Genomic DNA, 144179 nt, shown 5'->3' on the forward strand with positions numbered 1-144179 from the left:
ACACACACACACACACAACGTCGCTATATCACTGCAATAATCTTGCACATGACGTTAAAGCCCCACTTCACCTCACCTGGTCTCACTTACATATCAATTATGTTTACAAAGATGTTTCATGATCGAGACAGGAAACAACATATATAAACTTCATACCAAATTCATTCAAATGAACTGCGCATGTTTTTGTACAGATATTTCAAAACATTATGAACAGTGTGCATGAGTTCGCTTCATGAAATAATACTGCTAATCAAAGTGAGTGAGTTAGTGAGTTGGTTTTAGCGCCGATTTAACATTATTCCAGTTATATCACGGCGTGTCAGCTTAATGTGGGGGGAAAGCCCGAAGTGATGCAGGTATGAGCACGGGTATGGTGCTGACAAACCTAGAAACATAATTGGGGCGAACCGGGATTCGAACCCACAATCATAGGTTTCTGGCGTGCCCAAGGGACGCAACTCTGCACAGCGAATCACGGCGCCTTAGACGACTGGGCCACCCGTGCCCCCCTGCTAATCAAAGAAAATGTTAGCAGCTTTGATAAACATACATGATTCATTTACGTGTGAACTATACATGACGAGCCCTGTAGCCTAGTTTCGACTTGGTGCTCTCCTTTGTCGTGCAGATGTGAGCTCAATATAATTAACAATGCATATCTGGTACTGATTCATTATCACAATTATACTGCATTGATACAAAATTACCTTTGGTTTGGGAAAACGATGTGAACACTGAAGACCAACTCCCAATATTAATTACTTATTTACGTAAGAAAATAATTATTTCACAAATTGTTCTTTTATGATACGCCATACATGCATGTTATACTCAAAGGATGAACGGATTATCATAATCTTACGTAAGTGTGGATTCATTGCCAGTTGGGAGGAATCTAATTATTGAATACATATACACTTTTTCTCTAAATATTGCACTCTCATATGAATGGTATTTATCCGTTATAACTGAACTGTTAATTCATGTAAGCGACAAGATCAAATTTATTGACAGGCTAACCACTGCATTTTTAAAACTGAAAGTCACCATCTGTGATCACCACAGCCTGTGCGCGATGACTGAAATACAGCCATTATCTGCAGATCTGTGTCTATATTGTTATAATTCAGTGATACACTTGTAATAAACACGACAATGAAGCTATATGGTATATATACCCATGGTATCCACTTTTTTTGTGTTTGAACGTGTGTTTCCTCCGTAAACGTCGGTGTGGGTGTGGGGTAGGTCATTCCTGACTTTGACACTTCAGGGAAAGGTTGTCAAATCGCTCGGATCCATTAGTATTGTTCACTTTCATTATTGACGGTAAGGTAAGTTTACTCGTAAGCTCTTTTCTATTGCTTTAATGCAGTGCTTGGAATGACATTTTCATGAAATTAATGGAAATACAAAATACCAAGCCTCATCTGTTTCCATAGGGTTTGAAGGTGATGCAAATGTTTATTTACATGTGTTAAAAACGTGTTGAAATGGTATTGAGAATGCTTGTCTGTCACACACCATATCTCAAGAGTTGCAGACGTTTGAAATATATTGGATATACGTCAGTATTAGCTGCAGTATTTATGTTAATTGTAACCGGATATCAAGCCCCAGTGCTGAGGAAATCGCTTATTACGCAAGTGATCCTTTGTGAGTGAGTGAGTGAGTGAGTGAGTGAGTGAGTGAGTGTGTGAGTGAGTGAGTGAGTGGATATTTATAGTCACATCGTCAATATTTCAGCCGTATCGTGACTAAATCAAGTTAGACAGTAATAATGCATACTATTTGATTATATAACCTGTCGTCAAAGAACAGTAAAATAACTAGCGTATCACAGATGTATAGTTTAAGACTAGTATGGAACCATAAAAAGATATCACGATAAATAACAAGACATTATAAAAACGGGGCCAGGGATGGCTAGCAACCGATTTGCCTTTGCATGTGTTTGTGACGGGTGCCACCGGTGGGGGAGGATACGCTCCCTTTTTCGCGAATACCTTGTATCATCACTTTTTTACAGTTATGCTCATGATTCAGATGCTCGTACAATCGACTCTGCTTATAGCCGAGATTTCTTATGAATATTGAAAGGGTTTTGTCGCTTTTATGTGTAGAATTTCAGCTTCTTTTCTTGACAAAGAAAGATGACATGATACTGATTATCCATAAATTGTACAAAGTATTATGAATAAGGATATTGCAATTCTTAAATCACGAACTTTATGTCCTTAATTAAACTACAAAATGCGTAAAGTCCGGACCCTCCAGGCGGTAGAGTATTAAATATCTGGAGGAGACGGATCGGAAAAGTGACTAGTGCATAAATCATAAATAATTTATTATTTTTTTATTCTTGAGAATGCTACTTCACCATGTTTTGTTGTCGACCCCTTTTCTTCCATGAATAATGAACTTAACAGACATTCATGTGCAAAGTGCACTGTTTTGTCAACTAGCGGCAGTGAGAGTAGCTACATGAAACTACACCGTCAAGATTTTGTTTTTAGGACCTGTTAAAGTTCAGTCATTAACATCAATTGGATTTCGCCATTTTTGCTGTTTTTTTTTAATGAAGCAAATTTAGTCGATCAAACAAATAGAAATACCTACGTCAGTATTTTATTTTTCAAACAAGACATCGATTTCACTTTTCTCAATTCTTTCAAGTACGAAATAGTTAGTAGTGAATAAACCCCAATTAAATATTAGAACAGTTAAGAACTTGAGAGAGGGGACAAAATTTATTTTGTTCGAGTATAGCTTGGTTTGATTGATCGTTTGGATCTTCCGATCAATATTCGATTATTTCAATTAATCGGAGTGCCACCAGTGGGAAGCCATTCAGTTCCAACGAACTGCACTTTTGAGCATGTAAATAATTATTCTCGTCCATGTGTACTATGACTGGATAAAAGCCTCAAGTTATAAAGGAGCTGTTCCGTCAGTGGGATTACTATTAACAATTTATATTGAGCGGAGACGAAAAGTTAGGTGTGCTTTGAGACGGCAATTCATTCAACAAAAGCAACCACATTTGCTTGAAGACACTTTGATCTCTGGAAACAGTGATGTCTTTAGTCCTGGAAAAGTTTCAGTCCCAACAGAAAATAAAGTTTGTGTTTATCTAAAGCATTGACACCAGATAAAAGTCGAGTTGCAGTTCAACGTTCAGTGAACGTTCCGTTGAGATCGTATGATTTGAATGCGCTATTGAGTACATTACATGTCATATGAATAGTAAATCTCAGTCACCAAAAATATGAATACATGCCACAACGATAACAACCCATCCACGTCAACACTGTTCAGACTCAGTCATAAAATGTTAACATTTGTGAATGAGGTCGTTATGGGTCAATGTCTTTTACTTTATTTTAGCTACATGTTAGTTTCTCAGAATGTTATTTATATTTGATTTTATTAAGTATCTGCAGTTGATATTTCATTGACTTTTTGTTCCTATAAGATATGCATGGTATGGAGGATATTAAGGTCAGAGTTAACAAAGTTTAAATCCTGTCTGGACGGGGCGGGAGTGGAAGGGGCATCTCGATAAAGTATGATTCAAATAACACAACAGATGTTGATTTTATTGATTTTTTTGTTAACTTACAACATCAGCAGAAGTAGATTTGCATTAAATGTTTCCACGACCATGGTTCATGGCCGATTCTACTCCGGGCAGGGACATCTGCGTTGTGTTTCCTCAAGTTTCCATCGGAGCTGGGGATATCTCGGTAGTATTAAATTTTCCTCCCGTCAGAGTTACAATTGCTTCTTCCTGGTGATGTCAGGGACTACAGCCTTCTGTTTACTTCTGGACCCCTTAGATGCTGTAAACGGCTTCCTGTATCCTGACACACAATTTCAGAATGTTACATTCTGTCATTATACTGCAACGAGGTTAGTAGGTTAGTAGGAGTCTCCCAAAAATACTTAAAAGCAGACTTTGGCAACAATACAACACTGTTACTTTTACCTGTCAATGTAGATATTTTGTCTATTTTAATTTGGTAGATGTTTAGTCACAATTAAGCTGTTCATATAAGTGCGTTGCTACAGAAGTTCGTAGTCAGCACAGATCCGCTTGAAGCCGTTCTGCAATATTTTGTGTCACGCTGCACTGTTGCTGAACCAGGCATCATTTCATGGTTTGGGCAGTTGGTACCCTTGGCAATCGGGGCATGCATTGTCCGTATCAACAGCTGTAGCCAAGAACGTCCCTTATTTATCCTCTCTTTACCCTATTCTCAGTGACAGTTGAAAAAAATAGTATTTTGGCGGTAATGCACTGCATAGATAAGGAGGTAGTTTATTTGGTGCAGCCCACTACCTGCAGTTCAATTTCTGCGCTATAGCACTACCACTGTCTCGCTAAACCATTACCGTGGCTGACGCTTCAATGCACTTAAAATGATAAATCCTTAGGAATAGGTCCGTATACAGCCTCAGACCTATCCAGGCCATCAAACCTGATCTTGCTCTTTTGGATAAATCCAATGAATTCATGTATATTGTTGAATTTTCTGTCCTATTTGACATTAATGTGATTGACAAGATTCAGGAAAAACATGGCAAATATGTAGATCTCGCTTTCGAAATGACACGCTTCCATCCCAAGTAGCAAGTTGTCCGACTCCCCATTGTTCTCGGTGCCTTAGGTTTGGTACCTCCTATCGAAACGATGTTCAGATAAATATTTGTTCACATTAATTCTGTCATATGCGTGAACATGGATTTCAACATCATTTTCATTAAGCTTATTCAGGTCGCGGGCTACACAGATCATCCTCTCTTGTAAACTACTTCGGCATGAACACATGTTTGGTCTCAACGCTCAAAGCAACAATGTTTCTCTCAGACGCATTATTTCTCCATCCATGACGAGCATCTGTCATAATGTCATTGCCTCGACAATCTTCCTGGTCAGTTGATTTCAACAATGTTATACACGCAGCCTCGTTCACGCCATTACAAGATTCTTTCCAAATACCAACCCACGTGATCAGGGTTACGACCTTGAGATGAATTAATAAATTAATTTGCATTTTTAGAAAAGAAATGTTTTCGTGAATAGTATTATTAAAAAACAACCTGAACATGATATTTTTGGTTTGGATTTCTTTTATTACTTTCTAAAACGTTTTGTTTTCCCCCTTTCTGACCACGCGATCTCCTAGCAGCCAGGTCCCATGAGCGGATTGCTGCTTACAACTGTCAAGAACTTCGCAAGTTCGTTTGTCTTTAATATGAGTAACAAAATATTTTCATGTCACGCTTAGTTTGACGGAGAGTTGATGGAGATGATCGGGGAGCCTTTGGTCATTTCGATGATGACATTCGTGACTTTGTCGTGGAGAAAGTTCCAATTCAAGATGACATCATTCCCCCGCCCTTGCAAGTGCAACAGAAACTTTGACAAATTCAGTGCCGATTCTTGGGATTAGTGAATCAGTGTCACAGCGATATTTCATTGTGGAACCAGATGAAGCCGAATATGTTTGTTCATACTTCTTTTGTCATCCATGCGTGACACGGCACAGGCAATCGCAGTTAGGGAATGGTGCGGCCACCATGTTGCATAAATTCATCGATTCGAACACAGTGCGTCTGGACCGAGCTAAATAAACGAAGTGTTTGGAGAGATCGTAGATACTCGGACTTGAAGAAACGGATATTAAACGTTGCAGCAGTGAAGGATTGGAGAAGACAAAACGGGAAAGGGATCCCACATTGTATTTTTAAACTTGTGCGCGAAGTGTATTAAAATCCCCCGAACACAAAATACATGGGATAAGTTTGGATCTAATGATCAAACTCTGTTTTGTGTGTGAAAATTCTGTGAAAGAAACGGAAATCCATAATTAAAGTTGTCTTGGAATATGTGTATTGGAGTTTTCGTTTATTGTAAGTACAATATTATCTTGATACGCCTAACGTAGGTCAAATCATCCAGTATTTTTCTTTACTTATTTAACCAGTTGCTTATGTGCGTTGTTATTTTGATACACGTGACATAATCATATATTGTAGTCGAACTGAGAAATATTGGCGCAACTTCTGGTGCTTCAAATAAGGCCCCTTCCCACACTCTTGTTGAAACATATGTGTAATAATTTAAGTTTCATAAATATAATCTGATTATTGTGTGGTATAGATCTAACTGTAGAATGTAAATGAACAAAACTACACAAATATCTGTAATTTTCTGATTGAACTTAAAGAATCTAGTCAATTTCGTATTTATGTACCGTTACTGTTACATAAACCGAAAATGATGTTCTGCTGCTGTTCTTCCGTAAAAATAAACAACATAATGTGTCATATGTACTCATGATTGCTAGTTATAGCGCAACCGTAAATAATCTCCGCCCACTGTGATTGATGCAGACGCCAAACACGATTGATTCGAAGCCATTTGTAGTATCCAGGGTATGTCATTCAAGCTGATACGAAGTTTGACGGTCAATGGTGATCTTGTTTGCGTACGGTTTTCAAAAAGCTTCTCCCGGCACTCGTTTGTGTTTCCATTGTCAGTCACTGTTCACTTGCGGGCTATTTATAGTTAGGGTGGGACTTTAAGGAATATAGTTTGCTCTATCAACGTGTGTAGTGCAATAAAGTATTGTTTTGATCTAAATTATCATAGTTAAAGCACGAGGACGTAATAATACTTAAGTGCAAAACTATACTTTATTACACTACACATTGGGGTACAACAAATGTAAGATGCCGAATGTAAGATTAACCCTGTGTTTTATTGGAGATGGGTATCAACTCAAATCTGTTATGACCTATGACGATTTGAAAATCCTCGAATAGGGCTAACGGATAGACTCCTCCACGTACTTGCCTACATCCTTACGTTAAGACACATATTTACGTTTTAAACATAAACAACACCACTGAAATGGGTAGCTTTTTATTAATATAGGCCACATTTCGGAATCCGTTCAGTGTGAGGTTATTCATAATCCCATTAAGCAATAAGTAGAACTAGTTATTTAAAAAAAAATCCTTTGCTTCAATTTAATCAGGTGACTCGACACATTCTACAAGTGCATTGTGGGGCGAGCTAACACATCTAAATTTACCCAAAGTTCGGTTATTGTGAGTTGAGATGGTTCCTGTCGAACAAGTGGCAACTTTGTTTCCTCCACTAATGTAAGCAGACTGCGGCAAATGCAAGTTGTGAAACAGTATGCTAATAGCTAGGTGGTTGCGCTACACTGATAATACCATAAGGTGTAACCGACGTGAATCAACGGCCTGTAACGTGACACGGCGTCGCCGTGGGCGAACATGGCGGAGTAGGAGCAGTGGCCATTTTTGCTAAATCCCGTACGCTGAGCAACAGGTGTACGTGTGGCTGTGCAACATTGCTCATTCCTTTTTTCTAGAGACAGACATAACTTCCTGGGCAACAAGTCCCGCCTCGAACAATTCTGTGACTGTTGTGGCACGGACACAGTGGTTTGAATGTTTCGGATAAGCCTGCCCATGACAGATGGTTGACATCATCTGGCCAGATTTCTTACCAGGTTATAACATTTAACTTTGACGAGTTTCAAGAGGCTATTCCACTAAAGTTGATGTGGATGTACCATCGTGCTCAACAGTAATGAAAGAAAGATGTGACCAAGGATACGTTATATAACGGGAGGTGGAATTTGTACAACGCCGTGACGTAACTAAAAGGAAGTACTTAATCGCACGTTTGATCTTTCAGCAAAGCATCTTAGAATTATAGTTTATGTATAGTTGAGAGCTAAATGATGCTACAAGACTCTATTTCTTACAATGTTACTAGAGCTTACCATACCACCAGCTGGCGCTCTCTACAAGTAGATTTAATTTATGCGCCTTATCTCGAATAAGAAGTATACTATTCCAAACCACTAATCTGTTACCGGCGATAATCTGTTTGGAGTGATATATTTTGCGCATGGTGTGGTCAATACACCATGCAATACAGTTGACAATACACTACATACCTTCTTCCAAGCAGTCCACTATCCCTATGTCGAGTTGGTAGAAAAGGCAAAGGTACAGAAGAAGTCAAAACCAACACACTTGCTCAATGCTGTCTTAGATCAGCAGCGGGCATCATTAAACAAGTGCGCTAGTTTGTTTGTGATGTTACACACACGTGAAATGTATCCATTCTATTTTTCTTCGTAGGATGGATCAAGAAGCAAAAGAAGAAACAACTGTTGTTCTGCACATGAATCTGAATCATTGCTAGGATTGGCAAAATCAAACTACAGGAATTTAGCAAAGACCATCCACATAAGCAATATCGATGATCTGATACCATTAAATAATGGTCAAATAGCCAATTCCTGTCCACTATTTTACCCACCTGAACTGGGAATAAGAGACCATGAAACCTCCTCATCTGTATTCAACTTTCTAATACTCAACTCTCCCTTTATGTCAAGAAATTTTCCAGCAACAGGTTCAGGGTGCCACTGCTGACGCAAGATTTGGTCGCGTTTTCTTGAACCCCTGGTATCATCACTGTTTTGTAAGTGAATCACAAACGCATGTTTATGAAATAGCCCTAATCGTACAATGGAGATATTTTTATGTTTATGAAATGGGTTTTATCACTTTTATTTTCATATGAAGGTTGTGTATAGTACACGCCATGATGTAAAATTAAAAATGATGTATGGTACATACCATGATATATGATTTAAGATGTTGTAAAGTACATGTGATATATGATTGTAGGTGGTTTATGTGACGTCGCTCTTCCCGTATCTCCTCCTGACCATTCTTCTGATCAGAAGGCTATTGCTACCCGGGGCTGTGGATGGAATCAAGTTCTATGTCTACCCTGAATTTTCCAGACTAGCAAACTTCAGTGTGAGTTTAAATATGACACCAAAATAATATTGTCGAGTGGATGTGTGTATTTGAACAATAGTCATGTCGCGTCATATAACTATGGGAGAAAACCGAAAGTGGTTTAGGTCTAAGACTTTTCCCACATTGGTGAAACCCATGAACAAGGATCATAATCAGGACGAATCCTTGATTCGGACAGACAGGCGTAGGATGTGATGAATGGGCCATCTCTGCCATTTGATACCACTGAATGCTATGCCCATATATAGAGATTACTACACGAGTGTCTGTCAGATACCATTTATCTTACAACGAGTTGATTCAAAACGTATCTAACGAGCGAAAGGTATATCTGACAGGCACGAGTGCGGTGATCTGTTTCTTACACACACTAAAATCGCACCTTTGAAGCATCGAATCGATGCATTTCATCTATTCTCATGATCACAGTGGCGCGCAGTATTACATAAACACCACGGTCATGAGTGCTGTCATGCGATGAACGGCTTACTCCTCATAAATATTGTGATGCAACTCAAATAGTTTCCGCCATATCTGTGGATCACCAAGGCGAAGATGATAATGCAAACTATATCAGATAAAAGAACACGCTTGATGCCGAGTTAATAATTTTCACCTCAAAGAAATAACATCTTGATCATTTGCATCGGTGACAAAGACCATTTGTCCTTTAATTGTAAAATGTATGAGGAATTAAAGGATACGTGTATCGCAGCTGAGTTTGAAATATACGTGATCTAATAGGCGTCTCATAACCGACATACGTGAAACGTGATTTTGTAAACACAGTCCAATATTGCCAAACATATACGACGGCGTACAATGACGCCGTGAATGGTGATTTAGCGAGATTTACGATGTCCTTTTTTTTCAGAGGTCACTTTCAGAAATTGTACTTTGCCTAAAATGACAGTGGATGATATCACCGAAGAGGGAATTGAAAACAGTGAAGTGTATTAGTGTGCGTGATGTATTTTGAATTTTTTTTAACTTCGAAGTGAGGGTTGAAGAGGAGGGACATATATGTCGCTGTGCCATGCAGGGGGTTTACACTCTACAAAACCACAATGATCAACAGTGAATCAACACAGACGTAGGTGAACACTCGACTGAAGCACGAGAAACTTATCAATGTCTTCCAATCAGTAAAGTACATGTAGTCCGTCATAATCTGACCTCAGGTCATCACCATGGAGTAGCCAATCACGTGCCTGGAATTCGATCTCACACATGAATTTTTTTTAACTTCGAAGTGAGGGTTGAAGAGGAGGGACATATATGTCGCTGTGGCATGCAGGGGGTTTACACTCTACAAAACCACAATGATCAACAGTGAATCAACACAGAGTAGGTGAACACTCGACTGAAGCACGAGAAACTTATCAATGTCTTCCAATCAGTAAAGTACATGTAGTCCGTCATAATCTGACCTCAGGTCATCACCATGGAGTAGCCAATCACGTGCCTGGAATTCGATCTCACACATGTGTTTGATACCAGTTATCTCAAATGGGTTTCTCACCCAGAGGTGTGTAAGAAATCCCAAATCTCGTTTCGTTTTAACAATAGTGTGATGGTGTCATTTGTCTGATTTGCTTACTATCTGAGTAGCCATGTACACACTGTCTCCCCTGACAATATGGATGCATGTGTTTCTTCATATTATTATCATCTTTATTCCTCCATAGGAGAGTTACATGCAATTCATTACGGTTATAGAGATATTAACAAGAGAAATAACAAGATTAGGTTAAGGGTCAGGATATAGTGTCAAACACAGTTGGTGTCTGTTCTGGATCACAGTTCTTGCAAACAGCTCATTGTCTTCTTCACTCGCTTGTACAGGAGGTGTGCATGACAACAGACTGCACACTAGGTCAACGTCACACATGGAGTGTAAGGTAACACTCAATTCAACTGGACAACAGTTGACAATTTCACACCACATACGATCCCTGATGAATTCAGATGCTCTGCAGTGGCATATCATATGAACCAGAAGATCAATATAACCTTTGTCACAACGTTCGCAGTGACCATGTACTTTGCCTGGCCGCCAGAGTGCGCACATGTCCACAACAAATTTGCAGGAGTCTTTTAGTAAGGGCCAATGCTTAGCAACTTTCCATGCTTTGTGAGGTTTAATTTTGTTGTGTATTTTTGAAAAATGGTGTAGGTCCGGGTCTGTTTGTAGACGCTGTTGCCACTCCGAGTCATGATGTTCTTCGATTTGCTTCTTGACCTTTTTCTTCCAGAGTGATGGTTTGCAAAACTGCCCTGTGTCCATGAATGCTGTTAGATGCTCAAACATGTTGTACTTCTGTAGGATCTGAACAATGTTTGGTACAAAGCCACGAGACCTTTTGGAACATCCATTTCTTAGCAGGAATAAGCGTGTGGTGAACAATGTTCTGCTGAGGTAGTGTGTTGGGTTATTACACAGTTGTCCCAGAAACAGCAACTTTTTAGCATCGATGTAAGATTCAATTGGATAGAATCCTATCAGAGCGTTGCAGATATCTGTTCGCGTTGTTTTAGGTAGGCCTTGAACAAGTTTTACAGAGAATCTCTGAGCACGTTCTAGAGCAATTAATTCCGTTTTATTTAAATCTGACCAGAGCTCGCATCCAAACATAGATTTGGGTAAGGACACCATTTTTAACAATTTCGAACTTGTCAGCGGATTGAGGCCTTTACAGTCACAACCTAGTCGCTGAAGGGCCATGGTGCTTGCTTTCAATTTGGAACAGGCATTTATGGTTCTGTCCCAAGAATTCATATTGTGATCCAGTTCTATTCCAACATGTTTGGCACAAGGTACCTCGGGTATATCTTTGCCGTATAGTGAACGATGACAAGGGCTCATTGATTTAGAACTTGAGAATGTCATTACACTACTTTTGGCTGCTGAGAATGAAAATCGCCATTCTGCACTATATGTTTCACATATCTTGATCATTTCTTGTAGGTATGATGTGATGGGACTAATGAGAGTAATATCGTCAGCCTGAGTTGGTGAGGCAAGGGATTGCCTAAAAGTCGGGCCGGGCCGGGCCAAGACGGGCCAAAGTGTTATTGGCTAATTACTTCATTATCGGCGATCATATCTACATATTATTGATGCAACATACACACATGACACTACTGAACAATCACCAATCCAAAACGTGCAGCATAATTCAGTAATTCGGACTAAATCACTTAAAAACTAGAAAGTGGAGCTATGTGTTAGCGTCGCTGATCTAGGTAACATGTAAAAGAGCAATCGTTAAACGAAATAGGATTTGACACGTATCAAATACTTCTAGCTTTCGTGATACGAATTTCCATCTGTCGGCATAGCGTTTATATTATAGGAACGTACTATATCTAAGTAAATACCACTTTATAACGTCAATGTTCATCGTATTTAAAGCAGACACGTTGGTTAAAGTAGACCTCTTCTCCCTATACTCTCGACAGTCACACAGTTCGCTCCGACTTGGCCCGGGCTGTCAAAATCAACTTTAAACAGACAGATGTATCTTCAAATGTGATTAAATCTATAGACCAGTGTTATATCTACCTATACACCAATTTATAATGTCACAGATCGCAGTATTTCTAGAAAACAAGGGGCTCAAGTGAAGCCCTTTTCCCCTCTACATTCTCAACATAGTCTCTATCAGAGGTGTTTGGTTTGTGTTGGGTCCGACTTGGCCCGGGCGGTCAAAATCATCTTTAAACGCACAGATGTATCTTGAAATGTGATTAAATCTATAGATTAGTGTTATATCTACCTATACACCAATTTATAATGTCCAGGTGTATCGCATTTAAAGAAATCTGCGCCGTTAAAGTGAAGCATTTTTACTGTATTTTCTTAAAAAAATCCAAGTCAGAAATGTTCGGTCCGACAGGGCCCGGGCTGTTAAAATCAACTTAAACCTCACAGATGTATCTTGAAATGTGATTAAATCTATAGACCAGTGTTATATCTACCTATACACCAATTTATAATGTCCAAGGTATCGCATTTAAAGAAATCTGCGCCGTTAAAGTGAAGCATTTTTACTGTATTTTCTTTAAAAAATCCAAGTCAGAAATGTTCGGTCCGACCTGGCCCGGGCTGTTAAAATCAACTTAAACCTCACAGATGTATCTTCAAATGTGATTAAATCTATAGATTAGTGTTATATCTACCTATACACCAATTTATAATGTCCAGGTGTATCGCATTTAAAGAAATCTGCGCCGTTAAAGTGAAGCATTTTTACTGTATTTTCTTTAAAAAATCCAAGTCAGAAATGTTCGGTCCGACAGGGCCCGGGCTGTTAAAATCAACTTAAACCTCACAGATGTATCTTCAAATGTGATTAAATCTATAGACCAGTGTTATATCTACCTATACACCAATTTATAATGTCACAGATCGCAGTATTTCTAGAAAACAAGGGGCTCAAGTGAAGCCCTTTTCCCGCTACATTCTCAACATAGTCTCTATCAGAAGTGTTTGGCTTGTGTTGGGTCCGACTTGGCCCGGGCGGTCAAAATCAACTTTAAACGCACAGATGTATCTTGAAATGTGATTAAATCTATAGATTAGTGTTATATCTACCTATACACCAATTTATAATGTCCAGGTGTATCGCATTTAAAGAAATCTGCGCCGTTAAAGTGAAGCATTTTTACTGTATTTTCTTTAAAAAATCCAAGTCAGAAATGTTCGGTCCGACCTGGCCCGGGCTGTTAAAATCAACTTAAACCTCACAGATGTATCTTCAAATGTGATTAAATCTATAGACCAGTGTTATATCTACCTATACACCAATTTATAATGTCACAGATCGCAGTATTTCTAGAAAACAAGGGGCTCAAGTGAAGCCCTTTTCCCCTCTACATTCTCAACATAGTCTCTATCAGAGGTGTTTGGTTTGTGTTGGGTCCGACTTGGCCCGGGCGGTCAAAATCATCTTTAAACGCACAGATGTATCTTGAAATGTGATTAAATCTATAGATTAGTGTTATATCTACCTATACACCAATTTATAATGTCCAGGTGTATCGCATTTAAAGAAATCTGCGCCGTTAAAGTGAAGCATTTTTACTGTATTTTCTTAAAAAAATCCAAGTCAGAAATGTTCGGTCCGACAGGGCCCGGGCTGTTAAAATCAACTTAAACCTCACAGATGTATCTTGAAATGTGATTAAATCTATAGACCAGTGTTATATCTACCTATACACCAATTTATAATGTCCAAGGTATCGCATTTAAAGAAATCTGCGCCGTTAAAGTGAAGCATTTTTACTGTATTTTCTTTAAAAAATCCAAGTCAGAAATGTTCGGTCCGACCTGGCCCGGGCTGTTAAAATCAACTTAAACCTCACAGATGTATCTTCAAATGTGATTAAATCTATCGATTAGTGTTATATCTACCTATACACCAATTTATAATGTCCAGGTGTATCGCATTTAAAGAAATCTGCGCCGTTAAAGTGAAGCATTTTTACTGTATTTTCTTTAAAAAATCCAAGTCAGAAATGTTCGGTCCGACAGGGCCCGGGCTGTTAAAATCAACTTAAACCTCACAGATGTATCTTCAAATGTGATTAAATCTATAGACCAGTGTTATATCTACCTATACACCAATTTATAATGTCACAGATCGCAGTATTTCTAGAAAACAAGGGGCTCAAGTGAAGCCCTTTTCCCGCTACATTCTCAACATAGTCTCTATCAGAAGTGTTTGGCTTGTGTTGGGTCCGACTTGGCCCGGGCGGTCAAAATCAACTTTAAACGCACAGATGTATCTTGAAATGTGATTAAATCTATAGATTAGTGTTATATCTACCTATACACCAATTTATAATGTCCAGGTGTATCGCATTTAAAGAAATCTGCGCCGTTAAAGTGAAGCATTTTTACCGTATTTTCTTTAAAAAATCCAAGTCAGAAATGTTCGGTCCGACCTGGCCCGGGCTGTTAAAATCAACTTAAACCTCACAGATGTATCTTCAAATGTGATTAAATCTATAGACCAGTGTTATATCTACCTATACACCAATTTATAATGTCACAGATCGCAGTATTTCTAGAAAACAAGGGGCTCAAGTGAAGCCCTTTTCCCCTCTACATTCTCAACATAGTCTCTATTAGAAGTGTTTGGCTTGTGTTGGGTCCGACTTGGCCCGGGCGGTCAAAATCAACTTTAAACACACAGATGTATCTTGAAATGTGATTAAATCTATAGATTAGTGTTATATCTACCTATACACCAATTTATAATGTCCAGGTGTATCGCATTTAAAGAAATCTGCGCCGTTAAAGTGAAGCATTTTTACCGTATTTTCTTTAAAAAATCCAAGTCAGAAATGTTCGGTCCGACCTGGCCCGGGCTGTTAAAATCAACTTAAACCTCACAGATGTATCTTCAAATGTGATTAAATCTATAGACCAGTGTTATACCTACCTATACACCAATTTATAATGTCACAGATCGCAGTATTTCTAGAAAACAAGGGGCTCAAGTGAAGCCCTTTTCCCCTCTACATTCTCAACATAGTCTCTATCAGAAGTGTTTGGTTTGTGTTGGGTCCGACTTGGCCCGGGCGGTCAAAATCAACTTTAAACGCACAGATGTATCTTCAAATGTGATTAAATCTATAGATTAGTGTTATATCTACCTATACACCAATTTATAATGTCCAGGTGTATCGCATTTAAAGAAATCTGCGCCGTTAAAGTGAAGCATTTTTACTGTATTTTCTTAAAAAAATCCAAGTCAGAAATGTTCGGTCCGACCTGGCCCGGGCTGTTAAAATCAACTTAAACCTCACAGATGTATCTTCAAATGTGATTAAATCTATAGACCAGTGTTATATCTACCTATACACCAATTTATAATGTCACAGATCGCAGTATTTCTAGAAAACAAGGGGCTCAAGTGAAGCCCTTTTCCCTCTACATTCTCAACATAGTCTCTATCAGAAGTGTTTGGCTTGTGTTGGGTCCGACTTGGCCCGGGCGGTCAAAATCAACTTTAAACACACAGATGTATCATCAAATGGATTAACATCTATACCGGTTTCAATTATCATTGGGGTGAGTTTATGATGACTGATTATTCATTAGTACGTGCGTGGAACAGTCCTCATAATGTGCAAAATGTTACTTCCTTTAACTGCTAAAAGATATGATATGAAGACGTCTCCTACCTTAAACCTCTCAATGTCCCAGAGGAGATCGGGGACGTCAGCCACCTTGGCTCCTGACAGAGATCTCGTAACTATGTCTTCTCTCTCAGTGTACCGTCCAAGATATTTGACCAAAGAGTCGCCAATGAGTATGGCAGTCATTTCTGATCGTGATATTTGGAATAGGATGTCAGTGCGCTACATCGTCACTTATATAGGGTAACACTTGGAGATGGTAAGGTGAGACACTTTGGATTTCAGGATAAACCTCTCCCTCAACCCTGCTTAATGCTTCTATTAGCTGTGTGTTTAGGAAAACAGGATTATCTGAGACAGTTGTAATCTGCCATACCGCGAGAATACATGCTGCATCTCCGAGCAGCCATTTCCGACAAAGCTCGCACTGTGAAAACACACTTCTCCTGAACCTGACTTGGACCACTCAGTATTATGGTCGTGATGGTTAAAAGACGCCGTAAATTCAAGTTCTATATATATCTAGGAACTTTGTTTTTACAGTCGTGATGTTTAAGATGATTAACCACCCGGGTCAAGTCGATCCGACGGGTAGAATGATACGCAGGATGCAAAAGGAGGTAAACCCAAGTACAGTACATTGGCCAAATTGGTGTCACATTTACACGGACGGATCCTCAGATCCGACCTCCAAACACACAGGTTTCGGAGTCCATACCACACAACCAACTAAAACCACACAATCCTTCCGACTCCCAAACAACCAATCAATATTCACGGCAGAACTAATGGGCATGGCCTCAGCCCTCCATAATCAAGAATCCAAAGAACACCAAAAAATCCTAATACTTACCGACTCAATGCTTCAATTTAACGGCGCAGATTTCTTTAAATGCGATACACCTGGACATTATAAATTGGTGTATAGGTAGATATAACACTAATCTATAGATTTAATCACATTTGAAGATACATCTGTGCGTTTAAAGTTGATTTTGACCGCCCGGGCCAAGTCGGACCCAACACAAGCCAAACACTTCTGATAGAGACTATGTTGAGAATGTAGCGGGAAAAGGGCTTCACTTGAGCCCCTTGTTTTCTAGAAATACTGCGATCTGTGACATTATAAATTGGTGTATAGGTAGATATAACACTGGTCTATAGATTTAATCACATTTCAAGATACATCTGTCTGTTTAAAGTTATTTTGACCGCCCGGACCAAGTCGGACCCAACACAAGCCAAACACTTCTGATAGAGACTATGTTGAGAATGTAGAGTGAAAAAGGCTTCACTTTGAGCTCTGTGTTTTGTTTAACTACTGAAATATGAGACAATAAAGTGGTAAATAATTAGATACAATACTAGTCTTTAGATATAAATAATGTTAGGAACTTTAGAAGTGCTTGGACAGTTATTAACACGTGTCGTGTCAGTCTTTTGACATTCGCGAATATCCACTTCCAGAAAACATCCTGTGTTGGTTTTACACGAATTAGTAAAGGTTAATTACCTTAACACGTTAATTAATGAAAGAATAGTAGTCAAAACACTGTGGTTTCCTGCCCAGGACATCACACCCCTACACGCTAAGGTCGGTGAGAAGCATTCTAATCAAAGAATACACACAGTCAAGACGCTGACTTTTCTACGAGACTCACGGTATGTAGTCATAATCATCAGTTAAATACATTGTTGAAGGTGCATTTTTATTCAAACTCAATTAAATGAGAAAAACTATACGTTTGTGGACATTTGAGATCTGCCTAGATATGCGCGTTTCGTTTTATTATTCTGCAATCCATTTTTAGTATTACCCGCTGGCCCGGCCCGGCCCGACTTTTCTTGGCCCGACTTTTAGGCAATCCCGTGAGGCAACATGCAAATCCATGACCATAGCTCCTTTGTGAGATGATGACAGTTCACTAAGGAGAGCGTTGATATAGACCAAATACAGTTTGGCAGACAAAACACTGCCTTGTCTGACACCTCTGTCCAATTTGAACCAGTAAGATTTGGTGTTGTTTACGGAGACACAACTCGTCATTCCACTGTACATGTTGTTAAACAGTTTCCATAATGCTTTGTTTATGCCAAGATGATGTAGTTTCCAGAGAAGTCCAGAGTGCCACACCGTGTCAAAGGCCTTAGCACTGTCTAAAAAGACCACTTTGATATTATCTTTTCTTTCTAGATAATGGTGTACAGTTTCCTGGATTAGAAAAGAAGCGTGGGAGGATGAAAGGCCCTTTTGAAATCCGCACTGCTGTGAGTCTGGAAATGACTTAGAGTTATAAATATCAGGTAGTCTTTTGCTAACTACAGTTTCAAATAACTTAAAGATAACAGGCAATAGAGTAACTCCTCGATAGGAGTCTGGTGACGTTTTTGGTTTTCCGGTACCTTTATAAATTGGAATAACAGTCCCACTTTTCCATGACTTCGGCATGTATCCAGATTTTAAGATTCTGTTAAACAGAATCGATAGGTAAAAGTATAACTGGTTTCCACCGTGCTTTAAATGTTCATATTGAAGCGCGTCAAGACCAGCAACTTTATTTGTCTTTAATGACTGACATAGTATTCGGATTTCATTCGTGGAGGTCAAAAGTAAAGTCAAATAAAATGCATTTTTACAGGTGTGGATCGAGGCAGCTATTCAAGTGTTTTACTCCCTTGGTCCAGCATGGGGATCGCTAATGACTATGTCTAGTTTCAATGACTTCAACAACAACTGCTTCAGGTAGGTGTCATGTTGTCGTGCAGGTATACACACCTGTATACGAGTAAGGGAATACTGCATGTCTGCATCTATCTACACAATACTGTCATATCCAGAGATCATTACTTATAGGGCATAAAAGACCACGTGGAAATTCCAGGTAAGAAAGGGTCTCCAGATCAAACCTGTGCTGGCCGTAAGAGGCTTAATGGATTGGGTGGTCAGACTCGACTACTTGTTTGAAAGTGTGTCATCATACTCCGCATACACAGCATGGATCGTAGCTCTCAATGTCATTGGATTGTTTGGTACAGACTGGAATATTTACAGACCGCTTTCGCTTGCTTGCTTCGAACAGTCACAGCTGAAACATCAATTGCTTATCAGTATTAATAAATAAAGCTGCGTTGCAGTCATGTGTATATAGGTATTGTACAACGTATTCACAACATTCTTTCACCGATCCACGCAGCACACATTTTCATCCTGCTTTTGGGTTATGCGCATAATTACTCTTGTATCTCATTCGAGTCAAATGAATAACTCATCATACAGATTAGGGTCAGTAAACACACGGGGCTTTAGAACCAAGATTCGTTGGATCATATCGGTGTCTACTTGCGTTTCATGTTTACATAATCAAATATTGACAAAGTGTATGAATGTGAGTCGCTATGTATTATTTTCTCTTCATGAAAATAGAAATTTAAATAGATGAGGTTGATAGATATTTTTTAAATGTCATGGCGATGGTCTGTAAATAATCAGTCTGGACCAGACAATCCAGTGAATGACATCATGAGAATAGGCCCATTCAGTTAGGAAATTAGCAATCAACCTAGTCACCGAAACTGATCCGTTTAGTCGTCCCTTGCGACAGGAATAGTTTGTTGGGGACATACATTCGGACCAGGAATCCCTATGGGTTCCATCTAGCAGTGCCTGCATTCCCTGGATATAACATGGTACAAGTATGTTATGTGCATGACATGCGACCACTACTCCATGAATATAACAAAACCCCAAATTCAAAACTCAAACATATAACATTGATACAATCCAAATTGCTCTTTTCGTCAAAATTAATCATGTATGTAGTGGCACACGCCGTTGTCTTCTACACAGGAAAGGTCCGTCTTTTGATTACAAATGAAACTTCCGGTCCTAAATCGTTCAATAGCACTCGCTTATCTGAAAAACACATAACGTTTATCATCTCCTGACACCACCACATACGATTGTGACGTATGTTCAGTGGCAGGGGGAAACCGCTATTGTTTGTTACATAATGAACAAGAAATATGGTCTTTGTGTTTGCAGTTTGGGATGGTTGAGAATCTTGTAGCCGGCATCATAGACGCCTTCCCACGACGCCTTAGCAAATACAGGACTTTAGTCACGGCAGGCGTGTCTAGGACCTTTTCCTACTTGGCCTTCCGATCACAATGAATGTGAGTCAACTGAAGGGCGTGATTAACAACTTGGAAACTTACTCCAAAGCGAGACAATAGTACATTATTCTAGATCTCTAATTATCACATTCTGGGTATGATAAAGCCAATGGAGGAATACAGAAGTCGTTGAGGAAATGTACGGATATAGATGCAAGTTTAAGGTCAGATATGTACCTTTCAGTGTTTACATACAAACATGATCTTGATCGGCGATCGATTCATAAGTGATCTTGACGGATCTGGGCAAGTTAAGGATAGTTTCTGACAGTCCAATTTAAATGTAATTCAGATTAGTCAAGTCAGTGTGACTGATTAGGAAGGATAACATGAACGACTATGAGAGTAGAGTTTTTGACCCGTGTCGGAACAGTTATTGACATGAGGATGTTTTTTAGAGGCAAACTTTAGAAAGAAACACAATTATGTTTGTCGATGAGATGTTTCCATCTCAAAATACCCCATAAATTTAATAGTGTGACTACAGTTCGGGAAACTGATCCCTAGATTATAACCCTTGGATAATCACTCTCAGAAATAATGGAGTTTACCTGTCCTGTATGATTGAAAATCCGGCAAAATGTTGTCGTAGAATATCAAAATTAAGGGTACATTTGTTTGAACTTTCACTCGGAATAATCCTTATTCTATATAATTTGAGTCTCTTCACCATATTTGAGACCTGTATTTCCAGGGAGGAATCTACATCTTCCAGTTGATGGACTGGTTCACGACAGCATTCTGTTTGTTTGTCTGCTCCTTCCTGGAATATATTGTAATTGGCTGGATTTAGGGGAAGTTTTTGAATACAAACTCACTTCCAAGGATTATTTGTTATATCAGTCGCCATGTGTGCATTACAGTCCCATACAAACAGAACAATGCTTCACTCATCTGCATGTGTTTTTTCTGAAGTTCATCTTTTAATAAACTCTCGCAACGAATTTTATGACCAGTATGTTTTGTTCATATCAATACAGCCAATGTCAGAGTCATGTTTTCTTCTACAGGCTTGCAACTTTCATGGAACATAACAAATCCTGCTCCTTCACATACAGAAGGCATGTCAAGGTTAACGTTTTTGTGAAAAGCATTCATTACTAATTACTGCCGTACCTTTACTTGTGCAGTCCTGCGATGTGGTAGTTGGAAGCATCTCTGTCAAGATCATAGAAGGATTGGCAATATCGTGACCTTGAGTGTGTTGCCTGATGTGACAGTAGTTCATGTTTAGACTATATTTATAAAAAGAAAAGAAAAACTTTATCTATTGCCATATTAAGTATCCTTTGCAACACGACAATGACAGTGTGTTTGATATTTCTGTCGTCAACGTAGGCGTCTATCTTGACTTAATGTCTATCATGTTATGCATGTTGCAGACCATCTTTATCGTCAGGTTGAGTGCCTATCAGATGCCAACCTACGATGGGTACACATATCCAGTGATAGCTCGTGCCATCGGCTTTGTATTCGCTATGCTGCCTATCATCCCTTTGCCTTTCATCATGGTGCTGGAGCTGAGCAAAGCCAAGGGCACGTTGTGGGAGGTGAGCTTCCCAAAGCCAGCCAGATTTGCAACTTGGCCTGGCTGTAACCTGATGTATCTTGTTCTGATCGTTTGTCTTGCTCCTACAAAGACCGCCTTACAGACGCATGACTTTATATTAGAATTGTAACTTATGTGGGATGAGATGAGGTCAAATGGGGTTAAACTTATATAGTGTGTGCGTATGTGTGTGTGTGTGTGTGTGTGTGTGTGTGTGTTTGGCTGCATGTACTATTCCAGACTAATGCCGACTTTATATTGCTAGCCCACTGAGGTACCATGCTGCAGTTTATATATTACCATGAATATCCCACACATACACTGTATACTGACTCCCCTTAATGCGGAGCACCAGGTACCAGGGGGAGACAAAAATGCAAAAAATGCAAAAACATCAAATAAAAACACCTTGCAACAATATCATTATTGTTTCAGATCATTTGTACAGTATGTTCAACAGTATGAAGGACGTTTTTTCAATCACCTTCTGAGACCTTCTGATAATCGGTCACCAAGGACTTCCTTGCATATCTGTAATATTCGCAGTAAAATACTAAATACTGTTGATTAATTATGCTTGCATGCACACAAATAGTTGTTACCAGGTGCCAAAATAGGAGAGCCTGCACAAATATTTCACAGTAAAAATACCTTTAGAACGTTAACATATTCCAGATCATTTCTTAAAAAACAAATATTTTCAAGAAAATCAGCATCAATCATAGCAAAGTATATATTGAGGGTATGAAATGTGGTGCCTGGTTGAATTGTACTGGCCTAAAGTTTCTTCACCTTTCTGATTGACATAAAACTCTGACATCAGAAATAAGTGTTCGTCAACAGTGTCCAATTTTGATTAATCGCATTGATTACACAAATTAAAATATTAATTAGAATAATTGAGAATAATTGATAACTTTTGTGAAATATAAAAATGCACTTACTCTCGACGCTGGGTAAAGTCATATTTCTTCTAAGATGCTAAATTCTATCTGATCATTGTTTTGCCACTGCAATCATTGAATTCTTCAGTTTCTCGAACTTCTTCTGTTTTACCAACTATATTTCTAATTTTCTGTCATTTCAGATATTCCTCTTCACATTGCGACCTGCTTCTGACTGAAAACCATCAAAGAAGGAGTACCAGCATGGTTATAAAACTGAAGGTCATGAATTTGTTCTGCCACTGACGTCTCTATTACCACGTCGAAAACAAGTTCGCCAAAAGTGAGCATTCCATTGATGCGCATATCTTTAATGAGGAATTCACTATCACTATTTGGAATATGCTTGTAATTTGATACATTAATGGCTTTCATCTGTTGCCTGCGACAGGTGAATTATGTAAATCTATTAATTAAAGTCGTTTAGTTGAATGTGACTTTGTTGCGTTTTTTTATATCTACTTACATATTGACTGAATATTGGTCAACAAAAATTAAAATTTAAAATACAATGGATAAAGAATCTAAAGCCGTCAATACACAAAGTGATACTGGACTCTCATGGTACTAGACAAAGGAGATTTTGGTATGAGAATATCACTATTCCAATAGCTACAGCTTTATGAGTATATAATACCAACAAAAAAAGGAACTACATGTACTGATTCGAATGTACATGTAGCTATCGTTGAGGTTTACATAATACCGTGGCGTTGCATTTGAATGCAACATCTAATCACAATGGAATTTCACATCATGCATGAACAGCACGTGTTACACGTGCACACAGAAGCTAAACTGTATGTGGCTATAGAAGAACCAACAATCACTAATGCATTTGAACTAGTTTCACGCTTCAAAATACCCCCGAGACAGTATCTCGATGAACTGACGAAATGGCCAGTTGTGGGTTGTGCGCCAAAGCTATTACATCATGTTTACAGACATGCCTCTGATGCCCAGGTGGCATATAACTTTTTTGCCCGCGATGTATTCATTAAAATATTGAGTAAAGTTTGTCAAATTGAAAAACATATTGCCCACAAATCAACAGAGTCCATTGTTATCACAAGAAATCCAAGCAACTGACTTCCACCTCTGCACAAAACTAGCGAAGCATTCATAGAATATTTTGTTTCTGTCTTAGTCTCAGGACTGTCTACTGTCTACTTCAAATGTTGTAAACAAGCCCTCCGCCATTAGATTTTTCATGCCAACTGCCTTGAATGTAAATGTATTATACCACACTATATATTTGTTGCCATGTACTTTGAAATGGATGGCATTTCTTTCACAAAACCACGCTTCAGAATAACAGTTAACTGCACAATCAGTAAACGTTAACGCTGACAGATCGCAGATACAAATGCTATCGATTGGAATGTTAATAATAAAGTCAAGCACACCTGTATATTACAATTCAATAACCACGTGCACACGGTCGACTTGTTTTGATATGCGTTTGCGACTATGTCACTCCATGACATTAAAGTTGATTTAATGGGAATGGGTAAATAGCTTTCAAATAAAATGTTGGAAAGGTAACCTGCTCATGCAATATAGCAACAAAAAATATACCGTCCTTGGTTCTTTGGTGAACATTGGTAATACTTATCACATCGAAATTAGTTCAACTACAACTTGAATAGTACACAAATAGAATTCCCCATATCAAGCTGTAATTTATCTCACCCCAATCACTGTTTTGATTCCTTGATAACATGTTTGCCAAAAACAACAATAAAAACTTAGATGACATTTCATTTTTCCATACCATTAGGTCAGCGATAGAGGTTATTTCCAGAGAATTTATATGATTAGGGACATGCGGTTGTCGCTTTTATTTACGCCACAATCAGCACATCCTCTCGAGGCAAGAGTGTACACTAGCCCATATCAAATCCAAGTATCCACCCTTGCCATTTCGAGGCTAATTTTCTTGGCTCAAGCTGTGTGATGGAAACTCGACATCTAATCAGATCGATATCCTTCTTTGGAATGGCTTCACAAAGACTAGCAGAGCATAGGACCTGGTCGAGCAAATAAAGAAACGGTTTGAGATCTCAACCCTGACAGACAAACAAAACAAGACTGCTCGGTGAAGAAACTTCTTACTGTCGTATTTCGCTCTTACAATAATTGAGGCACTGCTATTGCAATGACAGGAAACGTTCAGCAGGGATAGTGTTAAACTAGCACTTCTTCTCAGACACTGTGGTAAGCGTTCCTGTTGTTTGTGTTAACAGAAAATAACGAAGTTTGCTCTCCAATATATAAAAAAAACACTTGGGCGAGTTGATTGAAGACTTTGAACGACTTCGAAAATATTGTCTTTGCTAAAATTTTCGAATATTTTTAGCGCAAATTCGACAGGCGACCAGTCCTCTCATAGCATTTCTCAGAAACGTAGGCTTCAAATGGCAAGGGTGAAAACTAAACTTGGGCATAGGCTAGAGGATAGCTTGGCCTCGTGAAGACGCAATCAGGAGTAAGCTGTCTCAAGGTGGCCTGACCGTTATCAAATCAGTTAACGAAAAGGTCCCTAGTTCCTAACGCTTGTCCACAGACCGGTGGAAATCATAATGAGGCGATCAATCTCGGTTTTAGGACTGACCGAGCATGCTCAAGTACCCTGATAGTGTGTGTGGTAGCCTAAAATTTGTGCAGTTCCCCGTGATGTAGCTCGCACACTGCTGATTACATTCACGTGGTTTTTCTGTCAGCTCATGCTACAGGGAGGGCACGTCCCTGTCGTATTCCGGATTCGGAATCCACGTGGGATCTACTAACTACGTGTTTCTGGTATACATGTTATCCCTGTCACGTATCCTTATTGTGAAGGATTTGGATATAAAAAGCATTAGTTCTGTTTATTAAAAGAGTAAGTGAGTGAGTGAACATGGTTTTACGCCGCTTTTAGCAATATTCTATCAATATCACGGCGGGGGACACCAGAAATTCGGCTTCACACATTGTACCAATGTCGGGAATCGAACCCGGGTCTTCGGCGTGACGAGCGAACGCTTTAACCACTAGGCTACCCGACCGCCCGGTTTATAAAAAAAGAAATACCACGGGTATGTATAAAGTTAAAATAATTTCTCATATTATGGGTAAGTTTCCAGACAGGATAAAGCCAACGGAAATAAACGTTATCCGTTTGGGTCATGTACGGATAAAGATGCAAGTATAAAAGGTCAGGTAGGTACTACTTTCAGTGTTTACAAACAAACATGGCGTCGCCCTTGCCAGTCGGCTCGTTAATACAATGTTTATTCCTCATTACCTTCCGAAAACACACTCGCGTGTTTACCTCTGTTGATCTGTGTCGTGTTTGAATTGCAAGAATTAAGACATATTTCCATGAGCATTCAATGAGAAAATAGAGGGTACGGGTGGCCCAGTCGTCTAAGGCACCACATTTTGCTGCGTCCCTTGGTCACACCAAACACCTATGAATCCCGGTTCGCCCCGATTATGTTTCTAGGTTTGTCAGCACCAAAGTTCCCACAGTTAAGCCCAACTCAATCACTCGATACTGAGGAAATAGATTGTCCTATGCTGGTGCGTTACAAACCCGTCGGCACATATGTGTCATGGCAGCTGTTAGCAAAATACACAATTAAGCAGTTTGCTTATCTCGTCGCTTAGACTAACATACAGTCCCTGAAATAAGGTTCTGTATATGGTTCTGTATATAATGAAGTTAGAAAAAGTATATAAAAGAACCCTCAAGGCCCTTAAATTTAGAGCTGAAAAGGGAATGGACAATGCCTGCAAAATGATAGCAGTGACAGTGGAGTGGGGGATGAATGTTGTATTAAACATATATCCTCTGGTGTCAGGTTTTAAACCACTTTCAAAAGTCACACTGTTTTCAGACGACATCCGGTTACGATCATGATCACAAAAGGAGTGAGAGAGAGTATTATTATATCATGTGATTATGATAATGTGATATATACCATTAAAACAAAGTAGGGGATACTCCGAAATAACATAAAATTAGATATAACTCTGCACAGCGAATTGCGGCGCCTTGCGGATTTCTGGGTTAACATATTGTTTCAATTTGGGAATCGACGTGTAACAATATGAAACATTCTAGTTAATTGTGCACACATACATAAACATCTCATGACAGATGAATTGGTGCCTTGATATGCAACAAGAAAGAATCTTGTTTATTTCCAGGCCATCCTGATCATCGTTTACTTCTACTGCATGCATGCTTGGAGGCTAGATCAAAGACGCCGCCTAGCATTTATTAGGCAAACGACAGTGACCTCCATTTCGCTTTGAACCACCACCCCGCTCTGTCGGTAAGAGTAAACTAAGCGGTGCGCAAATAACTGTGTCAAGCCTACCGCAGCGTTTGTGTCGAATGTTTTTTTTATAGATGGGGACAATTTTGTTGTATATCGTACATTTCTGTTATTAACAGTCCTGTTATTTGCTGATATTACCGACAGTAAGTTAGGTAGCTAGAAGATACACTGACTGCTGCGTTCCTTATGTAGGCTAAGCGGCACTGTTTGTGGAAATATGTATTAGAAACATGTATAAGACAGTATAAGGTACTGGAACCGAAATATAATATACCTAGGAAATATCTCATAAATAGATGATGGTTGTGCACTGAAATGTTATAACGTTGGATCTTGAGGGCGAAACATTAAAGTGTCTTATGATACACGAGGAGTGGGGACACTGGCTGGGTTACACCAAAACATGCGGTTTGATACTGACATTTGGCGAATTAGAGAAATTAGGTAAATAAGCAACATTATAATGCCTAAATACCTTATAGATTGAATGATGACACAAATTGAATTAGCTTTTAATCAGTACTGATTGTACTCTACAGCTTTCCAGTGCACATGCAGTGTCCCAAAATATGAAATTGCATAGACACTACCAAGTTGTTTGACTTATTTGAGTTGTTGACTGACGAATAACAAATATTTTCATCCTATGCGTATGCCTTCATATATACGTACAACAATTGTAAATATACTACCTGTGTAAAACATTATAAAGCTGAGAACTGAGGAGATAAATATTACTCGCATTCACACAGGGAAGCAAGTTATAGTAGATATAGTAATGAATGAAACTTGAAACGTTACAAACTCTCTGCTGCGTTCACATGTAGTTTCTGCGGAGGCTTTTCTCATTCTAGTGTATGTTACAAAAGAACAAGTGAACACATGATATATAATTCATCCATTTTTTGTTTAACTTCAACACATTTATATCAAGAATAGGCTTATTAATAAGTCCATGGATAATGCTGTGTTGCACGTTTTGGTTTTGTTTCCATTTTTACAGTATATACTGTAACAAAGTAAGAGAAGGTCTGGGAAATAGGAATCCCCTTGATAAGTACCAAAATAACAACTGTTGTTTATTTAATGGAGAGGTTTTCATGAGAAAAAAACATCGACTACTAATTTCTTTTCTCACTTTCCAATTTAATTCATTTCCAATGTTGTCAGTTCTTCGAAAATGTTGAGAAGGTAATGAGCCTGTTTAGCTGTTGAGCTGTCACATCTATCACAAATTTGATGCTTTCTCCATGTTCTACCATTTCCAATATCCTCCACTAGTTATTAGAAACGGTTAGCAGAACATTCTTGATTCCATCCTCCATGCACGCAAAATGATGTGAAAACTGTATGTAATCCATACAATAAATAAATATTCATTCAAAAAAATATTGATGGGTTTGGGAAACTAACACCCATTGGTAGGTAAGTGTGGGGAGGGACCGACCCTTCATTCATTCTGAATGACAAAGGCATTGAATTAAAAATATATTGCTTTGTTCATTTCATAGACTAGCAAATAGGCAATGATTTTAAAGTCAACACAGTCAATTAATATGGACTTAACGGTTAACCATTCATCACAAGGGATACACTTAGGGGGTTTGTCCTCATCTGTTTAAAGCAGATATTCGCGGGTAAACCGACTGTGGCCAATACATCGTCTTAAAACGACCTCATTATGTCTTGATTGACAACCCAAGTAGGCATGACCGATTGTTGGTTTGAATTCATGAAGTTTATTGACTCCTACCTGGGTGTCCAACCTATTTTTGACGGTTTGTCAAGAGCTGCTTCAGCTACAGCATTGGCTTTTGAGTTACCTGCTATGTCTACATGACTTAGAACCAACAAAAGACGATCTCACATTGGCCAGTAGAGATCATTTAAATGTTCTAAAATGTTAAGGATTATGGGATGAATTGAGGAGATACTTTTAAGTGCCTAAAGGCAAGACAATGAATCTGAAACGATGAGGATTTTTTAAAGATTTGTTTTGTTGTTTAATATTGGTCGAAGCTGTTAAGATAGATTTGACCTCAGCAGTAAAGATCGAACTATTATCAGAGATTCGTGAGGAGAGAGCTCTGGATCAAGTGATGGTGGCACTTTTCCACCATCCTTGGACAAGTCTGTAAAAATGGATCTGTGAGAATTATTTTTTGTTCGTAATTCGTTATATGCTTGTTGATAAACCAAAGAATTTGCTTCAGACTCTTTAGGGTGGGTGAGAGTGAGGTCTGATTCCATGTGGTGGTATCAGGTTAGACACATTTCGAAACTGGTTTTCATACAGAGGGTTGAAAACACAATTGCTCGCCGGGTTTGACCGACTGGAATGCAATTTAGTGATGTATTGCAGTGATAAATTAATGCAGCATTGTTCGAGGGAAGGTTCATCAGCTTCCACATACAAACTGTCCACATGAGATGTCCTAAACCCTCAAAGACAGAGCCTTAGGCCTTCGTGGTCTGTTGTGTCTAATTTTGCAAAATTGCTTTTGCAGGCTCTACCATAGACAATGGAACCATAGTCTAGTTTAGAGCGCATTACCGTTCTGTTAAAGTGAAGGAGGCTTTTGTGATCTCCGCCCCACTCGGAATTTGAAACGACTTTTAGCAAGTCGAGAGCCTTCAGGCACTTTGCCTTTAGTATTCCTTACGATGTTCCAGTATAAGTATATACCCTTAGAATTGACAGGTGGTAACTATGGTAACGACAGAGAGATAAAAAACGCAGGTTGGGTTAGTATTATAATTTACTTCCTTGGTTACAGTTAATAGTTAATTATAAGTTGATATTTTTTTAACATTTGTTCATAAGATGAAAGAAATATTGGTGCAGAACCTAGCAATGAACATGAAAACCGTGATGCAATCGCGTTACTTTATACAACCCAAAAGGGACAATATATAAGGCGCCGATTTAGCTATTCATTCCTTATTTTATGATATCAGTAATTCATTTATTGATTCCAAAGAATGAATTTGATTTTGATTTTATGATGTCATGAAATATTTAAGATATCATTAAAAGAATTTATAATATCAAATAATGTATTTTATCATATAAACAATCAAATTTGTGATATTTGAAAAATCAAAAGTAGTTTTTGATATAACAAATTGTGAGAATTATATCTGCTTGAGTGTTTTGTCAATGGGTTCCAACGTATCGATAGACACACAATTATTTGCACGTCTCCTACTCAACTGGGTGCATTTTTGTTACCCAATCAATCTTTATTCATGGTACTGATGAGGCCAAAGGACTATAGTACATTGCCTGGGGCGTGTTACAAATTCATACATTTCTTAGTTCACAGCATGATAAATGATCACAGATAAATTTCTCATAGTTTCTGAAAAATCACATGTCATTGATTTACAAAATTTCTTTCCATTTGGGTTGTGGTAGAATAGTTAATACAATCAGTTTTACAAATCCTACTAAGTCTATGTTCCCTTGAAATACCGATATCTGCCTGTTTCGAGAGATCATGTCAGCTACATCAAGATCGAGAAAGAGCTGTTCTAAACTTTACACTTAATAGATAAGGTTCTAGCATTATAGTAGTCTTAAATGTAGTGTCGTAATTTGCTTTTGTAGAACTGGACTAGGAACCATGCCATTTGGGGATGTTCATATCTTTTAAGGCCTGTGACAAATGGCTGAAAGAAAATATAACCATGTGACCACATTCGGATATCATGTTTTTAACTTTGATGCCCAATTGTTTTTTTACCATGGCATCATATTATAACATTTTCTAGGGTATCTTGAAGATTGAATATTTAATACCTTGACCCAGTATTTCATAATGTTTTAATAACTATAGATATTCATTCCGCATTCAGCATATATTCTTGCGTTTTCTGTGCTAGATTTTACACCCAAGAACTTTTAACATGCATATAAATGTCTCTTTTCAATAACATCCAAATGTTCTAGGCCCTTAATTTCCGATCCTTACAATAAAATCGGGATGCTTTTTGTATGAAATATTTTAAAGTAAACGTTAAATGTAATATTGTCCAAAACTCTAAGACTTTTTAATATGACTCCACAGGTATTCTTGGCTTGCAAAGCAATGTTATGTGCAATATTTGACCAAGTTAATCTACTTGTAAAAGACACAGCTAAGTATTTATAAAATGGAACAATTTCTACAAGTTTTCCTGTTTTCCCATGTTAATTACTCAATGTTTAGTGTTTTCAGGGGACCCTCATCGATAAAATGAAGCAGTACTGGCCACATGAATTGTTCCTGACGGTCTTTAGCATTTGTCTCCATTTTTGAATTGTTCATGTAGATAGGTATCATAACATTTATATATATAGTCATATTCAGGTGATGTCTCTGCATGTATGTAATGGAAAACTTCTCGAATTTAATCAATTTTCCTCCTGGCTATTCTGGGCATGTGGAACATCAGCTTTAGGATTACAGATGTATCATAGTATTTTAATGTGATTTGAATATTATTCTTCACCATCTTACTATATGCTTTACATGAGACATTTATGTCACCATAAATTACAATTACTGTCTGTAAGCTCAACACATCTGACAAATTCTCTGAAACACATGATTGTAAACTATTAATGTACGTTGAAAAGAATATATACTGAACCGCAAAAGAAACGACACCATGGATTTTTTATAAGAAACCTTATTTGTCCAAACACTGTAAACATACTTTGAGACATATTAAAAAGATGAAACTTGGCAAAACTGATCATCAAGGTTGAAATTAAAGTGTCAAATGTTCTTAAAGTTAAACACAACACTAGTCTCTGTGAAAATGTCATCACAAGTCAGTATCTCGTGTACATGTGTCCGCCATGTGCATTGATGACTGCCGTGCAACGTCGATACATGGAATGGATGAGGCGGTTGATGAAGGCCATAGGCACATGAGCTCACACTCTGAGGAACGCCTGACGCGGTTCAGCTGCAGTTGTCGGCCTTAGTCGGACGTCATTCAGGTGTCTTTGAATCTCGTCCCATAGATGCTCATCCATTGTATTTAAATCGGGACTGAGGGCAGGCCACTGCATGGTTCTGATGCCATTCTGCTGGAGGAAGTCTCTTGTTGCTCTCGCAGTGTGGGCACGAGCGTTATCATGCCGAAACTCGTGGTTACGACGACGTGCCAAATGAGGTACGGCGTGTGGTCTCAAGACTTGATCAATGTCCCGAGCGGCTTTGACACCATAACCTCTCCCAGGACCGATGTTCTGTAAGACCACAGGGCCGACCCTCTGTGCAAGACCAATTCCACCCCACACCATGATGCTCGGACCACCCAACGAGTCTCTCTCAACACTACAAGCATCCGAATAATGTGCCCCACGGCGGCGCCAGACTCTCTCTCTTCCAATCTGCTGTTGAGATACAGTAACGGCTCTTGTCTGAGAAGAGGAGTCTTCTCAACTGCTGGTGGCGCCAATGCTGGTGCTGTGTTGCCTACTGAAGACGGTCCCGTGGTGTCAGAATAGGTCCTGGGTGTGGCCTGTGACAGTGTCTGCTCGTCAATCGTCGTCGCACGGTGTCCGCACTAATGTGTCGCTGGTGTGTCTCCATGGTCTATCGAGCAGTTTCCGCAGCAGTAACAAAGCGATCTTGAAAATACTGTCGCACAATCCTACGATCCTGGCGTCGGGTGGTGACCCTTGGTCTTCCACAACATGGTCGGCCATCTGTAGTGTTGGTGGTCCTGTATATGGTCCTTACGTGGGCTCGAAATGCATTGGCTACTTGCCGGGTGGTTTGTCCAGCTTGCAATCGTCCAAGGGCCTGGTGTCGCTGATTTCTTGTCAATCTTGGCATGTGGTAGCAATTCTATAACGAATGAATGTTACCAGATCTGGGTGGATTTTTATAGGGCAAGAAATAGGGGAACGCATGTGCATTTCCATTTGCATGGAACTCACGTGCATCGGGTTACCATGTATCCTCCATGACATAACCTACTCTCGTTAAGTAAATTCTACTCTTTCTCAGCGTCTTTGCTACCGAGCTGAGACAAAGAGACCAACCACCATAAAGTAATTAAGGTCCAATATAAACAAACCTCATAAATATTATCACTGGAAGTCATACTACAGACGTTTAATGTCAAATCACACAAATGTTTCAATGACAATAACATTTTCTAGGATCATGTATTCTCTTAAAACCACCCCAAAAGATCATTTAGAAGCCAATGGTCGTATAAATAAGATGGATCTAATTGATCACAACAAAACTCAAATTCTCCTACTAAATCACGTCTAAAAACGAGACGTTTGCAAGTACATACCTAATTGTGTTATATTATTTTTGTCAGGATATCAAAAGTTGCTCTCCTTGTAAATACCTCGAATTTCAGCTTTACCTGGGTCCTTATTTCGTCAAAAGTTTGTTCCCTCTGAAATGAGTGTGTCACACGGGTTGCGATGATTAGGCTCCCGATAGACCGATGTTTTAATTTTTGTGTGCAAAGGCATGTTAGTTTTGAGGTATGAAATGGAATTAGATACCTGATTTTGAACAAACTGAATCACGCACTTTTTCAGTATCACCTTTTAATGCTATTTGTATGCCAAATAGGCATAGCAGTATTTGCCTTTGGATTCCGCACCGTTGTGTCCTTACATTTTGTGTCAAGTCAGCAACAATGCCGCAAATGGAGAATTGTTGAATTTAATTCTTAAATGTTTCCCTTACATATAAGATATGCATTTTCGGCTCATTGTTCTATTTATGTCGTCTTGGGTCTATATTATGCCTGTTACCGTTTTTAAAATCATAAATGTATATGACCTGTATATTGTCGTTGTACATGTGTCAAATTTGAATCAATAATGTCAAGAGGCGCAGTTTACACTGTAAAAACACCCAAGCACAAAGCTGTTATCAAGCAACTGTATCGTGATAACGTCAAAGACACATTTTCTTGCAGAATCTGATATATTTAGAAACGCTAACACTAACTCACCGGTACAAAGTAAACAATGTTGGTGATATAAATATACTTTATTTGAATGTTAATACAAACATATCTATATATTCAATTTCAATCACGGATTTTGCAGGTAATAAAGCTCACTTTTACACAGGTATTGTTCAATAATCATCTATGCTCTTTATTTCAATAACCTTATGGTCACAAATAGCACTACCCGGTAACCCAACCTGACTAGTCTGTTATACAGACCTTGAAACAAAATTAGGAAAAGAACCTATGTGCAAGTCTTTATTAGTTTAGCAAATCCAGATGTCTACAGTTAAGTCATTCAAATTCCTTGCTTCTATCATATTTAAAAGAGATGTCTTGTGTTATTATATTTTCAGAGACCCAAGTTAAGTGACGGCCTGGAATATGAGCTACTTTGCCTTGATAACCAGGTACATGTGGTTGACCAATATGACGGCCAGCATAACATGAAACAATGAACGTTCCTTCACATGCTTGTACTAACATTACCGCCCATGTTTACTAACAAAACATTAGGATACAACATGGTTACTACAAAGATGTATCATGCAAAAATAAGTCAAGCTTCGATAACTGACAGGATTCTATTTGGTCTCCCTACAAGGCATGAGAGACGTCAACGGCAACACAAACTCGTGATTGTCCGTCTGGTAATCGGGCTGGTAATCTTTCAGAGCAGGTTTCCAATCCTTTGAAGGCCGTAGTGTCTGGTAGAACCTCTGCAATCAAAGAAACAAAAACGATGTATCTGCAGAGAGCAATATAACACTTTAAAAAAATAGTCATACTTGTACTTTGCACTAGCTAAAGTTCAACATTTTATAGTCACTAGTTCTGAACATGATGTAAGAAGTTTTTAATCCAAGCCAACTGTCAAACTACATGATGCTTGACAAATGAAGTACAGTTATTTTCCTCCAACTACAAATGCATGGTATTCAACACATATTTTAATCATAAATATTTTCATTCTTAACTATGAGCAAGGTCGATTGTAGGTAGGATCGCATTCTAATAACAGTTTATTAGATTGTGCGGCACAAGTAATGGTACAATATTAACTGACCTGCCATAATGTCCCTTTGGCCCTGCTGAGCTCCCATACCATAACTATAGGTATAGGGAAGATAGGTAGCATGGAGAACAGGAACCCCATGCCCCGCGCTGCAGTAGGGTACGTGTACCCGTCGTATGTGGGCATCTGGTAACCAGTCACAGTCACAAAAAATACCATCTGTGGATTAGAAAACAAGATTAGTTTACTGATATCCATAATTGTGGTAATCTGTTTTCCCTTATGAGGGAGGAATACCATCTTAAAGTCTTACCAACAGGATGATAGGGTTAGAGATACACCAGCAGAAACGCATAATGACACCCGGTCGTCTTCCCAGCATCAGCTCTATGTCACGGCCAAAACGATGTACGCCTGGGAAACAAACTCAATGTCAGCTACCATGTTCACGCAAAATATCCAGTCATGCACATGTACATGTAACTTGAGTTTCTATAGCTTGTCATGTAAAGGCACAAATCAACTTTTAGAAAAAAGCATACATGAAACAAATCCTACGAGACAATTTCTTCATTTGACGTTTGGGATTAATGATTTAAAGACATGTTTACATGGTGTAACTGAGATATATTTCTGATAGGTCATTGTATTGGTTCTGTTCTTAGTGTGCGGCGCCAAAGAATACGTAGAATAACAGTATTTACAGGACACAATATCCTCTTAGTTGAAATCAGTTCGCGGTTCATGAACCTTACCATATATCCAACCAATGATGACAGATTCGAGAAGCCCGGTGATGACCAAACAAAAGGCGGAAGTAAACCAATCCATTAACTGGAAGATGTAGATACCTCCCTGGAATGCATTTTGTTTTAATACAACTATGTGAGTAATGTGAAACTGGAAGGTTTGTTGAGATTCAAATGCTAAGAGAAACAGTACCCTTTTGCATGTAACAAGTTTGTGTGTGGATCTATACTTGCAGCATTATATTTGGTCAGAAACATGCCCAGTCGTAGCAGAGAGGTTGTGACTGCTAACGGAGGCACACTCACTACTCAGAGCAGTGGCATTTCTTTTCTGAGTGCGGCAACAGTTTACATTGCTTTTGTTGTGTTCATGATTAATGGTATTAATTTACACCACCTGAATTAGAAATAAAAGAGACCAGTGAAACCGCCTGATCTATTTCATATTTAGATCTATGCATAAAAATTCAGAGTGACAAAAGCTATCCACAAGACTGTACGACAAAAGTGATGACCTCAACTTTCAAATAGTTTCAACTTTCCATTAACGTCGAGCAATTATCCAGTAGCTCCAGCCTTTGGTGTCTGCATTTCAATTTTTTTAGGTACATTGGTTGATGTCCAAATTTCTTACAATTATGGAAGTGTTTATATTTTGTCGCTTTTTGTTTCATTACGCAACCGAGTAATACTCTTTCCATGTGATACTTTTTCATTCTGTTCCATGGTAATCGGTTATAATCGAACAGCGTTTCAATGTATTGGTAAGTTTATTTTGATATTGAACAATAACTTTTACACACAACACTTTTGTTTGTTACTATTGTGTGGAAATGTGTATGTGTTTTTGGTTAAGCCAAGCTGAAACGTGGTTATAAGGATGCATTCAATAATCATTTCTGATCTTTGTAATGCGTAATATTTCATATTGGGGACATACATTTAGCGTTAATGGCAGCGAAACCAGGAAGAAGAGAATGGCCATTCCTCCAGTTACGAAGGTCCTGTAACGCTGTAACTTGTGTGGGAAGGCGTCGATAATTCCTGCCACAAGGTTTTCAAACATCCCAAACTGGAATTACAGAATTAAGACATTACGTTGAACACCTTGAACCATCACTAATTGATAGTGATTCGTAGACACATGTTTATGATATTGTCACAATTGAACCACGTGCTCTTCAGCAGACATGTCTTATGATTATGAAATTGTTATGTCGTTCGTATTATCATTAATATATTTACAAAGGAACGTGTACCTGCTGCCAGCAGTACAGCATGCAATGCCAGTCATTTTATCTCATTGCAGAAGGATACGACATTTGTAGGTATTGCTATTATTTGACATACATTTTATTGTAACAATACAGAGATAATTCGTAATTCATCAGTGGAAGAATAAGTGATTAAAAAGGTAGGCATTAACATTGAATATATGATTGGCACTTTCTTATTGTTTGACATAATGTGAACAAAATCTGTTACCTGACTGTCCAGGCCAAGCGTGAAGAGCATGAGGAAAAAGAGCACGGCCCATAGCTGGGGAAGAGGCATCTTGGTGATGGCTTCTGGGTAGGCTACTAATGCTAGACCCGGGCCTGAAACATTGAAACATAATTTTTAGAAAGCTAATGTGTCTTTCACTCGAAATTATTCTCGTTGGCAAACCGCATACACCTGTTAAAACCAATAATTACTTCAAAGTACTATTGCTACATGTATATGACTAGATGACTAGATGATGTTTATGTTAGCTGTCCTTATGGAATGTTCATAACACTAAAGTACTGTCGGAAATCTAGAAAAATGCTTTTTGCCCGTTGTAAAAGGATAGACTCTTTCACAGACTGTTGCTATTGAAATATCGATCGACCTACCTGTGATTTGAAGTATTTCTGTCACAAGGAGTCCTATCGACAATTTTACAGGAGAAAAATCCGAACGAAAGCAGATGAAAGAATGAAAGTTGTCCAAAACGGACTATAGCAAAATGCGCACGTGACTCCGTTATAATGATAATAAAGTAGTCCACATAAAACATCTAACCCGCACCAAAAAATATCATTGGAGAAAATTCTAGATGTGCGTCTTCTAAAATAACAAAATGCTGCTGCATTTGTTTTGTCAACACTGCTCCCATTATGCATGTTACATTACATTTGCACAGCCATAGCCATGGTCCTCGACATTGCATCTGTACTAGAAAAGTTTAGAGAGATAGAGGGAAACAATTATTAGTTTAGATAGGGTGTATTACCGAACTGCCCAAGCTGTGGGGATTTCAATTCATACCAACAAGTCTACGGTATGATTAACAAAACAGAGAACGTATATGGGTGGTCTCAAAAATAAAACCGGGATGTGAAAGGATATTAGACAGCTTTGATACAGAGTGATTAGGCGTATAGTTTTCAAGCTTTCTGAGCAGAAGGTACCTCCGACTTGTAGTAAAATTTGGGAGGAAATTGAAAACAATTAATGTTTCCCGGACTGCATTAAATATTGTTCTCCACGAGATTTTCGATACACTGAGTATGGCGATGACCGAGCAGTTTTCAGGGGAAAATATTCCATCCTGTCTGAGGTCACATTATCTCCTCACCATTCATAACTATCGCAGTCAGGGCTTCCAGGTCATTGGCCTAGATGGAACCTGAGTGAATAAGAATTGTTCCACTAACTACATGTGGCTACCGTCAGATGGACGAAAAACACCATGGAGCCATCAGATAAAAGGTAATCGTCTCATTGTTTTCCACGCTGGAACCTTTTGATTTTTGGCTTTTTGATGGATATGAGCTAGTTTTCGAGGCGAAAAAGAAAACTGGTGAGTATCACAAGGACTTGTTTGGAGATGATGTGTTCATGATGTAAACATCAGTTACCGCTAAATCTTAACAACCCCAGTGTCACTGTCACTGGATAACGTCAGTTAATATAACGGCCCGTGAAGATCTCGGGTAGAATAGATCTTCAGCAACCAATGCTTGTCGTAAAAGGCGACTATATATGTTTGTCGTATGAGGCTACTAACGGGATGAGGTGGTCAGGCTCGCTGACTTGGCTGATGCATGTCATCGATCCCAATTGCGGGGATCGATGCTCATGTTGTCAGTCACTGGCTTGTCTGGTCAAGACTCGATTATATACAGACCGCCGTCATATCGCTGGAATATACGGCGTTAAGCAACAAACAAACAGTTCATATAACGTTGGGAACCAGACTCTGTCGCGCCAACCATGAGTAGTCAGAAGGCGACTATATAACATCTTGCAATGTCGACTTCAGACCATCTGAAACGCAAGTTCAACTCATGGAGAAAATTCGCCTGAATAAAAAACCAGTAAAGTACAGGACATATGTCCTGGTGGCACAATACGGTCACGATGTCTTACCTACGCCAGTCAGACGTTGTGAGCTCAACCCTAAAGAGCCTGTCTTGGCTAATTATTAAAGGTTCGTGGCAAGACATAACACAACATTCAAACTCGCGCATGTCAAAGGGAGGGTCAACGTAGTCTTTGCTAGATATCAGCTTTGTTGAACCAGTTATCATACCTTTGGGTGATAGTGCAGATTTATATTCATCACCAGTGGAGTCAGATGCTATACCTGAAGAAATCATCTTTTAGAACATCATATACTTCTTGATTCAAAACACCACAACCTTCCAATACTCATCCCGTTGCACAGCTATCATTTTTACAAGCAAATATAATGCAGTACATATTATAAATTGCTACCCCATCAACGTATACCTCAGTAAAGTACAATAACAGCAAATATTTTGAGACCACCCCCAAATCAGGTGACATTTGCACCTGTGAAAATGCACGGCCGGTGTGAGGTCAAAACCTAGGGACAGGTGTTAGGTTATAGGACGTTTCACACATGCATGACCATACACGAATATTTTCTAAGTTTATCATCATCTTACCTGTAAAAGTACCTTTTCAGACTAATCACATGATGATTTGCGTTATTTTGATATATGCTATTTTCATAGAATTCGTAACTATTATCATATAAAAGCATTTTTTCTAGCATTTCGGGCAATACTTTAATGTGTTGTCTCAATAATCAGTTGGGTATTCACTGAATATTAATTACGTCCAATAATACCCCCAATATACATATTTGCAATTTGGTCATATATTATCATTTTATTGAAGGGGCACATTTAATACACAACATATAAACAAAACAAACAACAAATATACTATGAGCAGAATGCATGCTTGAGATAATAAACACAACAATGAGCGTAGTGTTCAGCTCAGGCATAGATGAGGTGAGCTGCGTTCCTTCGTGCGAAACACCCTGCTCGGGGCCGTTTGTACCCTTGCAGACGAAAGGCCATTCTAAACAGTTACATCTAGATATAAATATTGTAATTGCTCTGTTGAGGATTTAAAATATATTAGATGCTGATTAAGCACAACAAACGATGAGGAGGGGACTTTATTGACTTTAGATACTAAAAAGTAAAGGTTGGGGAAACAATGCACTGCTTAAGAAGGAGGCACATGTTAGATTATCGGTGACATGATCCTTATTACAGTATACAAAACAAATAATAAAAGGTGTAAGTGTCACACTGTTACAAAATCACTACCCCCGGGTATTAACATTTTTACCCATTGAAATAGCATCAGATGTGTCCCATCTTCGTAACATTAGGAGGGCACGGGTGGCCCAGTCGCGATTCGCTGTGCAGAGTTGCGTCCCTTGGGCACGACAGAAACCTATGATTGTGGGTTCGAATCCCGGTTCGCCCCGATTATGTTTCTAGGTTTGTCAGCACCATACCCGTGCTCGTGGGTTTCACCGAAGTGGTAAACGTCTAAGACCTCCATCTCTTCGGGCTTTCCTCCCACAGTTAAGCTGTCACGCCGTGATATAACTGGAATACTGTTAAAGGCGGCGTTAAACCCAACTCACTCACACTCACTCGTAACATTAGAATTTTTGATGTAACTGACAAATGGTTATTTACTAACCTTCTGTAGCCACCTCAGTGATGCTGAGGTTGGCCTCTTTGGCCATAAATCCAACCACGGAGAAGATGACGAAGCCACTGTAGAAACTGGTCAGACCGTCAGCAAGAGTAACTATGATGGCGTCCCTGGGAAGATTTATATTTGCATCTACAATATACTGTGTGTGGTAACGTTTACTTGATCATTAATACATATATTAATATATAATGTAAACAAATGATTTGATTTATATATTTCTTTCGTACAATTTATACTCATTTTGATATCTTGTATTTTACAATTGTTGTTTACTTCTTAAAACCTCTCACCTGATGACTTTTAGATGACACGTTAATATTTTACTAATTATTTGTGTTACTATTTCCATAGTCCTGCACCATGACTGTTTTTTTTTGGTCATAAAATAAACATATTCCACAATCAAGAAACGTATACAAAAGCCAGATCTAGCTAGCTCTATTGCACATAATCAGCATACGGAAGGGTATTGTGTTACTATTTCCATGGAAGTATCACATTTGTGTGCACTTTATTTAGTTCAATTGGTTATTATTTAAACGTCATTATGGTCAGTCAGTTTGACTGTATCTTTTGCCCGGGGCAACTGACTGAGAACTGATATAATGACATATTTATTAATTGATTTCCCAAACTACTTGTTTCCAAGTTGTACCAGGGAAGGAGACCGTGAAAAATATGAACATGTCACAGTTATAACAAAACAGGATCTACGCCCTAACAAAGTGTCATGACAGCAGTCTATCGCCTTATAATAGCCGAATTAAAGTAGAGCTTGGAGTTAGGCATTGACAACATCAAACACTGGTATGCCTGCCCCTATCGGATTACTGATGACTACGGCATAAAGATAAATGATAATTAACTCACACCCATCCCAGTATATTTTTTTTGTTTTATTTAATATTCAGATATTATATATTGTCTTTTATTGTATACATGAGTGTGTCATTTGTAGTAATATAAAAAAAATATGAGTCATATTTCATTAAAGGTCATATTTCACAGTCATTAAAATAAAAACCAGTATTTTCATTGCCTGGGATGACGAAGCAAGTTTCATGCACTGTTACCGCCCTTGAAAGTTGACTCCCTTGGATCGTCTGCTGGCGTAAAACCGAAACAAAACAAGATGAGTAACAACGTTTCACCTTGTGATACTGACTACTTAATTACAGAAGAGTAACACCATGCTGTCCGATGTGTTCTTGTTTGACTTGAGTACCCAAACTTGCGATGAGGCGGACCACTTATCTTTTCCATGATTGTCGCTTCATTTTATATATGTATTAATGCACTTTCCCACTTGTGCGTCACAAAACATCTGAATATAATTTTTAAAGGATTCATGTTTTTCCAAATATGGAGAATTGACAATAAATATAGAAAATGATAAAAAAAACCACAGAATTATGTATGTATTCATAAACACTTATTATATAGTCTGAATCGTACTATCGATTTCTACTGGATATGGAAAGTGTTTTGAAGCTTTATTGACATGAACAAAGCCGATTCTCTCTCTCTCTCTCTCTCTCTCTCTCACACACACACACACACACACACACACACACACACACACACACACACACAGTGCTGCAGACGGGATAGCTGCATAATATGGTTTTGATTGCAGTCCTCGGTTGGCCCTTCCTATCTAAGTATTGGTATGAAATCGACATATGTTCAACATGAAGGCAACTTCTATTTCAAAAACGAAGATTAATTTACAGATAACATTAAAATATGTCCATTGAAGTTGGAGGACATTTTTCTTTCGAACCCATCCCCATGCAGTATTTCTTCATGTTGCACAAAAAAAGCCAAACGCATCCTATTTTGATAAGTGATCCTGAATTCAAATATAGCCCTAATTATAATACTGTAACATGCAGTCGACCTTATTGTATATTTAGAGAAAATAATTGGATGAAAAGAATCGCGTTCTTTAATTTAAATTTTGCAAACAAGGGAATTGGTGCCTTAAATTCTCAAAATGTCCAACAATATTTCAAATTTCAGGAACACCAACAATTTCATGTTCCTATACGAACACTATTTCATCCAGGATGTTCACTTGTAGGAATGTGCCGCAGAACCTGGACTTGCTCATGATGTAAATTCCACTACTTGTGTATGCCAAGACTCATCATAATGCTATCAACCCTCGGCCATATTATCAGGACTTATCTATTGTTGACAATGAGAACCTTCGTCAGTTATTAGAATATGGACCAGAATACCGCGAGAAACGTCATACCAATTTGGATTTCAGCATTACAATCATTATGAATGTTGTCGAAGAAAATGCCAAAATATTGGGCCAAAAGAGAAGAGGAGCCTGTGAGTGTCTTTCAGAGTGGATGCGTGATGTTGCCATTGGTAGAATGCACAAACTTGAAAATAGGAAACGGAATTTGAATAAACTCATTCTGTTCAAGCCAGCTGTCAGCTGTCTGGTTACCCTACATGAAAAGTTTGTATCCCACTGACAAGGCCTCAAATAAAATGAAATCGTTATATGAAAATAAAGCGACAAAACCCTTTCCATATCCAATAGAATTCTCGAGTCGATTGTACGATTCCGACCACAATATGATCATGTGGCAAACTTGAGGAAACATTCATTCCTTGATTCATGAGGCTTTTGGTGACAATGTACGTATCTATATTCAGAGGTTCAGGACAATTCGTGAAAAATGAAAGCAAATGCCATCTGAAGTCTACTGAGAAAGTAATATGTGAAATGCTTGACTTCCTCATTGATAACATGTACGTAAAATTTGGGGATAAGACATTTAGGCAGGAAGTAGGCATCCCCATGGGCACCAATTGTGGCCCCCTTCCCGCGGTTCTGTTTCTTTATGCATAAAAATCGGAATTTCAGCTCGGATAGGCAAAGTCAAACAAGATAATTTGGCCAAGAAGTTTAACTTATGATTTAGGTATATTGATGATCTGATATCGTTCAATAACAATCAAATAGCCAATTCCCTTCCACTGATTTACCCATCCAAACTAGAAAGAAAGGGGACCAGGGAGAACACATCATTTGTTTCATATTTAGATCTATGCATAAAGATTCAGACTTCAACTTTCCCTTCATGTCGAGCAATATTCCAGCAGCTCTAGCCTTTGGTGTATTTGATACGGAAAGGGTTTTGTCGCTTTATTTATATTAATTATTTTGTTTGTTAAGTTGTAATGAGAAACTATTTTGTGCACACGCTGTCGATTAGTGTAGTGACTGAGAATGTAACTTGGCCAGTTGTATATAAAGAATGTACATATTCTATATTTTGTTTGCTCTGTGCTGGTTTTCATAGGTAGGCTTGGAAAATGGGGCATTTTAGTATCAAAATGAATATTGTAAATATAATATTTCATGCTTTTTGTCATTTCATGAAGTGTGCAAAAGTGGTTTGTAATAATGACAATAATAACACTCGAACCACCTGAAGCAGTTGTTGTGGAATTTATTGTAGCTGGCCATGGTGATGACTGACCCCCAGGCTGCTCCAAGGGAGAAGAATACCTGCAGGGCTGCCTCAATCCACACCTGCAAGATACATCAAGTAAGGCGGACATGATCATTGTGCATGCGTTGCATGTTAACATTTATTTTTATTACATTTCAATTGTATGGGTGATTCCTATGTTTTTTTTACTCACGGGGTGATGAGGTCGCTAATCACATGAAGTGCGTTCAAGGTCAAGCTGGAGTTATTTTTTATTCACATAATTCATTAAACTTCTCCAAGATGTGTACTAGGGAAATGAGGCTTTCTGTGTATTAAGTTTCGCATTACACTTGTGTTTTACCAACACGGAACTGAAACAATTAAATTGAATAGCCAATTCTGTGGAAGAGGCTAGATACTTTAATCTTGTGACAGTAGGTATGCATTTCACCAAACAACGCATGGTGGTTTTCTGGGTCTCCTTCTGTTTTGGCAAGCAATTGCAAAATTTGTTACTATATTTATGGCCATTGCTTAGCCATTTTTGTTAACACTGTAATATAATTTGGTATATGATTGGTTAGTTGTGGATATGTCCTGTTTTTCGATTTTTGTGTATTGTATGTTTTGAACTTGACTTCTTGCTGATCTCTCACAAAATGCATGTGGTTGCACTATAAACATCGGATGCAAAGAAACTGAAGTTTCAGCTGTTCAAGTTATTCATTATGAACAGACAGAGCCTGCTGTCTGTGCGGTGTCAGGCAAGAAACAAACACGTAATTTTGTATGCAAATTGTGCGAGTGGCAAGTGCTACCGGTAGGGCAGGACATGCTGATCTTTTTCGCAAACACCTGGTGTCATCACTGATTTTCAATGATCCATTCAGAACATTGTAACCGCTATTTTGCCTTTTACTCGAAATTGATTTTCGCGAACACCTGGTGTCTTCACTTATTTTTAGTGACCCATTCATATAATTTTCATAGCTGTTTTGCTTTTTTACATAAACAATAATTCCGTCTTTTGCGGCGGATAATCGGGACTGGTTATTCTCTGGCATTGTCGTTTTATGTTTATTAGGGCAACCGATATGTAAATGGAGATTCTTTGAGGTTTTGCATGATTATAACTGCCTTCGCAGTTGTCATGGCAAACTGTAATGTAATTTGGTATACGTTTAGTTAGCAGTGGAACTAAACACATGTTTTCATGTTTTGATCGTTCTCTTCGTTTCTCTCATTTTTGCCTCTATGAAAATATTTTCCTCTGAAATTACCAGACTGAGGAAGCTGAACTTCGGCATGTGTGTTTCTTCATATGATATCATCATTTTTTGTGTGGTATTTTAAAATCATTGCTCCCAACGTCTTTTGTCAAGTCTCTTTCTATTGCTAAAAATTCTAGGTGCCATATTTGATAAGCTATTCAAATCAATTTCCGTGCTAACATAACATACATGAAGGGGTACACATGAAAAGGTTTTTAAACTTCATAACTACAGATATGACTTACAGAATAATTTGCAAGCTTTGAAAAGTCTGGGTATATGTAAAACTTGATGCCATCTGCAGCACCTGGTAGAAGCAAGCCTCGGATCAGCAGAATCGTCAGCAGGATGTATGGAAGCAGTGCTGTGACATACACCACCTGCAACATGTATTGGAACATAAGCTTGCAGGCAATTGTTGAATTGCAGCGTTTGGGTTTCTTTGCAGTTCCTTTTGGAAGGACTGATCCCGATTGTCACACTTGACCGTACTCTAGATGATGACAGTACCTTGCCGAGAGATTTGATACCCTTGATTAGGCACAGGAAAATGAACAGCCAGGACACAAAGAGACATCCCACGAGATGAGGTTGTAAGGTTCCCATGTCGTCCAAACCATCAGACTTCCGTAACACGTAGTACCTATGATATGTGTGTATAAGCAACACGAGTTAATTTTATAATTTCGTCACCCACAAATTAAGTGTGTAAGTTGGTGTGTGCCATTCATTTAAAAACAAATATGTACCAGGAAATCATTCCGTTCCATGTTTGGATAAACTAGATAAGCTGCCATTCGAAATCAGTGATTCTAAATATTCAGTAGTTGCAAGGCAGTCAGGGATAAGAATGAAAACAAACATTATTTCTCCATTTACCACAATGCTTCTGTTAGCATGTCTTTTTAGGTGATGTTCATCTCACTGATATAGTGATAAACTATAATTCTAAAAGATAACTAACTTTTAACTAGCTATGGCTCTTACCGGTGATATATGCAAAAGACTGATTTTCATTTCCAACCTCTAGTTGCTGACAAAGCTTCCATTCGATCGCAACAGAGAACATTACAATATCTTGAAAACGCAAATGCCATAGTGGTTTTCAGATGTGTACCCTTATCAAAAGGAAGTTAACAAATAGTGTACGTACTGCCAAAATTCCTCGGCTGCTGTTTTGTCACCAAATCCAGTCCTGGATACATTTCTAAGAGTTATGTTGCCCATGGAAGACCTCAGAAAGACCGTTGCATTATCGTAGTTATAACCAACGTCGGAGGTTGATACTGGAACTGTTGAGTTCAGCTCAGTGCCATTATCATGCACAGGGCCGATACATGTGTCCGTGTTCCACCAGTTGTCGCACGTGAACCAGGGTAGTGTTGGATAGAAGGAGTTGATGAAGTAGAACATGACCCAGGCTAGTACGGCCACGTAGTAGATACTTGTGATCCCAGAGACAATACAACATCCCCATCCTATCCCTGAAATGTTTAAAGTTAACTAAAAATGTTTTGGTGAAATAATTAGTTTAGTTACCAGTCGGGGTTGACCATAGATGGATAACATGTTTATAAAAATATTATACTTGCCACATTTGTTTCACAATCTGTGACTAAAGATCCATGTCATCAGATCACTTTTGAAGAGAATCAAATCCATAAACTTGACCTTTCGTATGGCTAGGTGTCACGAATCTGCTAATGCCCCGGTCATCTGACCTCTCTACTCTCAGGCTTTATTTCAGACACTGCTCAGCGGTCGTCGTTGTTGTTCAGTGGCATTACATTCTGTGTTAGGGAATTAATGGCCCGACTATTTCATTCTCTTGCGATTAAATGGCACACTCATACCATGTATTGATGTATGTTATCTCTTATATATTCTTGTATTGAGTGAATGAAAATGGTTTTACGCCGGTTGCGAGTGAGTGTTATAATGTCTGTAATCATAAAAGTTGAACTGTGTTAGTTAGAATAAAATCCTTTGGAGCGTCACACACAAACAGCATACATATAATCATTCGTATGATCATGTTTCTGAATGATAGAATCGGAAAAGCCAGGGCTTTACTTGAATGCTCCAGTCTGTGTTTAGTTGGGTTTAGGGGCGGGGTCGTGAGAATGTACTATTTATTGTTGATACCATCAAAAGACATCCAACTTAGTATGGCTTTTCATTTTAAATTCAAGACATATGTGTGCGCTTACATATATTCCTTGGGATTGTTCAGGACAATTTATGAGAAAATGAAAGCATATTTCATCCGAACTTTACTTAGCAAACAATATATGCTTGACTTCCTTATAGATAACATAAGACACTTAGAGGTAAGAGATTTAGGCAAGAAGTTGTCATCCCCTCTTTGTTGATCTGTTTCTTTATGCATATGAATCGTAATGTCAACACAAGGGAATTGGGCAAAGACGTTTAACTTAAGCTTCAGTTATATCTATGATATGATATGGTTCAGTGTTGGTCAAATAGTCAGTTCCCCTTCACTTATTTACCCACATGAACTGTTTCATACTTTGATGTTTACATAAAGATTAAGAGTGACAATAACTGTTCACAAGGCTGTTATACAAGAGGGATGACTTCAACTTTCCAACAGTCAACTTTTCTTTTATGTCGAACAAAATTCTAGCAGCTACAGACTTTGGTGTCTACATAATTACAACTTTTGAGGTACAATGGAGAATGCTGTTTCTATGAAGAGAAGCAAAGAGACTTGTTAAACACACGTAGAACACATTTCCAAATTTGACACATCATTGACCAAAACCTGTTCTATTCAATTCTTATTGATTCAGGTGAACATTTTACATGGCTGGTGTAATATTTTGGATATCTAGGTAAGAGTGGTCATGTATATAATGAAAGTACTATTGCTAAAATGTATATAAAATAGCGACATCAAACATGTGACCAACCTTTGAAGAGAGGGCAAAGTTTCCAGACAAACAGCGGACTTGTTCCCGAGAACTGACCCAAACAGACCTCCAAGTAAAACATTGGAATTCCAATTGCAAGCAGGAAGAAGAAAAAAGGGATGAGGAAAGCCCCTACAATTAATGAAAAAATATCCTTCAGTTATGTAGATCTTCATTTTGTGAATACTGTTCGTTTAGTAATATTGAACTTCACTATTGAGGCAAAGCAGGAACAATCGGTGTGGTGCATATGCTTTTGTTTAGGGGAAATACAGTACGTAACGTAATTAATGTCTGACAGTCCTTTACACATGAAACAGTAGGACAAAATAGGTCATCAACAAGACATTACCTCCTCCATTGCGCAGGCAAAGATAGGGAAACCGCCATAGATTAGACACTCCCACTGAATATCCAATGAGGGACAAGATGAAGTCCAACTTCCGGTCCCACTGGCCTCGTTCGTGTTTATATTCTGTCTCGTCTTCTGGTGTAGGTTTCACATAATCACCAGAGATTTCATTAATAAATGATGTTGTTTCGTCTTTGTGTACATGATCCATGACCTGTGGCGTTTGATAGAAAGAAAATGTTGACAAAAAAAGATTCCTTGATTACAAAACTTATAAGGTCAGATTGGCATAATTTTCAGCCAACTAAAGACAAGGGTGAGTGAGTTAACACAATAAACATTTTTAAACGGCACAAAAGCCGTCCTTAGGATATATTGTAGCAATTCAATACAACATGAAGCAAAAAAAGGTTCTTTGGGTATTTGTCAACAGGCAATGTTTGACATCATCTGTTATCAATACAGGTAACCTGAGCTTTATTGTTAGCTCATCTCAAAATTAGTCATCTTATAAGATCCCTCTCAACAGTTTTTGGTACTCGCTCCCCACTAGAAGACGCCCAATCGGTCACTATGCTGAAAAAAGTGTTTAATCCTTAATTTTAACCAATTGCTTAGAATGCAAACGTGTCAGATTCTAAACATTCTATTATATATATATATATATATATTGAGTAACATGTTTGAAATTGTCAGTTTTGTCTGAGAGGTTTACCTGATGTGGTATCACATAAAAACCGACATATGTCTTTTGAATAATACATGATTTCATTGCCCTACGATAAAAGACTCTTTGCAGTTTTGGTAAAGCTATTGTTACAACTGTAGGTCTGCTGGACACGTATATTCATCTTATTGATTCGCGAAAGGGACGGTAATTAAGTAACTCGGGAATGCCACTATTAACTGTATTCCAAGTCCTGTGAACATGTTTACGGTTAATAAAAGTGGCAAAACCCTTTTCAATAAACACAAGAAATCGCTGCTAAATTGTACGATTCTCACTGTATCGTGATTATGTATTTTGAATCACTATCAAATAGTGATGATACCAGGTGTTCGCGAAAGGTAAAGATGCTTAGATTTTGGGGATTGTCACGATGCTTAACTAACCATTCCGCCGTCAAAGCTAGAGTAACGACTCACCCAGGGAGGAGCACACTCGTCATTGTAAAAAGGTTTTAGATAACGCACGTGAATAAAAAGTAAATAAATAGACAGACCGATTGCATTTAGGCTCATTAACAATCATAAATCAACTAATAGTTTTATAATGTGCTAATCAGTTGGCTGAAGGCGCAGCTTCGTCGCGAAACCCGAGGACTGACCAAAATGTGCAGCATGTAAGTGGTTACAGCCGAAAATTTAACAAAGAACCCGAGGGAAATTCACATAAATTACATAAGCAATAACACACACTGGACAAAATATCATCCATTCCAAAAAATCCAAAACTTGGAAATACCACCATTCCAATTGGAAATATGACCATTCCAATATTTGGAAAGGTCATATTTCCAAGCTTGGATTTGTTTGGATTTGTTTGGATTTGTTTGGAAATGTTTGGAAATATTTGGATACAACATGTCATAATCATATCTGTTAAACGTTGTACAACTTTTGACCTTATGTGAGATTAGTAATGACATGAAAGTAAATAATTAAGAGTATTTTGGCACTATGTTCCACGAAAAAGACCAAATCATGAGCAAATTTAACTAAAAGAAATTCTGTCATTTAAAGTGGCTACTCTTTATATCTAATTTCTTATCTTCCTTGCCTATAATCATATGACATTGACTTTGAACTTTGAACAATTAAACAAATATTTTGTTTTCCCATACCGACTTACGGTTGTCGTAGAACAAAGACCGTTTCGAGAATATAGAGGGCCTCATTATTATAATTTGAACTAATATACATATGTACATAATAGTACTAGGTATAAATGAATTTTGATAAGTGTTCGTACAAGAATATGAAATGCGAATTATCTCGGAATTATGCGCAACACATAGGGCTGAAAATTGTATAATTGTTCTGGAACTATCTGACTGTAATTCAAAACAGGGAACAATATTTCGTCAAATGAATTATTGAGCCAGGAATGCAACGATTTAAATGCTGAAAAAATGAATAAACATATCTGGAACAGAGTTGACTGTTCATGTGGACAATTATATGCTACGTCTATTTCCAATGAAGTTTATCACCCCATGTTATAGCATTTGTTTCATATAAAAGATAGAAACCAAATAAATGGGACAATTAGTTGTTATGAATTAGCTTTACTTCTGTGACATATCACACAACTAAATGTGAATATGTTTATCAAATAATCAATTACAGTAAGTAACCTAGTGTCCTTATTTATACACAATTTAATTACGTATTGGGGTACACTATATAATACACATATACACGGATTGATATTTGTTGTTGACAATTTAATCATAACCCAAATCATACAAATCAAAGTGTGAAAGTAGTGACTAACTTTATGATCAAGGGTATAAAAACTCAATTGTTTCTATTAATCCTAATAGTATAACAATAAACCCTGTGTATATACTGAGCATATTAAGATACATCCGGATCTACGACCGCAGCCATATAATCAATCAAGGAAAGTATATTAGATTGAATTACAAATGTGCTATCACTTAAACAAAATGTTCCGTTATCCACGTAAGCCTAAACCTGAGAGAAATAAAGTTGTGTTCTGTTCTGAAGACGCCGTCATGATTAGTTGGCGCCAGTCTAGACTGTCCAATCAACGTGAATATACAAACCGTGATGTTACTTGACCAGTTGATGACACCTGTCAAACTCAAAGTGCCCCTGGTCCTCCACCCACCATGTGTAATACTTTAGCGTACTTGATTGTTTAATTTGCAGTTATATCACTGTTAGGCTGAGTGATGAGAGAATACATTTTGTTGTTTTTGTAAATGATCGTTTCCATTTTCAACGTGGTAACCTTATAAGTGACTAACTGTTTTATCATGATGAAATGAAACATATTAAAATAATCAGAGGGACTGACGATCGCATTTTTCGCATAAATGTCATGCTCGCATTAATTTCATGATTTACTGAAGATAGATTTGAACATTTCTGAGCAACGATCATGTTTGGGTAAAGGAAGTAATCTTGTCTCCGCTTGCAATTGGATTCAGTTCCGAGATCGCAGCTTGACTGTTCGGTACGGCCGAAAGGCGGCATCCATGTTGTTCACGCTCCGCTGATCACGGATTCTGTATTCTGCTTATGAGCCGGGATGCGCATGAAACACGGGTGTCAAAACGAATATATTTACCAATTATACGTACGGTCAATTAGCAAGTCCAAGAGACAATACCCTGGTTCTACCACCTTTAGGTGTAATTACGTCGCATGCCCCTGGTTCACGGTTCGTCTGATCTCCCGTCATAAAACCACGATGTTTATTTACCTGGAGCCTCCGACAGCGCCGACTTCCTGTGTACGTGTACACTACTGCCTAGAAGTCCATTCCCCTTACACGCACCCCAACCGCCACTCGTGTGCAACGCGTGACACACTCATTAGAGGGGGAACAAACTTTTGACCAAAGGAGGACCCGTCTTAAGCTGAACCTGGAGGTGGTAACAAGGAGAGAACATTTTGTTATCCTGACGAAAAATGATAATACACATGTATTTGCTAATGTCTCCTTTCTTTATGTGATTTTGTGGGAATAACATGAATACTGTTGTGTTTAAATAGATCTGTCTTGTTTTATACGACCATTGCTTCTAAATCCGATGGTGTTAAGATAATACATGGTCCTGGAACATGTTATTGCAATTAAAATGCTTTTATTGTGATTTGACATTAACCGTCTGTAGTACGACTTTCAGTGATAATATGTATGAGGTTTGGCGGCGCATTGTTTTTATTGGACCCTAATTACTTTATGATGACTTGGACTCTTTATCTCAGCTCCATAGCCGTGAGGCTGGAAAAGAGCAGCATGTAATTAATGAGGGTGGGTTATATCATTGAGGATACACTTGAGGAGAGAATACTAATTACCGTACTACAGGAAGAGACCTGTAGACGTAAGCGCGGGGTTGTGTTTTAGCTGGCCGTTCGATAATGGCCGCCAGGAGAAGTGAGCTTTGACTGCGTCATCTAAAATAAATAGTAAGATACAGCAGTGTTATTTTCACGGGTCTGTTGAATAAACTCCCAGCGCTACGGTCTTCTACTTGATCCTTGATACATCATTTTGGCATTCACAATATATAGTATTTCAACGTACAAAGGAGCACTGATCTAAAGCAATTCCGCGGGAGTAGTTGTTACCTGTGCATCACTGTATTTTCCCAGTGAGTACCCGGATGATATAGCAGAAATCTAGACTTGTTCGCGACCTGTGCTCGCCATTCGTAAGCGCATTTTTATTGATAGTAGAAGGACGTATGGTCACATTGATCAACAAAAATGAAATACAGTTTTGGAAATGTAGGTACATTTGTGGGGAGCATCGGTAATGGTGATGCAGTTTTTGTAAGTCACTTGCTTGGTAATTGTGCGATCTTTGTGTACACTATTTTGACTTGCAACACTAAGTAAATATTTTATCTGAACATTGCTTATTTTACCGTGTGTATATGTTTACATTCAAAATGTAAACATATTTCACTAAGTAAATTTATTAAACGCCTAAATATTCAGTTTATTTTACAAATTAACTGAAAAATATGTCCATCTTTGTTAATATGATAACGAATTCCAAATATTTGTTTATGTTTAATATCATCACCAAGTACAGTTCTGTATTGTTGGGCTTCTTTTCTTAGCATAATTAATATATTGTGATGTGTTTAAGCTCTTTTGATCGTCTTTATCATTTTTAGTCAGTCGGTTAAATAAATGAATGGATTATTCAGTCAATTTGTAAAATGACTGAAATATTTAGATATTTAAAAAATTGCCTGAGTGAATCATATTTTACACATTGACTGTAACATATACACGCTTACAAAAGAAAATACTTGCGAAAACAACGTCTATCGCGCATCGAAAAACTTCCCAACCAAACGGAAAGGAACAAGAATGATTCTGTTCAAAGCTGCAGCGAATGAATGAAAACAAAATGCAAATATAATTATTACAACCTACCAAAGTTATAATGTATCCGGGAATATCAACATAAAGGAACAATATCCATTGCGTCTGCAGCTGTACAAAAATACTTATCCGATGTCAAATGTCTATGTGAGAATCAAATACTTTAATAATAATTATTTGGAAACAATATTTGGAATATATATGAAATATATTAAAATATTTAAATATATCGTTTTTAAACGTTATTTAAATGTATCGAATATTATAACCCGCGTTTGTTTCTTAACTGATCACTTAGTTTGTTTCAATTGTTTCACATAGGTGCCAAGTTAGCTGAGAAAGCCCACGTGACAACTATTTTTATAATGTCCTCGGTTCTTAAAAACATACATTGAGTTAGATAACAATGAACAACCAGTCAGTGTATTATCGGTTACCCTTTGAACAAAGTATGTTGTTTTTACATCTGTACTTCACGCCATGATATGAGTGTATTGCCTAGGTTTAGTAAACCTACCTTCACATGTAAACACTTACTTTTGACATATCCACTGTGCAAGATAACAGTAATTAATCAATCAACGTATTTCCTGTAGATCCTTTGATGTCTGGGAATGATCAGTTGATTTACAAAAAAAGTAAAGCAACTGACCATACATCTCTTGCTGGGCTGCGACGTGCGTATCACATAACTCACATTCCACCTCACTTCAAACCTGGATTTAGATTGAATAATTACCCCAGGTACAAGAAAGACCAAATTTGAACCTTTATAATCTGAGTGGTGCTACAACTAAGTATACATGTTATAAATTCATTAACTGAGCAGCAAGTGAATTACGACAAATACACAAGTGCAGGGTTATACCAGTAAATGTGGATGACAACAAGGGAGTAGTAATTGTATCATCCACGCAATCCGAAATCCGCAAATGCTTTCACTCAGGGATACTTTTTTATTAATTAACTGTAACCATCAGGGGTATTTCCAAATAACGACATCCGATGAGCTTTCGCCGTTATTTGTCTGCTTGTTTAGGCTGATGAAATTAATTACCATGCGCCCTTTGTTGAAATCTTCATAGATCACGGGTAACCAATCAGTTTTAAAAAATGCGTAAGCTTATTTAGCTGTCCTTGCAGACTGGTAGCCCAGTCTCTTGTCACGCTCGGTTGCGTTAACGAGCAAATTGACTCACGGCAGCTAGAAAGCCCAAGCGGAAATCCAAAGGTCGTATTACCTGAAGAATCAACCTTAATTTGCGAAATATCTACTGCTCTCAAAATTAAAGTCAGAACTTTCTAACCAAGGATTACCAGTTGAAACAGGTCGATGGCTGAACATTCCCAGGGAAGACAGCCAGTGTCCACTCTGCGAATCTATCGCTGTGGGAGATGAATTGCATTATTTATTCCAATGTGAAGCTTTTCACCAACGGCGATATGAACTCTTAAATAAGCAATATCTTAAGTTTCCAAACATTTAAGAAAATTATGACCACTAACAGTGTAAGAAATCTAAAAGGCCTATCTAAATTCCTTAACAATGTGTACAATACAATTGGTAAATTGTATTAGTATCCACGTATCCTATTTTTATTATTTTTGTTAAATTGTACATAATAAAAATTGTAGATAATTGTATGTCATGTTATTCTAAGAATAAATGAGTTTGAGTTTGAGTCCGACATCCGAGAAGAAGCCAGAGATTAATGCCCCTTTTTGAATAGTTTACAATCATGTGTTTTAGGGTTAGCTGTGTTGGCTTAAACGTATTTTTATTTCAAAAGAAATATGGATCGGTAAACAAGCATAACTTGCTTATGTAATACCTCTCCAGGTAACAACTTAACAACAGCTGGATATATATAAGAGTGTGATGAACATAAACATACAAAATGCACAAATGAAAAACACGAAGCCAATACACTGAAGCAAGTGGTGTCTGTGAAATAAGGTAATGCAGTTTTCCTTTACTACATGCATAAAATTAAGCTACTCAAACCTTTTTCTTTTGACAATGATGTCGTGAACTGATTTAAGAAGAGTCATGTTCGTAGAACTGCTTAACTACTGCCACGTAGTATCATTTTTAGACCATACCCATGTGTGTAGAAATACACAGTGTTTCTGATATTATCGTATTTTTTGACAGTTATAGAAAAAGTAAATTGCATCTTCAAGGTGATATCCACAAGTGCAGTCTGGTATGTCTGATACATGTCGTCTAAACTTATCAGCGTTTAAGTCACTGCATCCGAGCCTAAGTCGACAGTGGACAATTTGGCATGATCTATGAAAATATTTGAAGTCAAAATTATTAGTAATTGCATCAGAACGATTAATTAATGATTTGATTTCTTTTAATGAGCGAGCATTAGTTACTTCATCGGATAGAGGGTTCCGCAGGTTGATCATATCCAGAAGAAATTATTATTAAGCATAGGTCTGTGTTCTACATTTGATTGTTTGTATGTTGAATCTATTTCTAAGGTTATATATGCTGTTATCAGAGAATTGAATATACACTTTTCAAATATTTTGGCTGAGCAACTTGTGAGTGCTACAGGACTATAATTTGAGCATTCATGTTCATTGCTGACACTGACACCGCATCAGCCCGGCAGTGGACTTGACACAGTTATTTGCGCACCGATTATATAACTCCTACAGACAGGGTGGGGTGGTTGTTTAAAGCGAAACGGACGACCCCGTCTGTTATCTAATAAATGCTGTGCGGCGCCTTTGATCTTGCCTCAAAACATACACCTTATAGTAGTAAACGACGATCAGGATGGCCTGGAAATAAACACAATTCTGTCTGCCCAGTGTATCCACAATTAACTAGAATGCTTCATATCCAAAAATTATATATATAGAAAATAGATATTTGCCCACAGCAAATATTCATTTGCTTAATTGCATCAGTATAGTTTATCAGAACATGTACAATGCTTTCTTACGCTTGGTGAGGCAGACTGAAATTGAACATTAGGATAACGTCAGCAGGGATAAAAGAGGTCATACCAAAGAACTTTAATTACTAGTGGAAAAGTCAGACATTCCGATCAACCACTACAGGGCCCGGCCGGTGTCACGAAATATATTCGCCCCCAGAATAAAATCTCCCCCCCGGCGAATTTATACCGGTACAGTTCCGCCCCTCTCGAAATAAACTCTCCCCCACCCTACGAAATAAAATCTCCCCCCAGAATATTTCCTCCCCCGGTCGTTTTATAAATACTTGCCATGCAGTTGCCAATAGTTTTAATGTTCATTTGTTTATGTGTTTTTTTATTCTTTTTTTTTATCTCCTTTATTTTTTCTGAATTATACATTTAGTTACTTGTGTGGGGTGTGGGGTGTGTGGTGGGGGGTGTCCCACCTTTCCTTTCGTTTTTCATAATATTATATTTTTAAGTTGTATATAACGTATGAATCCCTTCTCAGATTACTTTATCTCAGTTCTATATGACGTACTATTTTACTTTTCTGTGTCGTTCTTGTTTTCTCTTCAGTGTTAGGTTAAACTGTATCATTTTTACTATTTTGATATTTTGCAATATGTTGTGGTCATCAGTTATGCAAATCAGTTTCGGTGTGTCTTTTTAACAAGATGTTCTTCATTAATATTCACCGCCAGCACCATTGTAACAATTACATGTACACTTTGCTTTGACGATGCCGGTTGATGTTGTTCAATACAGGTGTTTTCGAATCTATTCTACATGCTAATCATTTCGGGAAGATGATACACATTATCTATATTTTGGGTTACTTTGCTTATAAAGATTATACATGTAAACGAAAGGAGTCTTAGTAGATTTTAAAGTAGATTTAATCAGTGCTGAATTAGATAGTTATGATGTTGTATGTTTAACAGAAACCTGGTTGCACCATGATATTCTAGCCCCTGGTATTACACTGATACCATTTTCAAATGGTAGCCTGTATTAAGGAATATATTTTAGATCTTTAATCAGAGTATAACGGCGTGGATATGTTGACAGTTTTTACGTAGTTAGTGTTAAAACCGAATGTTTGCGAGGATTAATAAGATCTCTGAAATCAGTTGCATCAGTAGTTCCGGTGTCACGAAATATATTCGCCCCCAGAATACTCCCCCCCACCCCCCCACCCCCCCACCCCCCCACCGCCCCCCACCCCCACCCCTCCCGGCGAATTTATACCGGTACAGTTCAGCCCCTCTCGAAATAAACTCTCCCCCACCCTACGAAATAAATTCTCGTAGGGATTTTTATAAATACTTGTGTTTGGCTTGTGTTGGGTCCGAAAGTTTATATCTAACATTTTTGAATTGAAGACAGTGATAAAGTCTTATATCAACATGTGGACAATACTACACCATACATGAACTGTTTCGATTTGCGCGGTTTCACCAACCGTTCAAGATAACTAATACTCTCTGTCAAATGCGTTCAACGTGTAAATGTATTTCATACCTGATATATTGACATGGTCCCAGCTGGCAAACAAGACTTCTAAGAGCTTACTGTTGCGGCATAACTTCATCTATTCATCGGAGGCAACAGATGCTCAGTGATCCATTAATATATTTGTACCGCTATTGTCAACGTTCACGCCAAAAGGAATTTTCTCGTTGGAAAATCGAACTTGGTTATTCTCTAGTATTGATGTTTCACATTTCTATGGTTGTTTTCGACATGAGTATTGGTTCATGACAACATCTGGTGTCACATGACACAAAACAATATGTGTATGCCTGAAGTAGATAATATTTTATTCAGGAAACAATAGCTAGAATTGGTTACCCGAACAGACTAAATGGTTATATTTCCCTTTAATATAAGTGTTTCAACACACAAAAATGTTAAACAAAATACGGTCATCAATTGTTTCTTTCCAATTACCAAGAAGAGTATATAGTCTGGTCTCCTAGTAAAATGAACGAAGAATTTAGTAAAAATGTTGAATATCACTTTGTTTAAAAATTATGGTATGCGTATGAGTAAAAATAATAGAGAATATTTCATTACAATTGAGTTTAGTCTCATCATCGTTTTTGTGCTAAAAATTCCCTCTATGGTATCATTGATTGACTCAAGGTAGTGGTGAGCTAGAGTCAATTTAACTTAATCTCATGACGATCGTTGAATCGCATCAGCGTTTACACATAAAAAATTCCCCCTGTAGTAGCAGTATAGGTATATAAATCTGGCTCCAGTGGGGTTGCGGCAGAATCACCATTACCTATACTACTTTCTGTGACGTTCCTTGTAAGAGCTGAACATTTAATATTGGAAAAAGGCTCAGGGTAGATGAAATGGAAATTTGCAATAACATATTGTGTGATGCATAAATTGGGAGCTTATTGCAATTGCAAATATCGTCTTTCTTTTTTGACAATAAATAACAACAAATTCAATCAAACGAGTCACAGCACGACTGTATGTGCTCATATTTCAACGCCATCATCACTGTTCGTGTGATGATTAACCGATCATTATTGACTTATCAACACTGACTATTGGGCAATCTTTTTGTTCCAAAGGGAAATAACTCTCCTTTTGAAATGACATAAGCGACGGTCCAAACTGTCACTTCCGGTCTGGTTCCCGGATCAATGCGCGCTGCGACAACTACACTCTCCAACCCAGAGTTCCATGTGGCCGGTGTCAATAATACCGGTACAGTTCCGCCCCTCTCGAAATAAATTCTCCCCCTCCCTACGAAATAAAATCTCCCCCCAGAATATTTCCTCCCCCGGTCGTTTTATAAATACTTGCCATGCAGTTCAATAGTTACACCATAGAAGAACTAAATCACGTACTAAACAATAGAAAAAAGGAACAGCCCCTGGCCTAGACCTCACCTCTTACCAAATAATCAAACACTTACCTACCAAACTACTCCAAACTTTACTTAAACTATACAACCTAGTTTACCTAAACGGACAGGTCCCATCCTCATGGAAGGAAGCTCTAGTAATCCCAATACCTAAACCAAATAAACCAGCAGATCAGACAAACTCCTATAGGCCCATATCCCTAACCTCAAATCTCTGCAAAATAATGGAACTTATGACTAAAAATAGGCTACAGCACTACCTAGACCAAAACAACATCATAAACCCCGACCAAAGCGGCTTCACTCCTGGCCGATCAACTCTCGATAACCTTGCCTGACTAGAACAGGATATAAAAACAGGACAGCTAAACAAGCAATACACCATAGGCATATTCCTCGACTTCTCTAAAGCTTTCGATATGGTATGGCACCACGGGCTAATACAAAAACTAAAAAAAATAGGACTAAAAGGCCAAATAATAAACTTCATCCAAGATTTCCTAAACAATCGCAAAATTACCGTGGGTATAGACCATACGCTATCGGACCAGTGTCCCCTAGAAAATGGCACTCCCCAGGGCAGCATTCTCAGCCCAACCCTCTTCAATATAATGATAAATGATCTATTCGAGGGCTTATCCCCTAAACTAAACACTTCAAAATTCGCGGATGATGGAGCCCTATGGGTCCGCACTAAAAGCATTAAAATGGCAGAAAACCTAATCCAAAAATCTCTAAATAAAATACAACAATGGGCAGACAAATGGGGCTTCTCCATTAACTCAGATAAAACAACAGGAATAGTATTCAAACATAAAAACATGAAACCTGCCTACCCAATCCTCCAGCTAAACAACCAAACAATCAAATTCCAAAAACAAACCAAATTCTTAGGACTTATTTTCGATCAACACCTCACCTGGGAGGCTCACGTCCAAAACCTAAAAACTAGATGCAGCAAAGACCTTAACACATTAAGATGTCTCACCGGCTCTAATTGGGGAGCCTCCAAAGATACCCTCCTCTCACTATATACAACACTAATTAGATCAAAACTAGACTACGGCTGCGCCATATACAATACCCTAAACAACTCTCTATCTAAAAAACTTGACTCAATACAATACCAAGCCCTTAAACTAATTACACGCACCCAACATGGCACCTCCTACACCTCACTTCAGGCCCTTACAGGAGAAATGCCACTAAATCTACGCAGGGAACATCTAAGCCTTAATTTCTGGGCCGCGTCCCAAACAAACCCTCTCATCCAAAACCTAATTAACCAAAACATTAGCCCAAGAAACCAAGCTCTAGCTCGCAAACACCCCTTACTCACCCCAATATCCCAAAGAATAACTAACTACCTCAATGAACACCAAACTCAAAATCTTAAACAAAACTGCAAAAAATCAAATATCTTCACCCCTAAACTCAAAATACCCCAAATAGACACAACGCTAACTAACCAAATAAATAAACAAACCGACCCAAACATAGGTAAAACCACCACACTTTCTTACATACACGAAAATTGGCCAAATTGGTGTCACATATACACTGACGGATCTTCAGACCCGATCTCCAACCACACAGGTTTCGGAGTCCATACCACACAACCAGTTATATCCACACAATCTTACCGACTCCCTAACAACCAATCTATATTCACGGCCGAACTTATGGGCATGGCCTCAGCCCTGCATAACCAACAATCAAAAAACAAACAAAAAATCCTAATTCTCACTGACTCGCTTCGTGGGCTACAAGCCCTCCAAAACAAAAAGCCAAAAAACGACCTAAATTAATAAACCAAATACTTAAAAGCTCCAACGACCTAACAAAAGCAGGCAAACAAATAACCTTCTTGTGGATCCCCGCCCACGTAGGAATTTACGGCAACGAAAGCGCCGATAAAGCAGCTAAATTATCTCTCAAAATACCAGAAATAAGCCTAAACCTACCCATCTCAAAATCAGAAATTAAAAGTGTAAACAAACAAAAAATAACCAAAAAATGGCATAATCAATATCAAAACTCAAATAGCCAAATCCAAAAAGTGCTCAGAAAACCACTAGCCAAACCTAAAATCCTACACCCCTCTAAAAAAATGGACAGATTAATTACAAAACTCCAAACAGGACACACGAACCTAAATAACCACCTAAAACAACTTAAAAGACACACCACAGGCAACTGCCCCCACTGCAAACAACCCGAAACCACAGAACACGCACTCATCCACTGCACCCACTACCAAACACACAGAACCACACTACAAACCAACCTCAATCTAAATAAGGTTCCCACTCTAGATGAAATACTAAACCCTCAAAATAAACTAGAAAACTTCAAGGCCCTAGGCGTATTCCTAATCAAAACAGGCCTAATTAAGCGCATCTAAAAACTAATTAATCTACCAATCCAAAATCCAATAAACATACAAACACCCACCTCAACCGGCTCCCTTAGTTCCCTCCTCCACCCACCTCGGCATTTATTCCAAATTTTAAAATTTCAAAAATCGATATAAGCAACCCCTAAAAGCCCCCTCTTGGGTTGCACACACCACTTTCACCCTTCTCGGAATACACTAAATGGCCTGGCCAGGCCCGTGTGCGAAATACGCTGCAGTCGGAAAGCGCACGTTAAATCTTCTATATCAGTCAGTCAGTCAGTTCAATAGTTGCCAAACACTTCTGATAGAGACGATGTTGGGAATGTGGAGTGAAAAGGGCTTCACTTTCAGCACTGTGTTTTCTTTACTACCGCAATATGAGACAATAAAGTGGTATATAGGTGGATATAATATTAGTCGTTAGATATAAAGAATGTTTAGTAACTTAAGAAGTTCTAGGACAGTTATTAACACATGTCGTGTCAGCCCTATTACATTCGCGATTGTCCACTTCCAGAAAACATCCTGTGTTGGTTTAACATGAATTAGTAAATGTTAATTAGGGATGCCCATAACGTTAATTAATGAAAGACGAGTAGTCAAAACACTGTCATTTCCTGCCCAGGACATCACACCCCTACACGCTAAGGTCGGTGAGAAACATTCTCATAAAAAAACACACACACAGTCAAGACTGTAGATTCCCGTCGTCTTGCTACAAATCCCTGTGATGTATTAAAGGTTGAAGAATTTTGAACTGAACTGTCCGAAAGTTTATATCTAAAATGTTGGAATTGGATACAGTGATAAAGTCTTATATCAATATGTAGACTCATAAATATTGGTTTTATGTTTTAACGGAGATATGATATTTTCTTATGAAATATCGCGTATTAGAGTAATTTGCATGCTTTACCATTCATTGTACCATTCTAAACCATGTGAATGTTGTATGTCAGTCAATCGGGTGAGAAAACAGCCCAATCCTCGCTCTATAAAGGACTATGTCAATCATTTTGCAAGTTGAAATGACCCCTGATACTTTATGAATATTTTATAACAGTTTATTCATAAACTTAATGCTTCGTACTATAGGCCTGTGGCCTCTTCAGTGCTGAATAAAGATTGAAAATACATCAGTCAATCAAAGATGAAGGTAACTTTATACATCAGAGTTCTTTAGAATTAGTTCATGTTTTGTTCTTAGACTAACATTTCAACCATCGATTGTGTTCGCATGTAGACTCAAACTGGTATATTAAAAAAATGTATACAGACAACAACAACTGTATTAGAAACAACAAGTTCTGTAGAGACTCATGTCTCCCATCCTTTGTTTGGTATGATTATGTCTTATAATTATTTTAGGATGGAAGGTACAGTTACCAAATAAAATATTCTGAAATATCAATTCATTATGACCATATTTCATAATCTATTTTTTAAAGTAACCCTCCTTACATTAAAGATAACTATTTAAAGAATATAGTACTTAAAGACATTGCAACAAACCGAATAATCAGGGGGGAGACTTTATACTGAGGGGGGCGCGAAATATATCCGCCCGGGGGAGATTTTATTTCAGAATTGATTCGCCGGGGGAGAATCTGTACCGGTATAAAATCTCCGGGGGGAGAATTTGTACGGGGGAGAGTTTATACCGGGACACCGGATCTCAAGGTTGACCAGATCAACACCCCAAAGGAACATCTCTACGCCAAACAAGGAGTCCCTTTCGTCATGGTGCACAAGAAGGGGGGACAGGACATCGAGTACGACATCACAAACTACACAGACTTGTACCACTTCTTCCAGAGTAGTGGCGTACCGACCTCAAACCACTTCGTCGCCAATACCGCCGCCCTCCTTGCCAAGAGTCTCTACCAGAATCCCAACCCCCAGGATGAGAAGCTGACCAAGAGACTACTAGAAGGATACCGCCACACATGCTCGCCAGCCGACGCCGTGCCCCCCCCCCCCCCCCCCCCCCCCCACACCCCCCACCCCCACCCCAGGCCCAAACTTTTCCATATTATTGAATATTCTTTTATCACCCACTCCAACCAGCCAAACCCCAACCCCTTTAACTTTATTAGAATAGGCTGCAAACTTATATATTTGGGGGTGGGGGGTGGGGTGGGGGGGGTGCACTTCTTTATTTAATCATTACACTTTTTTACCCTAATTGTATAAGTGCTTCCACGTGTGCGAGATAGGCTTAAGTCGGAAAGCGCACGTTAAATCTCCGAGGTACCTATCTACCAGAGCTTTATTTGCTGTTCTGGTCATACATAAATATATGTCAGTTACGTACATGGGGAGGCTAGATTATTTACAGCTAACAGCAATATAGTGCAAATATTATGTTCAATAAAAGAAAACGTTGATAGATCTATAACACACTTTTTGTACTATTAAACAAACTGTGGACTTTTAAGACATTTTCGCTTATTGTAATAACATCTAGCTAACAAATCATGTCTATCGCTGAAATCCACAAGCATAGTTGCTGTCAAACCTAAAAAACATATTCAGGGAGGTCAGTTTTGACTTGCCAAGCACCTTAAGGTGAGTTTATTTTTAAACTGTCAAAAGCGATTGTCCCTTCAATACTAGTATATGGCTGGAAGCTGTTTCTCGGACTGTTATGAGTTATGATGTATTTTATGATATTACTGGGGAATGTTCAAATTAGTTACTGTCATTTAATCCAACGTTCTAACTGTCAACTGTCTCAAAAGGACCATAGGTTTGGTTATATATCTCCTCCCTGTCTCTATGTCTTAAGTTGTTAATCGGTAACTGCGGTCCAAATGTATCAACTTATTCATCTATTGTTGCAAACTTGACTGATTTAAACATATCTAATTGATCATGAACTACTCAGTCAGTCAAGCACCTGTATCAGAAATGTAAAACCAGCCAGTTTAATGTAGTCCCAATATCACTGAAAAATGCCGATGAAACGTGACATATAAATTTACTCACAGACAATATATTTTTCGTGAGAGTGAAGCACAATTTTATTAAAGTTTTATTAACAATTTCATAAACTATAATAATATTAATATTAAAATTCATCATCACTTGCCAAGTTTATGAACATGTCCCCATTTGGGAGATGTCACATATAAACAAGGATTCGAACTAAGTTTGATCGTCTTTGACACTGAGGTTTATCCCCACTTTGCCAGCAAACTGCAGAAGATTAACAGTGAGTGAGCATCGTTTCTATGTTTATACAAGAAGGATGTTATGCCAAAAACGTTCACAGTAGTTAGTGAGTAAACTCACGACCTGTCATGACCTGGTTGAGTGACTTCCTCCAATCAACGTGAAAGGATTACCCACAGAGAAAGAAAGGATTAAAGTCACCCACAAATCTTATCCTAACGTAGTACTCCAACTTCTAAATGCCTCTCAAAGAAGGATTAAAATCCTAAATATATCCTATCTACGTGGTGTAGGTACTCACAACCTCTAATAATAAACTGTTACGTTTGGTATCCCCAGCAATACTCACTATGGTCATTGGGCAAATGTAAAAATCACAAACCCTAACGAGATTCTGTCTACATGGTCACACCCGGTGATTGTGAAGATCTCAAATTCTATCAACAGTCAGACAGCATGGCTGTTCATATTCATTTACAACATCCTCTTATAATTAGTATAAAAGTGTCCCACACAAAACCTTCTTTTATTTATTCTTTCAAAATACAAAACAGAAAGTGGGGTGTGGGGAAATGTGACATATTCCTACGTGAAATAATGAGACATTAGTGTGGTGACGGCTATATCATAATTGTACTGTCTAAAGCATAAATTTGGCGAACGAAAAACGTTATATTTGCAATCAAATGGAATGACTCGTGTGGGCAAATGAATATGTTCGCAATCCACAAACAATCATTTTATTAATGGCGAACATTTACCAACCCGCGACAATCGTGTCAACACGGGGGTTCCCCTAGCAATAAACTCGCATCTAAATTCACTACTGTTCTACTGTCGGCTAGCCACAATGGCTAGACGGGACCCTAGTGGAATGGTTCATGCCATAAAAGTCTAACAACCGAACACTAATTAAGACGGGCCGACCTTGTATTTACGGTCTGGTGAACACAGCTCAATGGCCGCTCATTAACTCAAATTTCACATCTCACTGTTTTGTTTTATCTCATTATTCATTTGATAATTTTGTCAACTTCAACTGGAACCCGGTCCCGTGTTACACACCTGCTACCCGTTGAGCACCCGTGTCACATGCGTGTTACACGCGTTCTCAACGCGTGTTAGGGGAATGAACTTTAAGGCAGTAGTGTACGTCCATGGCAATAAATGGTTTGAAAGTTTGACGGAATCAATCAATAATTATTGACACGGTGATGTAATTAAAATTTGTCACTATTCACAACTCCTATTTTTATGTTTCTATTGTTGAGCTGTATTTTCGACCAGTTTTATATGTATAAAAAATCTTCTCTTGTATTTATAAACCAAACCTAAAAACATTATATAAGAACAATTGTGTTTTTAAACCGTAAGTTTTCTATTAAAACAACCATGCAAGTAAGATTTCAGCCGTAATATTACTTTAGTCACTCCACAGATTACACATCTTATATGCTGCAAACGCAGCGAATGTAATGCTACTACGTCACAGCTGCCTCGGTAATTAAGGGCTGGAATGTTTTTGTGAAGGCAGTTAGAGCAGACGAATTTCCCCCCTCGCTGTATAATGTGCGTGCGTGAGTGCGTATGTATATATGTGTGTATGCATGAGTGCATTATGTGATTGTGTTAGTGAATATGTGTATATGTAGATATTAAGAATGTGCATGATTACTTTTTATATCTAATTGTATTTTAATATTTGTAATACCTTAAGGTGTCATTTCGGCCCACTGAGGCCTGGTGTTTGTATTTTAAGTATGTGCTAAATGTTGTATTGCTTTGTAACACATGACACTGTAATAAACTATATTATTATTATAAATGACGGTCGCTAACCATATATGTGTATTTTTACTGTTTTTGGTTTGATTTGATTGTCCTTTGGTGAAAACAAATGTTCAATTGTGAAAGCAAACCCTTTTCCCTTGAACGTTAAAAGACGGCTGACTTTGTTTTTGTCTGAAATATCAACGTTTGGAGTCGTTTATAAATTCGGAAATCCATATTATGGTTAATACTTATAATATAATATAGACAATGGTAAAATTCATTATCACAGTTTAAGTGCTATTCACAAATGTATGTAAATCTACTTCGTGATAAATGAAGCATGGCAATAAATGTATGCATCTGATTCTTCATTTGTTCTGTATTCTTTGACGAGAATGAGTTTCGTTAATGATGATCACTCTCACAGATTTTTTGATAAGAGGATAGGACTTTAACTGGAGAATAGTTATGAAAAATATATATATATATATAAGTATAGGCGGTCTGTGCACATGTGGTGAAACTGATACCTCATTGATTTGCTAATCGGGACTTGGAAATCATAGTCTGTCATTAAATTGATTTTAAAATATATGGTTTTGAATGTAGTACGTCCTGACATCATAATATTATGTTATAAACAACTTATCTTATCTTATCTTATCTTATCTTAAGTAAAACAATTATTGATAACTTCCTGAATTCCAATTGTTCAATGAACAGAATTATTCACAGCTCTGGCGTGAGACAACAATAAATTAGATGTTACCAAAGATTGTCCATTTTATGATCTTAGGCACATGTCGGCGCACTTACATGTGAGCCGTCTAGACGACTGTCTGTTTTGTAATTAAATGGCAGCTGTCATCCAGCCGAATACTTAATCTTGAGACCTATTAGTTGTCTCATAATTAACCAAAACATAAGCCCAAGAAACCAAACTCTAGCTCGCAAACACCCCTTACTCACCCCAATATCCCAAAGAATAACTAACTATCTCAATGAACACCAAACTCAAAATCTTAAACAAAACTGCAAAAAATCAAATATCTTCACCCCTAAACTCAAAATACACAAAATAGACCCAACGCTAGCTAACCAAATAAATAAACAAACCGACCCAAACATAGGTAAAACCACCACACTTGCATACATACACGAAAATTGGCCAAATGGGTGTCACATGTACACTGACGGATCTTCAGACCCGATCTCCAACCACACAGGCTTCGGAGTCCATACCACACAACCAGTTATATCCACACAATCTTCCCGACTCCCTAACAACCAATCTATATTCACGGCCGAACTTATGGGCATGGCCTCAGCCCTGCAAAACCAACAATCTAAAAACAACAATAAAATCCTAATTCTCACCGACTCCCTTAGTGGACTACAAGCCCTCCAAAACAAAAATACAAAAAAACGACCTAAATTAATAAACCAAATACTTAAAAGCTCCAACGACCTAACAAAAGCAGGTAAACAAATAACCTTCTTGTGGATCCCCGCCCACGTAGGAATTTACGGCAACGAAAGCGCCGATAAAGCAGCTAAATTATCTCTTATCAGAAATAAGCCTAAACCTACCCATCTCAAAATCAGAAATTAAAAGTGTAAACAAACAAAAAATAACCAAAAAATGGCATAATCAATATCAAAACTCAAATAGCCAAATCAAAAAAGTGCTCAGAAAACCACTAGCCAAACCTAAAATGCTACACCCCTCTAAAAAAATGGACAGATTTATTACAAAACTCAAAACAGGACACACGAACCTAAATAACCACCTAAAAAAACTTAAAAGACACACCACAGGCAACTGCCCACACTACAAACCACCCTTAATCTAAATAAGGTTCCTACTCTAGATGAACTACTAAACCCTCAAAATAAACTAGAAAACTTCAAGGCCCTAGGCGTATTCCTAATCAAAACAGACCTAATTAAGCGCATCTAAAAACTAATTAATCTACCAATCCAAAATCCAATAAACATACAAACACCCACCTCAACCGGCTCCCTTAGTTCCCTCCTCCACCCACCTTGGCATTTATTCCAAATTTAAAAATCTCAAAAATTCAATACAAGCAACCCCTAAAACCCACTCTTGGGTTGTACACACCACTTTCACCCTTTTCGGAATACACTAAATGGTCCGGCCAGGCCCGTGTGCGAAATACGCTGCAGTCGGAAAGCGCACGTTAAATCTTCTATATCAGTCAGTAGTTGTCTCAGCACTAGACAATCAGCAATCTAAAAAACAACAAAAAATCCTCATCCTAACCGACTACCTCAGTGGACTACAAGCCCTCAAAAACACTAAAAAACCACCCCAAACTAATAAATCAATTACTCAATAGCTCAAACAACTTAACTAGGGCAGGGAAACAAATAGAGTTCCTTTGGACCCCCGCCCACGTAGGAATCTTTGGAAATGAAAAGGCAGATAAAGCAGCAAAATTATCCCTTTAACTCCCAGAAATAAGCTTAAACTTACCCAGCTCAAAATCAGAAATCAAAGGTCTCACTAAACAAAAAATCAACAAAAAATGGCAAAATATATACCAAAACTTAAATAGCCAAATCAGGAAAGTACTCAAAAAAACCCCTAAATAAACCAAAAATACTACACCCATCCAAAACAATCGACAGAATTATTACTAAACTACAAACAGGCGGCACCAAACTAAATAATCACCGTAAAATAGCTAATCTACACAAAACAGGAAACTGCCCACATTGCAAACAACAAGAAACACCAGAACACGTACTCATTCACTGCACACACTACCAAACACACCGAACAACACTACAGACCACCCTAAATCTTAAAACCGAACTTACACTAGAATCACTCCTAAATCCATAAAATAAATTAGAAAAATTCAAAGTCTTAGGTTTATACCTAATTAAAACAGGACTAATAAGTCGCATTTAAACCCCAAATTAAATAATAAAACCAAAACTACCTTATCTAACAACCACCCAACACACAGCTCCCTTAGTTCGTCCCCCACCCACTCTTGGCATTCTTTCCAAATCTCAAAATTTCAAAATTACTGTATAAGCAACCCCTAAAGCCCCTAATTCATAGTCTTTTTATTGTTCAAATTACTGATAAAACATATTTTAACTTGTTCCTTCTAACCATATTTCCAAACATTTCCAAACAATTCCAAACCATTCCAAGTCATTCCAAACATTTCCAGTGTTGGAAATATGTTTGGAAATGTTGCCATTCCAATTTTGGATTTTTTGGAAAGATCGATCTTTCCAAGCTTTGGAAAGTTTGGAATGAGCGATCTTTCCAAAGCATTCCAACGTTCATTCCAAATTGGAATGGACGCTATTTGGTCTTGTGACACAAGGGGGCGCTCCAACAATCTGGAACATGGCACAGGTTATGAGGTAATGTAGTGAGATTCCAACCCGAGTCGTGTTATAGATCATGCGTATATTTAGTTAATAAAAGCGACAAAACCCTTTCCATATTCATAAGAAATCATAAAAGCAGAGTCGATAGTATGATTCCAACTATATTATGAGCATGTGTTTATGAATCACCACCAAAAAATTACGTTCGCGAAAAGGTGAGCGTATCCTGCCCCACCGGTGGCACCCGTCACAAACACATTCAAAGGCAAGTCAATTGTTCACCTTAGAAAACACGCGTACATGTCAAAATAGGGATATTGCATCGAACATCATTTTTGTCACTGATGCCTTAAATTTGGAAATGTCCTCTTCATGTCTACCATAAAACCTATGGAAAGCTTTACCGAGTCCTTGAATGTTGTAACCTTGATCAAATAGGTTTTGACTGCGAGTCAATTATGCTGTTTGAAATCTTAGCTGAGAAAGCATGCACGATTATATCCCAAAAGTTGTGAACTGTGTTTCCTACATGTCCATGTCCACAGAGAGACACAAACCATCAGCCGAAACCAGGCCAGTCTCAGGGACAAGGCGAAGAATGACAGCGGATCCATCTCTTCAATCCACGAAGAAGACCTAACAGGTACATATTTATAATGGGTCGAAAATCCTGTAAGAGGCATCAGGATCCATGTCCATACCCAGGGGTCCCGTACCAGAAACCACGTAGGCGGATGGCATTCATACATGAACGGATTCGACACTCGTACCCCAACCTCTGCAAATTTATTGACATCGTGAATAAGGGACGAAGTAAAAGTAACACAATTTATGGATAACAACCTTTTTATTTACTGTAAAGGCGACTTTTCGGTTTAGATCCTAAAACCGTTGTTATAAGTCTGTTTTCATAAATTGTGTCTACTTTGTCATTCTTCAACTTCTAAGTAATGCCTATCAAGCAATTCAGGGACGAAGTCACAGTGAAATCCTAATGTTCCAGTTACAAGCTAGACGAAGACAAAAGGAGAAAAGACATTCACTGGACTTACGTAAGACCCGATCGTGTATACAGATGTTGTGTCCTACTTTATGTGACTCTGATCTTTTGTAAACTGATCGTGATTGTGATATCTATGTATAAATTATAACTTATAGTTCGTGTACTGCATATAATATCAATAATGAGAAAGCAAGCAATGTATGAAATAAAAGCATATGTACGAAATCACATCAAGTAAGCAGTGTTAGTGGTTCAGTTACTAATATCAAATATTGTCAAATTGTCGTATGGACCGTTTGAATTACTAATGCGCCTTTTTGCGTACTAAAATAATTGCAGCTACAACAATGACAACATCTACTCCACGACAAACTAATTATCAACAATAATGACAACCACAACAACAGCAAACATTGATATTAGTCTAGAACTTCGACTACTGTTGCTACTACTACTACTACTACTGCCAAAATTACTACTTCATAAAGAGAGTTCAGTTGTCAAGTCAGTCAGGGCGTCAATGGGAGAGTGAGTATATTAGCTTCACGCAATATCCTAGTCATGCACAACACGAAAAAGAAGCCAGCCAGGGTTCTTCAGAAGATTTCTTGTCATATTTAAATGTAACCCTAAAGAAAAAACTTCGCCCCTCTGTGTGACACGTAATACTATCATAATCGATGTAACTATCATTAACAAGTGTTTTTTAAGCCAACTCATAGCTGAGTGCACTACCACTAGTAGCTAAAGTGATGACGTAAATCCTGCTGGGGTATCATGCAGGAGGCAGAGGTAATGTAAGTCCCTATGTTCCCCTAGCCTAGCTTTGGTTACTGGTCTATAGCCCGTGTTTTACAACTGTATACATCATATTGTTCTGCTCACATGTGTTTCATAAATTGTTTTTAAATATAGTATGCTCAAATATGTTTCACAACTTGTTTTTAAATATAACTTTGCATGACTAAATTGTAAATATATTAACTTGGTCTCGTCGCTATATGGCTAAAGTAATGCCGATGCGACGTTAAATTTTAACTCACTCACGAAAGGAAAACCGTGCAGGGATTTCGTTCTCTCACAAGTATCAGCACGCACAAACACAGATGAACAGTAATGTCTGTCATTGTGTGATATATACGACTACTTAAATTAGCACAGCACAGCATGTACATGGTGAGCTTTCGAAACAATTTATCAACAGATTTAAATAAAATAGTCAAGGACACACCCTTATCCGCTATTATCAATATGTTAAATTTTGTAAGCATGTGTACAGTTGTAAACATGCTTCATTTCAAAGAGTGGAAATTCACAACAATTTCGCTTTGTTCTCTTTTGTCAACACAAATAAAGGTGGTGCAATCGCCGGGCGTGCGACGCGACGACTGAATACAATTCAGCTCGGAATACTGTCTGCGTTTCAAAAGGTTATAAATACGACTGATATCTGATACTAATGTCTTTTCAGTTACACTTGAAATGGTTCGTCTTATATGAATCCCCCCCTCAATATTGTTGTGTGCCTGTCCAAAAGTAAGAACGCATATCAAACTAGACGTTTTAATTAACATAGAAAGTTTCTCCCATCTCGGACTAGCAAAATATACTCACACGCAAAAGAAACGCAAGTGGTTTAGGAACCATAGGAACACATAATCGACACATTAGCCGGGACACTGTGATCCGACGTCTCCGTTCCAACAACCTCAGATGTCGCCGACCAGCACGTCGTCCTGTTCTCTAACCACGGCATCGACAAGCACGACTTCAGTGGGAACAGGGTCATCGCAATAAGCGTCATCGTGAGTGGAGGCGTGTCATCTTCTCTGATGAAAGTCGCTTTTGTGTCTCCCATGCAGACGGAGAGTCAGAATTTGGCGTCGTCGAGGTGATCGTTTCGCTGACAGAAACGTTGTGGAAAGGGACCCATGGGGTGGACCTAGCGTCATGATATGGGCAGGGATTGGACTTAATGCGAGACTTGGACCCATGTGCTTTCTGAATGTTGGTCAAGGTCGGGGACACGGCGTCACTGCTCAGCGGTATATCGACCAAGTGATCAGACCCCACGTTGTTCCATTTTTTGCACAACATCAACAACACATTTTCCAGCAGGACAACGCTCGTCCCCATGTTGCCAGAGCTACCATGGCCTTTCTGCAACAACACAACATCCGTGTTCTACTTTGGCCAGCCCTCATGATCAGCCCTGATCTGAACCCCATCGAACACCTGTGGGATTAGGTTCAAAGGCGTCTGCACAATGTGCGCCCAGTCCCTACAACTGCCGATGAACTACGCACAGCTGCTCTGGGTGTGTGCAGTAGGATCCCTAGGGCCTTCACAAATCGTCTGATCCACTCAATGTACAGGAGATGTGTGGCAGTGATCAATGCTAATGGCGGTCACACCAGGTATTGACTGACATTTTGGGTATTGACCCGAAACTGTGTAAGCCCTTAACATTTGAAAAAACCCAATTATGTCATCTGCCTTTTAATCCATTAAACTGTCTTCAGTCAAATTTTTGTCAATCTTGCCCTATAAGTATTTCTTGTCTTTACTGTTGAAAATAAATAACATGTATACTGCATACCCGACTTGCGTTTCTTTTGCGTGTGAGTATATATTCACCCTACCGGTTTGAGTGTGTATTTGTATGAGTATTGAAATATCAAAAAAATGAAAAAATCTATAAAAAGAAGGATGATGTAAGCCTAACCGTAACACATGTAGTTTAGTTTACTTATTGAAGCCTTTGACAGGCATATATACTCAACAACAAAAGTTCCTGTGACACCGCTATTTTAGTGTATTTTTCAGACAAGTAAAGTTTGGTTTTCAATATTGTAGTACATGTATGGAATCAAGTCACAAAAACGCAACTGCTACAGAATAGCATGCATTCCATGCAAAGGTTGACTTTTATGCAAGCCCCATGCATTTCACTACCCAAGAATGGGTATAAATACATGTGCGTTAACGGGATACCATAAGCATTGTTAACAATCGTGCTGACAACAACCACTCAGAAAAACAACAAAATTACGCAGTTATTCAACATTACGAAATGCCACGCATGTCCGAAAATAAGCGTCTGCGAGCCATTGGTATGCTTGAAGCAGGATCGAGTCAACGTGATGTTGCAAGACAATTTAACGTCAACAGAAACACCATTTGGTGTTTATGGCAACGTTGGCAACAGACGAATGCAGTCCATCATCGGAGTGGCAGGCCACGCGTAACCAATAATCGACAAGACAACTGGATTCGAACAACACACCTACCAAATCGATTCAAGCTAGCACCAGTGACTGCAAGAAGCACCCCTGGCCTTCGACGAATATCTTCACAAACCGTACGTCGCCGCCTCAGATGTGCAGGGATTGTCGCCAGAAGACCCGCCAGACGTGCCATTTTGGCAGGAAACCACCGTCAAGTACGTCTACAGTGGTGCAGACAGCGACTACGCTGGGCGGCCATGCAGTGGGGACATGTTCTATTCACTGACGAGTCTCGTTTTCACCTCAGCCACAGCGATGGACGGATTCGAGTGTACCGCCGTTGAGGTGAACGTTATGTCAATCATTGTGTCATGGGAGAAGATAGGTTCGGGGGCAGCAGCGTTATGGTATGGGGTGGGATTACAGCAAGACAGAGGACCCGTTTGATAGTGGTAGAGGAAAATCCCAATTGACAGCGCTACCGCGACGAGATCATCGGCCCTGTTGTTCTATCGTTTTTTCGTCGTCATGGCCCAGGCATAACCTTTCAACATGACAACGCCCGGTATCATATTGCTGGACTTGGTTAGGATTCTCTTCAACAAAACAACGTGAATGTCATCCCCTGGCCGGCTCGCTCCCCGATCTCTCACCAATCGAGCACATGTGGGATGAGATGGATCGGCGCCTTCGACGTCAACCACGTGTTCCACAGACACTCCAGGAACTTCGAAACATGCTCCAGCAGATATGGACAGATATCCCACAGGACTTTGTGCGACGCCTGGTCCATTCCATGAGACGAAGATGTGTTGCTTGCATCGCAACCAGAGGTGGACACACACGCTATTGATTTGTAAATTGACATTTTGGCATGTTCATGTTTTTTTAATGAAATCACGCATTTTCTGAAGTCAGTATGGCAAATTAAATTTACAGGAGTCTTTTATCTGTTGCAAACCGAAATTGTTTCAGATTTGGTAAAATACATAACTTTGCATTAAATGTTATTCAATGTCATAGGAACTTTTGTTGTTCAGTATCAAAGTTGGAAGGGCATGAATATTTGACACTTGTTATGGATAACAACTTTTCTTTATTTATTCCTTTTCTTTATTTATAAGAACGTTTCAGTGTTCCTTCTAGTCTCTTTGTCAGGGTCAAACTGAACCAATAAATAGCATAACCAGCAACAAAAGCAAAAGGATCCCCCCCACCCCTATCCCCTCAAATACTCACACTCTAATACCAATTAGCTCAACCAACCCAGTCGCTTTAATACAAAATACCTGTAAACCTGGCCACGCCATGCAACCTACAAAACTACAATATCAAGGAAAACTTTCCTTGTACAAAAAATACAAACCTTCAAAACAAAATCATCATCAATCATTACACCACAAAAAAACAATACAGCAACATGAACAAACTCATAGAATTTGTAGCAGCTGCCATTCTGTTCAAACATCCCTGTGCGAAAACACTCCACTTAACCCTGCCCTAATCTCCAGACTATACCAAAACACTTTTGAGCACTTCAAAACTACCCTTAATCATCCAAATAAAATGAACACAACACAAATGGCATTCAATCCCCTTCACAATGATTTTTTCATTGGTCCTTCTTTTACAGACCCTCATCATGGTGATTTTACAGTCGAATTCCAGTGGTCTTGTTTCAAATGGTCATGAGCTTAGGGCACTCATTGCCCTAAATAACATGAAACCACTTAGGGACGGACCATTTGAGGGGGCTCGGGTTTTGGGGGGAGTGTCATGCCTTTTCTTAATTTTTAAGGGCTTATATTTTTTATGGCTTACTTGAAATTAATCCTATGTAAATAATCTTATAATTTTCTCACTGTTCACTAAAACATAAATGTACAGACGGTAAATGATGCTTGATGGTCATTTCACATCACAGTCAACAACTGTTTCAGTCATATCACAGTGAGACAAGCAGAGTCAATAACCTTGTCCAAGGCTACAACACAGTGACTTGCATGATATGACTTCTTGAAATGGAAGATTTGAAATGATTATTTAGTATAATGGTGTCAAAGATTACGGCTTTGCTCACTAAGTACTCTGTCTTGATTAGAGGGTATTTATGGGGAGTAGTTATTTAAATCATGCAGATGGAGGCTAAATATTTTATTTATTTATTTACACAAAATTTCTAGCTGTGTTTTGATTGCAAACATAACGATGTTCGTTCGCCAAATGTGTGCTTTAGATGGTACTATTATGATAGAGCAGTTATAACTACTCATGTCCTATTATCTCCTATTGAAAATGCCCCTCGGTTTATTCACAAGTCGGTGACCAACTGATTATCACACTTATCCCCAACTGTGATGTTGTGCGAATTGTTCTCGAAACCAGATTAAGAGGGGGTCGTCTCCAAAGCAAATGGTAAATAATTAGATGCGATATTACATAGCCTACATATACAGCGTATACATTGATTAACATCATAGTATATTTTTATTATTTTTTATTCCAATATCTATATACTAATACGCACTCAAACCGGCAAGCTGTATGTATTTAGCTTATCATGGGAGAAACTCTCTGGGTGAATTTAAATGTCAATACACATGTGATTCTGTGTACTCGCAGTGTTCAGGTATTTCGATGTGCGTTCTTACTGTTAGGTGCATAAAAAGGATACAATAAAATTGAGGAGCTTTTCACACAGGACGAACCATGTCAGGTAGAATTGAAATGAGTCATATAAAAATCCCATTTCAGTCATTAAAACGCTACCTTTTGAAACGCTGAGCTGATTTATTATTCAGTCAATTCGTGTCCCACGCCCGCCGATGAAACCAGCATTATTTGAGTTGAAACCAACCAACCCTACATCTCCCATGACAACATACCTTTCTGTACGCTGTGTGCGTGCGTGCGTGCTGATACTTGTCTGAGGTCTCACGACATGTCTCCACGTTTTTTCCTTTATGATTATATTTGAATATGACCAGAAATCGTCGGAATATACGAATACTGGCTGTCCTTTGACGTGCTGTGCACGATATTGCATAAAACCATACAGACGTGCCAAGTTGATCTCTTTTAACAGTATTATTATTATTATTATTCCCAGTTATAGTAGTTGTAGCAATAGTAGTCGTAGTTCAAGACATTAACCAGTTGCATTTTTGTAGTAGTAGTAGTAGTAGTAGTAGTGGCAGTGGTAACAGTTGAATGTGTTAAACCATGTATACTGGCTATGTTTGTGTGAAGGGGTGCTCCAATTCCTATCGGAATTGGATGATATGATACTCCACCCATAAATAAAAAATTGACTGTCAATAATCACTGAAAGTGTATCAACGTTTTGTGGCAATGTTAGGATACAGCAAAAGAGCCCAACATCCGTTTCTTGACAATGATATCAACCGTTTCATCATACAACATATAAGTGGGCGTACTCTTACGTAATTTAAGACACAATTTTAAGAACACTTTATGAACAGTTTCAAGGATAGAGAAATCATGATCAGTAAAACCCCAGACTTCACAGTAGTATAGGATTATCGGGACCGGAGAATCGGGACAACCATATTATCAAAAGCAATAAAAGCTCAATCTGGAGGTAGATTTAGATTTCTAGCCTACAGTAGTAATACATAACTTTTAGTCCTTGTTCCTTCAGTGATAACATGGCCAGGTTAAACTTTCGATTTCAATAGAATTGTTGGAGAGAAAGCTATGAGAATTTATATAATGGTGTTGGTGACCCCACCACAACATCATGCGAAAAGTTGTACACGCAAGGACGGGAAAAGCAGTCGGTCTAGATCTTATTCTAGCTGAAGCGTTCAAAAATGATATGTGTATTAACCTGTCATTAAGTTATTTTCATCTTGTTTAGAATGAGAACACTTCCTACTTCATGGAAGCACGGTGTTAGTACAGTTATACCTAACGCTGATGGTAATGTGCGCCAAGACCCCTAAGGTTACGGCAAGAAAACCCTTTCCATATCTAATAGAAACCTGCTAAAAGCTGAGTCGATTGTATGATTCCGACTATATCATGAGCATGTGTTAATGAATCACTATCAAATATTGATGATACATTGTACCAAGTGTTCGCGAAAAGGTGAGCATATCCTGCCCCACCGGCGGCACCCGTCGCAAACGCATGCAAAGGCAAGTCAATTGTTCACCTTAAAAAAACCCACTGGAACATATGGTACAAGTCTAATAGGGAATTGCACCGGACATCATCATTTGTCACTCATGCGTCAAATTTGGAAATGTCCTTCACGTCCAACATGAAACTATACTGAGGCTTGAATATTGTAACCTTGATCAAACAACTTCTGAACAAGAGTTGCTACTCTCCGTCCTGTCACGATATAAATTATTCACTGTTGTATCTCAATTATAATTTACGATGTAGTCCAATCATTTTGTGTGTATGCTTGTATGCTTGTATTTTAATAGTATTTGATATGTTAACGTGTATTTGTGTCTCGTAAAGTTTATAAGGCTTGAAGTTGCTAGTTTTCCTTATGTTACTGCCATGATTGTATACACTGTAAATGCAAAGTGTGACATATTAATAAAATACATTCTTCTTCTTCATAATTAGTCAAAATTGATATTGATCAGTGCCTGCGAAATACATTTCAGTTTGTCATCGCATGCATATGTTGCGTTCTTTGTTGCTCCTGGCTGCAATCGTATTGCGCATGCTATGGATCATTAATACTGTTACTAGATTTGTCTGGATGTCCATGCCTCATTATCTCAAAAGTCCGGCTATCACGACGTGACACCACGGTCCCACTGTTTGCGTCACGCGTTGCCCATGCGTGTTAGGGGACTGAACTTCTAGGCAGTTTTGTCAAAGACTCCCTACCCTTCAATAACATCGATATACCCACCCAAACTGAGACGTCCTAGAAATAAATACTATCTAAAAACCAAGATTAACAATAATAAATATATACCAAACTTAAACCAAATCATTTACAATAGCTGACTTGGATATCCTCTCCAAGCACGAAACCCAATGAATCTTTTTATAAGAGACCCCAGTGTTCACCACCCACTGTAGGGCACAAAAAAAGTACACAGATAAATACGGTAAAATGCTAATAGACTGGATAGATAGCAATAATTTAATTTGTCTTAATGACAGTCAATCCACTCGGTTTCCGTATAGTCATTTGCAAAATCCAGTAACAGTGGATCTTTCCTTAATTACCCCAGAAATTGTGCTGGGACGTTCATAATGACACCTAAGACAATTGACCATTGTCCCATCACAATTTCTTTTAATACAGTAATCATACCATCTCCACGTTTAGACTCATCATTGGACCTTAACACCCAGCTCATAAAATACAACTTCAAAAGAAATTGGCAGAACTTTACAAAACTATCTCACAACATTGACATGACAACCATACAAAATATTGACACGGATACCTATAATACAAGCTTTACCCACATAATACATTAAATAGCCTCCAAATGTATCCCAACATCTACATATAAGCGACAAAACTCTTTCGAAAAATCCTAAAACATCTCCATTTTACGATTCCGAGTATATCATGCCATGCCGTCTATACTAGGGCATGCCATGCACACCACCCACTTCAATGGTGGAGCACAGAAATTAAGAATGCTCGAAAAACAAACTTAAGAAAAAGGCTCTCAATAAATCAGAGAGAGACCATTCAAAATTACAATTGGCCGAACACTTAAGAAATAAAAATAAAGAAAATATAAGAACAGCAAATGAAAAACATTTGAAAACTTTGTGTATTACCCTAAAATACTAGAATCTTGTGGAAAAAATCAAGGGGAATTCTAAAACAACTGTCTCACCAAATATTTTGACTCAACGAATAAAGCCAACCGCCCTTTTTTTCGAAGACCAATAGCCCCACCCACTAACCAAAACTAAAAGCGATAAGACCCTTTCCATATTCAAAAGTGTGTTTCATGAATCACAATCGCTGGGGCACAACATCCTATATATATATATCCAACAATCATAACAAAATATCACCATACAAAAAACTCAAAACAATACGCAGAAACGTAAACACCACATAAGCCCCTTACCTAAAACATTTGCTTAAACTCATACATAAAACACATACCACAAACACCACTACCAGACAAAAACATACGAGACAAACCTCTACCTGACACAGACATATCCTTAAACACTAAAATTCCAACTACATTTAAAACTTATGAAAGCAGAAAAATCAGCAAAAATCTCTCCACCAAACGCACATATACACAGATGAGTAATTAAATACAAACAAACAACTGGACTAGGTATCCATGTTACTCAATTTTTACTCATAGTAAAAGTGGGGAACTTTGCTGGAATATTGCTGAGTGCGGCGTTAAACAAAAACAACAATAATGAACGAGAGAGAGATTACATGCTTCAGACAACTTACCTTTAGCGTGTAAATACCTCCAAGCTCCTAGACCCGGCCCAACTCGTCAGTCTAGACATAATCTGGTGTCTATTTTTAAGTTGTTTGATATAATGTAGAAAGGGCCATGGTCGTAACTTGAATAAGTCAGAACAAGTTGACCTGCTTTCGCTTTTGTGTAACATGTGGTGATATTGTGTCTCGTAAATGTGCTCCTGTTCATATGGCTTTTCATTGGATTTTAACAAGAGAGTTTGTGTCACGGCGTTTGAAACTGATTTTGATCATGAAAAGGCCGAATACATTTGTATAGGTAAGCCAGCTCCTTTTTCGAGTACAGGAGGCTGAACACATCAACACAGTTCCGCACCAACTGTCAACTGCTTGAAAACAGGTGTGCTCACATTCGGCACAAGTCATCTTGTTAAAAAGGTCAGCGCCAAATATTATTAAAAATATGGTAAGTTTTAATTACTGAGAAGATGTACATTTAAAAGACATAAAAATCTTACACAATATCATACAATCACACCCTGCAGATATATCTCGATTTACACTGAAGAAAACGAAAACGTCACATCGACCACTTGTTCTGATTTCGTGTAGTAGAGCCTAATTAAACATTTATCCAGACAATATTTGAAAAACACAAGTGTCCAGATAAGCGAGGTTCGACTGGTGGCATACCAAATGAGTGAGTGAGTGAGTGAGTGAGTGAGTGAGTGAGTGAGTGAGTGAGTGAGTGAGTGAGTTGGGTTTAACGCCGCTTATAACAGTATTCCAGTTATATCGCAGCGTGTCAGCTTAATGTGTGAGGAAAGCCCGAAGGGGTGCAGGTATTAGACGTTTACCACTTCGGTGAAACCCACGAGCACGGGTATGGTGCTGACAAACCTAGAAACATAATCGGGGCGAACCGGGACTCGAACCCACAATCATAGGTTTCTGGCGTGCCCAAGGGACGCAACTCTGCACAGCGAATCGCGGCGCCTTAGACGACTCGGCCACCCGTGCCCCCCGCATACCAAATCAAGTCTCTGGTGTCAGTTTTTTTCTATTTCTCATTATATGTCTCACAACACTGTACATAAATTAAGCACCGTCAACAACTTGAGTAGGAATATACATTAGTAATAGTCACCAAAGGCTGGAGCTGCAGCCGACATAAATGGGAAATCTTGCTCGACATAAATGGGAAATTGAAGTCATCCCACCTGTCATACAGTCTTGTTGAGAGTGTTTTGCCACTCCGAATCTTTATGCATAGATCAAAATATGAGATAAATGATGAGGTCTCACTGGTCTCCTTTGTTCAGGTGGGTAAATCAGTGGAAGGGGTTGCTAATTCGATGTATATTAAACGACATGAGACCATCTATATACTTGAAGCCTAAGTTAAACTTCTTGGCCAAATTACCTTGTTTTGACTTTGCCAATCCGAGCAGAAAATCTGATTCATATGCATAAAGAAACATCAGGAAGAAAGGGACCAAACTTGGTGCTATGTGTATGCCTACTTCTTGTCCAAATGAAAGTGCACATGCTTAGGCAACGAATGTGCTACTGATATTAATTTAGCTAATGAATTTGCATGTGACGAATATTGCAGTGTTTATGATAATGTCATTTATCAAACTTAAGACAATAATTTGTTCCTTATCTTAAATGAGCAGTTGCTTTTTCTGACATTTTTTAAAGACCATTTATTGGTTCTTTAATCAATATTTTTGAATGGTAAACACTAATACTGGCGATCTTGATTGCAATGTTGTTCACCTTAAAATTAATTATATAAAATTGCATTCAGAAAAAGCCAAACATGTGCGAATACACACGAATACGACGTGAGACAACAAGGCGACCTCCATTTGTCGTCGAAATTTTACTGCCTTCAATCATGAATATTGTAGTAAATGTTGGTTGATTAGTGTTCAAGCTACTTTTTGCACAACATAATTGAAATACATAAATTATTATATATAAATATATATAAAGCATATCTGAAATATGTATTATCTGCTTATGTACAATGCAATTTCATATACACTTATAAGGATTACGTTTACGCTCAAAGATAATCAGAGATGTATACATATACATATGTATACAGCATAGGATGCATATACTTAGTTGACCGTACGAGAGGCGCTAGACACCTTGAATTATATTGCTGGGAAGCATAAGGTGTCTTTAGACACTATTATCAAAAAAATGTTACAGATCTCGCTATAATTGCCTGCAGCAAAGCGTAACACATGTGGACCAAAAAGCGTTGTATTACTGTTTGCTAGCCACGGGACCTGCTTGATGTCACTGGGGCATTGTCACGCCGAGGTTGAGAAACAAGGACGTATCAAATATCTCGGCAAGCTCGATCGGATACGCTCTTCTGCATGCATAATGAATAATTTATTACAACTTGCTAGACTGTTGACAGGCAGCTTTACTGAGAAACAAGAGTGTATCAAATATCTTGCACATACGGTCTTGTGCATGTATAATGAATCACAATTTGCAAGCCGCGTATTTGGCTAGATTTCACTGTGAAGCGAGGATGCATCAAATATCATGAGAAGATGAGCGCACATAGTATGTTACGAGTGAGTTGTGTCATCGCCCATGCAAAGCTACACTTGTTGGGCACACGAGGTGGTTTAATTGGGCAGAATTACGACAGGCCCTCAAAAGGTCCCTCACTGGTTAGTTTTGAAAATGAGAAAATATTTATGAAATTCCATTTGAAAACGTCGTTTCAGTTCAAATTAAAAGAAAGGTATTTGGCCAAGAAGTTTAACGTAAACCTCGGGTATATTTTGACCTGATATCTGTCAACAATGGGATCAGGTGGTCGGGGTCATTGACTTGGTTGATGCATGTTATCGTATCCCAATTGCGTGGATATCACTCCCTGGATTGTCTGGTGCAGACAAACAAACTGTCAACAAAATAATATTTATGAAATTCCCAGTTGATAACGTCGTTCCAGTTCAAAATAACACAAAGGAATTTGACCTAAACGGGAAGTTTAAACTAATCCTCAGGTATATTTTGTTCTGATTTATGTCAATAATGGTCAAATAGGTAATTCTCTTCGATTGAGTTACCCACCTGAACTAGTGATCAAAGAGGCCAGTGAAACCGCCTTATCTGTTTCATAGTTATACATCTATGATTAAAACGCCGGGTGACAAAAACCTATCCACATGACTGCATGATAATTTATTTTTTATAAGGGAGGTGGTCTCAACTCTCCAACAGTCAACTTTCACGTTATGTCGATCATTATTCCAGCAGCTTCAGCCTTTGGTGTCTACAATTCACAACTTTAGAGAGTTAGATACAATCCTGTATGCTAGGATTTCACATAGCGTTATATGATTCTTGCTACAACGTTGTTTGATCAGGGTTACAATATACAAAGCCGTAGTAAACTGTTCAAAGGTTTTATGGTAGAGGACATTTCCAAATTTGACACATGAATGACCAAAATGATGTCCGATACTCTTCCATATTTTGACTTGTAATAAACGTTCCGTGTTATTTTTTGCAACAGAACAGGTTTTTTCTGGAGGAGTTAAAGGTTATTATATGGCAGTTTTCATATCTTTCCCTATATCAATCCGAGACCCAACATCAGACCGAGGGTCAAGGGTTGATATGTAGTAACCTTTCTTATCATCTACCATAACATCAAATTGAAAACATGTATCTATGTGCAAGGGAACGCATTATATTATATTTTAATTTTGTTTGGAAGACATTATCACGGGAAAGCTAACCAACCAGGCGAGTAGGCCACGCATTAAGGGACGTAACACTTACAATTCTTAAAACGACAGGGGATGTGATACGGGACTGGTTAGTACAACCTCTGTGATATGACCTTTTCTACGTGACAAAATTGTACTTGTTGTTAATGTGTCCGGCGATCGGCATTAAGGGGCTTAAACAAGGACTGGTCGGCTCGGGGTCAGTATACTCTGTCTGAGTGGGGGTATTCAGTTAGAAGGTGGCATGGTATCTCATGATCAGTGGCCAGCACTATAAAATCGGCATTAGACACACACACACACACACACACACACACACACACACACACACACACACACACACACACACACACACACACACACACACAACGTCGCTATATCACTGCAATAATCTTGCACATGACGTTAAACCCCCACTTCACCTCACCTCGTCTCACTTACATATCAATTATGTTTACAAATATGTTTCATGATCGAGAAAGGAAACAACATATATAAACTTCATACAAAATTCATTCAAATGAACTGCGCATGTTTTTGTACAGATATTTCCAAACATTATGAACAGTATGCATGAGTTCGCTTCATGAAATAATACTGCTAATCAAAGAAAATGTTAGTAGCTTTGATAAACATACATGATTCATTTACGTGTGAACAATACATGACGAGCCCTGTAGCCTAGTTTGGACTTGGTGCTCTCCTTTGTCGTGCAGATGTGAGCTCAATATAATTAACGATGCATATCTGGTACTGATTCATTATCACAATTATACTGCATTGATACAAAATTACCTTTGGTTTGGGAAATGATGTGAACACAGTAGACCAACTCCCAATATTAATTACTTATTTACGTAAGAAAATAATTATTTCACAAATTGTTCTTTTATGATACGCCATACATGCATGTTATACTCAAAGGATGAACGGATTACCATAATCTTACGTAAGTGTGGATTCATTGCCAGTTGGGAAGAATCTAATTATTGAATACATAATACACTTTTTCTCTAAATATTGCACTCTCATATGAATGGTATTTATTCGTTATAACTGAACTGTCAATTCATGTAAGCGACAAGATCAAATTTGTTGACAGGCTAACCACTGCATTTTTAAAACTGAAAGTCACCATCTGTGATCACCACAGCCTGTGCGCGATGACTGAAATACAGCCATTATCTGCAGATCTGTGTCTATATTGTAATAATTCAGTGATACACTTGTAATAAACACGACAATGAAGCTATATGGCCACCCATGGTATCCACTTTTTGTGTGTTTGAACGTGTGTTTCCTCCGTAAACGTCGGTGTGGGTGTGGGGTAGGTCATTCCTGACGTTGACACTTCAGGGAAAGGTTGTCAAATCGCTCTGATCCATTAGTATTGTTCACTTTCATTATTGACGGTAAGGTAAGTTTACTCGTAAGCTCTTTTCTCTTGCTTTAATGTAGTGCTTGGAATGACATTTTCATGAAATTAATGGAAATACAAAATACCATGCCTCATCTGTTTCCATGGGGTTTGAAGGTGATGCAAATGTTTATTTACATATGTTTAAAACGTGTTGAAATGGTATTGGGAATGCTTGTCTGTCACGCACCATATCTCAAGAGTTGCAGACGTTTGAAATATATTGGATATACGTCAGTATTATCTGCAGTATTTATGTTAATTGTAACCTGATATCAAGCCCCAGCGCTGAGGTAATCGCTTATTACGCAAGTGATCCTTTGTGAGTGAGTGAGTGAGTGAGTGAGTGAGTGAGTGAGTGAGTGGATATTTATAGTCACATCGTCAATATTTCAGCCGTATCGTGACTAAATCAAGTTAGACAGTTATAATACATTCAATTTGATTATATAACCCGTCGTCAAAGAACAGTAAAATAACTAGCGTATCACAGATGTATAGTTTAAGACTAGTATGGAACCATAAAAAGATATCACGATAAATAACAAGACATTATAAAAACGGGGCCAGGGATGGCTAGCAACTGAAGGCACGCCAACATACCAGGAACCGTGGGGACTGACAATACTTCTGCTACCTTCACGGTTTGATCCTTTGTCTGATGGATACGGTGGCCCATAAGGGACATGGTGTCTGATTTTCAATATTTTGATGTTTAACTTACTTTTATCTTAACCTTTTGCAAATTAACACAATCTGCCATACAAATATGTGATAAACCATGTATAAAAACATCCGAAAACATAGAAAATGTACTTTTAAGTAGCTTTTGAGTCGCTGAAATGTGAAGTGAAAATGTCAAAAACTAAAATGGAAATGTCAAAAACCAAAACGAAAAGGTCAAAAACTAAAATGAAAATGTCAAAAACACAAAACGAAAATGTCAAAAACTAAAATGAATACACAGAAAACTATTTCCACCGCGGTGTAAATATTATCACCGCGGTGTAAATAGTTTTCACCTCGGTGGGAATATTATCACCGCGGTGATAATATTTACACCGCGGTGGACATAGTTTTCTGTATTTTCATTTTAGTTTTTGACCTTTTCGTTTCGTTTTTCAGCGATTCAATATCTTCTTTACACATGATTTATCACATATTTGTAAGACAAATCGTGTTAATTTGCAAAAGGGTTCCGATAAATGTAAGTGAAATATCAAAATATGGAAAAACAGACTCCATGTCCCTTAGAAGCCACCGTACAAAAACTAAAATGAAAATACAGAAAACTATTTCCACCGCGGTGGGAATATTATCACCTTGTTGGAAATTTGGATCAATGTCAACTGTTGCAAATGGAAGTCAGTTTTCCATGTCTTACAGAATGTATTGCAGAGATTGTGAGTCAGTCAGACAGTTTTGTAGTTTCTACGATCCCTTCTTTCATAGTCCATGTCCATGACGTCGACCTTTTGATAATACGAGAGTGAGTGAGTGAGTGAGTGAGTGAGTGAGTGAGTGAGTGAGTGAGTGAGTGAGTAAATAAGTATACAAGCGTATATAGTAAAATCAGTATATGATATAGTGTGGTAGACATGTGAAAGACAATTCCAAATTTGACGCATCAGTGACAAATATGATATCCGATTTGCCTTTGCATGTGTTTGTGACGGGTGCCACCGGTGGGGGAGGATACGCTCCCTTTTTCGCGAACACCTGGTATCATCACTATTTTACAGTTATTCATAAACAGATGCTCATGAAACAGATGCTCGTACAATCGACTCTGCTTATAGCCGAGATTTCTTATGAATATTGAAAGGGTTTTGTCGCTTTTATGTGTAGAATTGCAGCTTCTTTTCTTGACAAAGAAAGATGACATGATACTGATTATCCATAAATTGTACAAAGTATTATGTATAAGGATATTGCAATTCTTAATTCACGAACTTTATGTCCTTAATTAAACTACAAAATGCGTAAAGTCGGGACCCTCCAGGCGGTAGAGTATTAAATATCTGGAGGAGACGGATCGGAAAAGTGACTAGTGCATAAATCATAAATAATTTATTATTATTTTATTCTTGAGAATGCTACTTCACCATGTTTTGTTGGCGACCCCTTTTCTTCCATGAATAATGAACTTAACAGACATTCATGTGCAAAGTGCACTGTTTTGTCAACTAGCGGCAGTGAGAGTAGCTACATGTACATGTATACAAACTACACCGTCATGATTTTGTTATTAGGACCTGTCATTAACATCAACTGGATTTCGCCATTTTTGCTGTTTTTTTAATGTAGCAAATGTAGTCGATCAAACAAATAGAAATACTTACGTCAGTATTTTATTTTTCAAACAAGACATCGATTTCACTTTTCTCAATTCTTTCAAGAACGAAATAGTAATTAGTGAAAAAACCCCAATTAAATATTAGAACAGTTAAGAACTTGAGAGAGGGGACAAAATATTTTTTGTTTGAGTATTGAAAAGTGCGTTCCATTGCTTGGTTTGATTGATCGTTTGGACCTTCCGATCAATATTCGATTATTTCAATTAATCGGAGTGCCACCAGTGGGAAGCCATTCAGTACTCACGAACTGCGCTTTTGAGCAGGTGAATAATTTTTCTCGTCCATGTGTACCATGACTGGGTAAAAGCCTCCAGTTATAAAGGAGCTGTACCGTCAGTGGGATTACTATTAACAATTTATATTTTGTATTCACCGGTGAGCGGAGACGAAAAGTTAGGTGTGCTTTGAGACGGCAATTCATTCAACAAAAGCAAGCACATTTGCTTGAAGACACTTTGATCTCTGGAAACAGTGATGTCTTTAGTCCTGGAAAAGTTTCAGTCCCAACAGAAAATAAAGTTTGTGTTTATCTAAAGCATTGACACCAGATCAAAGTCGAGTTGCAGTTCAACGTTCAGTGAACGTTCCGTTGAGATCGTATGATTTGAATGCGCTATTGAGTACATTACATGTCATATAAAAAATAAATCTCAGTCACCAAAAGTATGAATACATGCCACAACGATAACAACCCATCCATGTCAACACTGTTCAGACTCAGTCATAAAAATGTTAACATTTGTGAATGAGGTCGTTATGGGTCAATGTCTTTTACTTTATTTTAGCTACATGTTAGTTTCTCAGAATGTTATTTATATTTGATTTTATTAAGTATCTGCAGTTGATATTTCATTGACTTTTTGCTCCAATATATGATATGCATGGTATGGAGGATATTAAGGTCAGAGTGAACAAAGTTTAAATCCTGTCTGGACGGAGCGGGAGTGGAAGGGGCATCTCGATAAAGTATGATTCATATAACACAACAGATGTTGATTTTATTGATATTTTTGTTAATTTACAACATTAGCAGAAGTAGATTTGCATTAAATGTTTCCACGACCATGGTTCATAGCCGATTCTACTTCGGGCAGGGACATCTGCGTTGTGTTTCCTCCAGTTTCCATCGGAGCTGGGGATATCTCGGTAGTATTAAATTTTCCTCCCGTCACAGTTACAATTGCTTCTTCCTGGTGATGTCAGAGACTACAGCCTTCTGTTTACTTCTGGACCCCTTAGAAGCTGTAAACGGTTTCCTGTATCCTGACACACAATTTCAGAATGTTCCATTCTGTCATAATACTGCAACGAGGTTAGTAGGTTTGTGTCCTAGGAGTCTCCCGAGAATACTTAAAAGCAGACTTTGGCAACAATACAACACTGTTACTTTTACCTGTCAATGTAGATGTTTGGTCTATTTTAATTTCGTAGATGTTTAGTCACAATTGAGCTGTTCATATAAGTGCGTTGCTACAGTAGTTCGTAGTCAGCACAGATCCTCTTGAAGCCGTTCTGCAATATTTTGTGTCCCGCTGCATTGTTGCTGAACCAGGCATCACAAGATTCCTTCCAAATACCATCCCACGTGATTAGGGTTACGACCTTGAGATGAATTAATAAATTAATTTGCATTTTTAGAAAAGAAATGTTTTCGTGAATATTATTATTAAAAAACAACCTGAACATGATATTTTTGGTTTGTACTGCGGATTTCTTTTATTACTTCCTAAAACTTTTTTTTCCAAATCAAGATGACATCATTCCCGCCCATGCAAGTGCAACAGAAACTTTGACAAATTCAGTGCCGATTGTTGGGATTAGTGAATCAGTGTCACAGCGATATTTCATTGTGGAACCAGATGAAGCCGAATATGTATGCTCATACTTCTTTCGCATCCATGCGTGACACGGCACAGGCAATCGCAGTTAGGGAATGGTGTGGCCACCATGTTGCAGAAATTCATTGATTCGAACACAGTGCGTCTGGACTGAGCTAAATAAATGCAGTGTTTGGAGAGATCGTAGATACTCGGACTTGAAGAAACGGATATTAAACATTGCAGCAGATAAAGGATTGGAGTGGACAAAACGGGAAAGGGATCCCACATTGTATTTTTAAACTTGTGCGCGAAGTGTATTAAAATCCCCCGAACAAAATATGCATGGGATAAGTGTGGATCTAATGATCAAACTCTGTTTTGTGTGTGAAAATTCTGTGAAAGAAACGGAAATCCATAATTAAAGTTGTCTTGGAATATGTGTATTTGAGTTTTCGTTTATCGTAAGTATACAATATTATCTTGATACGCCTAATGTAGGTCAAATCATCCAGTATATTTCTCTACTTATTTAACCAGTTGCTTATGTGCATTGTTATGTTGATACACGTGACATAATCATATATTGTAGTCGAACTGAGAAATATTGGCGCAACTTCTGGTGCTTCAAATAAGGCCCCTTCCTACACTCTAGTTGAAACATCTGTGTAATAATTTAAGTTTCATAAATATAATCTGATTATTGTGTGGTATAGATCTAACTGTTGAATGTAAATGACCAAAACTAAACAAATACCTGTAATTTTCTGATTGAACTGAAAGAATCTAGTCAATTTCGTATTTATGTATCGTTACTGTTACATAAACCGAAACTGATGTTCTGCTGCTGTTCTTCCGTAAAAATATACAACATAATGTGTCACATGTACACATGATTGCTAGTTATAGCGCACCCGTAAATAATCTCCGCCCACTGTGATTGATGCAGACGCCAAACGTGATTGATTCGAAGCCATTTGTAGTATCCAGGGTATGTCATTCAAGCTGATACGAAGTTTGACGGTCAATGGTGATCTTGTTTGCGTACGGTTTTCAAAGAGCTCCCGGCACTCGTTTGTGTTTACATTGTCAGTCACTGTTCGAAACTGAAACACAGCCACCTTGCGGGCTATTTATAGTCAGGGCGGGACTTTAAGGAATATAGTTTGCTCTATCAACATGCAATAAAGTATTGTTTTGACCTAAATTAACACAGTTAAAGCACGAGGACGTAATAATACTTAAGTGCAAAACTATACTTTATTACACTACACATTGGGGTACAACAAATGTAAGATGCCGAATGTAAGATTAACCCTGTGTTTTATTGGAGATGGGTATCAACTCAAATCTGTTATGACCTATGACGATTTGAAAATCCTCGAATAGGACTAACGGATAGACTCCTCCACGTACTTGCCTACATCCTTACGTTAAGACACATATTTACGTTTTAAACATAAACAACACCACTGAAATGGGTAGCTTTTTATTAATATAGGCCACATTTCGGAATCCGTTCAGTCTGAGGTTATTCATAATCCCATTAAGAAATAAGAAGAACTAATTATTTGAAAAAATAATACTTTGCTTCAATTTAATCAGGTGACTCGACACATTCCACAAGTGCATTGTGGGGCGAGCTGACACATGTAAATTTACCCAAAGTTCGGTTATTGTGAGTTGAGATGGTTCCTGTCGAACAAGTTGCAACTTTGTTTCCTCCACTAATGTTAGCAGACTGCGGCAAATGCGAGTCGTGAAATAGTATGCTAACAGCTAGGTGGTGGCGCTACACTGATAATACCATAAGGTATAACCGACGTGAATCAACGGCCTGTAACGTGACACGGCGTCGCCGTGGGCGAACATGGCGGAGTAGGAGCAGTGGCCATTTTTGCTAAATCCCGTACGCTGAGCAACAGGTGTACATGTGGCTGTGCAACATTGCTCATTCCTTTTTCTAGAGACAAACATAACTTCCTGGGCAACAAGTCCCGCCTCGAACAATTCTGTGACTGTTGTGGCACGGACACAGTGGTTTGAATGTTTCGGATAAGCCTGCCCATTACAGGTGGTTGACATCATCTGGCCAGATTTCTTACCAGGTTATAACATTTAACTTTGACGAGTTTCAAGAGGCTATTCCACTAAAGTTGATGTGGATGTACCAACGTGCTCAACAGTAATGAAAGAAAGATGTGACCAAGGATACGTTACACCACGGGAGGTGGAATTTGTACAACTCCGTGACGTAATTAAACGGAAGTACTTTATCGCACCTTTGATCTTTCAGCAAAGCATCTTAGAATTATAGTTTATGTATAGTTGAGAGCTAAATGATGCTACAAGACTCTATTTCTTACAATGTTACCGGAGCTTACCATACCACCAGCTGGTGCTCTCTACAAGTAGATTTAATTTATGCGCCTTATCTCGAATAAGCAGTATACTATTCCAAACCACAAATCTGTTACCGGCGATAATCTGTTTGGAGTGATATATTTTGCGCATGGTGTGGTCAATAAGTTGACATTACACTACATACCTTCTTCCAAGCAGTCCACTAGCCCTATGTCGAGTTGGTAGAAAAGGCAAAGGTACAGAAGAAGTCAAAACCAACAAACTAGCTCAATGCTGTCTTAGATCAGCAGCGGGGATCATTAAACAAGTGCGCTAGTATGTTTGTGATGTTACACACACGTGAAATGTTAGAGTAACCATTCTATTTTTCTTCGTAGGATGGATCAAGAAGCAAAAGAAGAAACAACTGTTGTTCTGCACATGAATCTGAATCATTGCTAGGATTGGCAAAATCAAACTACAGGAATTTAGCAAAGACCATCCACATAAGCAATATCGATGATCTGATACCATTAAATAATGGTCAAATAGCCAATTCCTGTCCACTATTTCACCCACCTGAACTGGGAATAAGAGACCATGAAACCTCCTCATTTGTATTCAACTTTCTAATACTCAACTCTCCCTTTATGTCAAGAAATTTTCCAGCAACAGGTTCAGGGTGCCACTGCTGACGCAAGATTTGGTCGCGTTTTCTTGAACCCCTGGTATCATCACTGTTTTGTAAGTGAATCACAAACGCATGTTTATGAAAAAGCCCTAATCGTACAATGGAGATATTTTTTTATGTTTATGAAATGGGTTTTATCACTTTTATTTTCATATGAAGGTTGTGTATGGTACACGCCATGATGTAAAATTAAAAATGATGTATGGTACATACCATGATATATGATTGAAGATGTTGTAAAGTACATGTGATATATGATTGTAGGTGGTTTATGTGACGTCGCTCTTCCCGTATCTCTCCCTGACCATTCTTCTGATCAGAGGGCTATTGCTACCCGGGGCTGTGGATGGAATCAAGTTCTATGTCTACCCTGAATTTTCCAGACTAGCAAACTTCAGTGTGAGTTTAAATATGACACCAATATAATATTGTCGAGTGGATGTGTGTATTTGAACAATAGTCATGTCGCGTCATTTAACTATGGGAGAAAACCGAAAGTGGTTCAGGACTTTTCCCACATTGGTGAAACCCATGAACAAGGATCATAATCAGGACGAATTCTTGATTCGGACAGACAGTCGTAGGATGTGATGAATGGGCCATCTCTGCCATTTGATACCACTGAATGCTATGCCCATATATAGAGATTACTACACGAGTGTCTGTCAGATACCATTTATCTTCAAACGAGTTGATTCAAAACGTATCTAACGAGCGAAAGGTATCTGACAGGCACGAGTGCAGTGATCTGTTTCTTACACACACTAACATCGCACCTTTGAAGCATCGAATCGATGCATTTTATCTATTCTCATGATCGCAGTGGCGCGCAGTATTACATAAACACCACGGTCATGAGTGCTGTCATGCGATGAACGGCTTACTCCTCATAAATATTGTGATGCAACTCAAATAGTTTCCGCCATATCTGTGGATCACCAAGGCGAAGATGATAATGCAAACTATATCAGATAAAAGAACACGCTTGATGCCGAGTTAATAATTTTCACCTCAAAGAAATAACATCTTGATCATTTGCATCGGTGACAAAGACCATTTGTCCTTTAATTGTAAAATGTATGAGGAATTAAAGGATACGTGTATCGCAGCTGAGTTTGAAATATACGTGATCTAATAGGCGTCTCATAACCGACATACGTGAAACGTGATTTTGTAAACACAGTCCAATATTGCCAAACATATACGACGGCGTACAATAACGCCGTGAATGGTGATTTAGCGAGATTTACGATGTACTTATTTTTCAGAGGTCACTTTCAGAAATTGTACCTTGCCTAAAATGACAGTGGATGATATCACCGAAGATGGAATTGAAAACAGTGAAGTGTATTAGTGTGCGTGATGTATTTTGAATTTTATTCAACCTCGAAGTGAGGGTTGAAGAGGAGGGACATATATGTCGCTGTGGCATGCAGGGGGTTTACACTCTACAAAACCACAATGATCAACAGTGAATCAACACAGACGTAGGTGAACACTCGACTGAAGCACGAGAAATTTATCAATGTCTTCCAATCAGTAAAGTACATGTAGTCCGTCATAATCTGACCTCAGGTCATCACCATGGAGTAGCCAATCACGTGCCTGGAATTCGATCTCACACATGTGTTTGATACCAGTTATCTCAAATGGGTTTCTCATCCAGAGGTGTGTAAGAAATCCCAAATCTCGTTTCGTTTTAACAATAGTGTGATGGTGTCATTTGTCTGATTTGCTTACTATCTGAGTAGACATGTACACACTGTCTCCCCTGACAATATGGATTCATGTGTTTCTTCATATTAGTATAGATTATATGTGTACAGGAAATCGATACTTATATATCTATTGCCAGCGCACACGGGTATATGTTAGCGATATCAATGTTGAATTTGATTAAAAACAAATAAAATGCATTTTTACAGGTGTGGATCGAGGCAGCTATACAAGTGTTTTACTTCCTTGGTCCAGCATGGGGATCGCTAATGACTATGTCTAGTTTCAATGACTTCAACAACAACTGCTTCAGGTAGGTGTCATGTTGTCGTGCAGGTATACACACCTGTATACGAGTAAGGGAATACTGCATGTCTGCATCTATCTACACAATACTGTCATATCCAGAGATCATTACTAATAGGGCACAAAAGACCACGTGGAGATTCCGGGTAAGAAAGGGTCTCCAGATCAAACCTGTGCTGGCCGTAAGAGGCTTAATGGATTGGGTGGTCAGACTCGACTACTTGTTTGATACACAGCATGGATCGTAGCTCTCAATGTCACTGGATTGTTTGGTACAGACTGGAATATTTACAGACCGCTTTCATATTGCTGTATTATTGCCAAGTGTGGTGTTCAAGAAGAACAACGCAAAAGGTCTAGACATACGGTACGCGGATGACTTCCTCACGCACAATAATATAATCGTGAATTAATTGAACTAAGTTGAATGTTGTGTATCAATGAAGATGCATACATGTGTACACTGTATTGAACTCAGGGACTCCGTCATAGTTAGTCTTGCTGATGGTCTGACCAGCTTCTACAGTGGCTTTGTCGTCTTCTCCGTGGTTGGATTCATGGCCAAATAGGCTAACCTTAGTGTCACAGATACAGCTACACAAGGTATTTTGCATTTGAATGTAGAAATATCAGTTCAACCTGGCACAGCTGAGACATTCAGTGGCATTTTTAAGTCCCTTGAGGCACCCGCTGTGTATTGGTTATGGAATATATTTCCTTGGCATTGTTTCAGGCCCCAGTTTAGCATTAGTAGCCTACCCTGAAAAGATCGGCAAATTGCCTCTACCCCAGCTGTGGGCCGTGTTCTTCTTCCTCATGTTGATCATGCTGGGCCTCGACACTCAGGTGAGGTCTGACACTAACACCAGAATAAAGCTTGTAAAAAAAAGGTTTATATGAAGTACAGTTACATTTTGATAATAGATAAACATTCAAACAACCAACAACAGTTTGTGCTTCAATATCGTCATGCTGGGGAAGCATATGAAACGCTACTTGCTATAGATATCAACGAAAACATTTAGTCACAACACTTCCTCAGGAGAAAAAACAACAATTCGCTTGCTTGCTTCGAACAGTCACAGCTGAAACATCAATTGCTTATCAATATTAATAAATAAAGCTGCGTTGCAGTCATGTGTATATAGGTATTGAACAACGTATTCACAACATTCTTTCACCGATCCACGCAGCACACATGTTCATCCTGCTTTTGGGTTATGCACATAATTACTCTTGTATCTCATTCGAGTCAAATGAATAACTCATCATACAGATTAGGCTCAGTAAACACACGGGGCTTTAGAACCAAGATTCGTTGGATCATATCGGTGTCTACTTGCGTTTCATGTTTACATAATCAAATATTGACAAAGTGTATGGATGTGGGGCGCTACGTATTATTTTCTCTTCATGAAAATAGAAATTTAAATAGATGAGGTTGATAGATATTTTTTAAATGTCATGGCGATGGTCTGTAAATAATCAGTCTGGACCAGACAATCCAGTGATTGACATCATGAGAATAGGCCCATTCAGTTAGGAAATTAGCAATCAACCTAGTCACCGAAACTGATCCGTTTAGTCGTCCCTTGCGACAAGAATAGTTTGTTGGGACATACATTCAGACCAGGAATCCCTATGGGTTCCATCTAGCAGTGCCTGCATTCCCTGGATATAATATGGTACAAGTATGTTATGTGCATGACATGCGACCACTACTCCATGAATATAACAAAACCCCAAATTCAAAACTCAGACATATAACATTGATACGATCCAAATTGCTCTTTTCGTCAAAATTAATCATGTATGTAGTGGCACACGCCGTTGCCTTCTACACAGGAAAGGTCCGTCTTTTGATTACAAATGAAACTTCCGGTCCTAAATCGTTCAATAGCACTCGCTTATCTGAAAAACACATAACGTTTATCATCTCCTGACACCACCACATATGATTGTGACGTATATTCAGTGGCAGGGGGAAACCGCTATAGTTTGTTACAGAATGAACAAGAAATATGGTCTTTGTGTTTTCAGTTTGGGATGGTTGAGAATCTTGTAGCCGGCATCATAGACGCCTTCCCACGACGCCTGAGCAAATACAGGACTTTAGTCACGGCAGGCGTGTCTAGGACCTTCTTCCTTCTTGGCCTTCCGGATCCGATCACAATGAATGTGAGTCAACTGAAGGGCGTGTTTTGCCATTTGGAATCTTATTTCAAAGAGAGACAATAGAACATTATTCTAGATCTCTAATTATCACATACTGGGTATGATAAAGCCAATGGAGGAATACAGAAGTCGTTGAGGAAATGTACGGATATACATGTAGATGCAAGTTTAAGGTCAGATATGTATCTTTCAGTGTTTACATACAAACATGACGTCGCCCTAGTCTATCGGCGATGGATTCATAATTGATCTTGACGGATCTGGACAAGTTAAGGATAGTTTCTGACAGTCCAATTTAAATGTAATTCAGATTAGTCAAGTCAGTGTGACTGATTAGGAAGGATAACATGAACGACTGTGAGAGTAGAGTTTTTGACCCGTGTCGGAACAGTTATTGACATGAGGATGTTTTTAGAGGCAAACTTTAGAAAGAAACACAATTATGTTTGTCGATGAGATGTTTCCATCTCAAAATACCCCATAAATTTAATAGTGTGACTACAGTTCGGGAAACTGATCCCTAGATTATCGCCCTTGGATAATCACTCTCAGAAATAATGGAGTTTACCTTTCCTGTATGATTGAATTTCCGGCAAAATGTTGTCGTAGAACATCAAAATCTGACATTAAGGGTACATTTCTTTGAACTTTCACTCGGAATAATCCTTATTCTATATAATTTGCGTCTCTTCACCATATTTGAGACCTGTATTTCCAGGGAGGAATCTACATCTTCCAGTTGATGGACTGGTTCCCGACAGCATTCTGTTTGTTTGTCTGCTCTTTCCTGGAATATATTGTAATTGGCTTGATTTAGGGGGAGTTTTTAAATACAAACTCACTTCCAAGGATTATTCGTTATATCAGTCACCATGTGTGCATTACAGTCCCATACAAACAGAACAATGCTTCACTCATCTGCATGTGTTTTTTCTGAAGTTCACCTTTTAATAAATTCTCGCAACGAATTTAATGACCAGTATTTTTGGTTCATATCAATACAGCCAATGTCAGAGTCATGTTTTCTTCTACAGGCTTGCAACTTTCATGGAACATAACAAATCCTGCTCCTTCACATACAAAAGGCATGTCAAGGTTAACGTTTTTGTGAAAAGCATTCATTGCTAATTACTGCCGTACCTTTTCTTGTGCAGTCCTGCGATGTGGTAGTTGGTAGCACCTCTGTCAAAATCATAGAAGGATGGGCAATATCGTGACCTTGGGTGTGTTGCCTGATGTGACAGTAGTTCATATTTAGATTATATTTATAACAACAGATTATGTTGTAAAGTATTGTTTTATTTGATTCACACATGCAGTTGTTGATGTACAGGAACTTCATTTGTCAGAATGAAACGTTTACCTAACAACTATTGCCAGGTGTGGACAGGTTTGGCCGAGACATAGAACTGATGTTGGGGAGACGTCCTGGGATCTTAATGAAGTTCTGCTGTTGCATCTCTACCCCGCTCATCATGTTGGTAAGAAAAGAAAAGAAAGAAAGTTTGTATTTCCTAATTCTCTTTTGTAACACGACAATGACAGTGTGTTTGATATTTCTGTCGTCAACGCGAGCGCCTATTTGACTTAATGTCTATCATGTTATGCATGTTACAGACCATCTTTATTGCACGTTGAGTGCCTATCAGATGCCAACCTACGATGGGTACACATATCCAGTGATAGCTCGTGCCATCGACTTTGTATTCGCTATGCTGCCTATCATTCCTTTGCCTTTCTTCATGGTGCTGGAGCTGAGCAAAGCCAAGGGCACGTTGTGGGAGGTGAGCTACCCGAGACCAGCCAGATATACAACTTTGTCTGGCTGTAACCTGATGTATCTTGTTCTGATCGTTTGTCTTGCTCCTACAAAGACCGCCTTACAGACGCATGACTTTATATTAGAATTGTAACTTATGTGGGGTGAGATGAGGTCAAATGGGGTTAAACGTCGCGTTCAAGAATGATGCAACGTGCATGCACGTGTGTGTGTGTGTGTGTGTGTGTGTGTGTGTGTGTGTGTGTGTGTGTGTGTGTGTGTGTGTGTGTGTGTGTGTGTGTGTGTGTGTTTGGCTGCTTGTACTATTCCAGACTAATGCTGACTTTATATTGCTAGCCCACTGAGGTACCATACTGCAGTTTATATATTACCATGAATATCCCACACATACACTGTATACTGACTCCCCTTAATGCGGAGCACCAGGTACCAGGGGGAGACAACACTGCAAAAAATGCAAAAACATCAAATAAAAACACCTTGCAACAATATCATTATTGTTTCAGATCATTTGTATGTTCAACAGTATGAAGGACGTTTTTTCAAGCACCTTCTGAGACCTTCTGATAGTCGGTCACCAAGGACTTCCTTGCCTATCTGTAATATTCGCAGTAAAATACTAAATACTGTTGATTAATTATGCTTGCATGCACACAAATAGTTGTTACCAGGTGCCAAAATAGGAGAGCCTGCACAAATATTTCACAGTAAATATACCTTTAGAACTTTAACATATTCCAGATCATTTCTTAAAAAAGAAATATTTTCAAGAAAATCAGCATCAATCATAGCAAAGTATATATTGAGGGTATGAAAGGTGGTGCCTGGTTGAATTGTACTGGACTAAAATTTCTTCACCTTTCTGATTGACATAAAATTCTGACATCAGAAATAAGTGTTCGTCAACAGTGTCCAATTTTGATTAATCGCATTGATTACACAAATTAAAATATTAATTAGAATAATTGAGAATAATTGATCAACTTTGGGGAAATATAAAAATGCACTTACTCTCGACGCTTATCATTGTTTTGCCACTCTAATCATTGAATTCTTCAGTTTCACTTCTTCTGTTTTACCAACTATATTTTTAATTTTCTGTCATTTCAGAGATTCCTCTTCACATTGCGACCTGCTTCTGATTGGAAACCATCAAAGAAGGAGTACCAGCATGGTTATAAAACTGAAGGTCATGAATTTGTTCTGCCACTGACGTCTCTGTTACCACGTCGAAAACATGTTCGCCAAAAGTGAGAATTCCATTGATGCGCATATCTTTAATGAGGAATTCACTATCATTACACGTCAGAAACTGTTTTGGAAAATGCTTGTAATTTGATACATTAATGGCTTTCATCTGTTGCCTGCGACAGGTGAATTATGTAAAACTATTAATTAAAGTCGTTTAGTTGAATGTGACTTTGTTGCGTTTGTTTATATCTACTTACATATTGCCTGAATATTGGTCAACAAAAATAAAATTAAAAATACAATGGATAAAGAATCTAAAGCCGTCAATACACAAAGTGATACTGGACTCTCATGGTACTAGACAAAGGAGATTTTGGTATGAGAATATCACTATTCCAATAGCTACAGCTTAATGAGTATATAATACCAACCAAAAAAGGAACTACATGTACTGATTCGAATGTAGCTATCGTTGAGGTTTACATAATACCCTGGCGTTGCATTTGAATGCAACATCTAATCACAATGGAATTTCACATCATGCATGAACAGCACGTGTTACACGTGCACACAGAAGCTAAACTGTATGTGGCTAAAGAAGAACCAACAATCACCAATGCATTTGAACTAATTTCACGCTTCACAATACCCACGAGACAGTATCTCAATGAACTGACGAAATGGCGAGTTGTGGGTTGTGCGCCAAAGCTATTACGTCATGTTTACAGACATGCCTCTGATGCACAGGTGGCAGATAACGTTTTTGCCCGCGATGTATTCATTAAAATATTGAGTAAAGTTTGTCAAATTGAAAAACATATTGCCCACAAATCAACAAAGTCCATTGTTATCACAAGAAATCCAAGCAACTGACTTCCACCTCTACACAAAACAAGCAAAGCATTCATAGAATATTTTGTTTCTGTCTTAGTCTCATGACTGTCAACTGTCTACTTCAAATGTTGTAAACAAGCCCTCCACAATTAGATTTTTCATGCCAACTGCCTTGAATGTATATGTATTATACCACGCTATATATTTGTTGCCATGTACTTCAGCATTACAGTTTTCTGCACAATCAGTAAACGTAAACGCTGACAGATCGCAGATACAAATGCTATCGATTGGATTGTTAATACTAAAGTCAAGCACACCTATATATTACAATTCAATAACCACACGATCGACATGTTTTGATATGCGTTTGCGACTATGTCACTCCATGACATTAAAGTTGATTTAATGGGAATGGTAAATAGCTCTAAAATAAAATGTTGTAAAGGTAACCTGCTCATGCAATATAGCAACAAAAATATATCGTCCTTGGTTCTTTGGTGAACATTGGTAATACTTATAATTAACTACAACTTGAATAAAGTAAGACGAGTTCTATGGATGAACAACTTCTTTATTACAATTAGTGCGACGTTTCGATGTAGATCCTAACACATTTATCAAGCACCTTTGAATATTGTATTGAACATATATTCTCTCGGGTTAGGTTTTAAACCACTTTCAAAAGTCACACTGTTCTCAGACGACATCCGGTTACGATCATGATCACAAAAGGAGTGAGTGAGAGAGAGTATTATTGTATCATGTGATTATGATTGTGTGATATATACCATTAAAACAAAGTAGGGGATACTCCGAAATAACATAAAATTAGATATAACTCTGCACAGCGAATATCGCCGTCTTGCGGATTTCTGGATTAACATATTGTTTCAATTTGGGAATCGACGTGTAACAATATGAAACATTCTAGTTAATTTGTGCACACATACATAAACATCTCATGACAGATGAATTGGTGCCTTGATATGCAACAAGAAAGAATCTTGTTTATTTCCAGGCCATCCTGATCATCGTTTACTTCTACTACATGCATCCTTGGAGGCTAGATCAAAGACGACGCCTAGCATTTATTAGGCACACGACAGTGACCTCCATTTCGCTTCGAACCACCACCCCGCTCTGTCGGTAAGAGTTAACTAAGCGGTGCGCAAATAACTGTGTCAAGCCTATCGCAGCGTAAGTGTCGAATGTTTTTTATATAGATGGGGACAATTTTGTCGTATATCGTACATTTTTGTTATCAACAGTCCTGTTATTTGCTGATATTACCGACAGTAAGTTAGGTAACTAGAAGATCCACTGACTGCTGCGTTCCTTATGTAGGTAGGCTGTGCGGCACTGTATGTGGAAATATGTATAAGAAACATGTATAAGACAGTATAAGGTACTGGAACCGAAATATAATATACCTAGGAAATATCTGATAAATAGATGATGGTTGTGCACTGAAATGTTATAACGTTGGATCTCGAGGGCGAAATATTAAAGTGTCTTATGATACACGAGGTTTGAGGACACTGGCTGGGTTACACCAAAACATGCGGTTTGACACTTTGACATTTGGCGAATTAGAGAAATTAGGTAAATAAGCAACATTATAGTGCATAAATAACTTATAGAATGTAATGATGACACAAATTGAATTAGCTTTTAATCAGAACTGATTGTACTCTACAGCGTTCCAGTGCAAATGCAGTGTCCCAGAAAATGAAATTGCATAGACGCTACAAAGTACCGACGATTATGTTCATTGAGAAAGAACAAGTGTATTTCTTTGACATAAATAATTCAACGTTGACAATGAGCCAACGCGCAAATACAACCAACTACACCTGTATCGAAGTGAAACAGGCGGTTGTATGTGCAAAGATGTCGTGGCTACAAAAATTGATGCTCATGGTGGACAGGTTCATGTTGATAGGGGGTTTTAGTTACATGTATTTGGAGGAAATTGTTCGTGGGAAACAATACACGGTTAATAATGATGATCCCAGAGGATATGTTTAGTACATCATTCACCCCCCACCCCCGCTCCACTGTCACCGGTATCATTTTGCAGGCATTGCTCATTCCCTTTTCAGCTCTGAATTTAAGGGCCTTGAGGGTTTCCTATTTACTTTTTCTAACTTCATTATATACAGAACCATATACAGAACCTTATTTCAGTCTAAGTGACGAGATAAGCAAACTGCTTAATTGTGTATTTTGATAACAGCTGCCATGACACATATGTGCCGACGGGTTTGTAAAGCAACAGCATAGGACAATCTATTTCCTCAGTATCGAGTGATTGAGTTGGGCTTAACTGTGGGAACTTTGGTGCTGACAAACCTAGAAACATAATCGGGGCGAACCGGGATTCATAGACGTTTGGTGTGACCAAAGGAACGCAGATTTCCACAGCGAATATGGGGCCTTAGACGACTGGGCCACCCGTACCCTCTATTTCCGCATTAAATGTTCAAGGAAATATGTCTTAATTCTTGCAATTCAAACACATCAATAGTGGTTAAACACGCGAGTTTGTTTTGGGATGGTAAATATACTGTATTAGGATTAGCGAGCCGATTGGCAAGGGCGACGCCATGTTTGTTTGTAAAAACCGAAAGTAGTACCTACCTGACCTTTCATATTTTTCAACTTTATCCGTACATGACCCAAACGGATACCGTTTATTTCCGTTGGCTTTATCCTGTCTTGAAACTTACCCATAATATTGATAAAGTATTTTAACTTTACACATACCCGTGTCATTTCTTTTAATAAACAGAACTAATGTTATTTATATCAAAATCCTCCACCTCTTTTCGTTGCCCAAAATAACCAAGAAAATGAGGGACCTGGTTGATTTTACATCATCACACCCCGACGACATGGGTTGTTATTCAAATGCATTGATGAACCAGTAGTTTGCATGACCCTGATTTGATAACGGTCAGGCCAACTTGAAGCCATTTGAAGCCTACGTTTCTGAGCAATGATATGAGAGGACTGGTCGCCTGTCGAATTTGCGCTAAAAATATTCGAAAAATTTAGCAAAGACAATATTTTCGAAGTCGTTCAAAGTCTTCAATCAACTCGCCCAAGTGTTTTTTTTCATATATTGGAGAGCAAACTTCGTTGTTTTCTGTTAACACAAACAACAGGAACGCATATCACAGTGTCTGAGACGCAGTGCTACTTTAACACTATCCCTGCTGAACGTATCTTGTCACTGCAATGTGCAGTGCCTCAATATTGTAAGAGCAAAATACGACAGTAAGAAGTATCTTTACCGAGAAATCTTGTTTTGTTTGTCCGTCAAATCGCTTCGTTATTTGCTCGACCAGGTCGTCTGCTCTGCTAGTCATCTTTGTGAAGCCATTCCAAATAAGGATAACGATCTGATTGGATGGCGAATTTCCATCAGAATGGACAGAGCTTGAGCCAAGAAAATTAGCCTCAAAATGGCAAGGGTGGAGACTTGGATTTGATATGGGCTAGTGTACACTCTTGCCTCGAGAGGACGTGCTGATTGTGGCGTAAATAAAAGCGACAACACCATGTCCCTAATCATATAAAATCTCTGGAAATAACCTCTATCGATGACCTAATGATATGGAAAATGAAATGTCATCTAAGGTTTTATTGTTGTTATTGGCAAACATATGATCAAAAATCAAAACAGTGAGTGAGTATGGTTTTACGCCGCTTTTAGCAATATTCCAGCAATGTCACGGCGGCGGACACCAGAAATGAGCTTCACACATGTCGGGAATCGAACCCGGGTCTTCGGCGTGACGAGTGAATGCTTTAACCACTAGGCTACCCGAACGCCCATCAAAACAGTGACTGAGGTGAGATTACAGCTTGATATGGGGAATTCTATTTGTGTACTGGTAGTAGTTGTAGTTGAACTAATTTCTATGTGATAATTATTACCAATGTTCACCAAAGACCCAAAGACGATATATTTTTGTTGCTATATTGCATGAGCAGGTGTCCTTTACAAAATTATATTTCAAAGCTGTTTACCACTCCCGTTAAATCAACTTTAATGTCATGGAGTGACATAGTCGCAAACGCATATCAAAACATGTCGATCGTGATTGCAAAATGAATGAAAGGTAGTTAGTTATTGAATTGTAATATACAGGTGTTCTTGACTTTAGTATTAACATTCCAATCGATAGCATTTGTATCTGCGATCTTGTCTACGCCCTAACAGCGATAGGGCGCTAACATATACTGATTGTGCAATTAACTGTTATTCTGTAGTGTGTTTGTGTGAAAGAAATGTACTCCAATTCAAAGAAGATGGCAACAAATATATAGTGTGGTAAAATACATTTACATTCAAGGCAGTTGACATGATAAAACTAATGGTGGATGGCTTGCAATACAACATTTGTAGTAGTAACAAAGTATTGTATGACTGCTTCACTTGTTTTGTGCAGAGGTGGAAGTCAGTTGCTTGAATTTCTTAACAATGGACTCTGTTGATTTGTAGGCAATATATTTTTCAATTTGACAACTTTACTCAATATTTTGATAAATACATCGTGGGAACAAAGTTATATGCCATCTTTGCATCAGAGGCAAAACATTACTTCGTCTTTAAACATGGTGTAACACCTTTGGCGCACAACCCACAACTCGCCATTTCGTCAGTTCATTGAGATACCGTCTCAGAGGCATTTTGAAGCTTGAAATTACTTCAAACTCATCAGTGATTGTGAGTTCCCCTGTATGCACATACAGCTTCTCAGTGCACGCGCATCACGTACAAGTCATGCATTCATGAAATTCCATTGTGATTAGATGTTGCATTCAGATGCAACCCCATCTAAACCTCAACGATACATTCGAATCAGTAGTTCAGTTTTCAGGCAATATGTAAGTAGATATAAAAACGCGGGGCGGTCGGCTGGACTAGTGGTTAAAGCGTTCGCTCGTCATGCCAAAAACCCGGGTTCGATTCCCGACATGGGTACATAGCCCATTTCTGGTGTCCCCCGCCATGATATTGCTGGAATATTGCCAAAAGCGGCGTAAAATCATACTCACTCACTCACTCACGCAATCACTTTAAAGACGCAACAAAGTCACATATAACTAAACGACTTTAATTAATAGTTTTACATTATTCACCTGTCGCAGGCAACAGATGAAAGCCATTAATGTATCAAATTACAAGCATATTCTAAAACAGTTTCTGACGTGTAATGATAGTGAATTCCTCATTAAAGATATGCGCATCAATGGAATGCTCACTTTTGGCGAACATGTGTTCGACGTGGTAACAGAGACTTCAGTGGCAGAACAAATTCATGACCTTCAGTTTTATAACCATGCTGGTACTTCTTCTTTGATGGTTTCCAGTCAGAAGCAGGTCGCAATGTGAAGAGGAATCTCTGAAATGACAGAAAATTAAAAATATAGTTGGTAAAACAGAAGAAGTTCGAGAAACTGAAGAATTCAATGATTACAGTTATTAACTGTAGCAAAACAATGATCAGATCGAATTTAGCATCTTGGAAGAAATATGACTTTACCCAGCGTCGAGAGTAAGTGCATTTTATATTTCCCCAAAGTAAATAAAGTATGCTCAATTATTTGTGAACACTTTATTGATATTTTAACTTGTGTAATCAATGCGATTAATCTATATTGGACACTGTTGACTAACACTTATTTTTGATGTCAGAATTATATGTCAATCAGAAAGGTGAAGAAATTTTAGGCCAGTACAATTCAACCAGGCACCACATTTCATACCCTCAATATATACTTTGCTGTCATTGATGCTGATTTTCTTGAAAATGTTTGTTTATTAAGAAATTATCTGGAATATGTTAAAGTTCTAAAGGTATATTTACTGTGAAATATTTGTGCAGGCTCTCCTATTTTGGCACCTGGTAACAACTATTTGTGTGTATGCAATAATAATTAATAAAGAGTATTTCGTTTTTTACTGCGAATATTACAGATATACAAGGAAGTCCCTGGTGACCGACTATCAGAAGGTCTCAAAAGGTGCTTGGAAAAACGTCTTTCATACTGTTAAACATACCAATGATCTGAAACAATAATGATATTATTGCAAGGTGTTTTTATTTGATGTTTTTGCATTTTTTGCATTTTTGTCTACCCTTGGTAGCTGGTGCTCCGCATTATGGGGAGTTGGTATACTGTGTATGTGTGGGGTATTCATGTTAAACTGCAGCATAGTATCTCAGTAGGCAAGCAATATAAAGTCGGCATTAGCCTAGACTAGTACAAGCGCACACACACGCGCGCACACGCACACGCACACGCACGCACACGCACACGCACACGCACACGCACACGCACGCACACACACACACACACGTCTCGGGTAGCTCACCTCCCACAACGTGCCCTTGGCTTTGCTCAGCTCCAGCACCATGAAGAAAGGCAAAGGAATGATAGGCAGCATAGCGAATACAAAGCCGATGGCACGAGCTATCACTGGATATGTGTACCCATCGTAGGTTGGCATCTGATAGGCACTCAACGTGACGATGAAGATGGTCTGTAACATGCATAACATGATATACACTAAGTCAAGATAGGCGCTCACGTTGACGACAGAAATCTCGATAACACTGTCATAATCGTGTTACAAAAGAGAATTAGGTAAAAAAACCTTTTTCTTTTTTTTTCTTACCAACATGATGAGCGGGGTAGAGATGCACCAGCAGAACTTCATTAAGATCCCAGGACGTCTCCCCAACATCAGTTCTATGTCTCGGCTAAACCTGTCCACACCTGGCAATAGTTGTTAGGTAAACGTTTCATTCTAACAAATGAAGTTGATGTAAATCTACAACTGCAGGCGTGAATCAAATGAAACAGTACTGTACAACGTAATCTGTTGTTATAAAGAAAGTCTACACATAAACTACAGACACATCAGACAACACACTCAAGGTTACTGTTATACCCATCCTTTTGTTATCTTGACAGAGGTGCTACCAACTACCACATCTCAGGACTGCGCAAGTCTGACTGTTTTTCACAAAAACCTATAACCTTCACATGCCATCTGTATTTGAAGGAGTAGGAGTAAGATTTGTCATGATCCATGCAAGTTGCATGCCTGTAGAATTAACATCGACTCTAAAATTGGCTGTGTCATGATATGTACCAAATGTGTTACTCAATGGCATTTGGTAGAAGTAGATACAAAGATACTTTTTGGAAAAGCCAAAATTACTTGTAATAAATTTCGTTGCGAGGGTTTATTACAAGATGAATGAACTTCAGAAATAACACAAGCAGATGAGTGAAGCATTGTTCTGTTTGTATGGAACTGTAATGCACCCATGGTGACTGATGTAACGAATAATCCTTGGACGTGAGTTCATATTCAAATATTTACCATAAATCCAACCAATTACGATACATTCCAGGAAGGAGCAGACAAACAAACAGAATGCTGTCGTGAACCAGTCCATCAACTGGAAGATGTAGATTCCTCCCTGGAAATACAGGTTTCAAATATGACGAAGAGACTCAAATCATTCAGAATAAGAACTGCGTCAGAGTGAATATTCAAATAGATATAGTCTACGTGTCGGATTTTGGTTTTCTACGACAACGTATTGAAATTCAATCACACAACACAAGACAGGTAAACTTTTGGGAGTGATTACACAGGGGCGATAACCTGGGGGTCATTTTCCCCAACTGCAGTCGCATAATTAAATTTATGGGGAATTTTTATATTTTGCCTCTAAAAACATCCTCAAGTCAACTGACACGGGAAAAAAACTCTACTGTAATAGTCGTTCATGTTATACTTCATAATCAGTCACATTGACCTGACTTATCTGAATTACATTTAAATTGGACTGTGAGCAACTATCCGAGTCACTTAATGTTAATCATGACTCGATCGTCGATAGACTAGGGCGAGATCTGTTTGTATGTAAACACTGAAAGGTACATATCTGACCTTAAATTTGCATATATACCCTTTCATTTCCTCAACGGATTCTGTTTTCTGCCATTGGCTTTATCATACCCAGTATGTGATAATTAGAGATCTAGAATAATGTACTATTGTCTCGCTTTGAAGTAAGTTTTCAAATTGTTAATCACGCCCTTCAGTTGACTCACATTCATTGTGATCGGAAGGCCAAGTAGGAAGAAGGTCATAGACACGCCAGCCGTGACTAAAGTCCTGTATTTGCTCAGGCGTCGTGGAAAGGCGTCAGTTATGCCGGCTACAAGGTTCTCAACCATCCCAAACTGCAAACACAAACACTGTATGTCTGTGGTGGTGTCAGGAGATAAACTGAATGAGACAACAGTGTGTGTCACTACAGATGGTATCATCGTTATATGTTTGAGTTTTGAATTTGGGGTTTTGTTATATTCATGGGCTAGTGGTCGATGTCATGCACATAACATACATGTACCATGTTATATCCAGGGAATGCAGGCACTGCTAGATGGAACCCATAGGGATTCCTGGTCCGAATGTATGTCCCCAGCCAACTATTCTTGTCGTAATTATAAGGGACGACTTAACGGATCGGGTGATCAGGTTCGGTGACAAGGTTGATTGCATGTCATGATATCCCAACTGAGTTGGCCTATTCTCATGATGTCAATCACTAGATTGTCTTTTCCAGACTGATTATTTACAGACCACCGACATGTCGTTTAAAAAGTATCTATCAACATTATCTATTTAAATTCTTTTTTCACGAAGAGAAAATAATACGTAGCGACCCCCCTTAATACATTTTATCAATATTTGATTATGTGAACAAGAAGTCACTGACATGATCCAACGAAACTAAAGCCCCGTGTGTTTACTGAGCCTGATCTGAATGATGAGTTATTCATTTGACTCGAATGAGATGCAAGAGTTATTGTGCGCTTTACTCTAAAGCATTATGAAAATGTGTGCTGCGTGGATCGGTGAAAGAATACGTTATAAAATACCTCTATACACATGGCTGCAATGCAGCTTTATTTATTAATATTGATAAGTAATTGATTTTTCAGCTGTGACTGTTCGAAACAAGCAGGCGAGTTGTTTTTCTCCTTAGGAAGTGTTGTGACTAAATATCTATAGCAAGTAGCGTTTCATATGCTACCCCAGCTTGACGATATTGAAGCATGCACTGTTGTTGGTTGTTTTAATGTGTATTTATTATCAAAATGTAACTGTGCTTCATAAAAGAAAAATCTGAAATAAATAATGCATTTCTCATAAGATATTCACGAAGACTTCACAATGTACAAGTGCATGTATAACCACTTTTGTTTAACGGTACATAACACTACCGTAATGTCACGACTTGTTGAAAATCAACGACCTAAAGGGCAGAAGGGCAACACTCATAACTTGCCACGGTCCGGTCGTCCACGTGTGACGTCATGTCAACAAGACAACCATATTCGGTTGGTGCATCTTCGGAATCGATACCAAACTGCCAAATTAATAGCTCGGTCAATTCTTGGGTTGAGTCAAACTGGTGACAGAACCGTAGGCAACAGGTTGAGGAGCACAACATACGGTCCCGACATCCAGCGATACGCCCTAATTTCCTAATGTAAGACACTACCGCAGGGTCTATTTTGTTAAGTTTAATTGCCTGTTTTCCTATGTTAGACACTGCTGAAAGGTCTATTTTGCATATTTCGTTTGCCTATTTTCCCATGAAATACACAACCGGAGTGTCTATTTGGTACTTTTTGTTTGCCTATTTTCCCATGTTAGACAATACTTGACCGTATGTTTTGTATATTTTGTTTGTCTATTTCCCTATGAAAGACACTGCTGGAGTGCCTATTTTGTATATTTTGTTTGCCTATAGTCATATCTAAGACACTTCCGGAGTGTCTATTATATATATTTTGTTTGCCTATTTTCCCATGAAAGACACTTCGGGAGTGTCTATTATGCATATTTTGCTCGCCTGTTTTCCTATGTAAGATACTGCTGGAGTGACTATTTTGTTGCCTATTTTCCCATAAAAGACACTGCTGGAGTGACTATTTTGCAATTTTGTTTGCCTATGTTCCTATGTTAGACACTGCTGGAGTATCTATTTTGTATATTTTGTTTGCCTATATTCATATGTAAGACACTAGTGGAGTGTCTATTTTGTATATTGTTTTGCCTATTTTCCCATGAAAGACACTTTGGGAGTGTCTTTTATGCATATGTTGCTCGCCTATTTTCCTATGTAAGACACTGCTGGAGTTACTATTTTGTATATTTTGTTGCCTATTTTCCAATAAAAGACACTACTGGAGTGTCTATTTGTGTATATTTTGTTGTCTATTTTCCCATTAAAGCGCTACCGGAGTGTCTATAGGCGTATATCTTGTTTGCCTATTTTCCCATGTAAGACACTACCGGAATGTTTTTTGGTATGTTTTGTTTGACCATTTTGTTCAGTTTGTCTGATATATTTATGTTAGTCGAATAATAAATCTTTGTTTCATCAAATACTAGTGTTAGTGTTTGACCCCACCTGAGTGTCGAGGCCCAGCATGATCAACATGAGGAAGAAGAACACGGCCCACAGCTGGGGTAGAGGCAATTTGCCGATCGCTTCAGGGTAGGCCACTAATGCTAGACCAGGGCCTGAAACAATGCCAAAGAACAATATTTCATTACCAATATACAGCTGGTGCCTCAACGGACTTACAACACACACTGAATGTTGTTTCTTAGCTGTGTCAGGCTGAACTGATGTTTCTACTTTCATTACGTCAGCATATTTGATCTTTACAAGGATGTGTTGTGACTTGGAATATCATACATATGCCAAAATGACCTACCTTGTGTAGCTATATCTGTGACGCTAACGTTGGCCTCTTTGGCCATGAATCCAACCACGGAGAAGACGACAAAGCCGCTGTAGAAGCTGGTCAGACCATCAGCAAGACTGACTATGATTGTGTCCCTGGGTTGAATAACGTGTACACATATATGCATCTTCACTGGCACACAGCATTCAACTTAGTTAAAAAACTTCACGATTATATAATTGTGCGTGAGGGAGTAATCCGCGTATCCTATGTCTAGACCTTTTGCGTTGTTCTTGAACACCACATTTAGCAATGATACAGCAATATGAAAGCGGTCTTGAAATATTCCAATCTGTACCTAACAACCCAATGATATTGTGAGCCACGATCCATGCTGTCGGGGTATGATGACACACTATCAACTATGACAATATTGTGTATATAGATGAAGATATGCAGAATTCCCTTACTCGTACACAGGTGTGTATACCTGCACAACATGACACCTACCTGAAGCAGTTGTTGTTGAAGTCATTGAAACTAGACATAGTCATTATCGATCCCCATGCTGGACCAAGGGAGAAAAACACCTGTATCGCTGCCTCGATCCACACCTTTTAAAAATGCATTTGATCACAATTATATTTGTTTTTAATCAAATTCAACATTGACATATACCCGTGTGCGTTGGTTATAAATATATATGTGTCGATTTCCTGTACACATATAATCTATACTAGTATGAAGAAACACATGCATTCATATTGTCATGTTAGACAGTGTGTACATGTCTGCTCAGAGAGTACGCAAATCAAACAAATTACACCATGATACCATTGTTAAAAACGAAACGATTTGGGTTTTCTTACACACCTGTGGCTGAGAAACCCATTTGAGACAACTGGTATCAAACATATGTGTGCATTCCAGGCACATGATTGGCTTCTCCATGGTGATGACCTGAGGTCAGATTATGACGGACTACTTTCCTGATTGTAAGTCATTGTTAGGTTTCTCGTGCTTCAGCCGAATGTTCACCTACGTCTGTGTTGATTCATTGTTGATCATTATGGATTTGTAGAGTGTAAACCCCCTGGATGCCACAGCGACATATATGTCCCTCCTCTTCAATCCTCACTTCGAGGTTGAATACAATTCAAAATACATCACGCACACTAATACACTTCACAGTTGTGAGTTCCCTCTTCTGTGATATCATCCACTGTCATTTTAGGCAAAGTAAAATTACTGAAAGTGACCTCTGAAAATTAGTTACATCGTAAATCTCGCTAAATCACCATTCGAGGCGTCATTGTGTGTTTAGAAATCTAAATATAGGATATTTACTCGCAGAATCGAATTTCAAATATAGCATATTAATTATCTCGGGTATCGGTTTTTCATCAAATCACTAATGGTCATTCTGAAACGCCGATATGGCTAGAATTGTTCAGAATGTTTTAAACACGAACGCCGACGTGTACGTTTCACCATATTGGATTGTGTTTACAAATTCACGTTTCACGAATGCCGGTTATGAGACGCCTATTCGATCACGTATATTTCAATATAACTGTACTTGTTGAAATGTGAACAAAGCAAAACTCAGATTTTACACAATCTAGATCTAGCGTTTTCTCCTATTTTGAGAGATCCATGCGTCTGATTGTTACATACATTTTGCTCACGCTTTTGAGAATATTCACTTGAAAATTAACGGAGCACGAATTATTGAATTACAAATATATACATTACAATGATCAGGTAAATTCAACAGAAATCGTAAAAGTTTCCGTCCTCTTTGAGGCCATGACTGACGCAAAATCACGTACAACGTCGACTTTAGTTATCTACTTTTCCGACTAATTCTCTTGGTTGCACTGGAAAATATAAAACAAATAACAGTATGCAGATGGCCTGATTGTTTCTAATTACTTACATGACACATTTATGTAAAATCCCTTAATCAACGAAAATCCTTCTCTGAAAATCCCGTCTCTGTTGTCAGTGAACACCCCATTTTTTAAATGTCGGTCACCGGTAGTGACGCCATACGGAAGTAAACATCCTGTAAATTTTCGTTCATTTCTTTGAGGTGAAAATTATTAACTCGGCATCAAGCGTGTTAGTTGAACTGATCTGTATAGTCTTCTCCTTGATAATCCATAAATATGGGGGAAACCATTTTGAATTGCGTCGCATTATTTATGAGAAGCAGCACATCGGATTACAGCGCTCATGCCCGTAGTGTTATAGTGGTATGTATTACTGCGCGCCACTGTGATCATAAGCATAGACAATTGGCATCGATTCGATGCTACAAAGGTGCGATTTTAGGAACAGATTACTGCAATCGTGCCTGACAGATACCTTTCGCTCTTTAGATACGTTTTGAATCAACTCGTTTGAAGATAAATGGTATCTGACAGACACTGGTGTAGTAATCTCTATGTATGGGCATAGCATTCAGTGGTATTAAATAGCATCACATCCTACGACTGTGTGTCCGAATCAAGGATTCGACCTGATTATGATCCTTGTTCATGGGGGATCCTTGTTCACGAATGTGTAAAGAGTCAAAGACCTTAATCACTAATTTCGGGTTTTCTCCCATAGTAATCTGACGCGCCATTGCTGTTCTTCAAATACATACATCCACTCGACAATATTATTTTGGAGTCCTATTTAAACTCACACTGAAAGTTGCGAGTCTGGAAAATTCAGGGTAGACATAAAACTTGATTCCATCCACAGCCCCGGGTAGCAATAGCCCTCTGATCAGCAGAATGGTCAGGAGGAGATACGGGAAGAGCGCCGTCACATAAACCACCTACAATCATATATCACATGTACCATATACACCATTTTAAAATATATAATGCTGTGTACCACACTCCATCTTCAATCATATATCACATTGTGTACACCATACACCACCTTCAATCATATGAAAATAAAAGCGACAAAGCCAATTTCATAACCTTAAGAAATATCTGATAGAGTCCATTGTACGATTCCGGCTATTTCGTAAAACATGTGTTTATGAATCACTAACATCACTGTTATCTGGGGCTCAAGAAAACGCGACCAAATCGTGCGTCAGCAGTGGCACCATGAACCTGCTGCTGGAAGATTTCTTGACATAAAGGGAAAGATAAGTATAAGAAAGTTGAAAACGAATGAGGAGATTTCATGGTTTCTTATTCCTAGTTCAGGTGGGTAAAATAGTAGACAGGAACTGGCTATTGGGCCATTATTTAATGGTATCAGATCATCGATATACCTTATATGGAACGTCTGGGCAAATTCCCGTAGTTTAATTTTGCCAATCCTAGCAACGATTCAGATTAATTTGCAGAAAAGATCAATAATGAGTGGGGCATAATTGTTAAGTGCCCATTCGGATACCTACCTAACCCCAAATTTCACATGGATTTAATCAATGAGGAAATCCAACATGTCCCCTTGTCTCCTTATTGTAAACTTAAGATGACATTCGTTTCCATGTTTGACAAATTACCATGGATACATTTGTCTATAATGCTTGATCGTGGCAAATGCAGTTGAAAAGTCATGTGTGTCTTGACAGAATGAAATTTGGTTTGTTTCTGAGATTTCAAGAATCCACGTTGTATTTCTTCTGTGAACAACGACATTCATCAGATTCGTCTTTTTTTATTGGAGCATTTTGTGGCATATGCTTCAACAGCAACCATTCTTGTGATGACAGTTGAACAAAATGGTGTTAATTTAGGAAAGTGAAACTGTTAGTGGTTCCTGACATCTGAAATATTGTGGGACATTTAGGGAAACTGATTTTCATCTTTTATTGTAACTGTTTATTTCAAATTCAGGAACATGTGGTCTCTTTTCTGATTTGGTGACACGATGGGTGATTAATGTTTGGAGGCCCATCTGTCAGCAACCGTTTGATTTCTTTCAGTCACACATTGAGGATCCTGACCAGATAAAAAAAATTCTTCTGATAAATGATCGTACATTGCCTGTGAAACTACCCTCAAAACATCGACAAATCCACATTTGAATGAATGAATGAATGAGTAATTTGGGTCTAACGCAGCTTTGAACAGTATTCAAGTTACATCATGGCGTCAGCTTGATATGGGAAGATAAGTGAAGCACGTCACAGACGTTGGCCACTTTAGTTAAACCAACGAGCACGGGTATTGTGCTGACATCCTGGAAACAAATCGGGGCGAACCGGGATTCGAGCCAACGATCATAGGTTTTTAGCGTGCCAAGTTACGAAACCCTGCAAGCGAATGTCGGCGCCTGAGACATTTCCAAATTTGACGCATCAGAGACAAAAATGATGACCCATGCAATTCCCTATTATGACTTGAACCATATGTTCCAATGTTTTTTTCAGTGATTCATAACACATGCTCATGACGTAGTCGGAATTGTACAATCGACTCTGCTTTACATAAAGATTTCTATTGGATATGGTAAGGGTTTTGTCGCTTTATTTATCCAAGGCTTGATGACTATGGAAAGCCCACTTGATTACACTATGGTTTAAGATTATTTCTAAAAGTGTGGATGTACCTTGCCCAGCGACTTGACACCTTTAATGAGACACAGGAAGACTAACAGCCAGGAAACAAAGAGACATCCCACCAGGTGAGGCTGGAGGCTCCCCATTTCTTCCACACCGTCAGACTTGCGTAACACGTAGTACCTTAAATACACACGGAATGCACTGACACATTTCATCAACATTGCATTAGACGTTCTAATTTTAATCCTGGTAAATCATGCCACAAACTGCGTTATGACGTAAACGTCATTTAGAAGAAAGGAGGTCATAGATACAAGTTTAATTATCAAATGTGTTAAATCAACATGCCACAATGTAAAAGTTGAAAAAAGTCTTCATGCCAAAAAACTTGGAATTATATGTCGGACTAACTGACTAAGCAAAAGGTCTGGTGGAGCAAAGCTGAATTTGACATACTGCCAGAATTCTTCGGTGGCTGTTTTGGCCTCTTCTCCAGCTACAGATGCATTTATCATGGAAGTGTTCCAGGAGAGGGCGCTGCTTACATTGGTGACTTCCAGCAGTGAAGATAGTGTAGTATTGCACAGATCCACAGCCATGCTGGTGTTCAGGGTAGTGGCATTACCATGTAGAGGACCAATACACGAGCCAGTGTTCCACCAGTTGTCACAAGTAGACCAGGGAAGTGTTGGATAAAATGCATTTATCAGGTAAAACATGTTCCATGCTATTACAGCGACATAGTAGATAGATGTTATTCCTGACACAATGCATGCTCCCCATCCTATACCTGCAATAGTGGATACGAAAACGAAGTATTATAGGATTCTTAAAATTGAATGTGCAGGAACTTCATGTGTACACAGTCGCAACGGTGATAATAATGAGAACTAAGTGAGTATTTTATGATGATTCCAGGAATATTATGGCGAGTACTCCAGAAATCGGCACCATACACTGTATTTATCTGGGGTATCGAAGCCAGGACTTTGGCGTGTCGAGCGAACGCTTTTATTGTTGGGATAACCCATTGCCTTTTATAATGAGGAGATGGAGGACACGTGCACTCAAAATAATGATCTGAGACAACATGGTACAAATCTTACTGAAATAGGTGATTCGTTATAGGCTTACAAAACAAGTTATTTAAAATGATCCTACCTTTGAAAAGAGGACACAACTTCCAAACGAATAGTGGACTTGTTGCGGAAAACTGCCCCAAACAGATCTCCATGTAAAACAACGGAATTCCCGTCACAAGCAGGAAGAAGAAGAATGGGATGAGAAAAGCACCTTAAAAACAATATATTTTTGAACATAAGATGAATAACAAAAGCTTGTCATCAGTTAAGAGAGAGCGCAAATTTCCAGATTGGACCTGCTCCAAGGCGCTTTTGCATGTGTCTGGTGGACAACGAGAGTTCAATGAGAGTTCAATGAGAGTTGTAGACGGATTGGATTAAAAATGCGTTTAACAGTGCCTTGAATTCGTTGATATCTTTGGCACTTTTGATGTTGACGGGAATATTGTTCCAAAGCGTTGAACCAACCTTTGCAAGGCATCGGTCACCAAGTGAAATAGTTCTGGTCTGGAGCACAAACACGAGCTGGCTGTTACCAGAACTGGGTGATCTTACTGGTTGCTATTGATGTATGATTTCACTGAAGTAAGGTGGACCGATGTCATGAAGTGTTTAGTATACACAAGTCTTTTAAGTTTGATGCACTTTGCGATCGGGAGCCAGTGTAGTTGCATTTGTACACGTGTACTATGTTTGTACTTTCTAGCACGGCTTACTGCTCTGGCAGCTACGTTTTGAATACGTTGAATATTTGCGAGCTGGTGTTTTGGTAACCCATTCAGAAGAGCGTTTCAATAATCCAGACGAAAGCCTGAATTCGAGATGTAGCAACGTATGGTATGGGCTGTGAGAGTTGCTGTCTGAAACCTGTGCTGAAGATTCTGGGTACGAAATCTTTGCGATTCGGGGACGGTATCTGACGTGATTGTTCTGTTCGATAGGCATTACTTAGAAGTTGACAATTTACAATTTATGGATAACAACTTTTTATATTTATGTACAGGCGACGTTTCGGTATAGATCCGTATACTGTTGTCAAGTAAGACTTAAAGATGATCTTGGTACAGAATATATGCGATTGTTGTTACTGTTAATCATCCATCTACTATATAAATTCTGTACCATGTTCATCATTCAGTCTCGCTTGACAACGGCAAAAGGATCTATATCGAAACGTCGCCTTTGCAGTAATTAAAGAAGTTGCTATCCTTAAATTGTGTCTACTTTCTGATTCATAAAACAGTTGGCGTCCTCGAAATCCAAAACTACATGTAGAGGTTTGTCAGTGAACATTCCACATCACAATTACTTTTGTCTTTGAGTGCACTGCATGCTAAATGTTTCTCCATGTAGTATTTTAACAAAGTTACTTGTGTAACTTTGTAATGTATTCACCTGGAAAATGTTAAGCATCACTCACTATATATTTCCTTATGAAGAAGCCTTGTTGTAAACAGTGTCATGTATTAATTTTCTAACATTTCTTTTGTTTATTTAGTGATTTATTTTATATCCTCAAATTGACAAACAAAAAATGAACATGATTATCTAATCTCATATTTCATAACTTTACATGTTCAATATATTTGACTGCCCGTTCATTTGCGTCCTCTGCTTCTTTGCATCACGTGATATAACTGATGTATGCATCCATCTGGACACTCGATACGCGTCCAGCCTCTCAGCCCGCAGTATGACACACAGTTGCAGCGGGGTTGGCCTCTGGGTGATGTAATCTACCGGTGACAGTCTCCCAGGTCGTGACTGAACATCTCAGTATATAGGTAATCTGGCATCCTGTCCAAAACCCACAGTGACGACCCAGGAAGGCTGTTACTGGTCATACAGATGGCAGATTACGTCACCCAGTGCCAAGCCAGGCCGCAACTTGGTGCCATATTGCTTGCTGAGAGGCTGAAACTGGCATTAATTCACTGTTTTCTAGGTGGATTATTATTATATATGAAATGTGTTAATGACCAATAACTGACGTGATGTGTGATTATTCATCTCAACTGCGGTCGTAAGAAATGCACTGGATATTGGTTGACATGGATTGAGCGTCTGCAAAGAGTGTAAGGTCGATGGACGCGTCATAACAAAATACTATAAAAGATGGTCATTGTTGCATCCCTGCCTTGCACTCAATATTAATGGGATGAAACATGAACTGTTCGGCTAGCAGTCAATATACGGTGTCTGAGTGGGGTATACACGATAAACTGTGACATGGTATCTCAGTTGCCTAGCACTATAAAACTGGTATTTGTCCTGTCTAGTACGAGTAAGCACACACGTGCCGTGTTACGTTAGAGCAATATTCTTGAACGCAACCTCTGACCCTATTTCAACTCTTAAGTGTCAAGTCAACAACACTGGACATAAGAGTGTAAATGTTTGGAGTGTCAGAAAGGATGTGTTGTTTTTTAACGCCACACTAAGCAATATCCCAGAAACTGCCTGGCCCAGACTCGATTATTTACAGACCGCCGCCAGACAATGTCATACAGCTGGAATAGTGCTGAGTGCCATGTTAAACAACAAACAAATCCGTGTTATATACATTACAAATAACACTTACCACCGCCATTTCGTAAACATAAATAGGGGAATCTCCACAGATTGGACACACCCACTGAATACCCAACTAGGGACAAGATGAAGTCCAACTTCCGGTCCCACTTGGCCCTTGTTGGGGTTGATCTGTCTGGGTCGGTTGTTTCACCTCCATTTATGTTTTCCTCATTAATGAAAACAGTTGTTTCTTCTTTTGCTTCTTGATCCATCCTACGAAGGGAAATAGAATAAATACCCAGACATGTCACGTCTGTGTAACATCACAAAAATACTCACTCACTTGTGTAATGATACCCCCGCTGCTGATATATGACAGCATGGAGCTAGCGAGTCTAGTTGGTGTCGACTTCTTCTGTACCTTTGCCTTTTCTGCCAACTCGACATAGGGATAGTGGACTGCTTGGAAGAAGGTATGTAGTGTAATGTCAACGTAATTGACCACACTATGCGCAAAATATATCACTGCAAACAGATAATCTTTGGTCAAAGATTGTGTGGTTGGGAATCGTATACTGGTCAGGCGCATAAATTGAATCTACTTGAAGAGAGCGCCAGCAGGTGGTATGGTGACAACACGCACGTCAAGCGAGCTCCAGTAAAATTTTAAAACATCTTTTAGCTCTAAACTATACATAAACTATAATTCTAAGATGCTTTGCTAAAAGATGAAAGGTGCCGGCTGTACTTTATCCTGCGTACATGACGTTGTTCAAATTACCACCCCCGTGATAACGTATCCTTGGTAACATCGGGTTTTTTTCATGACTGGCATGGACGATGGTACATCCACATAAATTTTCTGTGAAATAGTTTCTAGAAACTTGTTAAATAGTTAAAGATTAGGTCCCCTGCCCTAAGGATGCAGGCAAGAACGTGGAAGAGCTTATCCGTTTGACCTGTTCGAGGATTTTCAAAAAGTCATAGGTCATAAACGATTTGAATTTATACCCATCTCTAATAAAACACATGGTTAACCTTACTTTCGGCACCTCAGAATAGTAATAACGGTTGCTGTACCCCTAAGTGTAATGTAATAAAGTATAGTTTGACCTGAAGTATTTCACGTCTACATGCTTTAACTATAATAATTTAGGGAAAGACTATACTTTATTACACTACACATGTGGATAGAGCGAATTCTATTCCTTAAACACCTTACTTGTTGTTCTGTAACAACATTGCCTGCAACATAACTGCTTACAGAAGCCACATTGGCTGTTTTGTCAAGTGCATGTGTGATCGAGTCAAACTGTTATGAATGACACAATGGATCTGAAAAGTATCTTTCACTGCATTGCGCCTGTAGATTGCCTTCCAAACTATTCGGACCAAGACCTATTCTTGCAACATTGGCTCATGCTCACACAAGTCATCTGTTTTGAGTGCAGCAAAGAATCTGAAAGGGCAGAAAATCTGAATGTCTCGTGACTTTACTGATGGGGTGAGACAAACACGCTACACATTAAAACCATTCACAGATAAAGCCAGAGAAGACAATCACATTGCAATGTTGAGATATGACAAACTCCAAATTGATAACGATTACTCATAAGCAATAACACACAAGGGGGCGCTCCAACAATCTGGAACATGGCGCAGGTTATGAGGTTATGTAGTGAGATTCCAACCCCTGTCGTGTTATAGATCATGCGTATGTTTAGTTAATAAAAGCGACAAAACCCTTTCCATATTCATAAGAAATCATAAAAGCAGAGTCGATAGTATGATTCCGACTATATTATGAGCATGTGTTTATGAATCACCACCAAAAACTTACGTTCACGAAAAGGTGAGCGTATCCTGCTCCACCGGTGGCACCCGTCACAAACACATTCAAAGACAAGTCAATTGTTCACCTTAGAAAACACGCGTACATGTCAAAATGGGGAATTGCATCGAACATCATTTTTGTCACTGATGCCTCAAATTTGGAAATGTCTTCATGTCTACCATAAAACCTTTGGAAAGCTTTACCGAGGCCTCGAATGTTGTAACCTTGATCAAATAGCTTTTGACTGAAATTATGCTGTTTGAAACCTTAGCAGAGAAAGAATGCACGATTATATCCCAAAAGTTGTGACATGTGTTTCTTACATGTCCATGCCCACAGACAGACACACAAACCATCAGCCGAAACCAGGCCAGTCTCAAGGACAAGAAGAGGAATGACAGCGGATCCATCTCTTCTATCTACGAAGAAGACCTAACAGGTACATATTTATAATGGGTGGAAAATCCTGTAAGAGGCATCATCCATATCCATACCCAGGGGTCCCGTACCACAAACCATGTAGAAGGATGGCATTCATACATGAACGGATTGGACACTCGTACCCCAACCTCTGCAAATTTATTGACATCGTGAATAAGGGACGTAGAAAAGTAACACAATTTATTGATAACAACCTTTTTATTTACTGTAAAGGCGACTTTTCGGTTTAGATCCTTAAACCGTTGTTATACGTCTGTTTTCATAAATTGTGTCTACTTTGTCATTCTTCAACTTCTAAGTAATGCCAATCAAGCAATTCAGGGACGAAATCACAGTGAAATTCTAATGTTCCAGTTACAAGCTAGACGAAGACAGTCACCAAGATAGAAACAATATAACACCCTAGATGACCAACTGGACAAGGAGAAAAGACAATCATTGGAGTTACGTAAGACCCAATCGTGTATACAGATGTTGTGTCCTACTTTATGTGACTCTGATCTTTTGTAAGCTGATCGTGATTGTGATATCTATGTATAAATAATAACTTATAGTTACTGCATATAATATCAATAATGAGAAAGCAAGCAATGCATGAAATAAAAGCATATGTACGAAATCACATCAAGCAGTGTTAGTGGTTATGTGACTAATATCAATTATTGTCGAATTGTCGTATGGACCGTTTGAATTACTAATGCGCCTAAATCACAGCAGGTACTAAAATAATTGCAACTACAACAACGACAACATCTACTCCACGACAAACTAATTATCAACAATAATGACAACCACAACAATAGCAAACATTGATATTAGTCTAGTACTTCGACTACTGTTGCTACTACAACTACTGCCAAAATTACTACTTCATATAGAGAGTTCAGTTGTCAAGTCAGTCAGGGCGTCAATGGAAGAGTGAGTATATTAGCTTCACGCAATATCCTAGTAATGCACAACACGAACAAGAAGCCAGCCAGGGTTCTTCAGATGATTTCTAGTAATATGTAAATGTAACCCTAAAGGAAAACCATCGTCCCCCTGTGTGACACGTAATGCTATCATAATCTATGTAACTATCATCAACAAGTGTTTTTTAAGCCAACTCACAGCTGAGAATTTTTTAATAGGGGCTAGTATTCTTTACTACCACTAGTAGCTAAAGTGATGACGTAAATCCTGCTGGGGTATCATGCAGGAGGCAGAGGTACTGTAAGTCCCTATCTTCCCCTAGACTAGCTTTGGTTACTGGCCTATAGCCCGTGTTTAAAAACTGTATACATGATATTGTTATGCTCAAATGTTGTTTCATAAATTGTTTTTAAATATAGTATGCTCAAATATGTTTCACAACTTGTTTTAAAATATAACTTTGCATGACTAAATTGTAAATATATTAACATGGTCTCGTCGCTATATGGCTAAAGTAATGCCGATGCGACGTTAAATTTTAACTCACTCACGAAAGGAAAACCGTGTAGGATTTCGTTCTCTCACAAGTATCAGCACGCACAAACACAGATGAACAGTAATGTCTGTCATTGTGTGATATATACGACTACTTGAATTAGTAAGTGTTGGCACAGCACAGCATGTACTTGGTGAGCTTTCGAAACAATTTATCAACAGATTTAAATAAAGTAGTCAAGGACACACCCTTATCCGCTATTATCAATATGTTAAATTTTGTAAGCATGTGCACAGTTGTAAACATGCTACATTTCAAAGAGTGGAAATTCACAACAATTTGGCTATGTTCTCTTTTGTCAACACAAATAAAGGTGGTGCAATCGCCGGGCGTGCGACGCGACGACTGAATACAATTCAGCTCGGAATACTGTCTGCGTTTCAAAAGGTTATAAATACGACTGATATCTGATTATAATGTCTTTTCAGTTACACTTGAAATGGTTCGTCTTATGTGAATACCCCCCTCAATGTTGTTGTGTGCCTGTCCAAAAGAAAGAACGCATATCAAACCAGACGTTTTAATTAACATAGAAACTTTCTCCCATCTCGGACTAGCAAAATATACTCACACGCAAAAGAAACGCAAGTGGTTTAGGAACCATAGGAACACATAATCGACACATTAGCCGGGACACTGTGATCCGACGTCTCCGTTCCAACAACCTCAGATGTCGCCGACCAGCACGTCGTCCTGTTCTCAAACCACGGCATCGACAAGCACGACTTCAGTGGGCACAGGGTCATCGCAATAAGCGTCATCGTGAGTGGAGGCGTGTCATCTTCTCTGATGAAAGTCGCTTTTGTGTCTCCCATGCAGACGGAGAGTCAGAATTTGGCGTCGTCGAGGTGATCGTTTCGCGGACAGAAACGTTGTGGAAAGGGACCCATGGGGTGGACCTAGCGTCATGATATGGGCAGGGATTGGACTTAATGCGAGACTTGGACTCATGTGCTTTCTGAATGTTGGTCGGGGACACGGCGTCACTGCTCAGCGGTATATCGACCAAGTGATCAGACCCCACGTTGTTCCATTTTTTGCACAGCATCAACAACACATTTTCCAGCAGGACAACGCTCGTCCCCATGTTGCCAGAGCTACCATGGCCTTTGTGCAACAACACAACATCCGTGTTCTACTTTGGCCAGCCCTCATGATCAGCCCTGATCTGAACCCCATCGAACACCTGTGGGATAAGGTTCAAAGGCGTCTGCACAATGTGCGCCCAGTCGCTACAACTGCCGATGAACTACGCACAGCTGCTCTGGGTGTGTGCAGGAGGATCCCTAGGGCCTTCACAAATCGTCTGATCCACTCAATGTACAGGAGATGTGTGGCAGTGATCAATGCTAATGGAAAAAAACAATTATGTCATCTGCATTTTAATCCATTAAACTGTCTTCGGCCAACTTTTTGTCAATCTTGCCCTATAAGTATTTCTTGTCTTTACTGTTGAAAATAAATAACATGTATACTGCATACCCGACTCGCGTTTCTTTTGCGTGTGAGTATATATTCACCCTAACGGTTTGAGTGTGTATTTGTATGAGTATTGAAATATCAAAAAATGAAAAAATCTATAAAAAGAAGTATGATGTAAGCCTAACCGTAACACATCTAGTTTAGTTTACTTATTGAAGCCTTTGACAGGTATATATACTCAACAACAAAAGTTCCTGTGACACCGCTATTTTAGTGTATTTTTCAGACAAGTAAAGTTTGGTTTTCAATATTGTAGTACATGTATGGAATCAAGTCACAAAAACGCAACTGCTACAGAAAAGCATGCATTCCATGCAAAGGTTGACTTTTATGCAAGCCCCATGCATTTCACTTCCCAAGAATGGGTATAAATACATGTGCGTTAACGGGATACCATAAGCATTGTTAACAATCGTGCTGACAACAACCACTCAGAAAAACAACAAAATTACGCAATTATTCAACATTACGAAATGCTACGCCTGTCCGAAAATGAGCGTCTGCGAGCCATTGGTATGCTTGAAGCAGGATCGAGTCAACGTGATGTTGCACCATTTGGTGTTTATGGCAACGTTGGCAACAGACGAATGCAGTCTATCATCGGAGTGGCAGGCCACGCGTAACCAATAATCGACAAGACAACTGGATTCGAACAACACACCTACCAAATCGATTCAAGCTAGCACCAAGCGACTGCTAAAAGCACTCCTGGCCTTCGACGAATATCTTCACAAACCGTACGTCGCCGCCTCAGATGTGCAGGGATTGTCGCCAGAAGACCCGCCAGACGTCCCATTTTGGCAGGAAACCACCGTCAAATACGTCTACAGTGGTGCAGACAGCGACTACGCTGGGCGGCCATGCAGTGGGGACAAGTTCTATTCACTGACGAGTCTCGTTTTCACCTCAGCCACAGCGATGGACGGGTTCGAGTGTACCGCCGTTGAGGTGAACGTTATGTCAATCATTGTGTCATGGGAGAAGATAGGTTCGGGGGCAGCAGCGTTATGGTATGGGGTGGGATTACAGCAAGACAGAGGACCCGTTTGATAGTGGTAGAGGAAAATCTCAATTGACAGCGCTACCGCGACGAGATCATCGGCCCTGTTGTTCTATCGTTTTTTCGTCGTCATGGCCCAGGCATAACCTTTCAACATGACAACGCCCGGCCTCATATTGCTGGACTTGGTCAGGATTCTCTTCAACAAAACAACGTGAATGTCATCCCCTGGCCGGCTCGCTCCCCGATCTCTCACCAATCGAGCACATGTGGGATGAGATGGATCGGCGCCTTCGACGTCAACCACGTGTTCCACAGACACTCCAGGAACTTCGAAACATGCTCCAGCAGATATGGACAGATATCCCACAGGACTTTGTGCGACGCCTGGTCCATTCCATGAGACGAAGATGTGTTGCTTGCATCGCAAGCAGAGGTGGACACACACGCTATTGATTTGTAAATCGACATTTTGGCATGTTCATGTTTTTTTAATGAAATCACGCATTTTCTGAAGTCAGTATGGCAAATTAAATTTACAGGAGTCTTTTATCTGTTGCAAACCGAAATTGTTTCAGATTTGGTAAAATACATAACTTTGCATTAAATGTTATTCAATGTCGTAGGAACTTTTGTTGTTCAGTATAAAAGTTGGAAGGGCATGAATATTTGACACTTGTTATGGATAACAACTTTTCTTTATTTATTCCTTTTCTTTATTTGTAAGAACGTTTCAGTGTTCCTTCTAGTCTCTTTGTCAGGGTCAAACTGAACCAATAATTAGCATAACCAGCAACAAAAGCAAAAGGATCCCCCCACCCCTATCCCCTCAAATACTCACACTCTAATACCAATTAGCTCAACCAACCCAGTCGCTTCAATACAAAATACCTGTAAACCTGGCCACGCCATGCAACCTACAAAACTACAATATCAAGGAAAACTTTCCTTGTACAAAAAATACAAACCTTCAAAACAAAATCATCATCTATCATTATACAGCAACATGAACAAACTCATAGAATTTGTAGCAGCTGCCATTCTGTTCAAACATCCCTGTGCGAAAACACTCCACTTAACCCTGCCCTAATCTCCAGACTATACCAAAACACTTTTGACCACTTTAAAACTACCCTTAATCATCCAAATAAAATGAACAGAACACAAATGGCATTCAATCCCCTTCACAGTGATTTTTTCATTGGTCCTTCTTTTACAGACCCTCATCATGGTGATTTTACAGTCGAATTCCAGTGGTCTTGTTTCAAATGGTCATGAGCTTAAGGCACTCATTGCCCTAAATAAAATGAAACCACTTAGGGACGGACCATTTGATATTCAGAGGGGGCTCGGGTTTTGGGGGGAGTGTCATGTCTTTTCTTAATTTTTAAGGGCTTATATTTTTTATGGCTTATTTGAAATTAATCCTATGTAAATAATCTTATAATTTTCTCACTGTTCACTAAAACATAAATGTACAGACGGTAAATGATGCTTGATGGTCATTTCACATCACAGTCAACAACTGTTTCAGTCATATCACAGTGAGACAAGCAGAGTCAATAACCTTGTCCAAGGCTACAACACAGTGACTTGCATGATATGACTTCTTGAAATGGAAGATTTGAAATGATTATTTAGTATAATGGTTTTCAAAGATTACGGCTTTGCTCACTAAGTACTCTGTCTTGATTAGAGGGTATTTATGGGGTGAAGTTATTTTAATCAAGCAGATGGAGGCTAAATTTTTTATTTATTTATTTACACCAAGTTATTAGCTGTGTTTTGAGTCATTCCAGGTGATTGCAAACATAACGATGTTCGTTCGCCAAATGTGTGCTTTAGATGGTACTATTTTGATAGAGCAGTTATAACTACTCATGTCCTATTATCTCCTATTGAAAATGCCCCTCGGTTTATTCACAAGTCGGTGACCAACTGATTATCACACTTATCCCCAACTGTGATGTTGTGCGAATTGTTCTCGAAACCAGATTAAGAGGGGGTCGTCTCCAAAGCAAATGGTAAATAATTAGATGCGATATTACATAGCCTACATATACAGCGTATACATTGATGAACATCATACTATATTTTTATTATTTTTTATTCCAATATCTATATACTAATACGCACTCAAACCGGCAAGCTGTATGTATTTAGCTTATCATGGGAGAAACTCTCTGGGTGAATTTAAATGTCAATACACATGTGATTCTGTGTACTCGCAGTGTTCAGGTATTTCGATGTGCGTTCTTACTGTTAGGTGCATAAAAAGGATACAATAAAATTGAGGAGCTTTTCACACAGGACGAACCATGTCAGGTAGAATTGAAATGAGTCATATAAAAATCCCATTTCAGTCATTAAAACGTTACCTTTTGAAACGCTGAGCTGATTTACTATTCAGTCAATTCGTGTCCCACGCCCGCCGATGAAACCAGCATTATTTGAGTTGAAACCAACCAACCCTACATCTCCCATGACAACATACCTTGCTGTACGCTGTGTGCGTGCGTGCGTGCTGATACTTGTGTGAGGTCTCACGACATGTCTCCACGTTTTTTCCTTTATGATTATATTTGAATATGACCAGAAATCGTCGGAATATACGAATACTGGCTGTCCTTTGACGTGCTGTGCACGATATTGCATAAAACCATACAGACGTGCCAAGTTGATCTCTTTTAACAGTATTATTATTATTATTATTCCCAGTTATAGTAGTTGTAGCAATAGTAGTCGTAGTTCAAGTCATTAACCAGTTGCATTTTTGTAGTAGTAGTAGTAGTAGTAGTAGTAGTAGTAGTAGTAGTAGTAGTAGTAGTAGTAGTAGTAGTAGTGGCAGTGGTAACAGTTGAATGTGTTAAACCATGTATACTGGCTATGTTTGTGTGAAGGGGTGCTCCAATTCCTATCGGAATTGGATGATATGATACTCCACCCATAAATAAAAAATTGACTGTCAATAATCACTGAAAGTGTATCAACGTTTTGTGGCAATGTTAGGATACAGCAAAAGAGCCCAACATCCGTTTCTTGACAATGATATCAACCGTTTCATCATACAACATATAAGTGGGCGTACTCTTACGTAATTTAAGACACAATTTTAAGAACACTTTATGAACAGTTTCAAGGATAGAGAAATCATGATCAGTAAAACCCCAGACTTCACAGTAGTATAGGATTATCGGGACCGGAGAATCGGGACAACCATATTATCAAAAGCAATAAAAGCTCAATCTGGAGGTAGATTTAGATTTCTAGCCTACAGTAGTAATACATAACTTTTAGTCCTTGTTCCTTCAGTGATAACATGGCCAGGTTAAACTTTCGATTTCAATAGAATTGTTGGAGAGAAAGCTATGAGAATTTATATAATGGTGTTGGTGACCCAACCACAACATCATGCGAAAAGTTGTACACGCAAGGACGGGAAAAGCAGTCGGTCTAGATCTTATTCTAGCTGAAGCGTTCAAAAATGATATGTGTATTAACCTGTCATTAAGTTATTTTCATCTTGTTTAGAATGAGAACACTTCCTACTTCATGGAAGCACGGTGTTAGTACAGTTATACCTAACGCTGATGGTAATGTGCGCCAAGACCCCTAAGGTTACGGCAAGAAAACCCTTTCCATATCTAATAGAAACCTGCTAAAAGCTGAGTCGATTGTATGATTCCGACTATATCATGAGCATGTGTTAATGAATCACTATCAAATATTGATGATACATTGTACCAAGTGTTCGCGAAAAGGTGAGCATATCCTGCCCCACCGGCGGCACCCGTCGCAAACGCATGCAAAGGCAAGTCAATTGTTCACCTTAAAAAAACCCACTGGAACATATGGTACAAGTCTAATAGGGAATTGCACCGGACATCATCATTTGTCACTCATGCGTCAAATTTGGAAATGTCCTTCACGTCCAACATGAAACTATACTGAGGCTTGAATATTGTAACCTTGATCAAACAACTTCTGAACAAGAGTTGCTACTCTCCGTCCTGTCACGATATAAATTATTCACTGTTGTATCTCAATTATAATTTACGATGTAGTCCAATCATTTTGTGTGTATGCTTGTATGCTTGTATTTTAATAGTATTTGATATGTTAACGTGTATTTGTGTCTCGTAAAGTTTATAAGGCTTGAAGTTGCTAGTTTTCCTTATGTTACTGCCATGATTGTATACACTGTAAATGCAAAGTGTGACATATTAATAAAATACATTCTTCTTCTTCATAATTAGTCAAAATTGATATTGATCAGTGCCTGCGAAATACATTTCAGTTTGTCATCGCATGCATATGTTGCGTTCTTTGTTGCTCCTGGCTGCAATCGTATTGCTATGGATCATTAATACTGTTACTAGATTTGTCTGGATGTCCATGCCTCATTATCTCAAAAGTCCGGCTATCACGACGTGACACTACGGTCCCACTGTTTGCGTCACGCGTTGCCCATGCGTGTTAGAGGACTGAACTTCTAGGCAGTTTTGTCAAAGACTCCCTACCCTTCAATAACATCGATATACCCACCCAAACTGAGACGTCCTGGAAATAAATACTATCTAAAAACCAAGATTAACAATAATAAATATATACCATACTTAAACCAAATCATTTACAATAGCTGACTTGGATATCCTCTCCAAGCACGAAACCCAATGAATCTTTTTATAAGAGACCCCAGTGTTCACCACCCACTGTAGGGCACAAAAAAAGTACACAGATAAATACGGTAAAATGCTAATAGACTGGATAGATAGCAATAATTTAATTTGTCTTAATGACAGTCAATCCACTCGGTTTCCCTATAGTCAATTGCAAAATCCAATAACAGTGGATATTTCCTTAATTACCCCAAAAATTGTGCTGGGACGTTCATAATGACGCCTAAGACAATTGACCATTGTCCCATCACAATTTCTTTTAATACAGTAATCATACCATCTCCACTTTTAGACTCATCATTGGACCTTAACACCCAGCTCATAAAATACAACTTCAAAAAAAATTGGCAGAACCTTACAAAACTATCTCACAACATTGACATGACAACCATACAAAATATTGACACGGATACCTATAATACAAGCTTTACCCACATAATACATTAAATAGCCTCCAAATGTATCCCAACATCTACATATAAGCGACAAAACTCTTTCGAAAAATCCTAAAACATCTCCATTTTACGATTCCGAGTATATCATGCCATGCCGTCTATACTAGGGCATGCCATGCACACCACCCACTTCAATGGTGGAGCACAGAAATTAAGAATGCTCGAAAAGCAAACTTAAGAAAAAGGCTCTCAATAAATCAGAGAGAGACCATTCAAAATTACAATTGGCCGAACACTTAAGAAATAAAAATAAAGAAAATATAAGAACAGCAAATGAAAAACATTTGAAAACGTGTATTACCCTAAAATACTAGAATCTTGTGGAAAAAATCAAAGGGAATTCTAAAACAACTGTCTCACCAAATATTTTGACTCAACGAATAAAGCCAACCGCCCTTTTTTTCGAAGACCAGTAGCCCCACCAACCAACCAAAACTAAAAGCGATAAGACCCTTTCCATATTCAAAAGTGTGTTTCATGAATCACAATCGCTGGGGCACAACATCCTATATATATATCCAACAATCATAACAAAATATCACCATACAAAAAACTCAAAACAATACGCAGAAACGTAAACACCACATAAGCCCCTTACCTAAAACATTTGCTTAAACTCATACATAAAACACATACCACAAACACCACTACCAGACAAATACATACGAGACAAACCTCTACCTGACACAGACATATCCTTAAACACTAAAATTCCAACTACATTTAAAACTTACGAAAGCAGAAAAATCAGCAAAAATCTCTCCACCAAACGCACATATACACAGATGAGTAATTAAATACAAACAAACAACTGGACTAGGTATCCATGTTACTCAATTTTTACTCATAGTAAAAGTGGGGAACTTTGCTGGAATATTGCTGAGTGCGGCGTTAAACAAAAACAACAATAATGAACGAGAGAGAGATTACATGCTTCAGACAACTTACCTTTAGCGTGTAAATACCTCCAAGCTCCTAGACCCGGCCCAACTCGTCAGTCTAGACATAATCTGGTGTCTATTTTTTAAGCTGTTTGATATAATGTAGAAAGGGCCATGGTCGTAACTTGAATAAGTCAGAACAAGTTGACCTGCTTTCGCTATTGTGTAACATGTGGTGATATTGTGTCTCGTAAATGTGCTCCAGTTCATATGGCTTTTCATTGGATTTTAACAAGAGAGTTTGTGTCACGGCGTTTGAAACTGATTTTGATCATGAAAAGGCCGAATACGTTTGTATAGGTAAGCCAGCTCCTTTTTCGAGTACAGGATGCTGAACACATCAACACAGTTCCGCACCAAATGTCACCTGCTTGAAAACAGCTGTGCTCACATTCGGCACAAGTCATCTTGTTAAAAAAGTCAGCGCCAAATATTAATAAAAATATGGTAAGTTTTAATTACTGAGAAGATGTACATTTAAAAGACATAAGAATCTTACACAATATCATACAATCACACCCTGTAGATATATCTCGATTTACACTGAAGAAAACGAAAACGTCACAGTGACCACTTGTTCTGATTTCGTGTAGTAGAGCCTAATTAAACATTTATCCAGACAATATTTGAAAAACACAAGTGTCCAGATAAGCGAGGTTCGACTGGTGGCATACCAAATGAGTGAGTGAGTGAGTGAGTGAGTTGGGTTTAACGCCGCTTATAACAGTATTCCAGTTATATCGCGGCGTGTCAGCTTAATGTGTGAGGAAAGCCCGAAGTGATGCAGGTATTAGACGTTTACCACTTCGGTGAAACCCACGAGCACGGGTATGGTGCTGACAAACCTAGAAACATAATCGGGGCGAACCGGGACTCGAACCCACAATCATAGGTTTCTGGCGTGCCCAAGGGACGCAACTCTGCACAGCGAATCGCGGCGCCTTAGACGACTCGGCCACCCGTACCCCCCGCATACCAAATCAAGTCTCTGGTGTCAGTTTTTTCTATTTCTCATTATATGTCTCACAACACTGTACATAAATTAAGCACCGTCAGCAACTTGAGTGGGAATATACATTAGTAATAGTCACCAAAGGCTGGAGCTGCAGCCGACATAAATGGGAAATCTTGCTCGACATAAATGGGAAATTGAAGTCATCCCACCTGTCATACAGTCTTGTTGAGAGTGTTTTGCCACTCCGAATCTTTATGCATAGATCAAAATATGAGATAAATGATGAGATCTCACTGGTCTCCTTTGTTCAGGTGGGTAAATCAGTGGAAGGGGTGGCTAATTCGATGTATATTAAACGACATCAGATCATCTATATACTTGAAGCCTAAGTTAAACTTCTTGGCCAAATTACCTTGTTTTGACTTTGCCAATCCGAGCAGAAAATCTGATTCATATGCATAAAGAAACATCAGGAAGAAGGGGACCAAACTTGGTGCTATGTGTATGCCTACTTCTTGTCCAAATGAAAGTGCACATGCTTAGGCAACGAATGTGCTACTGATATTAATTTAGCTAATGAATTTGCATGTGACGAATATTGCAGTGTTTATGATAATGTCATTTATCAAACTTAAGACAATAATTTGTTCCTCATCTTAAATGAGCAGTTGCTTTTTCTGACATTTTTAAAGACCATTTATTGGTTCTTTAATCAATATTTTTGAATGGTAAACACTAATACTGGCGATCTTGATTGCAATGTTGTTCACCTTAAAATTAATTATATAAAATTGCATTCAGAAAAAGCCAAACATGTGCGAATACACACGAATACGACGTGAGACAACAAGGCGACCTCCATTTGTCTTCGAAATTTAACTGCCTTCAATCATGAATATTGTAGTAAATGTTGGTTGATTAGTGTTCAAGCTACTTTTTGAACAACATAATTGAAATATATATATATAAATATATATAAAGCATATCTGAAATATGTATTATCTGCTTATGTACAATGCAATTTCATATACACTTATAAGGATTACGTTTACGCTCAAAGATAATCAGAGATGTATACATATACATATGTATACAGCATATGATGCATATACTTAGTTGACCGTACGAGAGGCGCTAGACACCTTGAATTATATTGCTGGGAAGCATAAGGTGTCTTTAGACACTATTATCAAAAAAATGTTACAGATCTCGCTGCAGCAAAGCGTAACACATGTGGACCAAAAAGCGTTGTATTACTGTTTGCTAGCCACGGGACCTGCTTGATGTCACTGGGACATTGTCACGCCGAGGTTGAGAAACGAGGACGTATCAAATATCTCGGCAAGCTCGATCGGATACGCTCTTCTGCATGCATAATGAATCATTTATTACAACTTGCTAGACTGTTGACAGGCAGCTTTACTGAAAAACAAGAGTGTATCAAATATCTTGCACATACGGTCTTGTGCATGTATAATGAATCACTATATGCAAGCTGCGTAGCAGGCTAGATATCACTGTGAAGCGAGGATGCATCAAATATCATGAGAAGATGAGCGCACATAGTATGTTACGAGTGAGTTGGGTCATCGCCCATGTAAAGCTGCACTAGTTGGGCACACGAGGTGGTTTAATTAGGCAGAATTACGACAGGCCCTCAGAAGGTCCCACACTGGTTAGTTTTGACAATGAGAAAATATTTATGAAATTCCATTTGAAAACGTCGTTTCAGTTCAAATTAAAAGAAAGGTGTTTGGCCAAGAAGTTTAACGTAAACCTCGGGTATATTTTGACCTGATATCTGTCAACAATGGGATCAGGTGGTCGGGGTCATTGACTTGGTTGATGCATGTTATCGTATCCCAATTGCGTGGATATCAGTCCCTGGGTTGTCTGGTGCAGACAAACAAACTGTCAACCAAATAATATTTATGAGATTCCCAATTGATAACGTCGTTCCAGTTCAAAATAACACAAAGGAATTTGACCTTAACGGGAAGTTTAAACTAATCCTCAGGTATATTTTGTTCTGATTTATGTCAATAATGGTCAAATAGGTAATTCTCTTCGATTGAGCTACCCACCTGAACTAGTGATCAAAGAGGCCAGTGAAACCGCCTTATCTGTTTCATAGTAATACATCTATGATTAAAACGCCAGGGTGACAAAAACCTATCCACATGACTGTATGATAAGGGAGGTGGTCTCAACTCTCCAACAGTCAACTTTCACGTTATGTCGATCATTATTCCAGCAGCTTCAGCCTTTGGTGTCTACAATTCACAACTTTAGAGAGTTAGATTCAATCGAGTATGCTAGGATTTCACATAGCGTTATATGATTCTTGCTCAAACGTTGTTTGATCAGGGTTACAATATTCAAAGCCGTAGTAAACTGTTCAAAGGTTTTATGGTAGAGGACATTTCCAAATTTGACACATGAATGACCGAAATGATGTCCGATACTCGTCCATATTTTGACTTGTAATAAACGTTCCGTGATTTTTTTGCAACAGAACAGGTTTTTTTCTGGAGGAGTTAAAGGTTATTATATGGCAGTTTTCATATCTTTCCCTAAAGCAACCCGAGACCCAACATCAGACCGAGGGTCAAGGGTTGATATGTAGTAACCTTTCTTATCATCTACCATAACATCAAATTGAAAACATGTATCTATGTGCAAAGGAACGCATTATATTTTAATTTTGTTTGGAAGACATTATCACGGGAAAGCTAACCAACCAGGCGAGTAGGCCACGCATTTAGGGACGTAACACTTACAATTCTTAAAACGACAGGGGATGTGATACGGGTCTGGTTAGTACAACCTCTGTAATATGACCTTTTCTACGTGACACAATTGTACTTGTTGTTAATGTGTTAATGTGATCGGCATTAAGGGGCTTAAACAAGGACTGGTCGGCACACACACACACACACACACACACACACACACACACACACACACACACACACACACACACACACACACACACACACACACACACACGACACACACACACACACAACGTCGCTATATCACTGCAATAATCTTGCACATGACGTTAAAGCCCCACTTCACCTCACCTGGTCTCACTTACATATCAATTATGTTTACAAAGTTGTTTCATGATCGAAACAGGAAACAACATATATAAACTTCATACCAAATTCATTCAAATGAACTGCGCATGTTTTTGTACAGATATTTCAAAACATTATGAACAGTGTGCATGAGTTCGCTTCATGAAATAATACTGCTAATCAAAGTGAGTGAGTTAGTGAGTTGGTTTTAGCGCCGAGTTAACATTATTCCAGTTATATCACGGCGTGTCAGCTTAATGTGGGGGGAAAGCCCGAAGTGATGCAGGTATGAGCACGGGTACGGTGCTGACAAACCTAGAAACATAATTGGGGCGAACCGGGATTCGAACCCACAATCATAGGTTTCTGGCGTGCCCAAGGGACGCAACTCTGCACAGCGAATCACGGCGCCTAAGCCGACTGGGCCTCCCGTGCCCCCCTGCTAATCAAAGAAAATGTTAGTAGCTTTGATAAACATACATGATTCATTTACGTGTGAACTATACATGACGAGCCCTGTAGCCTAGTTTCGACTTGGTGCTCTCCTTTGTCGTGCAGATGTGAGCTCAATATAAATAACAATGCATATCTGGTACTGATTCATTATCACAATTATACTGCATTGATACAAAATTACCTTTGGTTTGGGAAAACGATGTGAACACTGAAGACCAACTCCCAATATTAATTACTTATTTACGTAAGAAAATAATTATTTCACAAATTGTTCTTTTATGATACGCCATACATGCATGTTATACTCAAAGGATGAACGGATTATCATAATCTTACGTAAGTGTGGATTCATTGCCAGTTGGGAGGAATCTAATTATTGAATACATATACACTTTTTCTCTAAATATTGCACTCTGATATGAATGGTATTTATCCGTTATAACTGAACTGTTAATTCATGTAAGCGACAAGATCAAATTTATTGACAGGCTAACCACTGCATTTTTAAAACTGAGAGTCACCATCTGTGATCACCACAGCCTGTGCGCGATGACTGAAATACAGCCATTATCTGCAGATCTGTGTCTATATTGTTATAATTCAGTGATACACTTGTAATAAACACGACAATGAAGCTATATGGTATATATACCCATGGTATCCACTTTTTTGTGTTTGAACGTGTGTTTCCTCCGTAAACGTCGGTGTGGGTGTGGGGTAGGTCATTCCTGACTTTGACAAATCGCTCGGATCCATTAGTATTGTTCACTTTCATTATTGACGGTAAGGTATGTTTACTATTAAGCTCTTTCCTATTGCTTTAATGCAGTGCTTGGAATGACATTTTCATGAAATTAATGGAAATACAAAATACCAAGCCTCATCTGTTTCCATAGGGTTTGAAGTTGATGCAAATGTTTATTTACATGTGTTAAAAACGTGTTGAAATGGTATTGAGAATGCTTGTCTGTCACACACCATATCTCAAGAGTTGCAGACGTTTGAAATATATTGGATATACGTCAGTATTATCTGCAGTATTTATGTTAATTGTAACCGGATATCAAGCCCCAGTGCTGAGGAAATCGCTTATTACGCAAGTGATCCTTTGTGAGTGAGTGAGTGAGTGAGTGAGTGAGCGAGTGAGTGAGTGGATATTTATAGTCACATCGTCAATATTTCAGCCGTATCGTGACTAAATCAAGTTAGACAGTAATAATACATACTATTTGATTATATAACCCGTCGTCAAAGAACAGTAAAATAACTAGCGTATCACAGATGTATAGTTTAAGACTAGTATGGAACCATAAAAAGATATCACGATAAATAACAAGACATTATAAAAACGGGGCCAGGGATCGCTAGCAACTGAAGGCATGCCACCATACCAGGAACCGTGGGGACTGACAATACTTCTGCTACCTTCACGGTCTGATCCTTGTTCTGATGGATACGGTTGCCCATAAGGGACATGGAGTCTGATTTTCAATATTTTGATATTTCACTTACTTTTGTGGTAACCTTTTGCAAATTAAAACAATTTGTCATACAAATATGTGATAAATCATGTATAAAAACAACCGAAAACATGGAAAATGCACTTTCAAGTAGCTATAGAATCGCTGAAATGTGAAGCAAAAATGTCAAAAACTAAAATGGAAAAGTCAAAAACAAAAACGAAAAGGTAAAAAAAAGAGGAAATGTCAAAAACTAAAATGAAAATACCCAACGCGGTGATAATATTTCCACATATTTTACATGTCATATAAAAAATAAATCTCAGTCACGAAAAGTATGAATACATGCCACAACGATAACAACCCATCCATGTCAACACTGTTCAGACTCAGTCATAAAAATGTTAACATTTGTGAATGAGGTCGTTATGGGTCAATGTCTTTTACTATATTTTAGCTACATGTTAGTTTCTCAGAATGTTATTTATATTTGATTTTATTAAGTATCTGCAGTTGATATTTCATTGTTCCAATATAAGATATGCATGGTATGGAGGATCTTAAGGTCAGAGTTAACAAAGTTTAAATCCTGTCTGGACGGGGCGGGAGTGGAAGGGGCATCTCGATAAAGTATGATTCATATAACACAACAGATGTTGATTTTATTGATTTTTTTGTTAACTTACAACATCAGCAGAAGTAGATTTGCGTTAAATGTTTCCACGACCATGGTTCATGGCCGATTCTACTCCGGGCAGGGACATCTGCGTTTCCTCCAGTTTCCATCGGAGCTGGGGATATCTCGGTAGTATTAAATTTTCCTCCCGTCACAGTAACAATTGCTTCTTCCTGGTGATGTCAGGGACTACAGCCTTCTGTTTACTTCTGGACCCCTTAGATGCTGTAAACGGCTTCCTGTATCCTGACACACAATTTCAGAATGTTACATTCTGTCATTATACTGCAACGAGGTTGGTAGGTTAGGAGGAGTCTCCCAAAAATACATAAAAGCAGACTTTGGCAACAATACAACACTGTTACTTTTACCTGTCAATGTAGATGTTTTGTCTATTTTAATTTCGTAGATGTTTAGTCAGAATTGAGCTGTTCATATAAGTGCGTTGCTACAGAAGTTCGTAGTCAGCACAGATCCGCTTGAAGCCGTTCTGCAATATTTTGTGTCCCGCTGCACTGTTGCTGAACCAGGCATCATTTCATGGTTTGGGCAGTTGGTCCCCTTGGCAATCGGGGCATGCATTGTCCGTATCAACAGCTGTAGCCAAGAACGTCGCTTATTTATCCTCTCTTTACCCTATTCTCAGTGACAGTTGAAAAAAATAGTATTTTGGCGGTAATGCACTGCATAGATAACGAGGAAGTTCATTTGGTGCAGCCCACTACCTGCAGTTCAATTTCTGCGCTATAGCACTACCACTGTCTCGCTAAACCATTAACGTGGCTGACGCTTCAATGCACTTAAAATGATAAATCCTTAGGAATAGGTCCGTATACAGCCTCAGACCTATCCAGGCCAACAAACCTGATCTTGCTCTTTTGGATAAATCCAATGAATTCATGTATATTGTTGAAATTTCTGTCCTATTTGACATTAATGTGATTGACAAGATTCAGGAAAAACATGGCAAATATGCAAACCTCGCTTTCGAAATGACACGCTTCCATCCCAAGTACCAAGTTGTCCGACTCCCCATTGTTCTCGGTGCCTTAGGTTTGGTACCTCCCATCAAAACGATGTTCAGATAAATATTTGTTCACATTAATTCTGTCATATGCGTGAACATGGATTTCAAAATCATTTTCATCAAGCTTATTCAGGTCGCGGGCTACACAGATCATCCTCTCTTGTAAACTACTTCGGCATGAACACATGTTTGGTCTCAACGCTCAAAGCAACAATGTTTCTCTCAGACGCATTATTTCTCCATCCATGACGAGCATCTGTCATAATGTCATTGCCTCGACAATCTTCCTGGTCAGTTGATTTCAACAATGTTATACACGCAGCCTTGTTCACGCCATCACAAGATTCTTTCCAAATACCAACCCACGTGATCAGGGTTACGACCTTGAGATGAATTAATAAATTAATTTGCATTTTTAGAAAAGAAATGTTTTCGTGAATAGTATTATTAAAAAACAACCTGAACATGATATTTTTGGTTTGGATTTCTTTTATTACTTTCTAAAACGTTTTGTTTTCCCCCTTTCTGACCACGCGATCTCCTAGCAGCCAGGTCCCATGAGCGGATTGCTGCTTACAACTGTCAAGAACTTCGCAAGTTCGTTTGTCTTTAATATGAGTAACAACATATTTTCATGTCACGCTTAGTTTAACGGAGAGTTGATGGAGATGATCGGGGAGCCTTTGGTCATTTCGATGATGACATTTGTGACTTTGTCGTGGAGAAAGTTCCAATTCAAGATGACATCATTCCCCCGCCCTTGCAAGTGCAACAGAAACTTTTGACAAATTCAGTGCCGATTCTTGGGATTAGTGAATCAGTGTCACAGCGATATTTCATTGTGGAACCAGATGAAGCCGAATATGTTTGTTCATACTTCTTTTGTCATCCATGCGTGACACGGCACAGGCAATCACAGTTAGGGAATGGTGAGGCCACCATATTGCATAAATTCATCGATTCGAACACAGTGCGTCTGGACCGAGCTAAATAAACGAAGTGTTTGGAGAGATCGTAGATACTCGGACTTGAAGAAACGGATATTAAACGTTGCAGCAGATAAAGGATTGGAGTAGACAAAACGGGAAAGGGATCCCACATTGTATTTTTAAACTTGTGCGCGAAGTGTATTAAAATCCCCCGAACACAAAATACATGGGATAAGTTTGGATCTAATGATCAAACTCTGTTTTGTGTGTGAAATTCTGTGAAAGAAACGGAAATCCATAATTAAAGTTGTCTTGGAATATGTGTATTTGAGTTTTCGTTTATCGTAAGTACAATATTATCTTAATACGCCTAACGTAGGTCAAATCATCCAGTATGTTTCGTTACTTATTTAACCAGTTGCTTATGTGCGTTGTTATTTTGATACACGTGACATAATCATATATTGTAGTCAAACTGAGAAATATTGGCGCAACTTCTGGTGCTTCAAATAAGGCCCCTTCCCACACTCTTGTTGAAACATCTGTGTAATAATTTAAGTTTCATAAATATAATCTGATTATTGTGTGGTATAGCTCTAACTGTAGAATGTAAATGACCAAAACTACACAAATATCTGTAATTTTCTGATTGAACTAAAAGAATCTAGTCAATTTCGTATTTATGTACCGTTACTGTTACATAAACCGAAAATGATGTTCTGCTGCTGTTCTGCCGTAAAAATAAACAACATAATGTGTCATATGTACTCATGATTGCTAGTTATAGCGCACCCGTAAATAATCTCCGCCCACTGTGATTGATGCAGACGCCAAACACAATTGATTCGAAGCCATTTGTAGTATCCAGGGTATGTCATTCAAGCTGATACGAAGTTTGACGGTCAATGGTGATCTTGTTTGCGTACGGTTTTCAAAAAGCTTCTCCCGGCACTCGTTTGTGTTTCCATTGTCAGTCACTGTTCACTTGCGGGCTATTTATAGTTAGGGTGGGACTTTAAGGAATATAGTTTGCTCTATCAACGTGTGTAGTGCAATAAAGTATTGTTTTGATCTAAATTATCAAAGTTAAAGCACGAGGACGTAATAATACTTAAGTACAAAACTATACTTTATTACACTACACATTGGGGTACAACAAATGTAAGATGCCGAATGTAAGATTAACCCTGTGTTTTATTGGAGATGGGTATCAACTCAAATCTGTTATGACCTATGACGATTTGAAAATCCTCGAATAGGGCTAACGGATAGACTCCTCCACGTACTTGCCTACATCCTTACGTTAAGACACATATTTACGTTTTAAACATAAACAACACCACTGAAATTGGTAGCTTTTTATTAATATAGGCCACATTTCGGAATCCGTTCAGTGTGAGGTTATTCATAATCCCATTCAGCAATAAGTAGAACTAATTATTTAAAAAAACCACTTTGCTTCAATTTAATCAGGTGACTCGACACATTCTACAAGTGCATTGTGGGGCGAGCTGACACATGTAAATTTACCCAAAGTTCGGTTATTGTGAGTTGAGATGGTTCCAGTCGAACAAGTGGCAACTTTGTTTCCTCCACTAATGTAAGCAGACTGCGGCAAATGCAAGTTGTGAAACAGTATGCTAATAGCTAGGTGGTTGCGCTACACTGATAATACCATAAGGTGTAACCGACGTGAATCAACGGCCTGTAACGTGACACGGCGTCGCCGTGGGCGAACATGGCGGAGTAGGAGCAGTGGCCATTTTTGCTAAATCCCGTACGCTGAGCAACAGGTGTACATGTGGCTGTGCAACATTGCTCATTCCTTTTTCTAGAGACAAACATAACTTCCTGGGCAACAAGTCCCGCCTCGAACAATTCTGTGACTGTTGTGGCACGGACACAGTGGTTTGAATGTTTCGGATAAGCCTGCCCATGACAGGTGGTTGACATCATCTGGCCAGATTTCTTACCAGGTTATAACATTTAACTTTGACGAGTTTCAAGAGGCTATTCCACTAAAGTTGATGTGGATGTACCATCGTGCTCAACAGTAATGAAAGAAAGATGTTACTAAGGATACGTTATATCACGGGAGGTGGAATTTGTACAACGCCGTGACGTAACTAAACGAAAGTACTTTATCGCACCTTTGATCTTTCAGCAAAGCATCTTAGAATTATAGTTTATGTATAGTTGAGAGCTAAATGATGCTACAAGACTCTATTTCTTACAATGTTGCTGGAGCTTACCATACCACCAGCTGGTGCTCTCTACAAGTAGATTTAATTTATGCGCCTTATCTCGAATAAGCAGTATACTATTCCAAACCACAAATCTGTTACCGGCGATAATCTGTTTGGAGTGATATATTTTGCGCATGATGTGGTCAATAAGTTGACATTACACTACACACCTTCTTCCAAGCAGCCCACTATCCCTATGTCGAGTTGGTAGAAAAGGCAAAGGTACAGAAGAAGTCAAAACCAACACACTAGCTCAATGCTGTCTTAGATCAGCAGCGGGGATCATTAAACAAGTGCGCTAGTATGTTTGTGATGTTACACACACGTGAAATGTTAGAGTATCCATTCTATTTTTCTTCGTAGGATGGATCAAGAAGCAAAAGAAGAAACAACTAGTACTGTTGTTCTGCACATGAATCTGAATCATTGCTAGGATTGGCAAAATCAAACTACAGGAATTTAGCAAAGGCCATCCACATAAGCAATATCGATGATCTGATACCATTAAATAATGGTCAAATAGCCAATTCCTGTCCACTATTTTACCCACCTGAACTGGGAATAAGAGACCATGAAACCTCCTCATCTGTATTCAACTTTCTAATACTCAACTCTC

General features: G+C 38.6%; 2 protein-coding genes and 1 long non-coding RNA gene across 6 annotated transcripts; 1 reads left to right on the forward strand and 2 right to left on the reverse strand.

Moving 5' to 3' along the window:
* The first annotated feature begins 3801 nt into the window (after window positions 1-3801).
* On the forward strand, window positions 3802-18776 carry LOC124138037. Its single transcript, XR_006861588.2, has 4 exons — window positions 3802-3915; window positions 8749-8883; window positions 18230-18339; window positions 18675-18776. It is a non-coding gene; the product is annotated as an uncharacterized LOC124138037 (long non-coding RNA).
* Window positions 18777-34032: 15256 nt separating this feature from the next.
* Window positions 34033-81257, reverse strand: LOC124137993 (sodium- and chloride-dependent glycine transporter 1-like). 2 transcript variants are annotated; one of them, XM_046504493.2, is made up of 14 exons: window positions 81135-81257; window positions 48814-49027; window positions 48462-48593; window positions 46682-47012; window positions 46039-46171; window positions 45774-45908; window positions 44252-44355; window positions 40779-40903; window positions 37263-37375; window positions 36718-36849; window positions 35784-35883; window positions 35342-35442; window positions 35080-35247; window positions 34033-34732 (listed from the first exon to the last, which is right to left on the reverse strand). In XM_046504493.2, the coding sequence occupies exons 2-14, from the start codon at window positions 49022-49024 to the stop codon at window positions 34598-34600; spliced, it is 1920 nt and encodes a 639-aa protein (XP_046360449.2). In that variant the 5' UTR covers window positions 49025-49027; window positions 81135-81257; the 3' UTR covers window positions 34033-34597. The 2 variants fall into 2 exon arrangements, with proteins under 2 accessions (XP_046360449.2, XP_048253614.1); XM_048397657.1 differs by lacking the exon at window positions 81135-81257 and adding an exon at window positions 73080-73133.
* Window positions 81258-106625: 25368 nt separating this feature from the next.
* On the reverse strand, window positions 106626-132890 carry LOC124137994 (sodium- and chloride-dependent glycine transporter 1-like). Of its 3 annotated transcripts, none has more exons than XM_046504494.2 (14): window positions 132739-132890; window positions 120499-120704; window positions 117997-118128; window positions 117292-117625; window positions 116883-117015; window positions 115009-115143; window positions 112824-112927; window positions 112344-112468; window positions 112034-112146; window positions 109659-109790; window positions 108919-109018; window positions 108205-108305; window positions 107902-108069; window positions 106626-106927 (listed from the first exon to the last, which is right to left on the reverse strand). In XM_046504494.2, exons 2-14 carry the CDS (start codon window positions 120701-120703, stop codon window positions 106784-106786), a joined length of 1926 nt encoding a protein of 641 aa, XP_046360450.2. In that variant the 5' UTR covers window position 120704; window positions 132739-132890; the 3' UTR covers window positions 106626-106783. The 3 variants fall into 3 exon arrangements, with proteins under 3 accessions (XP_046360450.2, XP_048253620.1, XP_046360451.2); XM_048397663.1 differs by lacking the exon at window positions 120499-120704 and adding an exon at window positions 120771-120956 and having other exon boundaries at window positions 132739-132881; XM_046504495.2 differs by lacking the exons at window positions 120499-120704; window positions 132739-132890 and adding an exon at window positions 120775-120860.
* Between the last annotated feature and the right edge of the window lie 11289 nt (window positions 132891-144179).

Source organism: Haliotis rufescens, unplaced genomic scaffold, assembly GCF_023055435.1.
Source record: "Haliotis rufescens isolate VD_foot unplaced genomic scaffold, xgHalRufe1.0.p SCAF_17, whole genome shotgun sequence".
Lineage (NCBI taxonomy): Eukaryota > Metazoa > Mollusca > Gastropoda > Lepetellida > Haliotidae > Haliotis > Haliotis rufescens.

Excerpts from the sequence above, each read along its gene's own strand:
- LOC124137993 (XM_048397657.1), bottom strand. The coding sequence starts at position 73,133 with ATGTGTCGATTATGTGTTCCTATGGTTCCTAAACCACTTGCGTTTCTT. Across the intron at positions 47,013-48,461 it reads ACTTTGCCCTCTCTTCAAAG|GGATAGGATGGGGATGTTGT; the intron begins GTTGGTCACATG and ends TAAACATTTCAG. Across the intron at positions 37,376-40,778 it reads CACTGAGGTGGCTACAGAAG|GCCCGGGTCTAGCATTAGTA; the intron begins GTTAGTAAATAA and ends TCAATGTTTCAG.
- LOC124137994 (XM_046504494.2), bottom strand. The coding sequence starts at position 120,703 with ATGGATCAAGAAGCAAAAGAAGAAACAACTGTTTTCATTAATGAGGAA. Across the intron at positions 117,016-117,291 it reads GCCACCGAAGAATTCTGGCA|GTACTACGTGTTACGCAAGT; the intron begins GTATGTCAAATT and ends TGTGTATTTAAG. Across the intron at positions 109,791-112,033 it reads TGCTGGGCCTCGACACTCAG|TTTGGGATGGTTGAGAACCT; the intron begins GTGGGGTCAAAC and ends TTGTGTTTGCAG.